The sequence below is a fragment of the Mytilus edulis genome, chromosome 3 (assembly GCF_963676685.1).
Source record: "Mytilus edulis chromosome 3, xbMytEdul2.2, whole genome shotgun sequence".
NCBI lineage: Eukaryota > Metazoa > Mollusca > Bivalvia > Mytilida > Mytilidae > Mytilus > Mytilus edulis.
Genome location: NC_092346.1, coordinates 29,388,765 through 29,512,697, shown reverse-complemented (window position 1 = coordinate 29,512,697; position 123,933 = coordinate 29,388,765). Strand labels below are relative to the sequence as shown.

General features: G+C 32.6%; 6 protein-coding genes and 1 long non-coding RNA gene across 7 annotated transcripts; 3 read left to right on the top strand and 4 right to left on the bottom strand.

Annotated features, from left to right (window-relative positions):
• Nucleotides 1-9,362: 9,362 nt before the first annotated feature.
• LOC139516197 (DNA ligase 1-like) lies at nucleotides 9,363-17,107 on the bottom strand. Its single transcript, XM_071306124.1, has 6 exons — nucleotides 16,996-17,107; nucleotides 12,819-12,982; nucleotides 11,987-12,325; nucleotides 11,533-11,609; nucleotides 10,430-10,694; nucleotides 9,363-10,043 (listed from the first exon to the last, which is right to left on the bottom strand). The coding sequence occupies exons 3-6, from the start codon at nucleotides 12,084-12,086 to the stop codon at nucleotides 9,433-9,435; spliced, it is 1,053 nt and encodes a 350-aa protein (XP_071162225.1). The 5' UTR covers nucleotides 12,087-12,325; nucleotides 12,819-12,982; nucleotides 16,996-17,107; the 3' UTR covers nucleotides 9,363-9,432.
• LOC139515157 (golgin subfamily A member 6-like protein 26) lies at nucleotides 12,105-12,975 on the bottom strand. The gene is made up of 2 exons (XM_071304720.1): nucleotides 12,819-12,975; nucleotides 12,105-12,325 (listed from the first exon to the last, which is right to left on the bottom strand). Exons 1-2 carry the CDS (start codon nucleotides 12,973-12,975, stop codon nucleotides 12,105-12,107), a joined length of 378 nt encoding a protein of 125 aa, XP_071160821.1.
• Nucleotides 16,166-16,939, top strand: LOC139515156 (uncharacterized). Its single transcript, XM_071304719.1, has one exon. It carries the CDS (start codon nucleotides 16,166-16,168, stop codon nucleotides 16,937-16,939), a length of 774 nt encoding a protein of 257 aa, XP_071160820.1.
• A 1,197-nt stretch (nucleotides 17,108-18,304) lies between the features above and the next one.
• Nucleotides 18,305-79,599, top strand: LOC139516205 (uncharacterized). The gene is made up of 3 exons (XR_011662924.1): nucleotides 18,305-18,337; nucleotides 26,543-26,641; nucleotides 79,521-79,599. It is a non-coding gene; the product is annotated as an uncharacterized lncRNA (long non-coding RNA).
• LOC139514825 (uncharacterized) lies at nucleotides 39,566-50,972 on the bottom strand. Its single transcript, XM_071304437.1, has 7 exons — nucleotides 50,815-50,972; nucleotides 47,636-47,746; nucleotides 46,196-46,326; nucleotides 42,926-43,016; nucleotides 41,840-41,950; nucleotides 40,768-40,907; nucleotides 39,566-39,655 (listed from the first exon to the last, which is right to left on the bottom strand). The coding sequence occupies exons 1-7, from the start codon at nucleotides 50,870-50,872 to the stop codon at nucleotides 39,638-39,640; spliced, it is 660 nt and encodes a 219-aa protein (XP_071160538.1). The 5' UTR covers nucleotides 50,873-50,972; the 3' UTR covers nucleotides 39,566-39,637.
• Nucleotides 79,600-89,907: 10,308 nt separating the features above from the next.
• LOC139516160 (uncharacterized) lies at nucleotides 89,908-97,817 on the bottom strand. The gene is made up of 2 exons (XM_071306057.1): nucleotides 97,730-97,817; nucleotides 89,908-91,719 (listed from the first exon to the last, which is right to left on the bottom strand). Exon 2 carries the CDS (start codon nucleotides 91,696-91,698, stop codon nucleotides 89,983-89,985), a length of 1,716 nt encoding a protein of 571 aa, XP_071162158.1. The 5' UTR covers nucleotides 91,699-91,719; nucleotides 97,730-97,817; the 3' UTR covers nucleotides 89,908-89,982.
• A 15,174-nt stretch (nucleotides 97,818-112,991) lies between these two features.
• Nucleotides 112,992-114,266, top strand: LOC139515155 (uncharacterized). The gene has a single exon (XM_071304717.1). The coding sequence runs from the start codon at nucleotides 112,992-112,994 to the stop codon at nucleotides 114,264-114,266; it is 1,275 nt and encodes a 424-aa protein (XP_071160818.1).
• The last annotated feature ends 9,667 nt before the right edge of the window (nucleotides 114,267-123,933 follow it).

Sequence of the window (123,933 nt, the reverse complement as noted above, 5' to 3'; positions counted from 1 at the left end):
CTGGCCCCTAAACAAATATATATCCTAGTCCAGTGATAATGAACGCCATAATAAACTCCAAATTGTACTCAAAAAACTAAAATTACAAAGCATACAAGACTAACAAACTTTTAGGCTAGAAGCTCCTGACTTGGGACAGGCGCAAAAATGCGGCGGGGTTACACTTGTTTATGAGATCGCAACCCTCCATCTATACCTCTAGCTAATGTAGAAAAGTAAACGCATAACGATACGCACATTAAAATTCAGTTCAAGAGAAGTCGGAGTCTGATGTCAGAAGATGTAACCAAAGAAAATAAACAAAATGACAATAATACATAAATGACAACAGACTACTAGCAGTTAACTGACATGCCAGCTCCAGACTTCAATTAAACTGATTAAAAGATTATGTCTTCATCATATGAATATCAGGCACAATCCTTCCCGTTAGGGGTTCTATATCATAACCTCATAACATATATGACAGAACATAACCCGTGTCATTTTGATAAAACTGCCAGAAAATGTTCAGTACATTATGGTCTATGGATGCTATGATTATAATTTTATGGTGTTTCAAATAGCAACAAATAGACTTTGTCGATCATATATGACATAATATACAAAAGATCCTATTTCATCAACACGGCCTCCTGTCTTGATATAGTCTGTAAGGAACAGGACATTATTATTAAACTGGTGGATCATCGTTCTATCCAGTAACATGTACGTAAAAGAAATCCTGCAGAAATTCAAAGTTAAATAAGTGACGAATCCACTGGAGGTCTTTTTGCAAACATCAAGTACGATATATAAAATTCCATTAGTTCTACAACTTGCACAACTGTTCGATGTTGTTTTTCGAAGCATGTGAGTTTTCCTGTTTTTCTAGGAGCATTAACAAAAATGTTGTTCAATCTTTTTTTTAATATATTGGAATATACAGGAATATGACCGGCCATTCGTTTCATGAGTTTGATCTTTTGATTGTGCCAGTGCCATTTGATAAGGGACTTTTCGTTTGAATTTTCCTCGGAGTTCAGTATATTTTATATTACTTTTTGCTAATTTGATATAAAAAGAAGATGTGGTATGATTGCCAATGAGACAACTGTCCACAAGAGACCAAAATGACACAGACATTAACAACTATAGGTCACCGTACGGCCTCAAACAATGAGCAAAGCCCATACCGCATAGTCAGCTTTAAGAGGCCCAGATATGACAATGTAAAACAATGCAAACAAGAAAACTAACGGCCTTATTTATATAAAAAAAAATGAACGAAAAACAAATATGTAACACATAAATAAACGACAACCACTGAATTATAGGATCCTGACTTGGGACAGGCACATACATAAAGTTCATTATTGTCTTTTAACAGTTTTGTTTTTCTTTTGGTCAAGTTGTTTGTCCCTCTTTGATTTTGAAATGTGTGTTGTTACTTGATTGGCATTTTCTTGCTTTCGTTTACATTTTGTAATCTTTTGAACAAGTGCGTCCAATAAACCAACACGTTTGTATGTGTATATGTCAAATTATATGTGTTTCCTCTTCTTCAAATCACTTATTAAGCTACTGCACCAAATTCGAATTATATCTGTTATTTTTACAAAACTCACGTCTGCTAAGTAGCGTAGTTGGTGTTAGTAAAACATAAATAAAACATCCTTATTTTTGTTTAATCGAAGAATAGAAAAAATGACTTTCAAACAGATATTTATCCCTGCACTGTCAAGCATTATATCCCGCCACACACGCACACTATGTAAATCGGGGTATAAAGTGATGGCAGAAAAATCCATTTTTTCCCCTGATTCAACCCAATATTAAGACTAACATGATATCGAAACGAAAGTTGCAGTGTAATCATGTAAATAATTACCGATTTTCTAGTGGCCAGTGACTTTAAAGGAAGATCGCTTTAAATATTATTGAACAAAAATAATTCCAAGTCAATATTACTTTTATTGTTTAACAAATGAAAATTGACAATTCATACAAAAACTAAAACCATACGAGAAATTAATAAATTGGAAAAAATGAGATATTTCTTCCTCTTTCTCATTTTTAAATTTCCATGAGAAAAGACGGTAGTTGTGCTTTCTTGTCAAAGATGCAAGGGCTATAAAATACAGACTTGCCGCAATGACTCTTAAAATCAATGACGTCACAAAGGCGTCTGTAGTTGAACTAAGAAATATACGACATGTTGGTGAGTAAAGTTATATAGTTTCTTATTTCACTCTGATTGGTAATAATCAATGGTGATCTAGACTCTTGCTCGGAGGACAATTTCTTAACTTTGCGGAAATTATAACTATATACAGAGACCTTGGAATGAGTATTTATCCAAATACATGGTGTGAAGAGAGGGTTTAAACTTTTAAGTCACAGGACCGTTGTCATAAATCTTACTTAAAATGATTAAAAAGCGAACTCTTGCAGGGCAAATTTTGATCATGTTGATCGGCCCAACATACCTCTTTCAAATGTGGCTTTCCATTTCTGCCATGTTATCATACCGGTACATATATAATCAATAGTGGATCCAGCTTTTGTGTATGGGTTTTTCTCATTGTTGATGGCCGTACGGTTCCATGTAATTGCTTACAACCACTTTATTTGAATTTTGGTGTTAGCGTTTTCACTATTGTTATATAGTATCTGTAAGATTGCAAAAATATTGCCTTCAACAATGAGCAATGCTCATGCCGCATCGTCAGCTATAACAGACCCTTAAAATGACAAATGTCAAATAACTCAAATGAGAAAACAAACGACCTAATTTATTTACAAAAAAAACCACTATAAATTATAATTATATATCACAGCAAGCAACTACTGAATGACATGCTACTGACTTGGGAAAGGCATATGCAGAATGTAGTGGGCTTAAACATGTTTGCGGGCGCCCCTTACCTTGGACAGTGGTGTAACAATACAAAACTAGAGGCTCTAAAGAGCCTGTGTCGCTCACCTTGGACTATGTGAATATTAAACAAAGCAAAAGATGGATTCATGACAAAATTGTGTTTTGGTGATGGTGATGTGTTTGTAGATCTTACTTTACTAAACATTTTTACTGCTTACAATTATCTCTATCTATAATAAACTAGGCCCAGTAGTTTCAGTGGAAAATGTTAGTGAAAATTTACAAATTTTATGAAAAATGGTTAAAAATTGACTATAAAGGGCAATAACTCCTTAGGGGGTCAATTGACCATTTCGGTCATGTTGACTTATTTGTAAATCTTACTTTGCTGAACATTATTGCTGTTTACAGTTTATCTTTATCTATAATAATATTCAAGATAATAACCAAAAACGGAAAAAATCCTTAAAATTATCAATTCAGGGGCAGCAACCCAACAAAGGGTTGTCCGATTCATCTGAAATAGATCTTGACCTGATAAACAATTTTACCCCATGTCAGATTTGCTCTTAATGCTTTGGTTTTTGAGTTATAAGCCAAAAACTGCATTTTACCCTTATGTTCTATTTTTAACCATGGTGGCCATCTTGGTTGGTTGGCAGGGTCACGCCACACATTTTTTAAACTAGATACCCCAATGATGATTGTGGCCAAGTTTGGTTTAATTTGGCCCAGTAGTTTCAGAGGTGAAGATTTTTGTAAAAGATTACTAAGATTTAAGAAAAATGGTTAAAAATTGACTATAAAGGGCAATAACTCCTAAAGGGGTCAACTGAACATTTCGGTCATTTGACTTACTTGTAAATCTTACTTTGCTGAACATTATTGCTGTTCACAGTTTATCACTATCTATAATAATATTCAAGATAATAATCAAAAACAGTCAAATTTCCTTAAAATTACCAATTTAGGGGCAACAACCCAACAACGGGTTGTCCGATTCATCTTAAAATTTCAGGGCAGATAGATCTTGACCTGATAAACAATTTTACCCATGTCAGATTTGCTCTAAATGCTTTGGGTGCAATCAACAGTTTTTTACGTGACGTCATTCTGTAACAGGGCATGTAATAGTGGACCCATCATGCAGAAGTCAGATATTCATAGTTATATAGATATCTATACATCAATGGAAAGATAATTCTATGAACTTTCTGAATAAATAAAAAAAAATCCAACATCTCTTGTTTAAACATGCAAATTGGTACAAGTTATCAGCTGGAAATTAGGCATTTTCCCCCTAAAAAACCTTAAAAACAGACCACCTTTGGACACACGGATCAGTAACCTGTGCATATATTTGAGATTTCTTATAATATGCATTTCAAAGAGCTTATCCGGCTGATTTAAGAAAATGTAGTTTCAGCCTACGTTCGCCTGCTCCGAAAGGAGCTATCTTACCTGACAAATCAAAGTGCTTTTTGCAACAGGTGAAAATCAGCTGTTTATGGAGTTGCCTCCCATATAGTAGGAAGTCACAAAAACATTTTTTTTTTTTTAAATCTTGACAAAAGTGGCATTTTAATTGAATTTCAATATATGTTTTTCACATTGAACATAAAAAACAATCAACTTTTTCATTTAGTGGTATATAAATAGCAGGGAATTCCATCAGTATGTAAATCTCACTGGGGAAATACCCCTAGTTTTTAGTACGAAACTGTTTATAGCACCCTTAAGCAAAACCTTGTATGCGATATATAAAAAATTCTCAGCTTTTCGGAATCTGTACACTATACCGATTAAAATGATGTCTTACTTTAAGGATTGTGACCACAAATAGTGAAACTATAGCTCTTTTTTTATGTCGCGCGGTAGTGGCATATTGGCCAGTGGCAAACAGTTTAACTGGCAAATCCCAAACATTTCCTGTATCACATTTTCATCAGTTTTACAAAGAAAATAAATCATAAAATAGGGTTTCTTTTAAATAAATAGAATAAAAACTATGAAATAGGCATGAATAAAGTTACTTTAAATAGATTTTGTTCCTAGTACTATATGAACTAAGTTATAGCTGAGTTGAGAAAATATTGAAATAGTGTTTTTCTTAGGAATGGCATGTGTACCTTTTTGACTATAAAAAGTACCAAATATATATTATAATGAATAAAACTTTATGTAACACTGATCAGGAGTAAAGGTCAAAGTAGAAAAAATCTACACTTTTCATATGCAACTTTTGGTTCCAAATATATGAGAGATTGAATAAAAATATCATGACGTCGCAAAAAATTAAAAAACTTCAATATTCGCACAGTCTGGTTTTCTTATATCTGGTTGCTATGTACAAATCTGTAATATTTGCATTAAATATACCAAACTGATGCTTTTAAATTAATGTATACATGCCGTACAATATTTTTCAGAATTATTTTACTCCATTCGCAAACACATTTCTATGCTAAAACATCACTAATATTTTGTATTTGTCCCTTAAGGGTGCAATCAACAGTTTTTTACGTGACGTCATTCTGTAACAGGGCATGTAATAGTGGACCCATCATGCAGAAGTCAGATATTCATAGTTATATAGATATCTATACATCAATGGAAAGATAATTCTATGAACTTTCTGAATAAATAAAAAAAAATCCAACATCTCTTGTTTAAACATGCAAATTGGTACAAGTTATCAGCTGGAAATTAGGCATTTTCCCCCTAAAAAACCTTAAAAACAGACCACCTTTGGACACACGGATCAGTAACCTGTGCATATATTTGAGATTTCTTATAATATGCATTTCAAAGAGCTTATCCGGCTGATTTAAGAAAATGTAGTTTCAGCCTACGTTCGCCTGCTCCGAAAGGAGCTATCTTACCTGACAAATCAAAGTGCTTTTTGCAACAGGTGAAAATCAGCTGTTTATGGAGTTGCCTCCCATATAGTAGGAAGTCACAAAAACATTTTTTTTTTTTTAAATCTTGACAAAAGTGGCATTTTAATTGAATTTCAATATATGTTTTTCACATTGAACATAAAAAACAATCAACTTTTTCATTTAGTGGTATATAAATAGCAGGGAATTCCATCAGTATGTAAATCTCACTGGGGAAATACCCCTAGTTTTTAGTACGAAACTGTTTATAGCACCCTTTGGTTTCAGAGATATGAGCCAAAATCTACATTTTACCCCTATGTTCTATTTTTAGCCATGGTGGCCATCTTGGATGGTTGGCCGGGTCACCGGACACATTTTTTAAACTAGATACCCCAATGATGATTGTGACCAAGTTTGATCAAATTTAGCCTAGTATTTACAGCGGAGAAGATTTTTGTAAAAGTTAACGACGGACGACGACGACGACGGACGACGGACGACGGACGACGGACGCCGGACGCCTTGTGATGGGAAAAGCTCACTTGGCCCTGTGGGCCAGGTGAGCTCAAAAGAATGATAAAAATCAGTTGAAAAAGGCTTTACACATCAGATGGATACAAATAGAAATACATCAAACAAACATTCAGAGTGGGCTTGGGTACATGTACATCTCAACAAAAGAAAGACACCAAGTACAAACCTGAGAGTAGTCGCGTTCAGTCACTGACAGCTAGTTCAAAACTTCAAAGCCAGTACCAACTTATAAAAATCATCCATCTAAGACTACATATTATCATCCAACACTCAATGGATTTAGTGTAAAGACGTCATAAACATGACCTTGTACAATGCCTAGATATAGGTGGATTGTAGAACAGTGAATGTACATAATGTATATAACAATAGTTAGTTTTGCTTTTGATTTACTGAGAACAAAATCTATATTAATACCAATAAAAACAATATTCAATGCTATAATACAGTTTTAAATTAATAACCTTTTAGAATAAGTTTATTTGAAGGATTACTCGAATCATTTCTAAATTTAAAGGCTCGGTTAACAACATCACCGTCAAACTGAAGATGTGAGATCCCGTTTGAAGTAAGTTTCCTACAGGTACAACCTAACTTCGAAACCAAATCTTCATATATATAGAAGAACTTAGAAAAGTTTTTAAGTAATTTTTGGTACAAATTAAACACATATAAATATATTATGTATGATATAATTATGAAAATATTTTTCTTATCAAATTTCTTGTTGTCACGAAGCTTAGGTTATGTGCCACACAATTACTGTAAACAAGAATTTGAAAGATGGTTTTTTTAATATGCAATTATGTATAAATATCTAAATTTACAAGATTCACAAGAAATTCTGAGACCAACATAACAAATGCCTTTAATTGCTCAGAATTTATGCATGCATGCTTTGAATGGCTAAAAAGACACAAAGTACCGAAATACGAGTTTGCTCATATACATTTGATGAATGAAAAATGTTAATCAACACAAGACTAAGCTTGGAAAAGGATTGACTTTTAAGATCAGCAAGAACTTGCTCAGATACATTTGATGAATGAAAAATGTTAATCAACACAAGACTAAGCTTGGAAAAGGATTGACTTTTAAGATCAGCAAGAACTTGTTGAGATACATTTGATGAATAAAAAATGTTAATCAACACAAGACATAGCTTGGAAAAGGATTGACTTTTAAGATCAGCAAGAACTTGCTCAGATACATTTGATGAATGAAAAATGTTAATCAACACAAGACTAAGCTTGGAAAAGGATTGACTTTTAAGATCAGCAAGAACTTGCTCAGATACATTTGATGAATGAAAAATGTTAATCAACACAAGACTAAGCTTAGAAAAGGATTGACTTTTAAGATCAGCAAGAACTTGCTCAGATACATTTGATGAATGAAAAATGTAAATCAACACAAGACATAGCTTGGAAAAGGATTGACTTTTAAGATCAGCAAGAACTTGCTCAGATACATTTGATGAATGAACAATGTTAATCTACACAAGACTAAGCTTGGAAAAGGATTGACTTTTAAGATCAGCAAGAACTTGCTCAGATACATTTGATGAATGAAAAATGTTAATCAACACAAGACTAAGCTTGGAAAAGGATTGACTTTTAAGATCAGCAAGAACTTGCTCAGATATATTTGATGAATGAAAAATGTTAATCAACACAAGACTAAGCTTGGAAAAGGATTGACTTTTAAGATCAGCAAGAACTTGCTGAGATACATTTGATGAATGAAAAATGTTAATCAACACATGACTAAGCTTGGAAAAGGATTGACTTTTAAGATCAGCAAGAACTTGCTCAGATACATTTGATGAATGAAAAATGTTAATCAACACAAGACATAGCTTGGAAAAGGATTGACTTTTAAGATCAGCAAGAACTTGCTCAGATACATTTGATGAATGAAAAATGTTAATCAACACAAGACTAAGCTTGGAAAAGGATTGACTTTTAAGATCAGCAAGAACTTGCTCAGATACATTTGATGAATGAAAAATGTTAATCAACACAAGACAAAACTTGGAAAAGGATTGACTTTTAAGATCAGCAAGAACTTGCTCCGATACATTTGATGAATGAAAAATGTTAATCAACACAAGACTAAGCTTGGAAAAGGATTGACTTTTAAGATCAGCAAGAACTTGCTCAGATACATTTGATGAATAAAAAATGTTAATCAACACAAGACATAGCTTGGAAAAGGATTGACTTTTAAGATCAGCAAGAACTTGCTCAGATACATTTGATGAATGAAAAATGTTAATCAACACAAGACTAAGCTTGGAAAAGGATTGACTTTTAAGATCAGCAAGAACTTGCTCAGATACATTTGATGAATGAAAAATGTTAATCAACACAAGACTAAGCTTGGAAAAGGATTGACTTTTAAGATCAGCAAGAACTTGCTCAGATACATTTGATGAATGAAAAATGTTAATCAACACAAGACTAAGCTTGGAAAAGGATTGACTTTTAAGATCAGCAAGAACTTGCTCAGATACATTTGATGAATGAAAAATGTTAATCAACACAAGACTAAGCTTGGAAAAGGATTGACTTTCAAGATCAGCAAGAACTTGCTCAGATACATTTGATGAATGAAAAATGTTAATCCACACAAGACTAAGCTTGGAAAAGGATTGACTTTTAAGATCAGCAAGAACTTGCTCAGATACATTTGATGAATGAAAAATGTTAATCAACACAAGACTAAGCTTGGAAAAGGATTGACTTTTAACATCTTTAAGATCAGCAAGAACTTGCTCAGATTCATTTGATGAATGAAAAATGTTAATCAACACAAGACTAAGCTTGGAAAAGGATTGACTTTTAAGATCAGCAAGAACTTGCTCAGATACATTTGATGAATGAAAAATGTTAATCAACACAAGACTAAGTTTGGAAAAGGATTGACTTTTAAGATCTGCAAGAACAACAAGAAGTGCAAACAAAAAAATAGCAAACCGAAACAAAAAGACACAAATTACCGAAATAAGATTGTATTGTATTCGCAGTAACAAAATTCTAGACTAAGGTCAAGTCGGCGAATAAAACAGGTTCTTTAAGGCTAAATAACATTAATTTTGGTTTTTTATTAAGAAAACAGAACGAAAATAATATAAAATTGAATAACAACAGTTTATCAACACACGTCTTTGTTTTTCTCCTGTCTTTTGATACACGATAAGGATCGGAAGAATCCACTGATTCTGGCAACAAATGTGGTTTTCTTTCCGGCATTGTTGGTAATCATTTCAATGTCTTTTGTGTCATTTTTGTCATTTTCCTTTCTTTCACTCAATTCAATGACATCGCAGTTAGTTTTCCTTTTTTTAATCATCCCTGCCTCTTTCTGTGTCTTCTCTGAATCATTTTGTGTTTCCCCATCAACATTGAAAGTTTGATAATTTTTCTTGTTTTCGTCTTCGTTTTCCTCTGTCTCCTCATTTGTTTTGACTATTTTAGAATTATTTTGTTTTTCCCCATCACCATTGCAAGTTTGATCATTCTTATTGTTTGCGTCTTCGTTTTCCTCTGTCTCCTCATTTGTTTTGACTATTTTAGAATCATTTTGTTTTTCCCCATCACCATTGAAAGTTTGATCCTTGTTCTTGTTTTCGTCTTCGTTTTCCTCTGTCTCCTCATTTGTTTTGACAATTTTAAAATCATTTTGATTTTCCTGAACAACATCCATAGCTTGGACTTGTTTCTTCTTTTCGTCCTTTAATCTGTTTTTCTCGATCTTCTTTATTTCTTTAAAAATAAACAGATAGATGTAGAAATTCAATGTTTTCATACAAGGTTTTTCTTTTAATTCAGTGCAATCTTTTTTTTTTTGCAATGTTAATCCGAAAATTGCGTATTAACGCTTTTATTCTCAGCTTTTATTCTCTTTTAATCAAAAATATCAAGTTATACCAAATAAATTCCTGAATTTTATAAGTGCTTGTTAATCAGAATTAATTAATTAATTTCTATAAACTATAACATAAAAATGTGAAATATGATAATTGAATAAGAAATTTAATTGATTTTTTCATTATTGACACGTGAATGTTGAATTCAGAACGTCAATGGCAACCAACAACATTCTTTAAGTCACAAAAAGACTGGAGATAGTGGACATAGTTATGAAATACCTTTTTCCAACATCCTTTGTGCCATCTTTTTCATCTTTATATTCCTCTTTTCTTTCTTCTTCCATTTTGACTTGACATCTTTTGAGTATTTTTGAATACTCTTGTCGATTGCTTTGTACTGTGCTTTAACTTTCTTTTCCTCTTCTTGGGCTTTCTTTTTCAGTATTTCTTCTTTTTTCATCATTTCTCTTTTCCTTTTCTTTTCGTCTTTCGTCGTTTCTTTGTCATTAATCAATCCTTTCGATTCAGAATTCTGGACTGGATCCTATATAACGATTGTATGTACATGTATATATCAAATTATACAACATAAGTAAATTAGATATTCAAAACGTTGCGAAAATTTTGATAACTCATTTAACACTGTGCTTTAACAGCTGTGGGTAACTGAAGTTACCCTCAGCCCAAGATGGCGGACTTTTTAAAACTCGTTGATATTTAATTTGTACCAAATTTACCTATTGCGACGTTTTCCATGCAGAATGTAAATATTTATAGGATTCTTGAATAAAGAAATCACTAACAATTACCATAAGTTCGTTAATTAAGAGTTCACTAAAGCGCAAGACCAACTTTAAAAAAGACATAAGACGTCCTTAACTTTTTGATCGAAAGCAGTTTATTTTCAGATGTGGGTAACTTTTGATTTAAAATTTTAGGAGTTATAATTTCAGCAATCAAAGGACAATTAACATAATAAAACCCCTTATTTGTAACTTACACGGCCGTTTATGCTGCTCATTCACCACCAAATGTGATTTTATTCACGCAACATACTTACACAACGGAAGTTTTATGTGGGGTTTGTGATTAAAGATATATTTCAAAATACGATTTAAAACGAAGAGCATAATAATATTTTCAACAAAAAAGTTATCTAACTGTGAATATGAAGAACAGCAATTAAAGCACGGTTCCGATAATAGTATAACATTGGACCAGGGGCGGATCCGTCCATTTTAAAAAGGGGGGTTCCAACAATATGTCTCCATTCAAATGCATTGAACCACCGGCCCCCTTCTGGATCCGCAACTGTTGGATAATTATTAGATTCTATCTTTAACATTTACCCCATACTTACGTCCCCTTAATTTCTATTGTACCTTATTGCCATGTACGACAGCATTCTTCAATGGGTTCTCTCCAATTCTCTGCACGTGGATCTTTCTTATTTTCAATTCTAGAAAGAATAAAGTATTCACATTACTGGCTTTTTCTCTCGGCATTTCGTTTTATTAGTTTCAGCAGTTATAACAAAGAACTTAGAATTAAAAATAAAAACTTTCATCTTAGATGATCTTAGATGATACGATAACTTTCATTATAGATATACACTGACTAAGCGGTATGGAGTTTACTCATTATTAAAGACCGTACATGACAAACAGTTTTAACTTTTATGCAATTTGTTCTCTTGTTGAGAGTCGTCTCAATTGCAATCATACTTCATCTCCTTATTTTTATATACATTGAACCAGATAAACATTCATAAAAAGATATATACAACCTGCAAACGTAATAGTTATATCTTGTTAAAAATATCAACAAAAAAATTACCCCATCTTTTCTCTGTTGATATATCCACACCCATTTCTGATTTCTTTTCTTCTATTTTCATACTTTCATCGTTTTCTGATCTCTTTTCTTCTATATTCATACTTTCATCGTTTTCTGATCACTTTTCTTCTATATTCATACTTTCATCGTTTTCTGATCTCTTTTCTTCTATATTCATACTTTCATCGTTTTCTGATCTCTTTTCTTCTATATTCATACTCTCATCGTTTTCTAATCTCTTTTCTTCTATATTCATACTTTCATCGTTTTCTGATCTCTTTTCTTCTGTATTCATACTTTCATCTTTTTCTGATCTTTTCTCTTCCTTATTTTCTCTTTCTGTTAAAACAAATCAAATGAATATTTAGATGAGGAAAATGTGCTATTTTTTACATTATGAATACTTCTCAATTTTAAACGAAATAATGAAGATGGTGAACAAATTTATTCTTAATGAATTGAAACAACAGAATTAATTGAACCGTTCAAATATATATATATATATATGTTACGCTCTTGTTTGATAATCGAATATAAATTTTTCGCGAATTTGAGCGACACATATATTCGTGATATTGTATACGACCCTTGTCTGCTATTGAAGGTCGTATGTTGACCTCTAGATGTTTGCAGTTTTTACAGTCATTGTGAAATTGTCAGCTTAAATTTGAAAAAAACACAATCAAACGTAGTCAAACACTACAGGAAACACTTAATAAAACTGAGAAAAAAGATGCAGGTATATATACAATGACAGAATTAAAAGGACTATATTTATTGGACAATTAACCGGCTTGTTCGCATTAGTTTAGAATCTGTTACTATGACATACTTATTTCCATTTTCCAGACTGCCCTCTTTGCCTCAGCGGCCTTCTTGTCTAGAATGTCTTCCAGCGAACACTCAAATTCAGCTGTACTTAATATTGCCTCACAAAAGCCAGACACTGTAAGGCATTTCTTTTCTTTATCTTGATTGGACATAGCCATTATAAACCTATTAATTGTTGAACAAACTGTTAGTTAATGTAATATGAAATTTCTATGAAACATCCCTCCCCCTTTTTAATTTTTTTTTTAAATTTTGGAACCTGCTGTATTATGCAATCAAGAATGGTTTTACTTTTATAGATTCATAGTTATAACTGAAAACAGTTATTATACATTAAAGAGGATTTTTTTAAGTGGTTTTAAATCATTGCCTCGCTAATGTAATCATTCACTGTTCAGAGTGATCGTTTCTGTTATTCAGTTTTCGGTCTTTTCGGTTTTTGTTCTATCAATATTTTGTATGTCAAACTTTTTGAAAATAACTTAGTAAAAACCGCTTATTTTCTGAAAACACATTTTGCAAATTTAGCGTTTTCAAGAAGCCCGGTCATAATTAACCTGCATCTAAATTAAAAGCCAAAAGTAACAAAATAATATACATATATCAATTGTTTAGGCAACATGAATTCTTCATAAAAAATATATTGATAGTTCGTACAACGAATTCTTGAACACGGGTTTTTAGTTTAAAGTTGTCTTTTTAATAAACAACAGTCTGTTAGTGTTGATATAGAAAAATCAGTTGAATTGAAACTTTCAGAAATAAGAGATAGTTCAAGCAGAGAAAAAAACATTATTATTCATGGGGTAAAAGAAAGTCCAGAAAAACTTCCTTCTGATCGTAAGGAAGCAGACAAACACTTCTTCTCAGAACTTTTAGAGTATCTGCATGCAGATAGTAACTGTTTTAACAATGTTGTTAGAATTGGAAAGAAAACAGAAGATAATGAGAAATCAAGGCCTATGAAGGTAACATTAAACAATACCGAAAGTAAAAAGAGTGTAATGAAAAACCTTTCAAGATTAAAAAACACAGGAACTGAAAGCCAATTTTATAACATAAGTGTGACCCATGACATGACTAAAACAGAGAGGGAACAAAACAAAGCAAAATTAAATGAGGCGAAAGAGAAAACAGAAAATGACAAATCGGGGAAATACCACTTCATAGTTCGGGGGCCCCCCTGGGCAAGAAGAATAGTAAGGGTATTAAAGGAAGAGTAATACCAAAAGATGACAATGTAAATAATGTAAATTCTTTTAAAGTTATTGGTGACCAGCATTTTAACGGCCAAAAACACGCAAGTGTTTTATCTGAACTTAAGTGTGTTTATACTAACGCAGATAGTTTTATAAACAAATTTGATGAGTTCAAAACAAGATTTATTAATGAGGAATCAGATCCGGATATCATAATAATAACTGAAGTTCTTCCAAAGAATAGTAGATACCGTATTTTATAGGCAGAATTGTCAATTGATGGATATGATATCTTTCCTGAGAATTTTCCAACAAACAGTGTTCGTGGAATTATTATTTATGTAAAACAGGAACTTCAAGCAGTTGAGATAGACATTAAGCATGAATTTAAGGAATATGTTTGCTTAAAGATAAACCTAGTGAATAACGATAAACTATTAGTAGGTTGTATTTATAAGAGTCCATCTTCATCTGAAGAACAACACAAGGCATTAAACGATTTACTTGTGAAAATTAGCAAATTAGAAGACTCATATTCACATGTGCTCTTGACAGGTGATTTTAATTTTCCGGATATAAACTGGGAAACGTGGTCTGCTAAAGATAATATTAGTACTAACTTTTTAGAATGTATACGTGACTGTTATTATCAACAGATGGTAGATAAACCAACACGATATCGTATTAACCAAGAACCATCATTGCTTGATCTTATATTAGTAAATGATAAGAACTTTATCCAGAATATTGAATATCAAGACCCGATTGGGCACAGTGATCATAATGTTTTAGCTTTTAACTTTAAATGTTACTTAACATATGAGAACTCGAAAAGCGTAAAATTTAACTATTTTAAGGCCAATTACGACAAGTCAAAGGAACATATGAATGTTAACTGGGAAGAATTACTAGCTAATAAAGATACAGAAGATATGGTTAGCATGTTCATGGACAAATTATCGGATGCTATGAATTTACATATACCGAAAAAACATATATCAAAAAAGAAATTTAAAACACCTCTTAGTGCTGAGGCTAGATTATCAATCAGGAAAAAACACAGAGCATGGGAAAAATATAGAAACAATAGAGATAACGAAAACTACAGGGGGTATACAAAAGCTCGAAATAAAGCAAAAGCAACAGTTGCTAAAGAAAGGAAAAATCGGGAGAAGTCTATAGCAGAGTCTGCTAAAACAAACTGTAAAAACTTTTGGTCTTATGTTAATGCAAAGCGAAAATCTAAAAGTGGCGTATCAGAACTTCATGTAAAAAGAGATGGTAAAAACTTTATTGCAAGTACAGATACAGAAAAGGCTGAGGTACTGGCTGAATTTTTCACTAGTGTTTTTACTGTAGAGAATGATAATGATGATACATTTATTGAAAATATACCATATATTGAAGAATCTAGCAAAAATAACTTTAAAACCAAAGAAATCAACAAACTTCTTAAACATTTAAATACTTCAAAATCACCTGGACCAGATCAGGTACATCCAAAAGTATTATTTGAACTGGCTGATATAATAGATACCCCACTAACCATGATTTTCAATAGCTCATTCAAAACCGGTACGGTACCTAAAGATTGGAAAATTGGCCAAATTACAGCTCTCTTTAAGAAAGGTGACAAAAAACTAGCTTCAAATTACAGACCCGTAAGCCTGACTAGCATTATATGCAAGCTGATGGAGAAACTTATAAGAAAGAAAATAGTAGACCATATGAACCGTTATAACCTTTTCAGTGATAGACAATTTGGTTTTATTGGAGGAAGATCAACCTCATTACAACTATTAAAAGTCCTAGATCACTGGACCAGTATTTTAGATAGTGGTGGGTCAATAGATGCAGTTTATACCGATTTTATGAAGGCGTTTGACAAAGTCCCGCATAGACGACTTATCAACAAACTTAGATCATATGGCATGAGTTTACAAACATGTAATTGGATCAAGAACTTTCTGAGTGACCGCCAACAAAGAGTACAAATTAATGGAAATTTTTCAAAATGGCATGATGTTACATAAATAGTAGATCGAAATTTAAGTGGAGCGAAAAATGGCTATTACGTTTTCATCCGGACAAATGTAAAGTACTTCCAATTTCTACTAAATCCAATTATGGACAAGATAGCACTTATAAAATGTCGACATACGATGGATCCGAAATAACACTAGAAACAGTTCAATCAGAGAAAGATGTTGGAGTAACTATAGATTCAAAGCTAAAATTTGATAAACATATACAGACACAAGTCAACAAAGCAAACCAACTAGTTGGGATTATTAGAAGAACTTTTAAATATTTAGATTATAAAAGCTTCTGCCTACTATTTAAGGCATTAGCCCGTCCTCATCTTGAATATGCTAGTAGTGTATGGAACCCCCACAAAAAGAAAGATATAGAGACAATTGAAAATGTCCAACGTAGAGCAACAAAAATGTTACCAAACCTTAAAGATTTGTCATACGAAGAGCGCTTAAAAATTCTGAAAATTCCAACTTTAAAATTTAGAAGGCTAAGAGGCGACATGATAGAAACATACAAGATAACTACAGGAGTATATGACTCAAAGGTGACAGAAGGTCTATTTACTCGTAATACCAGCTCGACAACAAGAGGCAACTCTATGAAATTGGTAAAATATAGAAGCAGACTAGACATTAGAAAATACTACTTTACTAACAGAGTAGTGGAAGTATGGAACAGCCTACCAGACATCGTAGTGACCGCAAAGAATGTTAAGATTTTTGGAAATCGCCTAGACAAGCATTGGAAAGAACACCCAATGATTTATAACTTTGACACTGAATACACCTATAACACCGGAAGTAGCACAAGTGTAGTTAGTGACGATGAACCAGAGCCAAATATAGAGGAGCAAACTGATCTCCTGCGTTTGGAAACACTTAGGTAGACTTAGGTAGGTAGAAAAACATGTGACTTGAAAACAGTGAAGTAAAGAGTACTCACCAGACTTATCTTTCGAATTCGAATCTTCCAAAAAGCTGAATAGAATTGGTTTTTAGTCTGCAGAAAAAAACCCTCTGCAGTGTATTGCCGATACTTCGACAATAACGTTGGCATTGGCGATCTTTATGACGTCCAAGTATGATAGCAGCGCCGCCGCATAGTTTTCTCCGATTCTCTTCCTTTTCTGTGTAATTACGGCCAATAAGTTGTAACATATTTGTCAGTAAGTTTAATTTCAATAGTGTTTTATCATTTATTGTGTTAAAAGAATGTTATTATATGAAGAACAGCAATCAAGACACACACTCTCTGAATCATTGGCAGTTTTGAGTTTTCTTGCTTGGTTATTGTTTAAACTGTGACGGGATTGCTTCCCTTAGAAAACTTAGTAGATACTTAGTCAGCCGTAAGCGGTTGAGCTAGAGAAGTACTTCTTTAGCTCAGTCGGTTAGCGTGCAGCGCTGCCTTGTAACACAGAGGTCCCGGGTTCGAGTCCCGGTGGAGACAAGCAATTTTGTAATAAAATTCGTGCTCTCCGGTTACAAAACCATTCGATACATGCACACGAAGAACAGCAATCAATTAAGGCACTATTCCAATAATAGTTAAACATGGGATTGTTATTACACAGGCACGGCGAGGAAGAAATAAAATGTTATAGGCAAAATATTAAATTATAGCAAAATAAGGTCAGAATGATAAATGTATACGCTTAATTAAAACAAATTTATTGATGATTGCAATAGCATGTTACTGTGAGTAGATGATCCATGATTGGTTGTCGTGACAGGGAACAAATTAAATAAAAGATACTCATGTTTATCCATGCCGTTTTGAGACATATTTGAACCTGGAACTATTAGTCCCAGTTAGACTTGTCTTAATTTTCTACATTTGAAAATGCCTGTACCAAGTCAGGAATATGACAGTTCTTGTCCATTCGTTTTTATGTGTTTCGTCATTTGATTTTGCCATGTGATGACATGTGATTATGGACTTTCCGATTAGATTTTCCTCTGAGTTCACGGTATTTTTGTGATTTTACTTTTTAGACCCTCTTTCAGTTAGAACCCTCTCCTTTTTTATCCTTATAAAAAATGACTGGATCCGACCCCATTTTTCCTGGGAAGTTGATTGCATATACATCCTCTTTGGATTTAAATCTACTCAAGAAAACACTGAATCAAACTATCGTTATCATTTCTTCGATGCTTATATTACGGAAAAAATACGAAAACACGCCTACCTAGATTCTAAAATTATCGTATTATCATACGTTTCCGGTAAATAATTTTCCAAGATCATTTTACAACGATTTGCTCGAAAAGACTTAATATTAGAGGTAAAACAATTCCTATTGTTTTAAAAAAACAGTGATATAAGCTTCCAGGTTTTATGCTTCGTGCTTTTGACAGGCTGGCACCAGTCATTTACTTCTTTTTCAGGCCCTTCTCAGTGGCGGATCCAGCCATTTAAAAAAGGGGGAGGGGGGTTCCCAAAAGGAAGTCAAGATAATCATGTGACTACGAGAATGAAGTGATGATTTATGCAAATGACCATAATCGATCACCTCGTTCATTTACGATGCACGTAATCTTAATGTTTGAGAGCTTCTGATTGTTATCATAGTTGGCACTAAATGCTTAATACCGATCTCCTGTAAAGGAGGTTTGAAATCGTGGTTGGCTAAATGTTTAACATTGATCTGTAAAGGAGGTGAAAAAAGTATAAATATTTGCATATTTGAGTCTCAAGGTCGCGAAATCTCTTGTAACTTGATGTCCTTTTGAAAATAAAAGTAAAAATGTCTAAATCGATGGGTCACAGTGAAAACTGTTTAAATATGGAAAAATAAAGAGTGGCAGGTACATGTAGGTGAAGCTAACATAAATGAAGAGATAAATGAAAAATGAACAAATTGATACCCGATTTATATAATTCCAAGCCCGTTAGTTGGCACCAGAAGCAACGAAGCAGTGCATCTATTTTAATTTGGCAAATATCCACTTTTTGATATGGGACGAGCTCTGATGTCCCACGACCCCAATTTGTCTGGCAAAACAGCCATTGGATGTCAGAGTAATCTCAACTACCATTTGGCTGGACCTACAAGACCTACCTATTATACATGTTGTATTTATTAACTTGTTCTGGTCCTGAACATGCATGAAAATTTTGCCACTGGACATTAAGCAACCAACAATCAATCAATATCTGGACTGTAATTTGTAAACAAATGCATTTTTCATTATTTGAACATTTCAACATTTGACAGTGTCTTCATGTTCCTGCATGTGGGGACTCATAGCCAAATTTGCCTTTGTAGACTACGCATACATTGTACATGTACCTGCAACCTATTTTATAAGAAACTGTCATATGATGGTGAATGAAATGTAAATTAAGGAAACACAAAAATTATCTGTTATTTCCTGATTTTGTGATTCAGACTAATCATTCAGTGAACATGGTGAAGAGAATGGCAAATAATATTTTTTAATTTGTATTTAACATGTTTAATCATTGTTAATGTATTAGTTAGAAAAATAGAAATTAAATATAAATGCACATTAAAGGAATACAAATACACTGTACATGTATGCGAATAAGTATATGTTAATAAAACTCTTTAATAAAATTAGAAACAGAAATAAAAAATTTAAAACATCTAAAAACAATGAAAAATTAAGGTTTGAGTACTGCATTTTGTAGTGTTCATGTATACACAATTTAAATTAATAAGATAAGATTCCATTTGTCTAAAACTAGATGCATTTGTTAATTATACATTTATATATCCATTCAGAACTCTGGTTTTATTTTAACCTATACATTTGTACAAAACATGATGTATATATGAACACCTAAATCATATTTCAGGTGCAGTAACAGTAGAACTGTAGAAGCACATTTTTGCACATTGTAGCAAATTATAAATCCAAAAGTGTTATGTATGATAAATAAATTTATTTGAATTAATCATGTGTTATATACATGTATATGAACAGACAATCTATTTTATTTTATATGTATGATAATTTTTTTTTTTAACTCAAACTGTTCTTATTTTTGTTTTGTTTTTCTCACTTGTTCATCTTGTTTGTAATGCCTTTTTAATTTGATTATCATATAAAAAATCTATAATATGTTCCATTATGTGAATAATTAATTTTTAAAGAAAAATATTAAAATACTAATGGCAGGGTCGTTTCTACGAAATGGCCCCCAAATGCTTATTTGGCCAAAAAAAAATAATATGTCTGTTTAAGGTTACATCCTTTAATAAAACAGGGTAGGAAATTAGGTATTTCCATTTTATTATGCAGTTAAGCTGCATTATGCGAGCACCCTAGATTTGTGTTCTACCCAATAAATCCTGAAATACTTGCCATTGTTATTATCTAGCTTGCTACTATGTTATATGTAACTAATTGAACACTTTTTTAATACTTTTTATTCTGGATTACAAAAAAATGACCAGAAAAACCTTAAATGATCGTCGATTTATCCAAAAGTTTTAAAGTTACACATAGGAAGTAGTGCTTATTAAGAATCCTTGTGTAGTTCATTATGACTTGTGATTTTAGCTAAGATGTCAAAGAACAATTGTATGAAATATTTAATCGCCGAAAATCTCTTAAGACAAGTAGTTTAGATTTCCCAAATGACAAAAGTCGTAGGAATATTGTTTGTCATCAATTGAGTACAACTACGTCAGTAGTCTATTATATAATAATTTCAACTGTTCATGCTGTTGGCGGCAATTTCAAATTAGAAAAAGAAATTTTCGTAGCTTTTCAATTTGGAGCCAGGTGTGCAAATTAGTGGTGGTCCGAGGTTCGCGACCTTCCACTTTTGCAAGCGAAATTTCGACTAGGATAGTTGGTTTCTAGCTACGCCCGACGTAGTCACCTTACATTTGAAAGAAAATAAGAAATTACTTTGCAAACCTTTTCACCATGTTCACCAAAGTCTCCAATTAAACGAGGTAAAAACTTATTTTTATCATTATTATTCATGACGGCGATGTTCATTTTGTTCAACCGCTAGCTTTATACAGAAAATCGCCGACAAATATTGTATAAATTCGAGTAAAATCGTATCTGATTGACAAAAACAACATTGTAAACACATACATGTAACAATGGCGGCCGTGAAGACAAAATTTTACAAAATCGGATCCGATTCCGGAAGCGGATAAGGGTAATTCCGGGTTTGGCGATCATTTACAAAATAAATCCAAGCAGGTGAAAAAATACATCTATGCATGGTAAATGAATATAAACACTAGTATTGTAAACCAAAAGATATATGTAAAAGAAAGAAAAAGCAGAAAAATATTTTATTCAGAAACTCAAAATTACTTTTTGACAAATTTTAATTTAAAAATCCAATACAACGTGACAGCTGGGAACAGTATATCTAACAATATACATGTTCATGGTCACAGTCTAAATTTTCTTTATAAATGATAAATGATGATAATGCATGTGAGATGCTTTTAAAGTGTAAAGTTTACTGCAATTTCGAGGGGTTATTTGTTTTTTCTCAATTTTGAAGGGTCAATTAAAGTAGCTGAAAGTTTCATTCTTTTTTTTCTCACTAATAATGCAACTAATATACCTTAATGTAAGTAAATCATATGATATATAGGTGGCATTCTTTGGGCCACTCTACCCCCTCCTGTTTGATAACTTGGAAACGGTCGAGCTCCCCACCCCTAAACCATATGAGGGGGCAGATCCAGGATTTTAGGTTAGGAGGGGCGCAAACTTAAATTTTCGCTGAGCAGAGCCAGGCTAAAAAAAAAATTGAGGTAAAATTCTCGGAATATTCTTTATTAAGCTGAGAACAACCCATGCTTTGCAAATTTAAGGGGGTGCAAGCCCGCAACCCTCCCCCGTCTGAGTCCGCCCCTGCATATATTCAAGTATAGGACAATATAATAAATAAAAAATGAAATATAGGGGGAGTCCCTGGAGTTACCCCACCCCCTCCTGTTTGAGAACTTGGAAACGGTCGAGATCCACACCCCTTAACCATATATATTCATGTTTGTGACAATATGAAAAATCAAATAAAATATAGGAAGAGTTGCTAGGGGTCACCCCACCCCTCCTGTTTTAGAATTTAAAAATGGTCGAGATCCCCATCCCTAAACCATATATATTCATGTATGGGACAATATAACAAATCAGATGAAAGATAGGGGGAGTCCCTGAGGTCACTGTTCACCCTCCTGTTTGAGAACTTTGAAATGGTCAAGATCCTTACCCCTAAACCATATATACTCATGTATGGGACAATATAACAAATCAAATGAAATATAGGGGAAGTCCCTGTGGTCATCCCAACCCTCCTGTTTGAGAACTTGGAAACGGTCGAGATCCCCACACCAAAACAATATATATTCATGTACGGATCAATATAACTAATTAAATGAAATACAGGGGGAGTCCCTTGGGTCACCCTACCCCTTCTGTTTGAGAACTTGGAAACCAATGAGACCCCCACCCCTAAACCATATATATTCATGTATGAGACAATATAACAAATAAAATGAAATGTAGGGGAAGTCCCTAGGGTCACCCTACCCCCAGTGGCGGATCCAGAAATTTTTATAAGTGGGGCCCACTAACTGACCTAAGAGGGGGCCGCTCAAGTCACGCTTCAGTGATTCCCTATATAAGCAACCAAATTTTTTCCAAAAAAGGGGGGGCCGGGCCCCCTGCCCGCCCTAAATCCTCTGCCTACCCCTACCTGTTTAAGAACTTGAAAACCGTTGAGATCCCCACCCCTAAATTATATATATTCATATGTATGGGACAAAATAACAAATCATTTACATTTACTATGGGCAGGTCAGTCAGACCTCACCTTTGATCCCTGTTGTAGTGAACATTTGTCTGATTCGTGCCTCATAACTTTTGTACTATAGAACACAAACTCAGTTTTCTTTCCAGGGAAACCACTCCATTCATACTATTACATGTTCATACTAAGTCAAATTGAACTTCTAGCAGTCAAATAAAATCAAGGTTAACTACCAAGTAGAACAACTGCAATCATTGGGAACTTGTACCACTGCAGATTCACCATAAAAAATATACATTGATACCGTATATGCATTGCTTTTGAAACCTTGATAACATATAAATTATTTGCCTTAATAAATAAATCATTAGATAAACATGAATGTACTATATATGAATGTTTAATGTTGAGGCAACATTGCCACAGTTTTCATAATTACGGTTGCCTTGGTTTTTGGTTAACTGCCTTCAGCGCTTACAGCGCTTTGATTTTATTTTTTCATTATATTTTTTTCGAGATGTGTGATGTTGTTACATGTTGCAAATTTTAGTGTAACAGTTGTGACATCCCTGCAGACCATACATTTTTAGCTCACCTGGCCCAAAGGGCCAAGTGAGCTTTTCTCATCACTTGGCGTCCGGCGTCGTCCGGCGTCGTCCGTCGTCGTCCTGCGTTAACTTTTACAAAAATCTTCTCCTCTGAAACTACTGGGCCAAATTTAACCAAACTTGGCCACAATCATCATTGGGGTATCTAGTTTAAAAAATGTGTCCGGTGACCCGGCCAACCAACCAAGATGGCCGCCATGGCTAAAAATAGAACATAGGGGTAAAATGCAGTTTTTGGCTTATAACTCAAAAACCAAAGCATTTAGAGCAAATCTGACATGGGGTAATATTGTTCAACAGGTCAAGATCTATCTGCCCTGAAATTTTCAGATGAATCGGACATTTCGTTGTTGGGTTGCTGCCCCTGAAATGGTAATTTTAAGGAAATTTTGCTGTTTTTGGTTATTATCTTGAATATTATTATAGATAGAGATAAACTGTAAACAGCAATAATGTTCAGCAAAGTAAGATCTACAAATAAGTCAACATGACCAAAATGGTCAGTTGACTCCTTTAGGAGTTTTTGCCCTTTATAGTCAATGTTTAACCATTTTTCGTAAATCTTAGTAATCTTTTAGAAAAATCTTCTCCTCTGAAACTACTGGGCCAAATTTAACCAAACTTGGCCATAATCATCATTGGGGTATCTATTTTAAAAAATGTGTCCGGTGCGCTGCCCAACCAACCAAGATGGCCACCATGGCTAAAAATAGAACATAGGGGTAAAATGCAGTTTTTGGCTTATAACTCAAAAACCAAAGCATTAAGAGCAAATCTGACAGGAAGTAAAATTGTTGATCAGGTCACGATCTATCTGCCCTGGGATTTTCAGATGAATCGGATAATCGGTTGTTAGGTTGCTGCCCCTGAATTGGTAATTTTGAGGAAATTTTGCTGTTTTTTTGTTATTATCTTGAATATTATTATAGATAGAGATAAACTGTAAACAGCAATAATGTACAGCAAAGTAAGAACTAAAAATAAGTCAGTATGACCAAAATAGTCAATTGACCCACTAAGGAGTTATTGCCCTTCATAGTCAATTTTTAACAATTTTCTTAAAATTTGAAGATTTTCAATAACATTTTCCACAGAAAGTACTGTTATAGATAGAGATAATTGTAAGCAGCAAGAATGTTTAGTAAAGTAAGATCTACAAACACATCACCATCACCAAAACACAATTTTGTCATGAATCCATCTGTGTCCATTGTTTAATATTCACATAGACCAAGGTGAGCGACACAGGCTCTTTAGAGCCTCTAGTTACTATTAAATCTGTATTTACATTTATTTATGAGAGGTTAGTCTGAAATTATCTATCAGTCAGTACTTGGCTAACCTCTACAAGTACTAACACTTACCGTCAACAATAAAACCAACACCTTGTTGAATTTCAGTCTTTCAATCATTGGTACTTTGTACGTTTTTGCAGCTTGTTTACTCTAGTAAAGATCAAACACATTGGTATCAATTGTTGATTTGTTTGTTAACGGTGTCCGTTGTCATTATACATTGCAGATTTTGCAAGCATGTAGTTGCATTTTTTAAACTTTAATGTGACTACGCTTGCTGCCTCTGACAGCCTGTTTTGGCCATGAAGGCTGCCATTGAGATCTAGATCGTAAAAACTCTTCAATATAGAGTACATGATTTTGAATTAAAGCACATATGATCATGCAACTTCTTTCTCTTTTGTTTTAACTGAAAGTAGGTGTTTCGGACTTTGTATTTTCACTTTCAATTTCATTTTTGAATAAAATGACATAGGGTCGGCACCCCAAAACAAGGACAGTCGGGTAACCGTAAACAGACATATATTTTTTTTGGCTTTAGGGATGTTGTAAAAATAAAATTGGCTTTGAACATTTTTTTCAAACATTTCAAATTTTAAAATCACTGTGAGTAATCTTTTTTTTCTCTCACTTATTTCGATAATTTTCAAGTTTACTTCACATTTTATTCCTGATCCGATGACATTAAATTATAAAACCGGGTATGCATAGTCTATGAAGCCTAATTTGGCTATGCTTCCCTGCATTATGGCCGCCTGCCTTCAATCCAAAATTTAAGCTAAATACATGTATATTTAAATAAACACAAATTAAATGATCCAATTATTCAAAAGATGAAGTTTTACAGAAACGTGGCATGCAACATTCACAAAAGGTCATTTTTTAAAAATGAGTAATACATGTATGTCTGTCATGTCTGTGGCATCTGCATTCTGACATTTTGTATTTCTTACGAATTGAAAATTATCAAAGGCTGCATGAACACTTTCTATTATTTACTATTATATTAAATGAAAATTTTAAAGATACATGAAGGCAGTACTATAACAATGTATAAACTGCAAAATTAATCATTGAAAGCTACAAAATGTATATTTTTGAAAGTTGAGGGATCCACAGACCAGGAGCTGGTTTCACAAAAAAACTTATTACCAGTTAGATTAATCCTAAGTCATGAACAATTCAGTAACTTACAATAAATCTAAGTTGTAAGTTTTTAAGTGAAACAGACTCCTGACTTTTACGAGTATAAATATTGTCAGTCTCTCTTCCAATGTGATTTTTGAAATTATCCATTGTATTTTCTGTCATATCACGATTGTCTTATTGATGTGCTATCATGTTTAGGGAGCTACCATTTGATTTTGATGGGGGGGCTAGGATGAAAAATTTTGTCCTGCCTTTTTTTTTAGCTGTAATCTCTGTCCTGCCTTTTTATTTTTCACTCTGTTCGGTCCTGCCTTTTTTTTTTTTAGTTTATCCTGACTTTTTTTACCTAAATTGTCGTCCTGACTTTTTTTTTTGGGGAGTGTCTCATCCTGCCTTTTTTTTTTACTCAAAACTCCTGTCCTGCCTATTTTTTTCAAATTTCATCCTAGCCCCCCCATAAAAATCAAATGGTAGCTCCCTTAGTGTCATCATGATCATGATCCTACCCTATATTCAATGGCAAAATTTATAAAAAAAAATTATATTGTTTAGTTGTCAAGTACATGTGCATGTATGTTTTCAGCTTACTTAATGCACATATACATTTTTGTGTACTAAAGTTAAGATGTAATTACTGATTGCTACTTGTATGTTTAAATTTGTTATCATTTATATTTTCAGAAGAGGAACATTGTTTCCTGTAGGCAGTATGAATATAGCAAATAGATTAACCAAGCTAACATGTCTGACCTCAACATTCAGTCATAATAAATTATTCAGGTTTGTTTACTTTCTGTGAAAATAAAACTCTAAATAACACAAGTAGCCAATCAAAGGCAGATAATTTAGTTGAACCCAGAGCCATCATAATGCCATTCTTAAATACTTCAGTTGTCCAACCCGTCTTTAAAACGTGTACGACTGCAAAATTTATGACTATTATGTTATGATTATGTCAGCATCGCAATTTTGAATCAGAGACATTTGGTTTTCAGACAGTAACTTGTGTAAAGGTCAAAAATGAAGGTGTATGAATCTCTTTGAAATTGAACCACAAGGTTCCATATCCCAAAAGAAAGGTTAGGTTATAATTTGGGGGTAATTGTCCTTACTGTTTAGAAGTTACAGTCTGAATGAGGCAAAGGCTAGCAATAGGACAATAACGTATGTACATAATTACAAATGTATATTAAAAGTGTATAGATCTCTACGCAATTGTACCATACAGTTGCAAACCTCAAACGGAAGGTTGGGATTGCTTTTAGGGGTTATGGTTTAAATTGTTCAGGAAGTAGATGCAAAAATGCTAGGATATTTTGGTTTCTTGACAATAACTTGAGTTTAAGACTATGGATCTCTATAAAATTGTACCGCAAGTTTCCATACCAGTAAAGGAAATTATTGTTGCCATGACATTGTCAGTTAATTTCGAATTTTTAGTTTGAATTTCCTTTGGTATCTTTTATCTCTCTTTTCTAATTAAGGTGGTACCTAACACTACAGGGAGATAACTCTGTAATATCAGCTAAATGTTTTAATTACGCTGCGTTTTGAAGGCAACATAAAGCTTCTCAATGAACAAAATAAGGGTTTGTCAAACTGCTATATAACCAGTGTAATTTTTCTAATTAAACTAAATTTTTTGAATTTTTGATATTTTTGTAAAAGGGTCAAGGTAAACATGGTAAATACTTTGTCAAAATTTTATGAAAATTAAACGAGCCAAATTTATTTTAGTAAAAGTGTTGAGTACCACCTTAATGAATGGCAAAATCTGATTTCTATTTTAGTACATCACAATGCCTTATGGAACTAAGGCTTCGATCAAGAGTGAGAGTCATAGATAACAGTCCAATAGGAAAAGCCGCTGCAACAGCAGGAAAACCAGGAAAAATCATGCACGTTTATAACGTAGCTGCCGTAGGAAGAATTGGTGACAAAGTCATGATAAATATAATGGGCCAGAAAAAGAAGGGATATATTGTGGGATGTAGACAGAAACAAAAAACAAATGTACCGCGATTTGACACGAACAATGTAGTATTAGTAGAGGATAGCGGCACTCCGACAGGAACCAGAATACGTCATCCATTACCTTCTTGCTTGCGACAAAAGAGATATGGAGAAAAGCATAGTGGCGAATTTACTAAAATTTTATCTATTGCCACAAAGTTTGTATGAGTTGGAATTGTGAATTATTTTTATTTTACAAGAATAAAAAAAATATTGACTCAAGTGGTGAGAAGCCTTATAAATATCATTTTAACCATTTGTCCTTGCTAAGGATCATAATTTCGTTTTGGTCTGAAAGTCTTTTTTTATCTTTCCATATGAAAGCTAGGCTTGTTCTGACCGAAAAAGACATGAATGAAATACATTGTATATATATGATAATGAATCGACTTTTAGAGAAACATCTCTTTATAAACTTGTTATAACAGATAGAAGATTAATGGAAGTTCAGAAATTATTGTGATGTTTTTAATGTTGCAAAAATTGCAACAGGATAGATTTCATAAAATATATTAATGTGTCGGAATGACACAATTGGTCCCACTAACAAAAAAAGCTTGAAGTCATTTTTAGGTGTGGAAATTTATGAATGAAAGTCTGTATAACTGTTATTTTCACAAAAATTTTATAATCCAAAGCCTGAATTTAATTTCAGCATAAATCAATGAAGTGGTACCGACTTTACTGGATCTGTAACTCACCGTTGTCAACTTTAAGTGCTTAAACTCACAATTTTAATTTTGATAGGTTTATTATTGGTATGCATCATTTCTTAAAAAAGCAATCATTAAAACAAAAAACAAAATACAATAATAAAAGCACACAAAAATTTGTTTGGTGTCGGACCTAAATTTGTATTTTCTAGTGATCACTATGAGAAATTAGGCTTTTGTTGTATTTGTCACAGAAAGAGCTTCACAGATAGCAATATAACCCTGGATTGTATTTTAAATCACTAGCAAGGTCAAACTAAAGACTTATAATTTTGTATTTGCTGCTTCTCGGGGGCGGGGGGTGGGGGGTGGGGGGCTATGGTTTTTTTTGGAAAAAAAAGTTTGTTTCCAGTTTTTGGAGAAAAAAATAATTTGTTTTTGATTCTGAGAAAAAAAAATTGTTTGTTTCACCCTCAGCTGCCACTATATGTAATGCTAAAATTGAAAGAAAAAAATTGTTTTCGACTTGTCGCGAAAAAAATTTGTCCAGAAAAAAAAACCATAACCCCCCCCCCCCCCGAAAATCAAATGGTTGCTGCCTAAGCATATAACATTTGGAATTAGAGGAAAGACTAGGTAGCTAACTGTCAGATTATCTTGTGTCTGGCTTTCTGAGAACTGTTACCTTATGAATTATTATTTAAAACGTCTAGTCTAGTACAAAACAAGGATCAAAAACAATTCACGTCACAATGTTCTCTAACTGATATCCAAGTAATATTTGCCACTGGACTTCAAACACCAAACCACATATGATATATATCGATTTCAAATACACTTATACCTTTGAAAGATAGGTATTGAATACAGATCATTGCAAACAGTTTTCAGGAGATTTTCCCAAACGAGATTGACTTTCTTAAGTCTGGAATCGTTTGGCAGATATAACATCTAGCTTACGTTCACATGTAGCAGAGAACAATAAAATGACTGACATGAAAACTCATCAGACTAAACTTGATTATGATAAAGACAAGAGTCCCATACGAACTTTGCCGAAGACTGGCAAATCAGTTTTCCAATCTTTTTCCTTCCTGCTTGAAGATATTGATTACTTATTTGGTGTATTGTTTTGTCATGACAAATTACAGATCAAGATCGAACTTTGTTCTGGTGGGATGATTTTGTGCAGAGTTATAGACCTTTGACCTAGAAAATTCCCTGAAATAACCAGTTTTCCGCATTTTTTTTTAGCTCACCTGGCCTAAAAGGCCAAGTGAGCTTTTCTCATCACTTGGCGTCCGTCGTCGTCCGTCGTCGTCAACTTTTACAAAAATATTCTCTGAAACTGCTAGGAAATTTTGCCGTTTTTGCTTAATATCTGACTTGAATACTATTATAGATAGAAATAAACTGTAAACAGCAACAATGGTCAGCAAAATAAGGTCTACAAATAAGTCAGCGTGACCAAATTAGGCAATTGACCCCTTAAGGAGTTATTGCCCTTTATAGTAATTTTTTACCAAAATCTTCTCCTCTGAAACTACGGGGCGAAATTTAACCATACTTGGCCACAATCATTGAGGTATCTTGTTTAAAAAATGTGTTCAGTGACCCGGCCAACCAACCAAGATGGCCGCCATGGCTAAAAGTAGAACATAGGGGTAAAATGTTGATTTTGGCTTATAACTGAAACCCAAGTATTAAGAGCAAATTTGACATGTGGTTAATTTGTTCATGAAGTCAAGATCTAGCTTCCCTGAAATTTTCAGACAAAATTGACAATCGGTTGTTGGGTTGCTGTCCCTGAATTGGCAATTTTAAGGAAATTTTGCAGTTTTTAGCTCACCTGGCCAAAAGGGCCAAGTGAGTTTTTCTCATCATTGGCGTCCGTCGTCATTTACTTTTACTTCTCCTCTGAAACTACTGAGCCAAATTTAACTATACTTGGCCACAATCATTATTGGGGTATCTAGTTTAAAAATGTGTCCGGTGACCTGGCCAACCATCCAAGATGGCCACCATGGCTAAAAATAGAACATATGGGTAAAATGCATTTTTTGGCTTATAACTCAAAAACCAAAGCATTTAGAGCAAATTAGACAGGAGGTGAAATTGTTTATCAGGTCAAAAGCTATCTGCCCTGGTATTTCAGATGAATCGGATAACCGGTTGTTAGGTTGCTGCCCCTGAATTGGTAATTTTAAGGTATCTTGTTTAAAAAATGTGTCCAGTGACCCGGCCAACCAACCAAGATGGCCGCCATGGCTAAAAATAGAATATAGGGGTAAAATGTTGATTTTAGCTTATAACTGAAACCCAAGTATTAAGAGCAAATCTGACATGTGGTTAATTTGTGCATCAAGTCAAGATCTAGTTGCCCTGAAATTTTCAGACAAAATTGACAATCAGTTGTTGGGTTGCTGTCCCTGAATTGGCAATTTTACGGAAATTTTGCAGTTTTCAGATCATCTGGCCCAAAGGGTCAAGTGAGCTTTTCTCATCACTTTGCGTCTGTCGTCGTTAGCTTTTACAAAAATCTTCTCCTCTGAAACTGCTGGGCCAAATGAAACCAAACTTGGCCACAATTATCATTGGGGTATATAGTTTAAAAAATGTGTGTCGTGACCCGGTCAACCAACCAAGATGGCCGCCATGGCTAAAAATAGAACATAGGGGTAAAATTTAGAATTTGGCTTATAACTCTGAAATCAAAGCATTTAGAGCAAATCTGACATGAGTAAAATTGTTTATCAGGCAAAGATCTATCTGCCCTGAAATTTTCAGACGAATCGGACAACCAGTTGTTGGGTTGCTGCCCCTGAATTGCCATTTTTAAGGAAATTATACTGTTTTTTGGCTATTATCTTGTGATTATTATTATAGATAGAGATAAACTGTAAACAGCAATAATGTTCAGCAAAGTAAGATCTACAAATAAGTTAATATGACTAAAATGGTCAGTTGATCCCTTAAGGAGTTATTGCCCTTTATAGTCATTTTTTACCTATGTTTCGTAAATATTTGTAATAACATGAATAATTTACAAAAATATCCTCTGAAACTACTGGGCAAAATTTAACCATACTTCGCCACAATCCCGGTGTCCCGGCCAACCAACCAAGATGGCCGCCATAGCTAAACATAGAACATAGGGGTAAAATGTAGATTTTGGCTTATAACTGTGAAACCAAAGCATTTTTTGTTAATTTGACATGGGGGTAAAATTGTTTATCAAGTGAAGATCTATCCGCTCTGAAATTTTCAGATGAATCAGACATCTGGTTGATGGGTTGCTGCCCCTGAATTGGTAATTTTAAAGAAATTTTTGATGTTTTTGGTTATTATTTTGAATACTATTATAGATAACGATAAACTGTAAACAGTTATAATGTTTTGCAAAGTAAGATCTACAAATGAGAAAACATGACAAACATGGCCAGTTTACCCCTTAAGGAGTTATTGCCCTTTATTGTCATTTTTTACCAATTGTTCTTAAAGTTTTGTATTTTTTCCAAAAATCTTCTCCTCTGAAACTACTTGACCACATTTAACCAAACTTGGCCACAATCATCATTGGGGTATTTAGTTTAAAAAATGTGTTCGGTGACCCAGTTTACCAACCAAGATGGCCGCCATAGCTAAAAATAGAACATAGGGGTAAAAAGACGAATCAGACAACAGGTTGTTGGCTTGCTGCCCCTGAATTGGTAAATTTTAAGGAAATTTTGCCGTTTTTGGTTATTATCTTGAATATTATTGTAGATAGAGATAAACTGTAAACAGCAATAATGTTCAGCAAAGTTAGATCTACAAATAAGTCAAATGACCAAAATGGTCAGTTGACCCCTTAAAGGGAAAATTCGCGATTTTTTACTTATGGTTTAAATATGTTCATTATGACATAATATATATATTCACAAAGTTTTATCGCTATATGTGCAGTAATAAAGGAGAAATTCAATAATTAATGAAAAAATATTAACTACTTCCTGTAGGTCGTGACGTTTTCTCCTGGTTTTTGCATGCCGGGATTTAAAATAAAATCATTAAAAGTCTTGGTTTTTATACGACCGCAAATTTTGAAAAAAATTTCGTCGTATATTGCTATCACGTTGGCGTCAGCGTCGTCGTCGTCGTCGTCGTCGTCGTCGTCGTCGTCGTCGTCGTCCGGCGTCCGAATACTTTTAGTTTTCGCACTCTAACTTTAGTAAAAGTGAATAGAAATCTATGAAATTTTAACACGAGGTTTATGACCATAAAAGGAAGGTTGGTATTGATTTTGGGAGTTTTGGTTATAATAGTTTAGGAATAAGGGGCCAAAAAGGGCCCAAATAAGCATTTTCTTGGTTTTCGCACCATAACTTTAGTTTAAGTTAATAGAAATCTATGAAATTTTGACACAAGGTTTATGACCACAAAAGAAAGATTGGGATTGATTTTGGGAGTTTTGGTTATAATAGTTTAGGAATAAGGGGCCAATAAAGGGCCCAAATAAGCATTTTTCTTGGTTTTTGCACAATAACCTTAGGTTAAGTAAATAGAAATCTATGAAATTTAAACACAATGTTTATTACCACAAAAGGAAGGTTGGTATTGATTTTGGGAGTTTAGGACCCAACAGTTTAGGAAGTAGGGGCCAAAAAGGGACCCAAATAAGCATTTTTCTTGGTTTTCGCACTATAATGTTAGTATAAGTAAATACAAATCTATGAAATTTAAACACAAGGCTTATGACCATAAAAGGAAGGTTGGTATTGATTTTGGGAGTTTTGGTCCCAACAGTTTAGGAAAAAGGGGCCCAAAGGGTCCAAAATTAAACTTTGTTTGATTTCATCAAAATTGAATAATTGGGGTTCTTTGATATGCCGAATCTAACTGTATATGTAGATTCTCAACTTTTGGTCCCGTTTTCAAATTGGTCTACATTAAGGTCCAAAGGGTCCAAAATTAAACTTAGTTTGATTTTGACAAAAAATGAATCGGTTGGGTTCTGTGATATGTTGAATCTAAAAATGTACTTAGATTCTTGATTATTGAAGTTTTTTGGTCCAGTTTTCAAATTGGTCTACATTAAGGTCCAAAGGGTCCAAAATTAAACTTTGAATCCTTGGGGTTCTTTGATATGCCAAATCTAACTGTGTATGTAGATTCTTCATTTTTGGTCCTGTTTTCAAATTTCAAATTCTACATTAAAGTCCAAAGGGTCCAAAATTAAACTAAGTTTGATTTTAACAAAAATTGAATTCTTGGGCCTCTTTGATATGCTGAATCTAAACATGTACTTAGATTTTTGATTATGGGCCCAGTTTTCAAGTTGGTCCAAATCAGGATCTAAAATTATTATATTAAGTATTGTGCAATAGCAAGTCTTTTCAATTGCACAGTATTGTGCAATGGCAAGAAATATCTAATTGCACAATATTGTGAAATAGCAAATTTTTTTTTAATTAGAGTTATCTTTCTTTGTCCAGAATAGTAAGCAAGAAATATCCTATTGCACAATATTGTGCAATAGCAAGAATTTTTTTTAATTGGAGTTATCTTTCTTTGTCCAGAATCAACTTAAATCTTTGTTATATACAATATACAATGTATATACACTTTTTACTACCAACTGATAAATTTAAATAATCTTTACCATTCAGTGATAACAAGCAGTTTTTTTACATCTTAATATTTTATGATGTATTTAAATGAGTAGTTATTGTTGCAAACTCCATTAGAAATTTGAATTGATATCAGTTTTGAAAAAGGGAAACGGGGATGAGAAAAAAAGGGGGGGGGGTTAAATTTTTCTCATTTCAGATTTCATAAATAAAAAGAAAATTTCTTCAAACATTTTTTTGAGAGGATTAATATTCAACAGCATAGTGATTTGCTCAAAGGCAAAAAAAACCTTTTAAGTTCATTAGACCACATTCATTCTGTGTCAGAAACCTATGCTGTGTCAACTATTTAATTTTAGATTTAAAAAGTTTGAAGAAGAAATCTTTAATTGATTTGTAAAATCTTGGCATTTGTTTTGTGTAAAAAAAAACCATGTAATGTCAAAAATTTGATCACAATCCAAATTCAGAGCTGTATCATGCTTGAATGTTTTGTCCATACTTGCCCCAACTGTTCAGGGTTCGACCTCTGCGGTCGTATAAAGCTGCGCCCTGCGGAGCACCTGGTTAATCATATTTTACCGTTATCGTAAGCGTTCCGATGACTAATGCTCTATCTAATAACCATCCGATAATAAGAAAATAAAACGCACAGTCGTGCAGTTGTACACATTCATGAGAAAAATTTCTATATTTACCGTATATATTTGAATTTATTTTTGTAGACAGCACAAGAAATTATTATAATTATTTATTTTTGCTTAAATTTATACTTTTTGAGACTGATAAAGTGAATAAATTAAAGTATATAACTTAAACTGTTAAGACAATATATAGGTTTACGCTTATTGAACTTTTACTATCTACGCTATGACTTTATTTATGCGATGTGTGTATTATTCTCCGACAATACTCGTGAAAGACCTGTATAAAGGTGAAATGTTATTTGCAGATCGGTAATTAGCTTGGTCTCTAGGGCACACCGTGCCAGGTGTGACTGTCTATTCGGATTAGTGGGTTATACGACAGGAGGTCAAGTTTAATACACAAATTTAAAATACATTTTCAAGGTGTGAACGAATACAAGTTAATCGCCGTGGATTTTTTTAATTATATTTGGTGCTATTATTTTATTTGTATTCAAAGAAGTTACTAAACTAAGAAATGAACTGGTTAAAGTCTGGAAACTAAATTTAGTTGTCGGAATGAAATGATATACACTCTTATCATTTATATATATTTTTTAAAAGGGAAAATAAAACTAGTTTTACACAAGCATTTTAATTGTCCTAAATAAGCAAAAAAATGTAGGGGAATACTTAAATTTTAGACATTTGAAAGCCATGACCAAATGAAAGGTGTACCTGTATTACATTTTTACTTTTACACATAGTCTCAGATTCTAGTGAGGTCGGAAGGGTTAATCTTATGAAATAATATAGATTATCTGATATCATTTGGATAATGGAAGAAGCTATACTATAAAAACAAATAAATTTATTAACAATACACTCGAGATCAAAGGTTGTTAATTTTTCTGATCCAGTTAATTTTTACTCACATATTTTTTAATATTTTGATTTGAGCGTGCTTGTTTTTACATGACACTTTTTTTTTTCATTTCTGCTATCTCGTTAGACGAAAGCAAACCGGTACATTATATTCTGCATTTGTATAGTCCGAAGTTTCCTAATTGATATTCTTGTTTCACATGTAAAATGAATGAACAATTGCAAAAAACGGCATTCATTTTGAAATATAGCATGCACTGTTTTCTAGAGAGAAAATGAAGTTACATATACGAGGGTATAAACGGGACGAACTGATTAAAAATAACGGGACCAACAATTATATATAAAACGGAAGAATAGGTGCTGAAATATAAATAAAAGTAAAATTTAATTTAGATAACATCAAGGATTTGTATAGTAATACAAATCCTTGATAACATGGAGATTTGGTCTATACCTATTCTTATAACCACTCTTAAATTTTGTTAGATTTTGTACACAGGCTGTATATCACGGACAGTTTTATATTGGTATGGAATATTTTATACGTTTTACCTGAGCACACCTGGTTCACTCGCAATCACGCACGTGATTCATTGACCTTGTTCATTGTGTATTAAATTAAACAAGCCTGCCAGGAAGTCGACCGTTAGAATACCCGAATATGTCATTTTTACAATACCCCGGTAATTACCGATATTAAGCCATGCTGATTACAAGAAGACAAGTTTTTTAACGTTGGTCAAGTTAGATCAAAATCCAAAATAATCTAAAAATATACGTTAGAAAAAAGCATTTAATAAAACTTTTACAACAAAGAAAAATCTCAGTTTATAATTCCTCCACAATAAGTATCCCCGGACTTTTTTTTTATTTTATTGTGATTACTTTTACATTATTATAGCATAAATCCTATATAATACTTGAAACTGCATCTCCGTGCCAAAAATGTAAATTTAGTGACGAGCTAAAACCAATAAAATTGAGAATCAATGGAAATGGGAATGTACGATCTTTTGTCATTTACAGCTTTTCAACCTGACTTCACCATTGTACGCTGAATATTTAACCCTCTTAAAAAATTAAGATTAATTTTTTGAAATATTTTTACCAATCATAGTGAACCATTACTTGATTTGATGATTTTGGAAACTATGTAGACTTCTTCCATTACTAGGTCGGCTAGAGCATCCATCAGTTTGACAAGTCATTTGAACACTGATTAACGGACATGTCATGCTGGATACTAGGACTTTGTGGTAATTAGATATCCGTGGTCATTAGTTTTCAAGATGGCGTCTTCCCGAGAATTGAGAGTCGATTTTAAAAAGCTAATAACTCACTTATCTAGACGAATAAACCTTTAATATTTTGGGAATATGCTTATTTATTTAGGATAAACATAATATCAAATTTTATTTTTTTTGCGAATTTTCCCTTTAAGGAGTTATTGCCCTTATCAGTTGATTTTTGTAAATTTTTGTAAATTTTTAACAAAATATTTTCCTCTGTAACTACTGGGCCAAATTTATTATAGATAGAGATAATTGTAAGTAGCAAGAAAATTCAATAAAGTAAGATCTACATCAGCATCACCAAAACACAATTTTGTCATTAATCCATCTGTGTCTTTTGTTTGATATGCACATAGACCAAGGTGAGCGACACAGGCTCTTAAGATCCTCTAGTTTGATCATGTTTGAAGAAATAGATTAGAAAATTAGTTTATAGTTTTGTCAAGACAAAAAATAAAATCCGAGTACGAATTTTGTTCCAGTCTTCTGATTTTGTGCAGTGTTATGGTCCTTAGACCTAGAAACTTCACTGAAATAATCAATTTTCTTAAACAATATTGTCATGCTTTAAGATATTGATTTGAAAATTTGTCGATAGTTTAATCATGACAAGATAAAGGTCCAAGTACGAATTTTGTGCAGAGTTATGGTCCATTGACTCAGAAAATTCACTTAATAAATAATCAGTTTTTCAACACTTTTTTTCATCATACTTGAAGATATTAACTTTATATTTGTTTTAAATTTTACACGATGACAAGTAATCGATCAAGTAAGAAGTACAAGGATATTTTAACCAGTAGAGGACTTTGAATTGCAATGAAATCCTCACAGAACGCTTGTTAACGTTGATCTCTAATCAGATGATGGATTCCTTATTATTGAATGATTTGTACAGTAATGAAAACATGAAACAGTAACCTACTTGTAATGAGGCCAGCGTATAAACTTCAACAATGGGCAAGTGGTAAAATATAATTTGTATTAAAGTTAAAAGTTTTAAATATCTATAAGTCACCATTCGGTCTTTAACAATGAGCAAAAACCATTACGCATGGTTAGGTATCAAAGCTACTGAAAGCAAATCTAAAGTAATCCAAACAACAATTTAACATGTTAATTAACAGCCTAATTTATGTACAAAACATAGAAGAAAACCACGGAATTACAGCCTCCTGAATTTGAACAGACAGATAATCGATACAACAGTTACAGTTAAGTCGTTCTAATATCTTGACTTACATCTAGAAATTGACAATGAGGGTTGGTTGAAAACAAAACTTTACAACAAAAGGGATGATTTCAACTCTAATTGTGAACTTTCCATTTCTAAGTAGAAACATTCCAGAAGCACCTGCATACGGGGTATGTATCTCCCAATTTATACGATATTCACGTGCTTGCATTTCCTATCATTATTTTCTTGATAGAGGGTTGCTACTCACTCATAAGAATGCTATTAAACCAAGATTTCAATTGGTGAAGTTGAAATCATCCCTTCGTAAATTTTACGGACGCTATCACGAGTTGGTTGACCGTTATGGAATAACCGTTTCACAAATGATATCGGATATGTTCCTTACGTCGTAACTACAATCCCTTCCCTTTCATGAATGTGACCTACTGAATTAGACTATTTACCGGATTTGTTATAACATAACCAACACGACGGGTGTCTTATGTTGAGCAGGATCTTCTTACCCTACCGGAGCATCTGAGATCATCCCTAGTTTTTTAATTGGTTTCGTGTTGCTTATTCTTAAGTTTTATATGTTGTGTGTACTATTGTTTGTCTATTTGTGTTTTTCATTTTTAGTTTTGACAGTTTCACAATAACTTTGAAGCCCTCTTTGAAGCTGATAAAATAGATGCTAATAATTTAGAAAGATGTTTCGTGGAGCACTTGGAAGACCCAGCAATATACCGTTGTTTGTAAGGACACTTATGTAGTTTAGGTATCCAATACAGCGATGGAAGTTCCAGTTCTTCATCTTTGGTTGAAATTCCAAAGGAACATAGAACAGACCTATAATTATCCAGGAATTTCTCTTTGGTAAGTGTCGTGAAGGTATAAGTTGAGTTTCCAAGTGAAGTGTCAATACTTAACTCGTTAATTAAGCAGTTAATGTAATGAGTTTTACACACAAAAAACGATGTTGTTTGGGGCTTTATCTGCGGGGACAACAACATATTTGTCATAGAGGTAGGATAAGTGTTTTGCAACCTGTGGGTCTTTAAAGATTGACGTAGTATGGGCATTGATAGACCTATTAAGTTTCTTAATTCTGATTTGTATTAACGACCTCACCGCCTTATAAAAGACTCATCAGTGGCGCTGGAATCCAAAAACGTTGAAAAGGCCAAATAAAGTACGAAGTTGAAGAGCATTTAGGATCAAAGTTCCTAAAAGTTTTGCCAAATACATCTAAGGTAATCTATTCCTGAGGTATAAATATTAATGAGGTATAGATAATAATAGTAACATGGTATGTTAGTGACCTTATACAATATACATGGGGTCAGTAAATTCCATATGGAGTAAGAACGAAGTTGGTCTGAAGGAGTGACACTTCTTTTATCATGGACTTGTTAAACACTAGGGCTTCCATTTGAAATAGACGAATTGTGAAATTCGAAATTTATTTTATTTAATAGAAGATGTCCAACTGGCAACTCTTCTATGAACTTGTATGGCTTAGTTGCATGGCTGGGCCTGAAAAGGGAAAAATATTTGTTACACATATAAACATTTTAAAATTTTCCCTCACCCTGCTCGTCCAATTTAAAGTATTTCTACTCTAAATTTGATAGGCTATAAACAAGACAAACACAGAAATAGGATTAGTTGCTCGCAGTAACATAGGCAACTAATATATTCTAATGTGACCAACTTTGATTCGACGTGACTGCGAGCACCTTCGATACTCATATATCTAAATGCCAAACTTTATATTGTAACATAGTAACCCGACCCGTAGTCGCTGCCAAATTTTTTCGCATGCCTTATAATTATGCACCTAACAATAATTTTATTTTATAAATAGTGCATACTGTTGCAGAACTATTTCCCATCTATATATGATTACTGCAAATAGCCAAAAAACCCAATTTCAAACGAAATAAAATATATTTATACATATGTAATATTTTGATACTTTAGAAACTTGGAAAAAGATTATTTCACTGTTATATCTACGAATACATTTTTAATACAACTTGAACTTTGATATATGGTTTGTTCCGTAAACTTGTACCTTTAACCTAGAACATTTACATATTATTTAGGGTGTTAAAGTACCTGTATACTAAAATAATGTATATAGTTAAGAGTACATACAACAAAAAGGATTTAGTATTAGCATATATAGATGTGGTATGACTTTCACAAAATAATGTTAGGAAATGTATGTTACAATAGTTATCAAAGGTTACAGGATTATATTTAGTACGCCAGACGCGCGTTTCGTCTACATATATAACACTCATCAGTGACGCTCATATCAAAATATTTATAAATCCAAACAAGTACAAAGTTGAAGAGATAATGTAATCTATACCTGGGATAAAAACAATCCTTAGTTTTTCGCAAAATTCAAAGTTTTGTAAACAGGAAATTTATAAAAATGACCACATTATTGATATTCGATCATGTCAACACAGAAGAAATATTATCAGGATTATGTTTCCAACACATTTTCAAGGTTGTTGTACTTGCATGCATGTTCTCTTACGGCTACATCTTTCTACATTTGTCAATTAAGAACTCTTTGAACATTGTAATATATGATATGTGTTCTATTAGATTTTGTCCCTCGCAAAACTTACAATTGGAAACTCGCAAATGTATCCTTCTTTACTATCACCAGTGCAAAGATCAGCGTCCCATGAAAATTCATTTGCATCAGTATCCCAATTGAGTTCTAAACAACTATTACTTAAACCATTACTATCGTCGGTTGTGAATACTTAAACAAAAGTAAAAACATTGAATGTCAAAAGCATCAAGTTGATCGAAAAAGTTACTTTCTTATTCATCTATATAAAATTTATTAAAATACTGAATAACAATATATGTGTTTATAATTTCATCTGAAGTATTATCATATGTTATCAACCAAAAATCTGATTACATGTAACTGTTATTCAATTCATTAGTTTTTCAAATTATCTCGTCATCCTGATTACTTTTTGATTGCATTCTGGTAACAATGAATTGTAATCAGTTGATTTTCATGATAACTTGCCAGTGTTATCTTTAATTAATCAGTTACTTTGAGAACTGTTATCATTGATTTAACTTAATCATACAATTGACAGAGTTATTGTAATTAAATCAATTACATGGAAAGTAATCAGACCAATCAGAAAACTTATGATTCGACGAAATCTTAAACAAAAACATGTCATGTCAACATTTAGTTAGAGAGGTTAGCCATGATGAGCGTTAATCAAGTAGTACATGACATATTAACAAATTGAAACAAAGACGAGGTTGAACAAAAGTCATGTTTATTATCTTTGTTTTTTTGCCATTGTAATGTTTGTACTTCTTCTGCTTATGCTTTAAATGTCTTATAAATACTAGATTGTACCCTCTTCTGTTCTTTCCTCGAAATTTTTTTTAATTCTGTCATCTGATCTTAAGATGGATGATATTCTGCATCGTTATTTTTATTGACGAATTGATAATAACAGTAAACAAATACAAAACTATTTTTCGCCTGGTGCATTAAAAAAATATCAAGATATTTTTAGATTCATCTTAACGACCATCAGATGTAAATTCATGAATGAAATTATTGCTAATTTCCTTAATTTCCCAGTTTGTGTTTTTACCTTAATATAAATAATGTGCTTATGAATGGTTTTACATTTTTAAAATGGTTAATATACATACGTGTACCAAATGGAAGATTGTTCTGGTCAAATGGTTCATTTGTTACTGCATACACATAGGTGTTGTTGTCAGCTAGATTGTTTGCTCCAGTGTGGACGTCAAATTTGTGGACTGTTTAAGATAGCAATATACTGACTTCTAATAATTATTTATCTTAACCTCATTTACATAACGGATCCAGATTTTAAACAAATATTAAAATATAGTATAAAATGTAATTTAGCCATTTTTATTGCGTCTGAGGTCCGTTCACCTTTTGTTTGTGGCTTCGTAATAAAAATTGACCACACATTTTGTTTGGTATAAATATTTCTGGCTTTATACCAAAAATAAATTTCTATTGGAAATGAGAATATACAAATACAACTGCCTTAATTATCATATCAAATTTAATATCTAGTAGTTATAATAAATCTAGCATTTCTGAAGATACATTTTTGTGCATAATTAGGGCGATGAAAAGTAATGTCACAAAAATACAGAGCTCTGAGGGAATTTCTAAATGAACAGTACTTAAGCAAATGCCACAATCAAAATCTGAAACCAATCAAACGAATGGATAACAACTGTCATATTCCTGACTTGGTACAGACATTTTTGTATGTTGAAAATGGTGGATTGAACATGGTTATATAGCTAGCTAAACATCTTGTAAACTATCCATTTCATTAACAACGATGTGTGAACAAAACAAACAGACATAATAGGTAAAAACGTTAAAATTATGTGAACAGTAATCAAAATTGTATAATAATCTTCCTAGCTGTAAAACACACAAATTTGGAACAACAATAAAACTATATTGAAGTAGTGCATAACCTTAATAGGAGTAAACTATGGATTTAACTTGGGTCAAAAATACTAAGTTTAAACCGAGGCTACCATTTCAACACAACATTATTCTAATTATTAAACTGACTGCCAATTTACAATGCATTTTAAAAATATGACCTCATAATGTCCTTTAAGTACTTCAGTATCAATAATAAAAAAAAAAATTGAAAGAAAAAAAAGAAAAAAACATTCATAATACAATTGCTCCAAAGTTGACTTTACGTTAAGACAAAAAATGTAACAATTGCTTACTAAATACATCAAATTTGACTAAAACTGCTACAGCCTCTTCTCTTGTTTCTGGAATCCACAAGTAAGCACCAGGAGTACTGGTGCATATCGCCTAGACAGAAAAGAAATTAAAATGTGTTTCAAAGCACATGCATATCATTATAAAATGTTCTAGACTTAAGCGGAGTGAAAATTTTCAAATGTATTTCTTGTTTGTCAACTGCATATATGATGTTTTTATAGCTTATAAAGATGACCAATTGTATTTGATATTCTAGTCAAAATGCAAATAATCAGAGCAACTGCGAGCTGTTCATACCTTTTTGTTGACATTCACCCACTCGTCATAAAGGATAACAAATATTAAGAAACATCTTAAATTGTCATCCTTATTTACTGATCTATTTGATTCCTAACCAACACTTATTAATGTGGTATAAAATCGACACCACCTTCAGTAGGTCTTGCTTTGACTTTGCTAACATAGTTATTTATATATGTATATACACAATAAAATACTTCAAGAAGTGGGGGAATTGCCTCCCCTGACTCACTGCAACAACGTATGATCTATTAACTTATCAGAAAATTATATACTATCATGCATGTTATTCAATCCATCTTGTATGGGAAAGGATTTGTATAGGCACTGCCTTTTTGTCCAATCCCTTTGTTTAAATGTACATTTGATATTTGAGCAATAAAATATTTTGAATTTAATCTTTATTTATTAATATTTTATAATTGTTCATGACATTGTATTTAAACATAAATTAGATTGCATCAAAAAGTAAAATCACAAAAATACTGAACTTAGAGGAAGATCAATTGGGAAAGTCCATAACCACATGGCAAAATCAAATAACAAAACGCATCAAAAACGAATGGACAAGAACTTGGTACAGGCATTTTCAAATGTAGAAAATGGTGGATTAAACCTGGTTCTATAGCGCTAACCCTCTCACTTTAATGACAGTCTCATCAATTTCCGATATTTTTACATTGATGCGTTACTTTTTCGTTATCTGGAAAAAATAGGTTAATGGTATTACTTTTCCATCAAGTTATGTTACTGTCCTTATCATTCTTTCAGAATGACTTGCACATGTTACAGTTGTTAAATTTTGTGTCATTTGGCCTCTTGCGAAGAGTTATCTAATTGGCAATCATACCATATCTTCGTTTTAATATGTATATCACTATATCGAGACTACAGGAATGTAATGCATTTATACAATATCAATATTTTTTTTGTCAATTGACCCCATAAATAAACAACAAACACTTAACACATCCATGATCATTATTTAGAAATTTGAAATGATACCAACTACCTTCAAACATGGCTACCACTTTTACTTGAAATAGATGACTAACAACAAAAAATTGCAAGGATTTCACGGAACCTAGTGTCTCGCCTACTTTTGATGTTGTCTATGTTTTCAGTGTAATAGGGGAATGCACAAAACAAATTTACAGTTAATGACATAAAACGTTCGTATAAATGTATGAAAAAGGTTATGCTTATTAAAAATGAATACAGTATGCAATTATTAAATGAACAAATGAACATGAAGATATTTTAACAACAAAAATGGGGAAAATGATCAAATTTCCTCTAGATACATGTACTATCTTTTGATTGTAAGAAGGTTCTGTCCGAGCTTGTTTAAAAATTAGAATCGACTGTGAATGTAATAAATATTTTAAAAACTTTATCTGCAAACTATATGTAATGTTAACGCCGACGACGACGCCCACGATGGAATGTAGGATCGCTATGTCTCGTCTTTGCGAAATTGTGTTATAATGTTTATAACCACAGGGTGAAGTTTAAAAAAAAGGTAACCTTTTAATTTACGAATGCTGATAGTATCTATGTAATTGTTAACTGCCCTAGCAAAAGTATACTACTTCTACTACTCCTTCTACTACTTTTACTACCTAGAGAGGTTTTATATAAAGTATTTTGTTATATAAAAAGAGAGTGAGCAATACAATCTTCTTTTAGTTTGTATAAAAAAAGACGATGTGGTATGATTGTCAATGAGACAACTCTCCAAAAGAAACAAAAATAACACAGACATTAACAACCAGACGTCACCTTACGGCCTTCAACAATGAGCAAAGCCCACACGTATAGTCAGCTTTTTTTGAATACATATACGGCTGATTTCACTTAATGTATACCCCCAACTCCTTGGTTGATATCCTTAGCTATCTCTTATCTATCACAAAGTGTTCATATATTATTATCATAATTTTTATGATATCTATAATACTAAAATAACGAGGTCCAATTTGTCAGCCGTCATCCGGTAAAAACAACAATTCAAAGAATTCAACTTTATATATAACTAATATAGGACAATGGTGTAGATTAAAAATTACACCACTCCAGACCCTTTTGTTTTCCACATAATTAATATTGCCAATAATTAACAGTTAAGTTCCGGGTCGAATCCGATGCCGATACCAATAGTATATTCACCTGTTACCTATTACCTTATCTGTACGTTCCGCATCTGACAGGCGCACCACCAAACGGTGTACTTAGGATTTTGCTATATATACAAGTTATAATCACATGGTTGACACTACTAAATTCAATCATTGTCAAATTGTTCCCTATTGTAGTATTTTAATCATTAAGACTTTCTAAGATAACAATACGAATACTAAAAATCTGGACCATATAGGTCAGTTTTCAATTTGTTAGCGGGCATGACGTAAAACAGCGAATAAAAGAATTCAACTTCATTTACAACGCTGTTGGTTAAAAAATACTCCATTCCAGGACCTTTTGTTTTCCAAATAATTAATATTACCAATAATTGATAAGTTCCAGGTCGACGGGTTCAAACAGAAGTATTTTAAAAGCAGAGAAAACTGTGTATCTTATAATCGGCATGACTTTATCAGATGACAATACCAAAACTAAAATAAGGCTTGCACATAGTTATATATACTTTGATTCAGTCACGAACCCGCGATATCACTGGTGTGTTCTAGTACATTATATTATTGTACCTCCAGGTTATATATAAATAGTATATACGTTTGTCTAAATTTTCGATGTAATGTAAAAGTTTATTTAGTTTAATGATGTTTACTACTTTGTTTAAAAAATTAAGCTTTATAAAAGACTGTAACAGTTATACATTGATTGTATGTAAATAAAGAGACCAAAGAAGCCGACAAAAATGAAGGGTCCGTATGCTTGTGTTCGAGCGTAAGTTCTCAAATAAGAGAAACCAGATTCCTTAACATACTGTTGTAAAACAAACTCACATTTGCTACATGCCAATCTGTTCTATACGTCCTATTGTAGCCTCCAAAAAGGTAACAATTCGGGCTGATGCTTTGATTAGTCAGTTTCGTATAACCCTCTGGACATGTAGTTGGAAGAGTTTTGCAAGGGGCTATAAACATAAAGTGAAGCAAAAAATCTTATCAACTAGCTAATACTATATCCTTTTGGTTTTTATTTGTTTGTTGCTACCTATAAACCTATAAATGATTACCCTTAGTAATGCTATCAACAATAACAGAAACTAGTTCAGTGCGCATTACAGTTTTATAAGATAAATTCCAAAAGACCATTTTGACGCACGAAATTCATGAAGTGTATTTTCAATATGAAGTATGATCTAGTCCAAAAACTTCACTAATTTAATCACAAACATATCTACATATCAATCAAGTAGAGCCTTAATGATTAAAAAAATGCATCTCAGTTCAATTTTTTATTAATTATGCACTGGAAGTTGATCAGATACGTCGTTTACAAACATACAATTTTGATTTCCATAATGTGGATAATTTTGTTTTTTGAAATTTTCACCATATTGTTAAAAAAATTATATTAGGCAGTTCAGCATTAACAACAAACAAGAACTACATGCACAAGAATAAACTTTAAACAAAAAACATTGTCATCATAATGTAACTTTAATTGTGCATAAATGTAATATTGAAAATAGATTGACCATTCAATTTCAACTGTTCAACAATCTCCATGCTTAAGACGGTCCGAACATGCATGATCAATTTAAATCCATGAATAAATTTACCATCGGAACAAAAATTGGAAGAATGCATGCGTTCTTGTGCTTATCATAATCCCCTAATAATTCAATGTATCGGCAAACGTTCCTTTGATGTTTGTCAGGTCTAAATGGCTTCCAATGGTTTCAACTCACTTTAAAGCTCTTGACTAAAATTGAAGTCATTCTTCTGTTTCAAATAACTCGAGAAATGTTAGACTTAAAAATTATGTTCATCCGACTTAACATTGAAAAATCAAAAGCATCTTCAAAAAAGGATGTGTTTTACAGAACACTAGATGTGCCTCGCACGTTACAACTCACTAGTGCTGAGGTGCTGTTCAAATATGGGATAATTTTGTTCAATTGAACTGGTAAAAATAGATGTAACGAGAATATCTTGAAGACCGGGGGGAACAAAATGGCGTAAAACTAATGCTAATGCAATGTTTTAAGATAAAAAGTCATAACAGTAAACATAACCATATTATAGCAAGAATATAAAAACATAACAAAAATTAAATATCATAGTAGGAATAACAGGATAATCTTCAATAAATGACTGTAAACTAATTCATTTTAATGGGCCCAATATGAATAAACATTAATTTCCTCGACAGCTTATTCTTCACTTGTCAACTTGATAAATAAAAATATCATTAGTTAAGAACTGTTTATAGTTTACCTGAACATCCTTTGCACGGATTTTCCTGGTCATGATACCCATTTTTCTCATATCTTAACTTGTAGTTGGTCTTTGCCTTGCCTTTGCATTTGTCCTTGCCTTGGGGTTTACCTATAAAGAATCGTATGCTCAAAATAAATGTATTGGCAAAAAAAAAAAAAGACATTGATAGTGATTTAAGTCCTGAAAATCAATTGTCTCTACAAAGTTGTACATTCTGAACTTAAAACAAATATATTTAGTCTGACATTTATGTGTTACTTTTTTGTTCTAATATAAGGAAGACCACTCTTTGCTTAATACAGCTGGTTAATAAACTAACCATAGATACGAGATGTAATGTATAAAAGACTCAGTGACGCATGAATCAGAAAAAAAGGCCAAATGAAGTACGACGTTTAAGAGAATTTTAAAGTCCAAAATTCCAAACGGATTTTCCAAATACAACTAAAAGTAAAATCACAAAAATACTGAACTCCGAGGAAAATTCAAAACGCAAAGTCCTTAATCAAATGGCAAAATCAAATGATAAAACACATCAAATGAATAGACAACACCTATCACTTTCCTGACTTGGTACAGGCATTTTTGTATGTAGAAGATGATTGATTGAACCTGGTTTTGTAGCGCTAAACCTCTCTCACTTGTATAACAGTCGCTTCAAGTTCCATTATATTTACAACGGTGCGTGACTAAAACAGATATAATAGGTAAAATAGTATAGAATCTAATTCTTGGGTAGAAAATCCGACAAAATATTTCGAAAAAATCAAAACAAACAATTTCAAATCAATAGACTCGTTTTAGCAATTTCCTGGATGTAAAAGTATAATAAAAATACAGAACTCCCAGGCAAATTTGAAAAAAGTCCATAAAACTGACATTATCAAACGTTATCAAACAACGGAACAAGTAAAAGAAAAAAACTATCATATTCTTGACTTAGAACATGTATTTTCTGGAGAAAAAAACCTAGTGGATTAAACTTGGTTTTGTAGCTAGCTAAACCTCCAACTTGTATGCCAGTTATTTATAGTTTCCTTATATTGAAAAAAAATGGTGAGTAACTTTAAGAGACATTATAGGTTTACGTGACAATTAATTATGATCTAACAGCAAAAACAGTGTAATAGAAGATAAAATGGAAACGAGGATGGTGTCAAAGAAAAACATTCCAACCAACGGGGAGAAAACAGAACAAGACCTCCGATGGGTCTTCAATAAAACAAGACAATTTTGAAGCTGGCTGGAGGCGGGCTTCAGATGTTTCCGAAACATTATATACCTATATGGAGTTATTTACTTTCAGAACGACAGGTCATTCTTTTTCAGAATCAACCCGGACGATACCATGTTTTAATGAAATATGCTCAAAGACATAAAATAATGACCTGTGTGAGGTCATTATTTTCCTTGATAAAAATGCAATCTATGATTTACTTCAAAACTTTATTAGTCCAATAGTTTTTTGTTGCCGATTTGGAAATTTATTTTTTAAAGTTCAATTTATGATAGGTGTAAAAGAAACCGTCATTGTAGTCCCGCATTTTAATTTTAGAGACAAATAACGTGAAGTTTTGTTAATTTATCGCTACAATAAAGAAACATTATCATATATGTCAGATGGATTTTAATGTAGTTTTTCATAAAATAAATCCAGATTTAACATATTCGTGTGTAAGATTTTGAAAATCTTACTGAGTCAAACTGAATAGGTTGATTGATTTTTGGTTGCTTGCTTAACGTCCAGTGGCAAATATTTCATGCATGTTCAGAACGATACACACTGAATAGAAAATCATACTGTGACCTACATGTATTTATATTCAACTTCGTGTCAGTTCTTAACTTTTTAAATTTATTTATACCTTTTACTCTATCAAATGATCAACTAATAAGATAATCTTATATTCTATTGAATAGCATTAACGTAACTCACAAAGGGGTCGGATGCGGATCGTGAAATCAAGCACACTCATTTGATTCAAGACTACATGCCATCTTTATAACAGTCGAGATGATCTCCTTAAAGTTGCGATGGCCATTCGAACCAAAATGAATATAGAAGATGGACGATCACGCATGTGCAGTCGTATACTCATGTCTTTTTGATATCATGTTATTTCTTCCCAACTGGAATCATCGTTTTACCTCTTTATGAATACATTTTTCAGTGCCAAATAAAAAAAAACGAAATGGTTATTCCTGTAGCTTTCATGTTTCGCTTTTCAATGTTGACATTATTTTTTTTTGGATAACTTTTTGAACACGATAAGCAAATGCGTAACCAATCTCGAATGGTCAAATAAAAGGTTGCATGAAAACGGATTCAAATGTGGTTGAATTATTGACTTACAAATCAATGATAAACCAGTGATGTTTTGTTTTAGCTTATTTTGACAAATTGAACCAAACTGACTACAAGAAGCGAAATATTTTTTCAATATTCTACTTAAATGTTTAAATAAAAAACAAAATGTATTTATGTGTTGTCTTATTCGTAACAAACGACTTTTTAAAGATAACACATTTCAAAAAATATTTGCAAACTTCAAATGATCAAGTATTATTTCTTAAGTTATAATAACTTGTATTGTGGCCAGTTTAGTTTCTTCAAATTTCCGTCTTATGAAGAATTAAAAATTTACAAAACCTAGAGAGGGAAACAGATATCATGTAGGCAAAACTTTTGAATTTCAAAATTAAAAAGTTTCTTCTGTTTCAAACATAACATGTCTTAAAATTTGACCAAATTTCCGCATCCTTGCTTCATACCAAAAGAGGAGATTCTAGAGAACGATTATGAATTAAGTTAGATATGATACTGTCTTTTCACTAGAATAAATTGATCACTTTCGTGTCATCAAGGATATCTGATCTTTATCCCGTAATGAATTGTCTTATGTCTCTCCCGTCATGAATTCTCTTATCTCCCTCCGCCATTAATTGCCTGATCTCTCTCCCATACCGTTATAACCATACTAAATACATCCACAGGTTACCATACAGTCTTTAATAACAGACTGATACCTAAACAACATGTCAAGTCGACTGAATAGAAACTATATTGGTCATTTTATCTTTACCTCCTTTTTTTATTACTACTCAAAAGTATTTTAACGTCACTAAAACAATATCTTTGAAACCCATTATTTTCCCCCTTCAAACCAAAGACTTACCTTCAGAATGTAGAAAAACGATTAAGCAGAGCAATGCGGCTACAACTTGAATCTTCATTTTACTCCTAGTGTAGTTTTGAACGTTGACTTCTGTTTTGTTTCAATCGTTAGAATTTCAGTTTATATACTTGGAAGAAATATTAAGAAAAAAATAACAAATATCATAGTTATCATAGTTATCCAATCAAATGTTGACAAATTTGAATATGAATCCTCTCACTTAACTTCCTGATCAATTAGTAACATCATGGACAAAAATTCGAATGTTTTTTCATCGTCAACTGATAGTACAGTGTAATGCGTCAATGCAAAACTGCTGAGAAAAATATTTTTTTCACGTACACATGGTGCAAGAAGATTTTTTTTAATTGATGATGTTAAGACGTGAAATCTTACATCATGAATCATGTATTTACTTAATAAATATTAATTCGTTCTTCAAAATATTTTCTTTACAATTTATTTATATATATTTTTTTTAATGAAATGATCAAAATATAAACATATTTTATCTTCGGAAAAGGCATGAACTAAGTTGGGAATTTGAAAGTTGTTTTAGTCGAATTGTTTAGCGTTTGGTGTTTTCAAAAGTTTTATAGCCTTTTACCTTTTTAAATTTTCCTTGCAGTTCAGTAATTTTTGTAACACACATTCTAAATCATAAATCCAGAACTGTGGATGACTGAAATGTGATATCTGGATTAAAACACTTTGTATTTTATATTTATTAAAAATATTGTATCATACTGAATATAAGTATTTTACGGTTAAAAGTAATATAATAATGATAAACAAAGTTAATCAAAGTTGAAATGGGTCATCAGAACAAATGGCCGCCTCCATTGATAAGGGAATGGCCATGATGACTTGAGGGAGTTGGGGATTTTTTTTTGTTTAAAATTATATTTTGATCCCCAATTTGATGAAAAAAATATTGTTGACATGCAGATGACAAAACAAAATCTGATCCCCATTTCATATAGAGTTAAATATTGAAAAAAAACATTTAAGTGATTGCTTTGAAAAACTAAATAGAATTGATCCTTTAAAGAATTTCTGACTCAGACTAAAAACCACCCCTCTTCTTGAAGTTAGTTGGTTGATACCTAAAAAATCATAGTGTCCTCATTTTTCGTAGAAAAGACAGTAGTACCAAACAAACAACATGACTTTGCTTTATTTGGTATTTTCTTTGTCAATAGATTTCAAAATTCAACATGTCTTCCCAATCTTAAAAACACACATGCGCCTTAAACTTTAAAGGTGAAAAAAATATTCAATTATTTAGAATACAATAATCGAACACGCTTCCATACTGGCATACAAGTATCAAATTGTTATTGATGATATCAGATTTTATCAAATAATAAATTTCACATTCCTTTTACATAATAGAACAAGAGTTTACTTTTAGATCCTACCACTACTCAAAACTACAAATCCAGTATATTGACTGGTTGAATTCTGAGTCTTGCAAATTGAAATTGATTTTCACCTTTTGTGCATCACTTTTTTAAGTCATCAATTATTGCTGTCCTTTTGAAATATATATTTTATCTGAAGGTATGCAAATTATATCGAGGGGGAGATGTCATTATATTTTAGATTTGAATTCCCCTTGTCTCTTTATGTAGCCATCCTTATACCAAAGAACAATGAAATTATTTCTAGATCTCAACTTGCTTATTTCATTTTTTTACTTTACATTTTTTTCAAATATGAACATCATTCGATGAAAGTTACTCGATTTAGGCAGTTGGTTTATGTTACTCTAGCTTGCTGTAGATTTTGTGTTATCGATCAACGTTATTATTTACTGTGACTATCTGTATATTATACTTTTCAAGATAAACTAAACCAGGTAATTTTTTTTTTATTAAAGAACAATAATTACAATAAGAAGTCAGTTGATTGATTCAGTCATATTATTGTTTTGTAGATCTCGAATTTCTAAAACAATTTGGCATTCAAATTTGTACCTTACTATTATAGTTTTTAAAGGCAAAAGCGGAAAAAATATCAAACATCTTCAAGTATAGACATTGCCCTTCTATTACTTGAAAGACGACACTGGTAGACAAAGGCACCAGTATTATACCGGTGTTCAAAAGTCATAAATCGATTGAGAGAAAACAAATCCGATTTACAAAAAAATGAAGGAAACACGTCAACTATAAGAAGGAAACAACGTAATAACAGAAACACTGAAAAGCAACAAAAACAAACGCCCATGCAACATTCATAAAAACGAACTATTAGATAACAACGGCCAATATATCTTGGATTTTAACATGTTTGCCTCCTTTGTCATATTTCTTATCTATTATGGTTTCGAGACACAAGACAAATGGTACATTCTAACCTTATGTTTTATTATAAGAAAATGCGAACTTATTGTTCCCAACAAGAAACAAATTCACACCTTTATAATAGACATCCTTAGAATCATAAGAATACAAACAACACATAATCCAGACTTCTGTTGCAATTTAAAATAACTCGTGTTAGCATATTTTAACTGTGTTGCTTTAATTGTATTTCCATTTAATAAGAGCCAGGGTCTCTGCTGGTGTCATCATTTATTAAAGTTTGCTCTGTATAACCAATTGTATTGTGGAATATGCAGTGCTTTAAACGTACGAAAACACCCCTAGTTTTTGGTGGGGTTCGTGTTGTTTATTCTTTAGTTTTCTATGTTGTGTCATGTGTACTATTGTTTTTCTGTTTGTCTTTTTCATTTTTAGCCATGGCGTTGTCAGTTTGTTTTAGATTTATGAGTTTGACTGCCCCTTTGGTATCTTTCGTCCCTCTTTCTTATAAAAGTAATTTTATAAAAAAACTAAAAACAACTTGTTTATACAATGCCCCTAACTGTGAATGTTTTCATGCATCTATTCAATCTATGTTTTTTTTGATAAATTCATGTTTTTTTTGTTCTTTTGTTGCAACAGATTGCTATCATATTAGTTCATTTTAATTGATTTAAATTATATATAATTGTTACATACAATTTGTTTTATTTGTTTTATTTTTCCTCAGAATGTGTTATTTCAAATTCATTTTAGAAATAATAATATACTTTCAATTATGTATCGCAGCGCTTTAAAGAAATAAGATCTGAACAAGAATTCTAACGTTTATGAACCCTCAAATAATCTAGACACTATAATCCCAACTTCCTAAAACAGCTATCATTATTTGTTTTATATTCCTTTTGCCGTTTGATAAGGGTCTTTCCGTTTTAAATTTTCCTCGGAATTCAGTATATTTTCCACATTCATAAAAGGAGTTGTAAGTGGTTTTTTTTAGTAGATCCTAATTTATCAATTATGTTTGTTGATTACAGCTGATGAGTATCTTTGTTTTCGAATATTTAGAAAAAAGGTTAGGTATTACCAATGTTATTTCAACTGATCGGGCGGAGCTTATGTTTTAATTTGCATAAGGACAGTCTATTTGAAGATGTGTGTGATAAGGATGATTGCCGTTATAATTGATATTGAATTATAATTACCTGTAAGTGTCACCAAACGTATATACAAATGAAGTGAGTGTATGGTATGGGACGAATAACTGGACACTTCATTGATGAGTTTATCCAAAAACTCCTGCCTATAGATGGACTGGTCTAAAATGAGAAAACTCCTTAAACCCCGCCCAGTTAAGTGAAATAAATCTAGTAATATACACATGTATATACACAAAGGAGGTAAAGAAGAAGTTTTACCAAGCGAGACAAATGAGTAAGAGCCTTTGTTAACATCTCGAGACCAACTGAAGGTGTTGTAAAACTAAAATCAATCCTTAAAATTATAGCCAACCGATGGTTAAATTAAATAAAACTTTTTACTCCTTATTGGCAGGCAGTAAAACAAACAACCATTTTTAAAATATCTCATAAAGTCATGCGGTCATGCGGACTTAAATGACCAATATCAAAATTAAAATTGAACTCATCTATCTAGCTAGCATTTTAATAATTGCTTTACAATACATGAATGTAATGGGAACAGTATGACATGAAGATACATTTTGATATTCTAGTAATACAAAAAGACAAAACTAACTAACTGTATTCGTGAACATCAACATTATAAATTTGGAAGGAATTAATGCATAAAGCACATTCACGAAAGTGAAGTAGCAACACAGGAATATTAAGTGTCAAATGGATATCATGTCGTGGAAAAGGGAACTTATGTATCACCAGAGGAGAACTTGGTGACATTTCAAATGATGAAATATTGCTGAAGATTAAAGTTCTGTACCTTCTGTCAAGTGGACAAAATTGAACGAACAATTCACAGATAAAAAGTATGGTCTTCAAATGAAAAAAACCTAATAGTGTTTTACTTCTAGAACCGAAAGGAAATCGAAAATTTTGTTTATGAATTCAGTGTAATATGTTTTGCACTGGACTAAGTAAATATAAACTTTTAATTGTTGGCTCTATACTGATTCAGTTCATTGATGTTCCTTATGATGAACAATATGTGTTGTGAGCATGCTGATGTATGACTGTGTACTCTGTATTTCAAGAAAATGATGAATATTGAAAAGACAGTGATTAGTATTCAAATATGCGATTGTGATATCATACACATTTGATCAGGATTTAAGTAATATACATAAATGTTTGAAGTCTTTTAGTGTTTTCATTACGTTAACTACATGTAGTTAATACATCGGCTTTTTACATGTTTTACTCCAAGAGTTGTCTAGCTTTGTACGCTCTTCTTTTTACAAATCTGGATCCGTATCTAAATTTTTATAATTAAATGTTGCTGTAAAAACCTAGCAAATTTGAAAAGTTATTTGTAAATCAAATTCTAGGTAAAAGGGTCAATGAAAAATATAGAGTAGCTTCCCTTTATCCAACAAGCTAGTTCTGTTCTGAATCACAACAAAAAGAAGAGTGAACCACACCAACAAACGACAATCACTGATCAACAGGCTCGTGTCTTGAGATAGGTGCATACAAATGCAGTGGATTTAAACGTCTTAACAGGCGCCAACATTCACCCTAACAGGAAACATGAATATATAAATAGATGTATAGGAAAAATTAAAAGGACCAAAAGTGATTACATTTAACAATGATTCCAATTACGGAATAAGAAATTATAAGTTAAAGAACTCTTACAAAAACTGTAATTAAATTACCGATGCAAAGATTTAGAAATACAAAACAGACATAAAACAAAGCAAATAAGCAAAAATGAAACGCAAGAATACAAAAAATTACCATAGTATCAACTTCACAAATATTGCAAGATGTTCTTGAAGTATAGATTCTAGGTATTGACGTTGTTTATCATTTTAATAACGTGATAAAGTATTCTTTTGTTTGTCTTTATGAAAATTACTTTCTATGTTTAGTCTGTTTTTGGTGATATCTCTTTGACGTGACTCTGTAATTATACTTCTGATCATTGCGTTATTGCACTATGATAATATTTGTACTTATGTATTTCATTTTTGCAAATGTGATTTGTCTATATATGCCTTTTTGTGTCTTTTTATAGTGATTAAGTTGACTGCTGTACCCCTAAGTTTGACATTTTTACATATTACGTTTGTTTTGTTCACGCAGCGTTGTCAGTATAATGGTATTTGATGCAAAAAGTTAAGATTTTGACAATTAACCAAGAAAAGTCAAGAAAATACAGGGTTTCATATATTGGCATACAAAAGCAGTGATAAGATATCAGTTTGATGACAGAAGAATAGACGTAATTAAGTGTTACTGCATCTGGAAAATTTGAGAGGACACTTTTCCTGTTTTATCAAACCTAATCACATATAACACAAAAGAAAATATAAAATGATTATTCATTACTAAATAATCTGATGTACTAGTAATCAACTCATATCTAATATTTAATATAAACATATACTATCCTTACCCCCCCCCCCCCCCCCACACACACACACAGTGTATTTAAACTTCGATTGGTAAATTATGATAAATATGTGTGTCAAGTTGGTTCATTTAAGCTGGAACGATAATACTTCATATGACGTAAGGATAATGGAATCTTTTTTAGCTCACCTAGCCCCAAGTGATCTTTTCTCATCACTTGGCGTCCTTCACTACTTTCAAACACTGACCCAGAACCTACATACCCCGTCAACTGAAGTGCATTCCTTATAACATTCAGGAATAAATGTGAATATGTATGGTGATCTTCTTCTTTCTGCTTTCTTAATAAATTGAAGGCTACTAGTACTTGGCGTCATTATTCAGTGGCATCTGTGGCTCGGTGGCCGAGTGGAACAGCTGTAACACTATCCAGTCAACACTAAGGTTGTGGGTTCAAATCCCACACACGGCATGTGTGATCGAACCCAATCTTATTTGACTAGCCTTGTCCGTTTTTCTACCGAAGGTTGTTGCATGGTTCGCATGGACACTTCAGGCTTTCTACACACATAAAAACTTACCGTTACGAAAAACATAATTTTAGTGCTTAAAAAAGGCGTTAAACCCCAATCAATCAAACAATCGTTTTTCAGGCAGTGAATTAATAACTTTACTTTCAAAAATCATTTCCACCTTAAGGAAGTTTGCTACTTAGTTTCAAAATAAATAGCTTTTCATAAAACTAATATATATTGATAGGGGGTTAACGCCTTTTCATAAAACTAGTATATATTGATAGGGGTTTGAATGACAAAAGTTTTCTTGTTACCCTCCCCCTTGTCCAGATGAAATTCGAATGTTATGCGTTATACGCAAATAGACATACGCAATAATTATTGCTTATTTCCTTAAGCAAACATTTTCGGGATTTAATCCCGTGACTGAGTGTAACAAATTCAGGAGAAATAGTCATGCACCGATTTATAAAAACTATTTGTCAAAAAGTCGCATAGCCACGATGAAACAAAACATTTTCACATGGTTTTCTTAAAGAAAATACGGTTATCACTCATTGGCTGTGTGACGAGAAGGCAGGCGGGTATCACGTTGGTAAGAGCTATTTCTGATTAATTTCTTGAAGGAAATCCGTTGAAACATTGCTTTTCAAATTTGAATATTGAATTGAATGCATTATCGAGATCAATTTTGATTTGACGAAAGATCCGGGTTGGCTGTTTTGCTGGACAGCAAATTGTTTTTTTTTTAAATTCATAGAAGATGTAATTTTGATAACTGATCATTGCTAAAATTCGTAAATTGAAAAAATCAGTTAGGGGAAAAGCAGATACGAATTATCCTTTTCAAATCTATTTCTGTCATATTTGGTCTCTTGTGGAGAGTTGTCTCATAGAAAATTATACCACATCTTCTTTTTAAAAATTAAGGACTGGGATATTTCCACGATAAATAGTGTTTTGATTATGTGGCGGATGCTTTTATTTTATGAAATGACTCAGCAAGAATTTAAAATCAAGTTTCTCACAAGGTTCCTTCCGAAAACAAGCTATACGTTCTTCTCCCGCGATTAGACATTTTGTCATTAAATCAGTCACTACTAACTAGTTGCATTGCATGTTAATGCTATCTACCAATCGTCTTGGCTGGAATCACTGTCAATGCTATCTTTTTCGTTTTGCATCTGAATGTAATTTTCAATCTTTTCCATTAATCTTTCGTGGCATTTGAAGTGAGGACTACTGCTAAATATTTCCTTTCGGATATCACCTGGAATTATCGGATCAATTGACTCATAAACACTAGCTATGCTTCTTATAATAGTCTTCCCTTTTTCTTTTATTCCTTTCCTATAACGTTGTCCAATAACTATTCCAAAAAGACTGACTTTGTTTTGGTCTGACACATGCACAACTGGTGCACCTCTATTTGCTGGAGCCGAGGCGAATTCGATTATTATATCGTCACACGGATCATCCGGCACCATTGGGTGATTATAACTACTTCTGATAGAGACTTTTGATTATTGGTGTTCTTGAAGGCAAACATTTTTTGATTGGTACCATGATTTTCAAGTTGGAGACCTTCGTGGAACAATGTACTTGACTTTGTATCAAGTTCTAAAATGGCTACATCTAATTCAGGTTTGACATGATTGGGTTGTGAGGCTTCAGTATGGTTCGTTCGTTTCTTCGGAAAACGACAGACCAGTTCCGAGGGAAGCGTCTTCTTTTTACGACTGATGGTCCGAGAACACAAATAATTTCCCCTATCTGTCTATTATAACATAATGATTAATAAAAAAAATCCCATCTGCGCTTTTCTAACAAATTTGGTGTACATAAAGTTTGACATTAATATAATGATGCAAAAATGCGTGATATTTAAAGATAAGATTTATAAATAAATTACAAGAAAAGCGTTGGTGAATATTGAAGAATTGCACAGAAGTTAAAGAGAATATTTGTCATTTAATTGTAAAATTAAATGACAGAAAAATAAACGTAAATAAAATAAATTAAAGAAAGTTTAACTTGTTTATAGAACAATTTCCTAAAAATATAAATGTTAAGTGTTTAATCTTTTAAGCATATTTGATAACGTTGTCTCAAAAATGTCCCCCAGCTAATTGATAAATGTGTCAGCTTCGAAGGCATAAAGATAATTGTATATACTTTTAAAAATAATAGACTTGAACAATTAAGATTAAGTAATTCTGCCTTTAACCGACAAAATCCATTGTTTATTAAAAGAGATCAGAGAAAGCTATTGTAATAAGTAACAACATATTACGTGTCAAATTAAGTCCAGTCTGCTATATAAAGTCGTGCAAAACTATTCGGTTCACTAGACTGTGAACCAGAATAAAATGTAGTTAGCAGACTGGATTGTCTTTTAAAGGTTAGTAAAATGTTAAATTTGTTTAATAGTTTATCTTATAAATTTTAGCAGAAAAGAGTTTAAAGAATTAAAAGATGTTTTCTAGTAAAGTAATTTTAATCACATTCACAAGTAAAATCGTGGTACAGTTTAAATAAATAAGAGGCAAAGTTTGAGATAAAATTTAGGTAAATGATTTGTATAAAATATTCTTAACATATAAAAAGAAATTAACTTATTCGTATAGATAACTTTGAAAATACAATTCTTCATTTGATATTTGATTGAATATTAAAAGTAAACGAAATAAGGGGAGATAACAGATTACACGACTGTTCATTTATGGCGCGTAAACTATTGTCGGGTTTTGTATTATTGTTCGATTGATATCGCGAAATATTTGATGTATAACTATGATGGAAAAGTTATGTAATCTTTATTGTAACTATTGTAAATATATGACTAGACTGTGAACCAGAATAAAATGTAGTTAGCAGACTGGATTGTCTTTTAAAGGTCCCGTTGTCATGCCGAGTCCAAGCTAGTTCCCAAACAATGTAACATCTATGTGAGCAGTTCCCCGTAAAAAGAATCGATAAAACCATGGCAGAAAGACTACAACACGAATCACAAAGTCGGGACCAAGTTCCCGCATAATATATTTTGGTGGAGGCGAGTGGTAAAATCATCGGTACCTACAACAATGAACAACATGTAAAGATGGACTTCGGCACAGTTCGACAAATTACAACTTGCAGTCAACTGATGGACAACTAAAGAAAAGAACAGGACAACATAATAATATCAAGAGAACAACATGGCTGAACCACATGGTAATGTACATTTGAATTATTTTAACATTATAACACCTCCTATGTACAATGGTTCGGGTAACCCGTCAAATTGGTTATTATACTTTAGAAAATGGATAAAAATTAATTCAAAAGCAAATGAAAATGCTTGTCATTACTTGCCGTTTTATTTGAAAGAATCAGCTAAAGTTTGGTTTGATGGTTTACATGAAAATATTCAGAATAGTACAGAAAATTTAGAAATTGGTTTAATTGAACGTTTTTCAAGAGATGAAGACGATATTGAATTAGATGTAAAACAAAAGGAAAACGAATCTGTGTTAGAATTTTTCGACAGACTAAGAATAATTGCAAAGGATTTAGAAATACCTGAAAATTTAGAATTCATCATGGGTAAAAAGGGATTACTTCCTAAATTAAATAATAGCATAACTTTGAGTAACCCGAAAAATCTGAATAAACTAAAGCAAGCGGCAATAATAGCTGAAAAATGTGCTAACGTACGTAAAACAATAAAAGATTCTGATTGCTCAAATCTAAATGTAATAAAGCAAAATAAAGATCTAGATGAAATAACTGAAAAAATTAATACATTAAATTTGAAAATAAAAGAACAGATGCCACAGGTGAATGCATATAGAAGTAACAGAGTCAATAGGACGACAAAGCAAAATTATGCTTGTAAATATTGTGGTATGTCATATTACCATAAAAACCATAAATGTAAAGCAAGAAATAAAGAATGCTTTAATTGTAAAAAAATAGGACATTTAGCAAGAGTTTGTTTCACTAAATCTTATAGAAATGTGGTAAAAACTAAAAGCTTTAAAAGTAGACAGAAACCACACAAGAAGAAGAGAGAAAATATTTATATAAATTTAATGACTAATATTGAAGGAAATACTGTAAATGTTGATATATTAGGAATTAAAACAAAAGGATTGATTGACACAGGAGCTGCTGTATCCTGTATTTCAAGTTATTTATTCAATAAACTAGATAAAACTAAAATAAAAGTAAACTTGTCAAGGATTAACAATGTTTATGGTGTAGGCGGCGAAGGAATTTCTGTCAAAGGACAAGTAAATCTCCCAATAAAATTTGATAAAGAGCCAGTTGTGTACCAAAATTTTTACATAATTGATAAAATTCAACACTCTTTAATAATTGGAAATGACTTTTTAGAATATAATAAAGCTAACATTAATTATCCTACTAAAACTTTAAACTTGTATGATGGAATTGCACAGATCGCACTTATAAGTACTAGACAAAATGAAGCTAAAACTCTAAAACACATCGAGCTTCCAGCTAGACAAATAAGCATTATTCCTGTTAAAATTCCTAAACAATTTGTAGGGAAGCAAATAATACTTGAACCTAGTCAGTCTTTGCAAAATAAAAGCATTGTAGGTGCTGCTTGTCTAGTGTCGTCTTCAACCCAGCAAGCAGTAATGCAAGTCATAAATCCAAATGAAGATAAAGTGGTGCTAAACAGAAATGAAATTGTTGCTTTAATATCAGAAATAAAACCTAACTCTATTCAAAATTGGTCTGATAAAACTGAAAAAGTTCATATAAATAACATTGAAAAGGGTCATAAAAAGCAAAAACAAAATTTAAACATTGATCTTTCTGAAGCAGATTTGACAAATGAGCAAAAAGATAAATTAAGAAAATTTGTTGATAAAAATAGGAATGTATTTGCAACAGATTTGTCTGAAATTGGCATGACAGATGTACACTTTCATGAAATTGAAACAGGGAACAACCCTCCTGTCAGTTTACCTCCACATAGAGCTGCACCGAATATTAGAACAGAGATTGAAAGACAAGTTGAAGAGATGTTGAAGTACAAAATTATTGAGCCTTCTAATTCTATTTGGCATAGCCCCGTTTGTCTCACTCGTAAGAAAGACAACAGTTGGCGATTTTGCGTTGATTATAGAAGGGTAAATGCTTTTACTTCCCCGATGCATGCTACGCTTGGAAACATGCATGATGTCTTTGATACTATGGGAGAAATGCAACCACAGATATTTAGTTCTATTGATTTATCTTCATCTTTTTGGCAAGTGCCTTTGCACCCAAATTCTAAACAAAAAGCAGCGTTTGTAACTCATTCTGGAATCTATGAATGGAATAGAATGCCATATGGTCTACGTAATAGCAGTATAGCTTTTTCTCAGGTCATGTCACAAATATTAAGAGGATTGCACTGGAAGTATGTACTTGCATATATTGATGATATTTTGATTTTCAGTAAAACATTTGAAGAGCATCTGCTACATCTTGAAGAAGTTTTTGCTAGATTACGAAAAGCAAATTTTACTCTTAAGCCACAAAAATGTCACTTTGCTATTAAGAAAGTCAATTATCTAGGTCATATTATTTCAAAAGACGATGTCAAGGTAGATGAATCTAAAATTACTATAGTGAAAAACTATCCGAGGCCTAAAAATCAGACCGAGGTCAGACAGTTTTTAGGTCTGTGTAATTACTATAGACGCTTTGTAAAGGACTATGCTAAAATCACAGTTCCCTTGAATAATCTTTTACAAAAAGACAAAGAATATGTTTGGACTGATAAATGTCAAATCTCGTTTGAAAGTCTTCAACAGGCTTTGACAACTGCTCCTGTTTTGACGTACCCAGATATGTCAAAACCATTTATTTTGACTTGTGACGCATCAGGCTCAGCCATTGGCTATATTCTAGGTCAGTTAGATGAAAATGGTAAAGAAAGAGTAATATCATACAGTGGTCGTGCTTTGAGAAATAATGAATTAAACTGGACTATTACTGAAAAAGAATGCTTAGCAGTTCTTGAAGGTATCACTAAAAACAAAGTTTATTTGTCTCATGCAAGATTCAAAGTGTATACTGATCATCAAGCTTTAGTTTGGTTACATAAATCAAAAGATACTAACTCTCGTCTAGGGAGATGGGCTCTTGAATTGCAAAATTATAATTTTGAAATTATTTACAAAGAAGGTAAAAAAAATACAAATGCGGATGCTTTGTCAAGAATTCCTTATAAAGAAATTAAAGATGAAATACACCCGAAATTGTCTGTAAACAGCTTATTGGAAAATAATATCAAAACTGAAATTAAGTTTGAGTATGCAAATGAAAAACCAATAATTGCAGCTATTGAAAATAATGAGGTTGATCTGAATGATGTATCAGATATTTCAAAATTGCAAAGAGAATGTGATCAGTTAATCCCGTTGATAAAATACCTTGAAACGGGTGAGTTGCCCGAAAATCAAAAAGAGGCTCGCAACATATGTTATGAACGAGACCACTATAGATTAAGTCAATCAGGTGAGTTAATTCATTTACATAGGTCAAGAACAAAAGGGATACCTAAAGCTGAAAGCATGATTGAACAATTGGTTTTACCGAAATGTCTAAAACAAAATGCTTTGTTAGCATATCATGATCACAATGGTCATACAGGCATCAAACGCACATACGCTGGTATACATCTTAAATATTATTGGTCAGGAATGTATCAAGAGGTTTATAATTATGTGACGTCATGTGATAAATGTCAAAGGTCAAAACAACCAACACACCATCGTCCGGCACCATTGCTTCCCCTTCCTATTGAAGACACTTTGTCTAGATGGCACATGGACATTCTTACATGTCTACCCAAAACAAAAGACGGATATCAACATTTATTGTTAGTAGTCGATAGTTTTTCTCGATGGCCCGAATGTTTCCCTCTTAAGACTCAAGAAGCTACCGAAATAGCTGAAGTATTATACAATGAGGTGTTTTCTAGATTTGGTGCGCCAAGAGCAATTGTATCTGACAGAGGAGCTAATTTTTGTAGTAAACTTATTCAGGCTTTATGTGAACTATTTGAAGTTCAAAGGTATCATACTAGTTCGTACCATCCGCAAACCAATTCAACATGTGAACGAATGAATCGAACGATCGCACAAACTTTACGTACATTAGTGGCTAAAGATCAGTCAAATTGGCATAAGTTAATCCCTAGCGTTATGATGGCTTTACGTATGTCCACAAATACTGAATCAACTGGTTATTCTCCATTTCAAATGTTGTTTGGTAAAGAAATGAACTTGCCATTTGATATTTCTGTTCAACCTAAAGATGGTATGAGTAAAACTGCGAAGAGTCATCTCGAAACCCTTATTGATAGACTGAAAATTGTAAAAGGTATTGCAAAAACTTCGGTAGAAAATTCACAAGAGAAAACTAAAAACAGGTATGATAAGAAAGCTGAAGCACCAAAATTCAGAGTTGGAGATTATGTCATGTTGCAATCTATGAAAGTACCAAAAGGTTTATCACCAAAATTACACCCAAAGTGGGATGGTCCATTTTATGTAATTAATGTTGGACAAAATAATACATGTAAGTTAAGACGATGTTCAGATCACAAATTGATTAAGTCTCGTATTCACACAAATAGAATGAAACCGTATATTGACCCAAGAGATTATAGGAATCTTCCTGAAATTCAAAGAAATGTTGTTGAAAATAACAGAGATAGAGTAGATGATATAGATGATGTTCAAAATGACAATATAGATAGAACACAAAATGATTCACAAATGCAACAAAATGATGAGACTAATGACGACGATAATGACTTCATAGCCAAAAAATTACTTGCCAAAAAGCGTAGGCAGGGCAAAAACTATTATAAGGTCAAATGGGTAGGTTATAAAAAGACTACCTGGGAACCTGAAGAAAACATAGGTGAAGGTCTATTGGTTGAGTTTTACACTAAGTTTACAAAATCAGGCACAAAGAGAAAAAGGCCAACTAGCTTACTTGTAAAACAGACAAATACATAAAGAAAAATTGAATGTTAGCCAATAAAGATAGTGTCTGAATAAATTTATAAGTCTTAATATTTGTCGGATTCAAGCTACCAATAATGCAATTTAGCTTTCTTTAGTGACCAAGTTACATCACAGAATTTAAGAGCTCTAAAATTTAGGCCACTGATATTGAATTAGGCCAAGTATGAACCATAAGAATTTTTATTGCTATTTCAGCAGTATTTAAAATTAGTGCTCAGCTGTTTCTAGACCAGCTACCGTGATTCATCTTGACTATTAGTAGTTTGACTTCAACTTCAAAAAGGCATATTCACAAAAACCTAGGTCGGTCGCATACTTAAGAACAATAAGCTGTTTTGTGGTAAACTTGCACTCCATAGCACAGATAACTTATATATAATAGAAATGAGAATAGAAAATCATTCAGTGTAAGATATAAGGAACATTGAAATACTGAAAATAAAATATTGTGAAGAAAGTAGCTAAAAGTTACAAGTAGTTATGCTGCCACCTGCAAAACAGGATAAGAGCTGATTTACGAGACCGATTATCACAAATATATATGAAATAAATTTCATGTTCACTTGAATACTTAAAACTTAAAAAAAAAAAGGTTATTGTATAGCAGAAAATACGTATTGATGATGTACGTGTAAGCTTACTTATTATCTGATTCTATAATAATCTAACTGCGCTCGCAACTATTGTTTGAGTCAAGTAAGACAAAACTCGTTAAGTATCTACACATTTAATTGTTTTAACTGCGAAACATTGTTACCTTTTAAAATATCCAAGTATATAGATATTTTGATATATGATATACAAAACATCGTAAATAATGAGTAAACAGATGTTGGTTCTGATTTTTTTCTTTGGTGAACTTAAATTGTCTCATAACTAAGTATATTATTATTGTGTATCCATAAGCTAACTTGTGTAGTGTCTGGAAACTTGAGTGTTGTTTTAATTGCGCGACCTTGTTACCTCTTAATACAACCAATTCAAAGTATATAGATATCTTAATTTACGAATAAAACTGTATATAAAACAGTGCAAATAGTAAAAAAATAAATAAAAAAATGTTCGATTGTTTGTAAGTTCTGTGATGTACATAAATTTTCTTATTACTTAGTATGTTTTATTATATATGCATAAGCTAACTATTTCTTTTGTCGTTTCATATTCCTGAGTATCCTGCATGGTGATTGGTCCGGGACTACAGCCCCGAAAATTAATCAGCTTAGAGAAAACTAGAAGCATTTAAAGAGAAATATAGATACATAGTGACAGTAATATAACCTCAAATTTTAGATGACTCTGTAAAAATTGACAGAAATAGAAAAACTGTGTAAAATAGTGTATATAGAACGATGATTTTCAAATCGGTGGATTTATTCGAGACGGAGCAGACAGCCGGCACATCAAGATGACAAAATAACCAAGAAACTTTGAACTATTATTGATATTATGTGTTATCTCATATCAAACAACATATTGTTCTACTAAGTAATCATTATTAATTTTTAGGGACAAAAATTTTGAAACAAAGGGGTAATATAATGATGCAAAAATGCGTGATATTTAAAGATAAGATTTATAAATAAATTACAAGAAAAGCGTTGGTGAATATTGAAGAATTGCACAGAAGTTAAAGAGAATATTTGTCATTTAATTGTAAAATTAAATGACAGAAAAATAAACGTAAATAAAATAAATTAAAGAAAGTTTAACTTGTTTATAGAACAATTTCCTAAAAATATAAATGTTAAGTGTTTAATCTTTTAAGCATATTTGATAACGTTGTCTCAAAAATGTCCCCCAGCTAATTGATAAATGTGTCAGCTTCGAAGGCATAAAGATAATTGTATATACTTTTAAAAATAATAGACTTGAACAATTAAGATTAAGTAATTCTGCCTTTAACCGACAAAATCCATTGTTTATTAAAAGAGATCAGAGAAAGCTATTGTAATAAGTAACAACATATTACGTGTCAAATTAAGTCCAGTCTGCTATATAAAGTCGTGCAAAACTATTCGGTTCACTAGACTGTGAACCAGAATAAAATGTAGTTAGCAGACTGGATTGTCTTTTAAAGGTTAGTAAAAATGTTAAATTTGTTTAATAGTTTATCTTATAAATTTTAGCAGAAAAGAGTTTAAAGAATTAAAAGATGTTTTCTAGTAAAGTAATTTTAATCACATTCACAAGTAAAATCGTGGTACAGTTTAAATAAATAAGAGGCAAAGTTTGAGATAAAATTTAGGTAAATGATTTGTATAAAATATTCTTAACATATAAAAAGAAATTAACTTATTCGTATAGATAACTTTGAAAATACAATTCTTCATTTGATATTTGATTGAATATTAAAAGTAAACGAAATAAGGGGAGATAACAGATTACACGACTGTTCATTTATGGCGCGTAAACTATTGTCGGGTTTTGTATTATTGTTCGATTGATATCGCGAAATATTTGATGTATAACTATGATGGAAAAGTTATGTAATCTTTATTGTAACTATTGTAAATATATGACTAGACTGTGAACCAGAATAAAATGTAGTTAGCAGACTGGATTGTCTTTTAAAGGTCCCGTTGTCATGCCGAGTCCAAGCTAGTTCCCAAACAATGTAACATCTATGTGAGCAGTTCCCCGTAAAAAGAATCGATAAAACCATGGCAGAAAGACTACAACACGAATCACAAAGTCGGGACCAAGTTCCCGCATAATATATTTACCACAAAACATATCAAAAAATTAGAAAACTTCATCGTCTCATTTTCTCTACAAAACACAATGACACCAGTATGGGTTAAGCCAGAGAGCCTCCGAAAAGGGGAAATCCCACCTATGTTTACCTAACCAAATCACTCATTTCTGCTCAAAATATCAAAAAGAAGTTTTACCGAAATTCTCTTAGATGACCTTACATTCACATTAAAGCAAAAAAAAGGGGGAAAAATTCAAAAGAAAGGCAAAGAAAATATTTAAGAAAAAATATACTGAAATTACAGGGAACTATATTGAAGGGGGATAATTGAGTTCCCGGACCTAATTGATTATGAAGTTATAAGATATGGCCCGTTTCCCAATCTAAAACAACAACCTTTGACAAATGATTTGTCAGTTCCATATATATCAACCTTCCAACTGACTTTCTGATATCTAGTTCAAGTTGTTGGGAAGTTAGTTGGATGAGACTTTCCTCGGTAAATGGGTCATAATTTTCAAATAAAAGCATTTTCTTAACAACTTCGTCAAGTACCATTCTATCGCATCCGTTGTGTTGAAGTAGTCCTATTAGGATTTCCTAAATGATTTCTGGTTCAAAATAATCTGGTATCTTATTCGAAAATGATTTGATATCGTCAAAACTCTTGCTTTTTTCCATTTGAGTTTGAAAGGGGTACCACATCTCGAATATTATCAATCCTAAACTGTAAAGGTCCACTCGATTGTCATAACTTTTGGAACAATTGAGCACCTCTGGTGCACAGTAGCGTTTTGTTCCAACAAAACTGGTTAGGTTTTCGTCGTTGATTGTACCAATGACTGTGTTTCCATCAGTTAAGTACATGGTTCGAGCAATCCCAAAGTCACCAATTTTGACTGTACCCGACTTGCTGAGAAAAATATTCTTGGGGGTTAAATCACGATGCATGATATTTTCTTCGTGTATATACTTCACTCCTTCTAAAATTTCTCCTAATATTTTTCGTCGTTCAGATTCCAATTCAATCAGATCGACGTATGAATTCATATTTTCAATAAAATCGTTTAAAGTCTGGTCACAATACTCCACTTGTATACATAGACACTGAAAATTTGGATCAATTTCGGTGCAATTTCCTTCATTTTTCAAATGCCAAGATGTGTGATATCTGACAATGTTTGGGTGTTGTAACTGCGCCAATACTTCGACTTCTCTACTCATCCTTTCTTTATCTTTTTCTGAAGAAAAGGGGACTACTTTCAATGCGTATACTTTTTTGTCGGTTTTACTTTTAATTTCAAAAACACTTCCATAAGCACCTTTTCCGATATGTTCAACGATTTCAAAATGTTCTTGAATATCAGAAGATAGAAATTCTGTCAGTTGGGTATCAGTCGGGGGAGGGGGCGGTGAATCTTCGCTGCAGCCACTTCCTTCCCATGTATACGAGTTTGAGTTGTCTGTTGTCATGGTGAATTTCGCCTAACATCCGAACCTGATAAAAACAAAAAACCAAGTATTAAGGAAAACAATAATCAAGATCAATGTACTATGAAAAATGACGTTTATGGAATGTTTAAATCGTAATCAGACAGTCACGGCCATCAGATTACAAACTTGATTGTAGGAATATTTTCTAGATAATGACGTACTTGGGTGAAATTATGAAAATCTAGAATTTAAAATTGATTCTACAATAAATAAGTCGGAAGAGCGTTAAGGAACAAAATAAGCCAAAATATATTGATAGGTTATGGAGCTCTTTTTCGAGATATTTTATTTTTTTAAATGGCGGGACAAGGCTGATCCTGACTTTTACCTTGTATTTCCATTGGTCTCAAATCGAAAGAAAGGAAATCAAGAATCATTCTTCTTAAGTTTTGGTAAATAACTAGGCCGTTTATTAGCTATTGAAGTCTTATATTAAAAGAAAAATGGGTATTAGGGGACAAATTGGATACCCTGTATCGTAGGAAAAATCCGACAAGGTGTTCGAACATCTGACACAAATTCCTAAACCTCACCGAAGTACATCCTTAATATTCACCTTTATATATAAAAGAATGACATTATCAATATTAATATTTTCTCGCGGTTCGAAGAAAAGCGGGAAAATATTGTATTGACGTTATGGGTAATATGCGTATGGTCCAATTAGAGGGGTTGATTTAGATCCGGGTATGTAGGTATGTTTGATTTGTTCAGTTTAAACAATATTGTATTTCAAAAAGTGCACAAAATATAATTATACAATACATACAGGGATTCGGAAACAAGAAAAACTTATATAAATTCGTCTCCCTTTAAAAAATGAGAAAATTAGGAACATAGTATAAGAAACTCGTATAAATATAATTTTCAATTCTTATTTAACATGTTTATTCTGTGGTTTGCCCGTTACTCAGAAGTCAGTTTGATCGAAAGATGTGATCAACTCGTATTTTCATAATCATAGTGCATGTAGCTGAGAAATATGTAAATGTTTCGAAAATAAGGTAACATCAAATAAAGTTTCAACATCTTAATCGACATCGACATAAAAATAATTGTTACGGACCAAATCTCCCTGTTTCTAAAATAAATCTTTGTACAACTTTAAAAATATTTTCGTTTTCGTCATCACTGATTAGTTCACTACCTGATAATAATGTTTGTATATTATATATTGGTAGTGTAGAAATGGTTTGTGTTCTGATGAGTCTATAATTATGACATTCTAGCAAATAGTGTTTGCTGCTCTCAACTTGCCCACATATATAGAGGCTGGAAAGAACAATATTTTTCTGGAAAAGCTGTTCATTTAAGCCACTGTTCAACCGGAGTCTGGCATGAAATATTTGGGCTTTTCTACAACCAGCATTATAATATATGGGGACTTTCTTAGTATCTCGATTTGTATAATTTTTAAGTGTAAATTTGAAGGATTACATCTAACATCTTGTGGAAGCCTGTTCCAATCACGAATAACAGATGGTAGGAAAGAATTTTGATAAAAGGAAGTTCTACAATTCCTATTTTGAACATTAAATGCACTTCTAGTATTATAGGTATAGACTTGATATAGTTGTTGAGGTACGAGACTACAAAGATAATTAGGAGCTTGATCATGAAACATTTCGTGAAATTTAATAATTTTGTGTCTGGATCTTCTTTCACTCAGAGATACCCAACCAGTATCATTATAAAGATTAGATTTAGAGCAAGGCTTAGTAGCACCTGTGACTATACGAGCCGCTTCTATTTGAATGCTCTCTGGTTTGTCCTTTAAGTAAATTGGTATGTTATCCCACACAGTATCCGCATATTCGAGAATAGGCCTGATGAAGCTGATATATATGAGGCCCCTCATGGGGGGTCCTAGTAATCACATAATCACCGTTTTTTTGCCAATATAATCACATAATCATTAAATATTTGCTTATCTTTAGTAATCAAATAATCATAAACTAAAAATACAGTCCTAGATAATCAAATAATCATGAAATATTTGGCTTAATAATCAAATAATCATTAAAAAAACGGCCAAGTAATCACATAATCAAAAACCCCATGAGGGCCCTCATATATAACTTGTAGATTATTACGCGACAGCTTAAACTTTAAACTTCTCATAAGATTTATAAGATTTTACTTAGGAAATACTTAGTTTAAGATTTTTTATGCATACCACTTAGATAAAAAGGGCGGAGTTTCCTTAACTTAAGTGTTTACCAAGGAAAATCTTAACTTAAGTAGCTTTATGCATACGGGCCCTGACTTCCACCGGCCGTGTTTTTTCAAACACCTCTCGTTTACGTGCATTTGCAGCAGCCGTTGCACCACCGGCTCTGAATGAATGTAGGCCTATATTACAATTTGGTGAAACTAATCTAACTCTATCTAATAAAGCCTCCCTAGCCGCCGTATAGCTTAGCTTTTTATCTTTATCTATAAGTTTACAATTTTTGCCCGATCTGCAAATCTGTCTAAATAAATATTTATTGGAGTCAAAATCGAAATTGGCCTATTCTAAATATCGTATGAACATAACATTTGTGGACAAGCTATAGATAAACCTTTCGAAATGTGAATTTCGTTTCCTTGACGATACTGATCGGTTTTACTTTTGTTAATATACAAAATCAAATAATTGTCATGTATAACTACATCTTTAAATCTTAACGAACTAATTCCATCATATCTTAGAAAACCAAAAAAACTTAGTAATATCATTGTCAAATCTCTAATAATGAGTAAATCATCTGAATCTTTAAAGTGCGTACAAAGTTCAATTAATTTCTCTGCCGAAACCGGATCTTTTTTGTTGTCGGTTTTTGTTGTGGTTCTTTGCGAAGCTTCCACTATGGAAGTAACGAAAGAGTTTATAGTAGGATCTGGTTACCCACTCACTTCATAGGACCATTTTATACCGTATAAAACATTGGAAACGGGATGACTAGTAAATCCATTGTTCAATAAATTTGTCAAATATAAAGGAACGTGTACCGGTTGTGCAGGTAAATCATCTTGTCCATGTTCTGTAATGAATTTTTCCCACCTTCTAAAAGCGTAGAAATACGACTTGACTGTATTGTCACTTTTACTGTTCAATAATAACTCACACATCTTCGGATATAGACTATACAAATGTCTTCCTGTTCAAGTTCTACTCCACTGTCCTCTAATGCGACTTTTACATGACGATCTAAACTGAAGCCTTGTTTGTATGCTGTACTGTAGCATGAGGACACTCTCAGGCTCCTCCAATGACCAGTTTCACTACAATTGAAACATCTCCCAGGGCGAAACATCTTGTTTGTGTTAACTGGAATCGGATTCTCTGGAGCCAGTGGTTTAGTCTTATAAGGCGCTGGCCTAGTATCGGTCTTGCGTTTCGCCTTCTCCTTCTTTATCTTGGATTCGGCTCTACTTTGTGCCTTGTATATTCTTTTTTCATCTTCGGAATCTCCTGCCAAAGGATTTGTGGTATATTCGTCGACAACTCGCCATCCCGCGTCTGAAGAATCTGCTAACTTTATGAGCTTTTGTCTTGACTTTATCATTTCCATACCTTCGTAAATCTTTCTTTTTGCGGTTTGAATGTTGCCATTGTTTAAATTTTCTGATTCTAACTGGCTGCTAGCTTCGAGAACCTTCACGAAAACCTTCTTGTTGTCCTTATACTGTTCTTCATTTCCCCTTTTACGGAACATGAAGGTCTCTGTCATGGTCTCGTCGATTTTGGCCAACTGAGACTCGGACAATGCCTTCTGGTTATCCTGGATGTTGTGCTGGAAACCATTTAACAGTGTGTCGAGCAATGTAGTAAACTAAAGCTGTTTAACAGTTTATCTTGAGTTCCTAGTATGGCACTTTGTACTTCGGCTTGGATAATTTCTCTGATGTCGGCGTCCATTTTAAGCCATGCACGTACGAACGGCAGCTAGAAAGTGACAAACAATTCAAAACAAATATGGAATAAGAGGGGACTTATTAAAATGGTTTAAAAGTTATTTATCCGAGAGAAGACAAAGAGTTGTCATAGGAGGACAGACCTCTGATGTGTATAGCATTAAAGCTGTATTATTTTTATTATTCATAAACGATATTGTATGTGACATATCATGCAACATCAGACTTTTTGCTGACGATACATCATTATATATAGTTGTTGAGGATGCTACAGCTGAATTAATGAACTCTGATATAGAAAAAATTCAATTATGGTCTCAACAATGGCTTGTTAATTTTAATCCAAGAAAAACTGAAACCATGACTATATCTAGAAAAAGAGCAAAACCCCACAATCCACCAATATATATAAATGATACACTGATACAAGAGGTTGGAGAACATAAACATTTAGGGTTAATTTTTCAAGACAGCGGTTGTTGGGGAAAGTCATGTAAACTATATTATTGATAAAGCTACGCCTCGCTTGATATTACAGTTAACTCTCGTTGTCTCGAACTCGGTTGACTCGAAATTTCGGATGAGTCGAAGTTTTCACAGGGTCCCGAACTTTATTCCATACAAAAGTATGTAATTCGACTCCTGATGAGTCGAAATTGGATTAGTCGAAATTTCGGTTGAGTCGAACTAAATTTACGGTCCCAAGGTTAACAAAAGCGTTCAAAATTAATTTTTTATCTCGAACTAATACACATATGTCAAAACATGACCTCCGGGATTTAAATGGATTGAATAGTTAATCTGACAATACACGTGTAATTAAATTTCCTGGTCACTGACCACTGTATTGATTTATGACATACTATTTTCATGAGTGTTTACCTAAGATTATCTTTTATAGAATTTTGACAAATAATTAGTGATACATTTGCAAAATGCAAATTGTCAACTTTTGTCTCTTTTGTAGATTTTAAGAAGGCATATGATACAATTGACAGGTCACTATTGTTTAATAAATTAACAGATTTAGGTATAAGTACAAAGTTTATGTGTGCTTTGCAAGCCATTTATTCAAATATAGAATGCTGTGTTCGTGTGAACGGAAATACTACTGATTGGTTCAGTGTAAATACTGGTTTGAAACAAGGGTGTGTTTTATCCACAGTCATGTTTAATATTTTTATTAATAACTTAATTGATGATATAAAAGCATTAAATATTGGTATAGACATTGACGGCGAAAAGGTTGCTATTTTATTATATGCAGATGATCTTGTTTTATTGTCTGAAAATACAGAAGATATGCAGAAATTGATTAATGTATTAGGTGTATGGTGTAATGATAATTGTTTAAAAGTTAATTTAAATAAATCAAAAATCATGCATTTTAGAAATCCCTCTGTGTTAAGATCAAATTTTGTCTTTAATATAAATGGTGAAGTCATTGATTATGTTTCTAGCTATCAATATTTAGGATTAGTATTAAATGAATTTTTAGATTATAAAGTTATGGCAAAGGCAGTTGCAAAGTCAGCAAGTCGGGCATTAGGCCTTCTTATAGTAAAATGTAAAGCACATGGTGGCTTCCAACACAATATTTTCACCAAATTGTTTGACACTTTAGTTTGGTCAGTCATCAATTACGGCTCAGCTATTTGGGGTACAAGTGAGTTCTCCTGCATCTCAGCAGTTCAGAACCGAGCCATGAGATTTTATATGGGAGTTGGAAAGTATACTCCCAATGATGCTGTTTCAGGTGACATGGGTTGGAAGCCTCCATATGTTAAACAGTGGTCAAACATTTTTAGACACTGGGCAAGATGTACAAAAATGGATAAATACAGGATAAATTATAAAGTATTTATATGGTCAATTAGAAAAAGTAGTTATAAAATTAAAAATTGGAGTTATAAAGTGATAGAAATGTTGAAACTTTACAATATGGACAGATTTTGTAATGTAGATGATTATATACTGGATAAAAATATAATTCATCAGTTAGAAGTTAATATTTTTGATAATTATAAAACTGAATGGAGTACAAGGCTTGATTCTTATGGTCAAGGAAATAAGTTAAGAACTTATAAATTGTTAAAATTTTCATACTCTACTGAACAATATTTGTTGCAAAATATACCTATTCGTTATAGCAGTGCATTTGTGAAATTTAGATGTGGAGTAGCACCTTTAAAAATTGAAACTGGTCGTTACGAAAGATTAGATTTAGATAAAAGATTATGTTTCAATTGTGATAATATAGAAGATGAAAAACATGTATTGTTAACATGTCCATTATATGAAGATTTTTTAAAGGCAGTCTTTATTTATTGATATAATTCAACATAATGATATGTTTTTAACTTTGTCAGATGATGAAAAATTTATATTTTTGTTCAAAAATGAAAATGTTTGTAGTTCTGTTGCCAAAACCTGCAATAATATTTTATTACGACGAAACAGTATCTTATACTGTTAAAAATCAAACTGTTTCAGTTATTTTTATTATGTACATGTACAAAATGTATCAGGTTTTATCCTTGGATGTGCATGGTGATATTGCACTTTTATGTTTTGTATAAATAACAAAACTTATGTTTTAATTCTGTTGTTTTAAAATTGTATATAACAGTCTCTCATGGTTCTTTTAAGAATGGCACATGCATTCTAAATTTTATATTGTGTACTTGATATTATATTGTGTTTATACTTGTATGTATGTGGTGAGACTTTAATAAACTATTGAATCTGAATCTGAATCTACATTGTTAATGTTCATGAAAAGGTATTTACAATGTTTACAAAACAATTAATTTGTGATTTACGCTAATGAGCTTGGGTGTGTATAAAGTGAGGATTATGGCTTCCATTGATGATCACCTAAAAACTACTCAAACGGCGTCTTTAATCTTGTTATATTTTCTTTTGAAAAGAAAGACTGAGATAAAACATAATGAATAGAAATCAAAATTTTCTTAAATCTCTTGTAATCGAGAATAAACAATTTTTGTCAGCTATAACCGACCTGAATAAAGAAACTATCAATTGGAAATTACTCTCTTGGAAAAGCCATAGGATTTTTTTTAATTGAAAAAATTGAATAAATAAAAATAATGTCATCATAACAATAAAAGACTGTGACATACAAATACATCGATCTGATACTAGAATATCGATCCCCTTGCCATATTCACCCGGATTTATTTTAGCTTTACCAAGCTAAGCAAGAGTTGTGTCCCTTAGATTGTCGAACTTTCGGTGTTCGTTTGAGTCGAACTACGTGTATCTCGAAATATTTCTCTGGTCCGGCTGACTTCGACATAACGAGAGTCGACTGTAGTTGTTTTAAGTCACGCCCACAAAACTTAAGTGGTATGCATAAAACTCCTTATACTAAGGAAACGCCTAAGATAACACTTAAGTCAAAGGTACCTATTGAGCTACCTTAAAATTTCAAAATTAGTTAAAAATCAGTCGAAAGTATGCGTTTTTGGCAGAACATTAATATGTTACCTACAATTTAATTGATTAATAAGTATATCAGTAATAAAATACTAATTATTCGTTTATTTATTGCTAAATATTAACGATTATCGTGATTTTCTTCAAATCACGTAAAATCAACAAATCAAGAGTAGTTATATATACTATTTCCCAATCTCGTTGTAACCGAAAAGTACTCAGTTTTTACACTCATGTAATTCATGGTACTATTTTTCTTTTGTTTACTCTGTACGTGCACGTTTTTTTTTTTTTTTGAATTGTTAAAAAACACCACGCGGTATCAATTGTAACCGTTAGTTAAAACCGAATCAAGGAATAAAGAGAACAGGTGGAAACCCGGTTGAAATTGAACAAAAGAATCGAAGCTCTTTGTTAGAGAAGGCGATAAATGCCTACTGTAATGTTGACTATAGTAACAGAAAAATTTAAAAGTTAATAGAAACAAATAAAATGACAATTTTCTTTTCAATGACGAAGTGTTCTATTTTAAAAACACCATTTGCCTAAGGTTTCAATTTATCTATGACATAGTTAAGCAGAACAATTAGATATCAAGTCGATGACATGAGTATCTATCAATTTGGATGTAGAAAATGCATAACCTCCGATTTTTTTGAAAAAAATACCACGGACAGAGAACATATCAATCTATTAGTTTAGTTATTTTCGTATCTGCCCTTCCATTATGTTACTCAAGAAAAAATTCTAAAAAATGTGTAACATTTGTATCGAAAAGAGAAAATCGAGTGCACCTTTTTATGTTAGGGCGTGTTTGAGTTGAATATTTTGTTTGGAAAACGTACAAAGCAAGACTATTTGATACATCATCTCGCTTCAGATTCTATCATTTTCATATATCAAAGCTACTGGTTGACTTTATAACATAAAACAATTACAGTACTAAAAGATGAAATATATGGGTCAAGTGAAATACCTATCTAATGAACCAGAAAAACAGAGTAGGTGTGTTCGAATAGCTATTTTTTTTACTTACAGTACTTAACGACAGTCTTTCAAGTTGGATGATGAAAATGCATATCTTCGAGAAAAAAATAATGTGTGTGTGATAACTTAGGTTTATAGTCTTCAACCACTAAAAAAATCTAGTCTGCCCTTACACGAAATATTTAATTAGAATTTTTTGAAATGTTTTTTGAATTTTCAAAAATTCCACCTGACAACCGATTAGACAATAGTTTTAAGTTGAATCAATGCAGACAAGATCATTAACTGGTGCTCATTAGCTAGTAGATACGTTTGTCTTTTAAAATACAACTGACATATAAGGATCATAATGGTGCTATGTGGATAAATTTATCTGTTTTCAAGAGCAAAATTGGCAGCGCGTCGCCCCTACAATAGCTGCCATTTCTACGATTGTGAAAATTAACTAGCGTAATGGGGAGATAATTTTGACGAAGTAGAATCCTGACTGAAAAAGCATGCAAAACTACATTATATATATGTGTGTGTGTGTTTCTGGTTTTTTTGTTGTTTTTTTTGTTGTTTTTTTTTGGGGGGGGGGGGGGGGGGGGTCATTTGAATTTTCAATTTAGTTTTATGGTAAAGATGTAGGGCAAAGCCTAATTTTTTTAACTTACAGGGACAAAATCGATAAGTTTTAAAACCTACACAGCGTTGGATTTCTTTATCAAAGGGGGAGGGGGATGGGCCTCCATTTTGTTGAAACAATTATGTTGATTGTTTAGAATCACTGTTACGGCAGCCAGAAGTCCCCACTGCTACATCCCATGAAATTCGACGTGTATATAAGGAATGCATGTATGATACCTTACTCGTATCAAATTATTTTTTCATATTTCTTTATATATTCAATGCGATGTATTGCGGTTTCGAAAATATTTCTAAGTACGTTAAGATGTGGAGAATATAGTTACTGTAATAATTTGTTATAGTAAAGATTGTAGGACTTTTGAAAAATGCCCTAGGTAGTTTGTATTTGGATTTCTGGAGAGAAAAAATCTACCCTCACCATTTTTTTGTTGTAAAAGGGAAGTGATACAAATGTTAATTTCACATCAAAATATATTTTTGAACCATAAGCAAATGTAAGCAAGGGGTCTGGAAAGAGAGATGTCAGCGCATATATAAGCTGAACGATCAGTAAACATCTTATTGAAAAAAGTGTTTTGTAAAATTATTTGTTAGAACATGCTAACAATGCTACACTCAGTCTCACTTTCAGAACAATAAGGTGTGTACATAATTATATTTAAAGTGTATAGACCTCTATGAAATTGTACCACAAAGTTGCAAAACTCAAACGGAATATGTTCAGATTGCTTTTGAGGGTTATGGCTCAATTGTTTAGGAATTAAGTGCCAAAAAAAACTAGGATATTCTGGCTTCTGGACAATAACTAGAGTTTAAGACTGGATCTCTATAAAATTGTACCACAAGGTTTAATACCAGGGGCGGATCCAGCCATTTTAAAAAGGGGGGTTCCAACTATATGTCCCCATTCAAATGCATTGTGCGGCCAAAAAAAGGGGGGGGGGTTCCAACCCCGGAACCACCCCCCCCCTGGATCCGCCAATGAATACCAATAAAGGAAAAGATTTTGCTATGATGTTGTCAGTTAATTTCGATTTTTTAGTTTGAATTTCCTTTTGTATCTTTTACCTCTCTTTTCTACTTTCTAATAATTAATGAATGGCAAAATATGATTTCTATTTTAGTACATCACAATGCCTTATGGAATTAAGACTTCGATCAAGAGTGAGAGTCATAGATAACAGTCCAATAAGAAAAGCCGCAACAGCCGGAAAACCAGGAAAAATCATGCACGTTTATAATGTAGCTGCCGTAGAAAGGATTGGTGACAAAGTCATGATAAATATAATTGGCCAGAAAAAGAAGGGATATATTGTGGGATTTAGACAGAAACAAAAAACAAATGAACCACGATTTCACACAATCAATGTAGTATTAGTAGAGGATAGCGGCACTCCAACAGGTACCAGAATACGTCATCCATTACCTTCTTGCTTTCGACAAAAGAGATATGGAGAAAAGCATAGCGGAGAATTTACTAAAATTTTATCTATTGCCACTAAGTTTGTATGAGTTGGAATTGTGAATTTATTTTTGTTTTGCATGAATAAAAAAATATTGAATTAAGTGGTGAGATGGCTTATATCATTTAAACTAGAATGAAATTCATAACAGTGTGGTCGACGGTAAAACGTTTATTAGTAATTGTACTGAAAAGTTTACCTATAACTTGTTTGTCGTGGGCGATGATTTTATGCTCACTCAGTCTATCGGAGGCCTTCAAGTGGGGATTTAAATAATCATTTGTTATACCATCACTTACAACAGTTTCACTTTTAAGAATATTAATGTCCAGAGCTGATATCAATAAATAATAATAATAAAAAAAAAAGTTTATTCATGGTAAAAAAAAACAAAAAAACTTTTAAGTTAATGGGGAGCCGCGTTATTTCAGAAAATATCTTATTGATTAAGAGAACAAAAACTTCTACGTTGTGATCATTTAAGAGTGGCCTTCTATTTATTCAATGCTAACCATGTGGGCTTTGTTTTTTTATATGCCATAAATCGATCCGTTCATTCAGATATTTGTCAGTTTGCCTTGACTCTTCAAGTCCAACACACAACTTCTCACGAAATTGGTATTTTTCTTACAAAAATTACATCCATGTGATGTATTCTTTTCACGGAGAATGAATGTTGCACCTTATTTTATTTGTTATCGGTTTTTGTGTGTGTATCATTGACGTGTAAGACAACCTGAATCTTCTTTATTCAAATTTAAAACATACGAGATGGCAATTATGACACAAAATAACTAAATTAAACTTACAGCAGAAGAAAGATAATGAACATCGCTTTTATAGTCTTCTAAATATCGAAGACGCGTGGTCTTTTTAAAAATAATGTAAATTTATAAAGGAAACAACAAACAAAATAGTTCGAATATTTATATTGGAAAAAGTAACGGTGTGTAAATCATAACAATTATTTTATTTCAATGAAAATCAAACTGTTGAATTTTTTCCGCTGCGAGCAATTTTTTTATTTTGGTCGCATTTTGAAAATCAATAAATCTTGTATTCTTGTTGGAAGCTGCACTGTGTAGCTTTTACCCGTTTTTTTTAATGCCACACAAATCCAACACAGACAAAAAAAATGGTAGGTTCAAGAAAAAATTGATGCAAATTATACTTTATTGTAGTTTTAACATGGGTAGGCATTATATTCGTGATTATTTTTGCCCGAGCGATATAGAAAAACTATTATAAAAAGTGTCCTAGTTCAGTGAAAATGTACGTCATACTTATTTCCTAAACAAATAAATAAACAAACATTAATTAACATACAACACTACCAAAGGCCAGAGACTCCTTACTTGTATGATTTTGTAAAATAAACAGCTGCGCCATGAGCGCATGATACGCCCGACGTCTTGTGTGGAAGTTTTATGCAATAATCATAAATAGTTTCTGAGAAAGTTTTAAGCAATAACCATATATTGTTTTTGAGACACGACGGGGACATGTGAAATCCCCAACCCTGTTTTTTTTTTTTTACAAAAAACTAAATTTCACTAAAATAAAATTTTGTATCAAAACCAAAAAGTATACAGATCTTTAGATTAATATAACAAAGAAGTGTGTAAAGTTTTAAGCAATAATCAAAAATTATTTTTGAGATACGGCGCGACATGTAAAAAAAACCTCCCCTGTTTAACAAAATACTCAATAACTCCAAAATAAAGTTTTGAATCATCACCAAAAAGTATACAGATCTTTAGATTAATATAACAAAGAAGTGTGTAAAGTTTTAAGCAATAATCATAAATCGTTTTTGAGATATGGTGCGACATGTAAAAAAAAAAACCCTCCCCCTTTTTTACAAAATACTCAATAACTCAAAAATAAAATTTTGAATCATCACCAAAAAGTATACAGATATTAAGATTAATATAACTAAGAAGTGTTTAAAGTTTTAAGCCATAACCAAGAATTTTTTTTTGAGATACGGTCCGACATGTGAAAAAAAACACACCCCTGTTTTAGTTACAAAGTGCCGTAACTCAAAAAGTTTTAATCTTATTTTCACCAAAAAGTATACAGATCATTTGACCATCATAAGAAACAACTATGTTAAGTTTCATAAAATTTGGATAAGTCGTTCTCAAGTTACGGTGCGACATGTTTACGCCAGACAGACAGACGGACAGACGGACAGACAGACGGACGGACACCGGACATTTGTATACCATAATACGTCCCGTCAAAATTTTGACGGTCGTATAAAAATGCATCTTTTTAAAATAGTCGAAAACAAAATCGTCAGTCCAATGGAAATGTCGAATCCCAAAAAAGATGAACAGTGCATTATAGAAACATAGAAGCTGGTTGCAAAAGTTGACGACCTTTTTTATAACTTGAGTATGGCCTAATACTATTAACCTGAAATAAATATATTTATAGCAATTCCCTTGATACGAAAGATCTTCATGTTGCCTTGGGCTTTTTTTTTCTTTCTTTTTTGCTCTTTGGTTGGGTTTTTGTCTCAATGACAATTCAATTTTCATTCTTATCATAGATATAACTGCATGTTAAAATAAGAATATGAAGTGTGAAAGACAATCAGACACATTCTTTCCAGGGACCAACAGGCGTTATCAAGCTATGGCCTTCGACCATTAGCAAAATACACACTTTATAGAATGAAAACTCCAGAGGTCTTGGGATGAAAAAAACAAGCGAGAAAAAAAAAAATAGGGATACCGCATGGAAATTAGAAAATGGTCCGCAACATTAATTTAGTCAACTCACTTAGTTGAAATTAAAGACCTGGCGAATTTTAGCCTTTTGCAATGGATGTGATGTATGTTTAAAAAAAATCATGGTTTGTTTGGACATTTTTATAAATCAAGTCTTGGTTTTAAATTATTTGCAAGTAAGTTTTAAGTCATGAACAAAAAATCACTCACAGAAAGACGTCAAATCCATCAACAAAAGAAAAAAATCAATAGACGACCGACAACGCACAGAATATCATGTATGTGTTCCGGACCATATGAGTATTTGGACCATACGCATATATCATGATCATAAGGGTATACTAATATGGTCCAACCATACACGTATGGTCCAAATACTCATAAGGTCCGGAACATATTTTATTTGCGATCACAAATGCACGAAGACGTCCATTTCCATGTAAATTGGGTCGATTTTTTTATATAGATAAGATGAATGCGTTTCTGTTGCCAAGTGTTTTTCACAAGTATAGTAGCAGTATAGCAGAACGGTTTAAGTTTCCTCTATACACCAAATGATACATTTTGCCAATACAATAACGTAAATGCATGCAAATTTCACAAGGTTTAATCCAAATAGCTTTCTTACTATCCAATAACTTTCAAGTACGAAAAAGACAGGGCAGAAGTATATTTTGTCTTTATGTTTCGTATTTGCACAACTTTTGAAAGTGGATTATGCATTCGTTCTAAAATAAAATTAGACCAGATAAAAGTTAAAAGATTACTTAACTCGACAATCGCAATTGTTAAATCGCTTTGACATCCGAAAAAGGTAATCAATCAATACATGCATTGCAACTTTTAAAGCCAGTAAGTCATTCTTTTTTCTGAAAGAACATGGCTTTGCGATATCTTATTATGAAAATTGATTGTCGAAACATAACAAAAACACAAGTAAAGGACGTTTAATTAATCAATATAAATCAAAACACAAATTCCTGATTAGTATTTCGAATTATTTTATATAGGCGTTGAGAACCTTTGGTGACCCCACGGTTTAAATGTTTATATTAAGGACGTCGTGAGCAATGGGCGTTATAGACGAACGTTCACCTAATCTGTCCCAGTCAATGAGATATTAAAGTGCGCCAATCAATGTCCACAGCCACACTGTTATGAATTCGTTTCTATTTTTCCTCTGTGGGTCCTCATTAAGGAGGCTCGAGGGTACAAAAAATTCAGCAAATATTTAAACATTTTTTTTTTCATTACAAATTTTATTTATTACACTATTAGTTCATACTTTATAATATGGTACAAAAATCAACCCCACAAATTGATACATTTTGGCCCCAGATGACTTTTAAAATGTTTATATCATTGAAAAAGCTGCAAATTATCTTCCTTTAATGAAAAAATGTCATTTTTTTGCATCAAAATTGAATTATCTTTTTTAACTCATCGGTGACCTATATTTTTTTTTATTTTTTTTTTCAAATAAGCTGTACTTAAACTAAACTATTGTAAAATTTAAGCAATTTCTGTAATAAAGTTCTTTTTTTATTTCGATATTACATGTACCTTTTTTATTCTCCAATTAGTTCAACAGAAAAAAAGTACCTAAACAAAAATGCATGCTTCTTTCGAAGGCAGATTGTGAGCTTAAATGAACAGTGACCCCATATTTTTCTTTTATTTTTCTATTAGGTATAGGATAAAGTTTATTTATAGAAAAAAATAGCGAAATCCTATATTAGGAAATTTTTTTTTTATTTATACCCAAAAAAAAGTATTAAAATTTTTTTTAAAAAAAATGATTTATATACCAGCGAGCCCCCTTAAGGATCATAATTTCGTTTTGGTCTGAAAGTCTTTTAATCTTTCCATATGAAAACTAGGCTTGTTCTGACCAATAAAGACATGAATGAATTTAAATACAATGTATATATATGATAATGAATAGACTTTTAAAGAAATCTCTTTATAAATTAAACTTGTTATCACAGATAGAAGATTAATGGAAGTTCAGAAATTATTGTGATGTTTTTAAATGTTACAAAAATTGCAACAGGATAGATTTCATAAAATAACTTAATGTGTCGGAATGACACAATTGGTCCCACTCACAAAAAAAGCTTGAAGTCATTTTTAGGTGTGGAAATTTATGAATGAAAGTCTGTATAACTGTTATTTACACAAAAATTTTATAATCCAAAGCCTGAAATTATTTCAGCATAAATCAATGAAGTGGTACCGACTTTACTCGATCTGTAACTCATCGTTGTCAATTTTAAGTGCTTAAACTCTCAATTTTAATTTTGATAGGTTTATTATTGGTATGCATCATTTCTTAAAAAAGCAATCATTAATCTATTTTTGTTTATTTGAAACAAAAAACAAAACACAATAATAAAAGCACACGAAAATTTGTTTTGGTGTCGGACCTAAACTTGTATTTTCTAATGATCACTATGAAAAATAAGTCTTTTGTTGTATTTGACACAGAAAGGGCTTTCCAGATAGCAAGATCACCTCGAGTGATGGAGGTTGTTTGTTAAATCACTGGCAAGGTCAAAGGAAAGACTTCAAAATTGGAGTTTGCTGCTTCTCGTCTAAGCATATAACATTTGGAGTTAGAGCAAAGGCTAGTCAGCTAAGAGTAAATTATGTGTTTGGAACTTTGGCCTCCTGTGAACTGTTACCTTATGAATTAGTATGTAAAAAATCAAGTCTAGATCAAAATTATTTCATATCACCATGTTCTCTTCCTGATATTCAAGTAATATTTGCCACTGGGCTTTAAACACTAAGCCACATATCTATCAACTTCGATGACATTGTGAATGCAGATCAATACAAATAGTTTCCCGGAGATTTCCCCAAATAAGCTTGAATTTCTCTAGTTTGAAATTGTTTGGCAGCTCACAATATCAAGCTCACTTTCACATGTGAAATTTGTAAAAAAAAAATTACTGACAAAATAAAACTTATCAGGCTAAACTTGATCATGATAAACAAGAGAATTCAATATTTTAACGTTGATCTTTAATCAGATGATGGACTTCCAATTGGTATTTTTAATAAACAGTTATACGTGTACATGGTGAAATTGTAACCTAATTGTTATGTAATGAGGTTATCATATTATCTAAAAAAATGGACAATAAAGCATAAGAAAGTTAACAGCTATAGGTCACTTTACTGCTTTCAACAATGAGCCAAAACCTATTACACACAGTAACCTACCAAAGTCACTGAAAGACAAATGTAAAGCAATTCGAACACCAATTTAACTAATGACCTCATTTATGTACAAAACAATAGACGAAAAATAAATATGACATAATTACAATCAATTGACAACCACTGAATTATAGACTCCTGACTAGAGACAGAATATAGCAGAACTTCAGAAGCCTTTGTTATTGATTTTGACTGTTTGTTATGTTGTGCTTTAACACCACTGTTCTAAATTTCTAAGTAAGGGGGATGTTTCAGTGCTTTCAAATATGTTTTACCATGCCACAGTTTGAGTATGTCCACAGTCACTAGCAGTCTTGGCAAAGACTGTCAGCACATTAAAAGTCTGAACTCCTGTTGGTTTCACATAAAGCAGGTTATGTTCAAAATATATATGACATGTATTTGTCATGAATATGCGATTATATTAAAGCTGGATTAAAACTGCTTATAACCTAGTAGCTCCAACAATATATTCATGCGACAGGCACATTGACACAAATATACAATTTACATGTGAAGTCATTCACAATCATATAAAATTCCTGCAGACTTTTATTTGTTGTGAGTGAATTGGTCAAGTTTATACACCAATAAATTCCTTAACTAGAGTCTCTCAAGAGTCTGTGTCGCTCACCTTGGGCTTTTATGAACATATCAAACAAAGGTCACTCTCCAACATTATAGACAAGAATAGACTTCATGATCTCTATTTTTTTACCTTGTATTACTGAATTTTTAGTCTGTTTGGCTTCTCTCTATCGTCTATAGTGTTCGCTCAAAACAGAAAAGAGGGTTAACAATCCTCATTTAAATCCTCAATTACTCCCATGAAGAGTGACAGTCTACTAACTATATCGGCAACTTTGACTTTTTAATTGAACTTGCCTTCCTGGTCATTTTTGTGGTTTTAAGTTTTATTTATCTATTATAAATTAAATCTTATAACGCATAACGGGAACAAATGTTTCCCTCTAAATATCATATAGTTTTCATGAAAAAAAGGAAAAAATGGGGGAAAAATCATTTATGGGCAATAACTCCTAGGAGAACTTGTCTAGCAGATTTTAACGTATATGGACAATTAGTATATAGGTCATTAATCTGAACATTTTACTCCTGTCAGATTTTCTTCATTTATTACAGTTAAAAAGCTAATAGACAAAACCTGCATTTTACCCCTATGCCTAGTGGTCGAGGTTGATTGATAGGCCGGGTCATAGGACACATTTAAAAAATTAGATACCCAAATGATGACGTTAGACTGTTTATTTATATAAGAACACTTTGTGTGATTTATTGTATGACTCAAAATATTTAAACAAATATCAAATTTTGTGTTTTTAGAATCATTTTTTTCTTCAAGTAAGCCATACAAGGGGAGATAACTCTTTCTGTAAAAAAATATATGCTGGACTTTTGGTGACACCATTTTTATTTTTATTTTATTAAATCATATAATAAAACCTATCTTCTCACAATTTTTTTCAAATTTCTATCTCATAGTTTTGTTTTTATGCACTCAAATGTGTTTTTTCATGAACAATCTAACCAAATTTAGGCAATTTTCAACGACTCATACTCATAGCTTGGAAAATAACACGGTGACCCATACTTTTTACTATATTTTTGAAAAAAGGATAGTAAAATCTTCTTCATGGCAAAGTGTAAGAAAATCAAGAAATATATACATAAGATCTACCTTAACCGTTCTAGAGTTTATATGCCCCTTCACAAATGGAAAATCTGCTGAAATGTTTAGTCCCATTCTCTAACATAAGTTTGCCTTAACCAAATATCATGAAATTTGTACACAATGCTTATTACCCCATAATACAGATCAAGTTTAATTATGGTGGTGTCACTTTCACTGGTCTAGAGTTATGCGCCTTTACAAAAGGAAAAAAATGCTGATTTTTCTCGTTTCCTTCATCTAACTTATAAAGTTTGCCTCCATTAAAAGTTATGGAACATATACACAATGCTTATTACCTCAAACACACATTAAATCGAATTTTGGTGGTGTCACTTTTAATGTTATAGAGGTATGCCCCTTTACAAAGGGGAAAACATGCTGAATTTTTCGTTTCCGTTCTCTTACTTAAGCTTGCCCTCTATCATACTCATTACCACAAAACTCAGACCAAGTAAAAATTTGTGTAGCTCTTCAGTTATGTTCCGTTATAACTTTATGTGATATGCAAGCGGGGGCAATATCCGTGTCCATGGACACATACCCCATTTATTGTTAAAGTAAACGGACGACTAGTCTGTTTCCCGGCCGTTATTGAAATTCTTGTTAATATTTGTATATTCCGAAGGCATACTGAATGTTTTACGGAGGGGACCAACCTAACGGACGACGGACGCCAAGTAATAATTAAAGCTTACTTGGCATTTTTGGGCCAGGTGAGCTAAAAAAAAAAGTGTTTAATCCTATTGTTTTATATTTTTTGACGTAAAATTTCAGTCATTCATTAAAGAAACTGATATCAAAAGAGAGCCCAAAATTGAAAAAAAAACGAAGGTTGCAATAGAAAAGGTCTTCATTGCAAACAAGTTTATGTATGGCATTTGGGTAGAGTTACTTGTATGGATTTTATATGTACATGTCTGACAACATTCATCTGGTCTTGACCTTAGTTTCATTGTTCATTGATCAATGTTAAGTTTTAAATTTATTTGAGATATTAATCTTTTTACTTCAAATTAAGCAGACAAAACGTTTCGGCATGTTTATTTTTGTTCAGCTTATATCTTATTGGGGCTTTGTTATATTTGTTTAATTCTATTGCTTAAAAATACTTGGTTTATAGATATCTGGCTATTTAAACTGAAATAGGGTTATTCTTAACTTCGGGCCAATGGCGAAGTGCCAATTATTAAAACAGTTTCGCCTGAAAGATAAAGCTTATTGGTGTATGTGTTCAAAGATATCAATAGTTGGAGAACTTCAAATTTCTACACCCTTCAAAGTCTAGAATTGCATTGCAAATTCTCCTTGGATCTGTTTACAGCAAATAACTGTTAATGGGCTTCAGTGATATCATATATGAAATCCAAATCAACTATATAAAGTCAATTCTGAGTTTAAAAATGCCAAACAGCTGTATTTAAAAAAAAAATTGAAAACATATTAAGAAAATGTTCGTCAGATCTCTGGTTTGAATGGACTTCTGTATCTTACCTTGGAACTTACCATTTTTGTCGAGCCTTCGACTTTAGTCGAAAAAGCGAGACATTGCCTACATTCCGTCGTCGTCCATAAATATTCACTCTGTGGTTAAAGTTTTTGAAATTTTAATAACTTTCTTAAACTACACTGGATTTCTACCAAACTTGGACAGAAGCTTGTTTATGATCATAAGATAGTATCCAGAAGTAAGTTTTGTAAAAATAAAATTCCATTTTTGCCGTATTTTACTTATAAATGGACTTAGTTTTTCTACGGGAAATCATTACTTTCAGTCTGTGGTTAAAGTTTTTAAAATTTTAATAACTTTCTTAAACTATCCTGGGTTTGTACCAAACTTGGACAGAAGCTTGTTTATGATCATAAGATAGTATCCAGAACTAAATTAAAAAAAAAATTAAATCCATTTTTTCGGTATTTTACTTTTAAATGGACTTAGATTTTCTGCCAGGAAACAACACATTCACTCTGTGGTTAAAGTTTTTAAAACTTTAATAGCTTTCTTATACTATTTTTAATTTGTACCAAACCTGGACAGAAGCTCGTTTATGATCAAAAGCTAGTATCTAGAAGGAAATTTTGTTCAAATTTTGTACCTGTGTATTTTTCTTATAAATGAACTTAGTTTTTCTTCTAGTTAACATAACATACAGTCTGCAGTTAAAATTTGAATAACATTTATTAGATTCATAAACTATCCTGGATTTTTACCAAACTTTGGATAGAAGCTTCTTACAATCAAAAGGAATATTTTTATTGATTTTTTTCTTCTTTTTTTTTGTTCAGCCTGCGATTTACAGCAAAAGTAGGCGAGACACTGGGTTCCGCGGAACCCTTACGATTTTTTGTTTCTCACACACAACAATGCACTAACAAGTTTAAACATTTTGTCAATTTATTTACCAAGTAATAGTCAAATTTGCAAAAAGATAAGTCGACAGTTTTTCTTGTAGATCTTATAGATGAGTTCTCATATGAGCATCAAATCTTCCAAATCTTTTTTTACCTTGATATAATGTTCTATATTTTCCATAATCCTTTCATGACATTTAAAGTAAGGACTGCTGCTAAAGATCTCTTTTCTGATATAAGCTGGCATAATCGGGTCAATTGATTCATAAACACTTGCTAAATTTCGTATGACTGTCATGCCCTTTTCTTTAACGCCTTTCCTAAAACTATGTCCAAGGACTATTCCGAAAACGCTGATGACATTTTGATCCGATACGTATAGGACTGGTGCTCCTCTATTGGATGAAGCGGATTCAAACTTGATTATCATTTCATCTGCAGGATTCTCTGCTACGGACGGCCAATCACTAATTTCCATCAACGATTTTGCGTTATTTATGTTTCTAAACGTAAACACTTTCTGTGTAACATCTTGATTTTGAAGGGAAAGACTTCCTGGTAAATACGACCCTTCGTTTACTTCTAGTTCCAAAATAGCAATATCTAGATCCCTGTTTGTCCAAATTGGATTCTTGGGTTTCAATACGGCTTTTTTGTTTTTTCGACCAAAGAAAGCACACCAGTTTTGAGGAAATTGTCTTCGTTTTACAACTGAGTACGAAGTGACAAGGAATGGTCCTGAACCAAGTCGGAAGCATGAACCTTTTACTAGCTTTTTACCTGTAGAATGCATGTATATTAATCGCCCAACAGATCCTTTTAAATCAAAGCCTGACCTATTTGGGATCTGCTGAATAGGAGTTTCATCGGTAAATGTCTCCTCTTTATCAAACAAGGACATTTTCTCAACAACTTCTTCAAGTCCCATGCGCATGTTAGGGTCATGTTGAAGAAGTCCTACGATTATATCCTTTACAATCTGTGGTTCAAAAAAATCTGGAACCACAATCGCCGGGGATTTAATACCTTCAAAGATTTTACATCTTTCCATTTCCGTCTGAAACGTGAACCACATTTCAAATATAATTAACCCTAAACTGTACAGATCTATGCGTTTATCATATTTTTTGTCACAGTTAAGTACCTCTGGTCCACAATAAAGTTTGGTTCCTATATAGCTGGTAAGGTTCTCGTCTTTGCTGGACATGATTTTGCTTCCTTCGGTTAAATTCTCAGGTCGAGCTATGCCAAAGTCGCCAATTTTCACTGTTCCAGATTTGCTGAGGAAGATATTTCTAGGATTTAAATCTCGATGCATAATGTTTTCGTCATGAATATACTTGATTCCATCAACAATTTCGCCTAATATTCGTCTTTGCTCAAGTTCCCTGTCACATCTATCATATACGTTCATATTTTCAATGAAATCCCTTAATGTTTGGTTACAGTACTCCATTTGTATACATAAATATTGGACATTTGTAGCCAGGGAATCATTACTTGCACCCTCACTTTTAATATGCCAAGATGTATGATATCGGACTATATTGGCATGCTGTAATTGAGACAGAACTTCTACTTCTCTATTTATCCTTTCTTCGTCTTGGTCTGTTCGAAGAGGAACAAATTTCAGTGCATATTCCTTTTTGTCAGTTTTACTTTTAATTTTATAAACACTTCCATAAGCTCCTTCACCAATTTTCTTGACAATTTCAAAGTGCTTAAGCATGTCTGATGATAGAACGGCATCTAATCTGCTATCAGTCGAACTAAATGAGCCGCTGCTGCTTTCACAGTTTTCCTCGTCATAAGAGCCCGAGCAATCGGTCCACATAATGTTAAATACGTTAACGATCTACAATGTAAAATCAAAATATCAACTACATCAATTTAGTTCCGAAATATGAGGTTCTGGGTTGGGTTTAGAAACGAAGATCCCCTATCCAGAACCCACAAATATAGTAACCACGTGACAATCTTAATAAAGGCAACAGTATTATACCACTTTTTAATAGTCATAAAACGGTTTAACTGAAACAAATCAGGGTCACAAACCAAAACTTAGGGAAACGCATCAACTATAAGAGGAAAACCACGGAACAACAGAAACACAGAACTGCAACAAAAATAAACGCCAACATACATAAAAACTGACTGTTGGATAACAACTGCCATATACATGACTTGGTGCATTACATTTTAAAAGAACAAATGGTGGGTTGAATCTGGTTTAATGGCTAGTCAAACCTACCGCTTATATGCTATTTTAAAAATGTCGCTAAAATGACAACATTACGGGACAGGGATACCGTACAAATAAATGATGGAACACACAGGACAAAAAAATACATAAATAAACAAGCATTATGTGAATATTGTATAGCAATACATCTGATTAATAGTCCACTACCGGTTAACAAATCATTTTATTGAAACAAAATTTATCTTGATCTATAAATTGTCATAGTGTACGCTATATAAGTCCAAGTACCATAACTCTGCACAAAATCATCAGACTGGTCAAAATTTGATCTTGATCTGTAACTTGTCATGATAAAACTATATACCAATTTTCAAATCAATATCTTCACGCATGACAAAAAAAAAGTGCGGAAACTAATTATTAGAGAAAATTTTCGAAGACCATGGACTATAACTCTGCTCAAAATCAGCAAACCAGAACAAAATTTAACTGAAACTGTTACTTGTCAAGATAAACCATTAACCAAGTAACAAATTAATATTTTCAGCATTAATTGACAAAAAAAAAAAGTGCGGACAACTGATTATTTTAGTGAATTTTCTAAGTCAAAGGATCATAACTTTGTCAAAAATCATCAGACTGTATCAATCTGTGACTTGTCATGATAAAACAATGCACGAAATATCAAATCAATTTCTTTCCGCATGATCAAAATTAAATGCTCCACAGGGCGCGGCTTAATACGACCGCAGAGGTCGAACCCTGAACAGTACCGTTAGGGTGATATCTCGATCCTCAATCCGCCGCCGCCTATAGGTGTCAGACCACCAGTTACTCCTTCAAATTAAGAACGTGTAGCCCTACTCTGACACAAAATAGTGATGTTTTTAATGTCATTGTTTACTTAAACTAACCAACAAATTTGCAGAAATGAAACTTTTGGTGAAAGAGAAATATACTTAGACCATTTTTAGCCAATATTCACTTGTCTATGAGTTTGCATAAATATCAGGATTAATCAATGCGCTCCAGGGTATAATAATTAAAGACTTCCAGAAAACCGGGGGTTATTTTTGGAGTACCTCTGTTCGAAGGTCAGTTTTTTTTTCTAAATTCTAAGGCTTTAAAGGTACTATGGTACTATGTTAAAAATTGGCATGTAAAAAGCTGATACATGTACAATTCAGGAATTATCTGGTTTCTATGAAGTTAAACTTTATTTATAAAGATGTGAAAATTGGTTGAACAGATAGGGATTTTCATTGGTGGTTTGACACCTATACCTCTAGTACCACTGGGGGGGTGGGGGGGGGGGAGGGTGTCTTCTACGGAAGCCGCTTAGTGTCAGGGTGGAGTTTTATTTTTAAGCCGTTATAACGACTTAGCTAACTTGTTATAACGACTAAGCATATTTATCTTGTTATAACAACTTAACTAACTTGTTTTAACGACTTAGCTAACTTGTTTAAACATAAACGACTGAGCAAACTTGTTATAACGACTTAGCTAATCTAACTCGTTATAAAAACTTAGCTTACTCGTTATAACAACTTAGCTTACTCGTTATAACGACTTAGCTAACTCGTTTAAACAACTTAGTCTAAACATATTTATTTATAGTGGATTCGAAAACAAGTTTTGCAACTTTAATATATTAATCCCTTTCCACTTGCGGGTGCGAGTGCTGCCTTGTAGCGGCTATAACTGCTCTTTTTCGAAATCTACAAAGGTGTCTTTTACATGCAAGAGATATGTCTCTCTCTTAACACGGGTCAGACATTTATCGTTCCCTTTCGACGGACTATCTTAGCTAACTTGTTATAACGAGTTAGATTCGCTAAGTTGTTAAAACAAGTTAGCTAAGTCGTTATAACGACTTAAAAATAAAACTCCACACTGACACTAACCGGCTTCCTTAGGCTCTTTCTATATGAAGCTATTGAAGGTGTAATAGTAATAAAATATTCAATTAGCAAGGGGGAGCAGTGGCGGATCAAGACATTTTCATAAGTCAAGTGGGGGCCCACTGACTGCCGAAGAGGGGGCCTTCTCCAGTCATGCTTCAGTGATCCCCTTTATATTCGACCATTCTTTTTAAATCCGGCTCTGGGAAGAATATGAACACTATTTTCTTCCATTTGCCAATATCTTATTATTATTGACACAACGTCTAGTGTCTGTGCAATGGGGTGCAATTTTACAGAGGATATATATCAATAGGTAGTAATTGGCCAAATGTGATATATCAATGGGTCATAATTTTTCAGTTTGTTGTGCAACGATCTTATGTATGTGAAGTTAGCAGCCGGTTCGTTATTCGATATTCGATATTCAATATCCAACCGGCTGCTAGCAGTCGGTTTGATATTCAAAATTTTGTTCAAAAATCATATAAAAAAGAAATACTTAATAACATTAAAGCATGATTTTCATACTCAAGAGGACTGACAAGATACGTAGGAAATCGTTTCTTGACCTCTTCTAACTGGCGTAAATTCTCATTGATCTCGAATATAAACCCTTTTCTAACTGGCATAATTTTGTCTTTATGTATAGATTTTTGTCAATAAATGAACTTCAAAAATGGACTTTTATATGTGATATTTCTTCAAACAAAAAGTAAAACCGATCAAGCTAGAAAGATTTTGGAATATAAATAGAATTTTTATGGAAAGCCCAAAAAAGAAGTATATAGTGAAAATCTACCTGAGAGCGCTTAAATGAGGGTGAGACCCCCCTGGTCTTTCCATGTCCATAAAATTCAACCAAATCATAGACTCTGTATATATAAAGGTTGTATCAGAGGAGGGCTTAGATTGTCACTTTTTAGCTAAAAATTGTCCAAATTTTAGGACAAAGGGCACAGGGCAATGATGAGAGCCCCCTGATCTCTCAATCTTTCTAATATAATGCAGACATTTAGTTAATAGGTAGGTACAAACGTGACTAAAAGGAATTTTGGTATACTTCCTGTCTTCCATATATACGGAGCGCCCAAAGTGCCAGTTGGATATTCAAATTATATAGTGAAAACCTACCTGAGATCGCTTAAATGAGGGTTAAACCCCCCTGCCAGGTCTTTCAAAATCCATCAAATTCAATTAAATCATTGACTCTGTACATATAAAGGTTGCATCATCTACGGAGGGCTTAGATTGTCAATTTTGACAATTTTTAGCTAAAAATTATCTAAGCCCTACATAATTTTAATATCCAGCTGGCACCCTTCGGCGCTCCGTAATTATGGAAGACAGGAAGTGTACCCAAATTCCTGTAAGTCACGTTTGTATTTACCTATTATCTAAATGTCTGCATAGTATTAGAAAGACTGAGAGATCAGGGGGCTGAGCGGGCTCTCACCATTGCCCTGTGCCCTTTGTCCTGAAATTTTGACAATTTTTAGCTGAATAGTGACAATCTAAGCCCTCCGTAAATATCGAAGAAGACATTAATATGGGAAATCCTTTTTATAAAAACCTTTATACGTACAGAGTCTTTGATTTAATTGAATTTTATGGATTTTGAAAGACCAGGGGGGTTTAACCCTAATTTAAGCGGTCTCGGGTAGGTTTTCACTATATAATTTGAATATCCAACAGACACTTTGGGCGCTCCGTATATATGGAAGACAGGAAGTATACCCAAATTCCTTTTAGTCACGTTTGTATCTACCTATTAACTAAATGTTTGCATTATATTAGAAAGATCGAGAGATCAGGGGGCTCTAACATTGCCCTGTGCCATTGTGCTGAAATTTTGACAATTTTTAGCTGAAAAGTGACAATCTAAGCGTTCCGTAGATATCGAAGATGACATTAATCTGGGAAATCATAGATTACGAAAGTAGTTTCGGAAACCTGGTTTATCGAAGTGTAAACTAAGAGAAAAATTCTAAACCTTTATATGTACAGAGTCTATGATTTAATTGAATTTTATGGATTTTGAAAGACCAGGGGGGGGGGGGGGGGGGATTAACCCTCATTTAAGCGGTATAAGGTATGTTTTCACTATATAATTTTGAATATCCAACTGGCACTTTTGGCGCTCCGTAAACATGGAAGACAGGAAGTGTACCCAAATTCCTGTTAGTCACGTTTGTATTTACCTATTATCTAAATGTCTGCATAATATTAGAAAGATTGAGAGATCAGGGGGCTGAGCGGGCTCTCACCATTGCCCTGTGCCCTTTGTCCTGAAATTTTGACAATTTTTAGCTGAAAAGTGACAATCTAAGCTCTCCGTAGATATCGAAGATGACATTAATCTAGAAAATCCTTTTGATACAAACCTTTATATGTACAGAGTCTATGATTTAATTGAATTGTATGAATTTTGAAAGATCAGGGGGTTTAACCCTCATTTAAGTTGTCTCCGGTAAGTTTTCACTATATAATTTGAATATATCCAACTGGCACTTTTGGCGCTCCGTAAACATGGAAGAGAGGAAGTGTACCCAAATTCCTGTTGGTCACGTTTGTATCTACCTATTCACTAAATGTCTGCATATTATTAGAAAGATTGAGAGATCATGGGGCTCTCACCATTGCCCTGTGCCCTTTGTCCTAAAACTTTTGACATTTTTTGGTTGAAAATTTGTTTATTTGGCTTGCCATATATATATTTCTATTTATAATTATAAATAGTTCTACAGTAAATTTAGTTATCGGTTTTTATTTTTGTCTTAAAAAAATATTATATACTAAAGTACATCTTTGAAGTCGTTTTATTGACAAAAATCTATATTACATAAAGACAAATATGTAACTTAGACTGAAAAGGGTTTTTTCTTATAATTTTCAACTACATTTGAATATCGAACTGACTGCTAGCAGCCGGTTGGATATTGAATATCGAATAACGAACCGGCTGCTAACTTCACATACATAACGATCTTCACTTAATCTGCCAAACTCTTAGTCATTAAAATTTCCACATCTGCCGAAACAGAAGTTTTGTTATTGATCAAATATATGAATGGGTTATGATTTCGCTGTGAAATATATGCAATTAGGGATAAATCACAATTATTAAAACTATAAATGGGGTGTTTTTTTAAATCCCATCTGCACCACTGTACTCAAAATCCGAAGTTGAGACCCCACCCACCCCCATGTACTAGTACTGTAGCACATAAACACGTTAATATATAATATTATACACATAGTCATTATGAGTAAAATTCAGTTTAAAACTAATAAAAGTTTAAAAGAAGTATTCTGTTTCTAGAACTAATCTGACATTTAAACTAATAAAAGTTTAAACATGTTGAAAGAAGTATTCTGAGGGGGAGGACAGGGGGTACCCTTCTCCCTTCTCCCACCCTCTTCTCCTTTCTCCTACCCCCGTTTTCCTTGCTCCCATTAGAATAAAACATCTCCTTTTGAGATATTTTTTCTTGAAATATTAAATCATTTTTTAAAAGGAGAGATATTTTATTTTTTCTCCTTTCTCCAACTTTTTCTCCTTTCTCCCTGCCTTCCTCTCCTTTCTCCTACCCCTTTCTCCCTGTCTCAGAGTCCCTTACCCCTGTCCTCCCCCTCTATTCTGTTTCTAGAACTAATCTGACAAACAGCTGAATACACATATATATGCTCACATATCGGTGAGGACCTGTATATATGATCATATATAATACAAAACAAATCATTACATAACCACTAACCTGTAATAGTCTTGAGGAAATGCACTTAACATACTAGTGACGTAGTCTTACACTTTATCGACGCATCAAATCACGCACATCAAGTACACAACTTCATTTACAGTTTTTATCTTATTTTTACCTTTTCATTGTGTTTTATATATTTATCTAATCTTTATACTTCGTAATATGTCATATGACACTAATTTCAAGCACGTTAAATTTGTGACTAAGAAAATAAGACTTTTATATACATAGTCTAAGTCATTGCAGTGGCGGATCCAGGGGGGGGGGGGGGGGGGGGGGGGGTTTCCGGGGGTGCGCACCCCCCTTTATTTTTGCCGATCAACGCATTTGTATCGGGACATATGTTTTGCACCCCCCCCCCCCTTTGCCCTGTTTGCCCTGGGTTAGCACCCCCCCTTTCGAAAATTCCTGCATCCGCCCCTGCATTGTGAATGTGCAGATAAAGTTAATAGACTGGGATCCCGCTATACATAATCACCTTGTTCTATAATACGCACATTTATCTAGACAGGCGAACCTTCTAATAAAGTTAACAGAATAGAAAATAAAGGGGGGGGGGATAATATAGAATACATTGCATGGCAACAATAATACAAAGACGAGAGAATGATAGGCCAAGAGAAAGAAAAAAAACCACTAAATTTAATACAGAAATGAACTACCTCTTTTTCCGCCAAGTCCATTTCATGTTGGTTAAGACTTTTTCTATGAATAAAATAAAATGCTTCGCTGAGCGTTGCATGATATGACCGCAGTGGCCGAACCCTGAACAGTTGGGGCAAATTAAGACACAATATTCAAGCTTGATTCTATCTGAATTTGGATTGTGATCAAATTTTTGCCGTAATATATAGGTTTCTGACACAAAATACATGTGATCAAAGATTTTACAAATTGAATGCATACTACTGTGCAATTGAAGATTTCTTCTTGAAACTTTTCAAAAATTTGACTAGAATAATGATGAAAAAAAAAATATGAACCGTTTAAAAATTATTGGACCCCCCCCCCCTTTTTTTCTAACTTTTAGTCGGAATCCCCCTCGGAGCATTAACCATCAAACTCAATACCAGTCTTTCCTTTGTAATATGAAACCTTGTTGTTCAATTTTAGAGAGATCCATACGCTTTCACATATAAAGTTATTTTGTGGAAATTTTAAAAATGCTTGTTTCTTTTTTTGCACTTAATTCCTGAATGTAAGAAAATTTATAACCAAACCATTGTAAGGGAGGTAACTATAATAAAAAAAACTAAACCCATTTAAATCCATCATGAAAGTATTAAATAGAAAACTACATCATAGTCATAGCTAAAGTTAGAAAACCTTGTTCAGCAAAATTTGATATTAATAATTATCTAAAAATAAATTCCTTCATCAAACCAAACCCATCAAGCATATCATAAAAGTATGTATTTGAAATTAAATATTATGTTAGATTACCTTTATTTTCAGTACAAGACATCCATATATACAAGGAGTGTATGATGTGTCTGAGCTGATAGTAAAACGGACGAGAAACCCACTTCACCAGAACTCAGTTATCTACCAATTGACACAAGATGAATAAGTAAAGACATTTTACTTGTTTCAAACAAAACCGTTTATACTTGATTATTGAAGGTTGTACGATGACGGTGACACAGACCTTTGGTTGTTTTTATTCTATGTCTTTTTTGTCTCTGGTTGTCTCATTGGCAATCATACAACATCTTCTTATTCTTTACATTGAATACACAAAATCATGATAACTCATAACTTGTACTAAAGTTCTTCGCCCTTTTTGACTTCACTGTCTTAAACGAAATTTCACATAAAATTGTGTTGCATAAAAGAAAATATCCATCACTAGAAGTTAAGCAATCAAATGTTCACCTGGTTTTTTTTTTACCGATGTACAAACTTTATAAGCCATGTTACCTCTAGCTTCCAAAATATTCTACAGAAACCAAGAAAAAAAATAATGGTGCTTTGATATACCCAAAATATATGTTTATGACCAAAGATTTTTTTTCCTCCAAAGGAAATGTAGGATTTAAATTACCAACAACTGTCAAATTCCTTTTTCGTATTCATTCGGATGTGTCGTAATATGTTCTGGTGGTATTACACCTGAACCCATAAAACAATGTATATGTATTGCTTACTGTTTAACTTTACCTTTTGGTATGTGCAAAATAGTCGTACAAATCTGTATATATAGTGTTTGGTTTGTGGCTTGTTTTTTCGTCTTTTTTTGATGTTGTGGTATGTTTTTCTTCAACTTCAATTTTGATTACTCCCAGGGGCGGATGCAGGAATTTTCGAAAGGGGGGGTGCTAACCCAGGGCACCCAGGGCAAAAGGGGGGGGGGGGGGTGCAAAACATATGTCCCGATACAAATGCATTGATCGGCAAAAATAAAGGGGGTGCGCACCCCCGGAACCCCCCCCCCCCCCCCCCCCCTGGATCCGTTACTGACTCCTTGGGTTTCTTCTGGCTTTTTTCTTTCTTTTCATTATTCATCACATTTATTATATTCTAACATACTATATTATGAAATATTAAAATGCAGACAACCTGATAATCGGTACTTGTTCCAATTGATAATCGGATGGTTAATTAATAGGGACAAACTTTGTATTAAAGATAAAACACAGACTATTTTCATTATGGTGAAGAAGACTTTTTTGTACAAATGTAAACAAACTAGAGTACACAGTTATGTGTTTGAAAGAAAGCTTGAGAATGTTTGCAACAGTACCAAATATAGCTCGATGTGCAGAGAAAGATATACTGTTACCCGATGGTCGACTGATCCCAGCAGGTAAACAGTCTTAATAAGATCCAACTTCCTAATGCATGTGTAGGATTTAATAATGTCCCCAATGAAATAGTGTCCATCGGACATTATTCCCTAGTAAATATGGTCCCTGGACAATATTTACTTATTTATATGTGTCCTTGACACATTTTTCTATGAAAAACTGTCCTCGGGTACGAAAAAGTGTTCATGAAAGTGGACATAATTAAATACTTTACTTCTGTGATAAGATGTCCACCACATTTTGAACTTTTTTTTATATATATGATTAAATAACATCCATTGCTAAGTTATATTACTAAATGTTTTCTTATCAATTCTTGCTAATTTTTAATACACTAATTTTGTTACTTTGACAGAAATTACTTAAGTTATCTCATTGGCACTCATACCATGCTGATCTTCTTAAATTTAGATTATTATAATATATATATATATATATATACAATTATTCAAAATGAAATAAGAAACAGGTGTAGGTAAACAAAAAAAAATCATTTTCTAAACTTCATGTCAAACAATTAATAATTGAATTACAAACATTTATATCATTAGAAATATTCATATATGCTTAGATTTGTATTTGTCAAGATATTTCTTATAACTTATATAATTATACATTTCTCTGTATTCCTTTCCATCCATTTTTTGTCTTGTTTATATTAATCAATTTCTAATTAAACTTTCTTATTTTATCAAAATTCAAGCATAATAAAACGTAATTAATGACCATTGTATTACTTCCCTTGGAGGACACAATTTGTTAATAATAGTAGGATTTAATAATGTCCCCCATGAAATAAAGTCCTCTATTTCATAACATTTTGTAGTCAAGTGGACACTATTTCATAGATATTGCTATGATAATGTGTCCACTTAGGGGACAATATTCCATGGCAATGGACATTATTGAATACCTAAATTCTATGAAAAAGTGTCCATATGGACACTATTTCCCAGGACACTATTATGTCTTACACATGCAGATTGAGAATTTGATTGGCTTGCTTGCCTTGCTTGCTCTGTTTGTATTAATGTTTGCACAAGTATTATGATTAAGATGACATCTGCAAACAACATGTATGATAATAACATGAAACCACATCCTGTCTTATGTACGTGAAACTGTTATCTTGTCACTGGTAAAAAAAAGCATAAAAATGCTTTCATTCTCTTGTCACATGTATTGCCATCGCATATATTTCTGTTGACATATATGATAACATCTTACTGACAATCAGCAGCTTCGAGATTTATTCAGCATTTTTTTATTATTCAAGGGACCAGGATGGGAGTATCCATACCCGCCTATCAAAGAAATCCAGATGTTTTCAAAGATCCTGAAGTATTCTTTATTTATTACTATTTTCTTAGAACATTTAGTTTTACCAAATAAAATTGAGAATGGAGTCGGGAATATGCCAAAGAGACAACAACCCAAATAAAGAGCAGACAACAGTTCAAGCAACCGGTTGGTCTTCAACACGCAGCGAGAAATTTCCCGCGCATGATGCCATCCGAAGACGGTCTTTATCAAATGTTCATGTTATAAAGTTATCCATATGCACATTAGTAACATGATTGCTGTTGATCCCTCAAGATTTTTACCAGAAAATAAAGTTTCACCTTTGAAATTGTTGGTATTTTCATTTGGTCCTAGGTAAGAATCAATGATCAATGAATGTCGTCTGCTAGACTTTCAATATCGTCTGCTTTAGTTTTTTGCGAATTTGGATTGATATTGTCGAAAGGTTTCTTAAAACTACTTCAGAAAAAATGTTCGAAATTGGTACAGTAAAGAGCATTAACTTGTTATTAAATTTAGATTATGAAGTCATAATCTTATACAACATTGATAGAATCTAGATATTAATGAATGGTAAATCAACTGTAATAAACAAAATAATATATTAAACTAATTTTAAACTGAATAATTCAATATTGTAAAATTAAACTTAATAGTTCAATATTTTAACTTAATAATTTTGGACCTAATAATCTTTCATTATGTGTTATGCATATAAATCACTTTTTAATTAGATCCTTTCATAATGTTTCCAAAAAAAAAGTGATTCAATATCGTAAGTTATAGAAATAAGAAGATGTGATATGATGTGGAATGAAACAACTCTCCATCGGAGACCAATTGACATAGAAGTGTTACGGGGTCAAACATGTTTGAATTAGTCCAATGTATAAGTAAATACATATCAAACAACTTTTTGTCAACATTTTATGGTCTCTCGTATTGCAATCCAATTCTATTCATAAAATGCATTTTCTTTAAAATATAAGGGTGGACACAGATCAGTGTACTTTATATCCGAATATGACTGCTTCAATCTCATTAATAGTATCGTGACATGAACGTTAATTAAAACAATTCATATTTTATTACAGAGACTGTATTGGAATGCGTTTTGCATTGACTCAAGTAAAAACAATAATCCCAATGATAATTCGAAAATTCCATCTGGAATTGGATTCTACAAGACCAGCGAAACCCGAGAGTATGCTGATACAAAGGAGTAAAAATGGTCTGTATCTCAAAGTGACACCAATATAGATCTTGGAACAGATAAGATAATGTCGTCTTTGCTACTGGATGATTGCATGGAAAGGTCATGATCTAGTCGGGGAATAGTGGAGCAGCACTATGAAAGTTTTTAATCTCACGGGTGTCATTCGGTTTAACGAGAGAAATGATCGTTAAAGAATATTTAACGGCGGTCAAGTATTGGGAGACGATCGTGAAAGCTCTGGTAGCGGATCTTGAAAGACATTTAATCGAGAAAACATATGAAAGGTCAATAAATATTCTAATTTAATTAATTACACAGACAAATTAACGACAAAATGAAACTGTCTGTCAAAATGGTTCAACATTTTGATCAGTATGTGAGAATATCCAGTTTTTAGAGTACATAGTTATTACAAAACAACAAAAGGCAGATTGCTTCTCGACATTTCAATGACATAAACAATGTAAACAAACATGATTTTTTTTCACAAATTCGAAAATATACTTTTATCCGAATAAGGGAATTCTATTTGAATTTATCAAATGGTTCTCATAGTTATTTTGATTAATTTTAAAACATAATCTGAAACTTGGTAGATAAAGAACTATTTACACAAAAATAGATTTTTTGGATCGCGAAAGATCGCGTACCGCATTTTTGAATATCGTGAAAAGGATCGTGAAAGATCCGATGCTACGAAGACGTTCAAAATTTTCTTCATTTATATCATAATTAATATTTGTTATTGGTATTGAGAAAAGCTAGATAGGTCAACATCCTCAATAGGTTTAAGCATTTCAATATATTAGTATTTTCAGAAAATGAAATGTAAAATAGTTGGATGATTGTAGGATGAAGCTTTTTATTGTCATGTGAAGTACTCACTTATCACGAGTTAAAGGATATCCACATGTTGTATATTGGATTCTATAAACTACATGTCCGTCAGACAGGATTCATCTGACCCTGAATTTGCCTCATTTCATGAATGAAGATTCATTTAGTGGTCAAGTCCGTATCGCGGATTCGTTAAACTTTGGGATAACTGTCTGTTGTTATGATTGTAAGATGTAAATTTTTCGACTTCTGCAAGGTTTCAAATAACATCGAACTCATTATCATGCATCATTCGGCAATGTTCTTTTTATTTTGTTTGGCCTTTTGGACATTTAACTGTATGCTATAGCGCAAAGGTATTTCGTGTATGGTGTGCATGTCTGTCTACATGTTTCATATATGACCATGATGACATCAATTGTATTTGATATACTGAATGATAGTAAGATGTCTATGTCTGACTGTCGGTCAGGGTTCATATTCTTTTGACCTTATGTTCCGAATTATTTGGCTGAGCATAACGTTTACATTTGTCAGTTTCTAAGGCACTGTAAGGATCGGAACACATCTATATGGTGTACGGGAGATTTGTAGAGATCTGTATGGCATGGTTCATCTAACCTTGAACTCTTTTTTATGAACCATTGACAATCTTAAGCGCATTTGACACTTCTAGTAAAACCCTAGATATTATGGACGTTAAAAATATTCATCATAAGTAAAGCAGACGAGACATAACAGCATTTGCGCTCTGGTATTCTATAGTCTGTAGTATATAGTTAAATCAATCCACATCTGCGTTGTATATAAAGAACTTAAGAAAGTACTTTGCACAAAATGTTGGTTATCTTTCAATCTCAAATTACTCATGAAAGATGCTGTTTTGCTGATTTTTGTTTGTTTGATGGATATCATTTTGGTATAAACGTTGCATATCCATATTATTGGCTAAATAGTGTCGGTCTGCCTGAATTGCACGTGACCGATTCTCGGAGCTGAACCTTTCACACTTATTTAGACACGTTTTTAGTTGTTGTTTCCGAGGAAGAGTGTTGAATAGAAAAACATAATAGCTATAGGTTGCATTTCTGTAAATATTGACAATGCAATTTCCCATAGGAACTCCTTTTACGGCTAAAACTGTACCACTTTTACTAAAAAGTTTAGAAAAAAATCTTATCCTAGAATTGAAAGTGCATATGCACTATAATTATTTTCAAAGGTCAAAATATAGTGATGTGCGGCATATTTTCAACGTTTATATGCCCTGAACATTTCAAAGTTTAAACTAACACAAATTTTCTTAACTACCCCTTCTTCGAATGAAGGGTTACCACAGATTTCAATGTAAACAATATGCACATGTATATTCACTGGTGACATTCCCAAATTATGTCTCTATGAGATTGAACACAGAGAACATAACTTGGAACCAGTATGTAAACAAAATTTATTTTCTATGAATATTCTAGATCTCCCTAAAAGAGGCGTGGTTTGAGAAACAGCTGTATTTACAAAGTGCAATCTATAATGTTCATCCTTATCAAAATAGTTACAGGCTTCAACCAGTTGTAGGTTTATCAAATGGTAAAAGAAATACTGATTTCTGATTAATAGTATTAAGTCTGGTCACGCATTATCTTTCACGATCAAAATAATGCGTTGCCTGATCTTTCACGGTCAAGTTTGATGGAAATTCAATAAATTCAAGGTTTTCATATACAAATTAATACTTTTAAGGGAAGAACATACTTTAATTTTACTGTACTATCAGCTACACCAAAGATTGAATTTCAAATATATCATGATAAACTGAAATATGAATATTCTAGGTACAAAAAGCGTGTTATTTGTAATTAATTTCATAGACATGCATTGCGCCTTTTGTGTTTTTTCATAAAGTACTGCATATTTTCTTTATCTTATTTCACAGTTATGTTGAGGAAGTTAAAACATTTTGACAGACATATTTTTTTGTTCGAATTTGTTCCGCGTTTTGAAAATTAAGCGATTTTTTTCAAAGATTCTGAACTAGAATTTACATTAAATGTCTTTCACGATCCGTTACCAGAGCTTTCACGATCGATCGTCTCGCAATACTTGACCGCCGTTAGATATTCTTTCACGATCATTTCTCTCGTTAAACCGAATGACACCCGTGAATCTGAGCTTGCACATATATGATGATTAAAAAAACTAGACAATTATCATGAACTGTTTTCTTTACTTGAACGCCTTCTAAAATATACCAAACTACATAGATTTATTATCTATACCTGGCCACAATCTAACTCTTTTTGTTTTTGTTACAAATCGCAAGATAAAGAATGTCTTATGCTCATTAAATCGTTCTTCGGTGTCCTTTGTTATCTATTTTGAAAATCAAAATATGTTAAAGCCTTTATAGATTTCCATCAATAGATTATTATCAGTTTCAGCATGTTGTTTAGTTCTAAACTTTGCATGAATATTTGTGGGTTTAAAATTTTTTTTATTCTATTTAACTGTATTAGATTCACGGTGGATATGGTTGTCCTGCGAGAGAACGTTCTGTGCTGGTGATTCGGTCCTGACGGGTGCTGGTGATCAATGAAAAAATGTAAACAAAGACGAAAATGATGATTTTTTACGTTTTCACTCATAAAAAATGGAAGAAAACAGTTGAGATTTTTCAATTTTGTTTCTTAGGGGTTCATATGTAAACCATTAAAAAGTTGAACCTCTAAACTGTTTTAGTAAGCGTAACACAAAAATGCTCATTTTTAGAAAATCTAGAACTGAAAAAATAAAACAAAAATGCTCATAGAGTCCGCTTTCTATACAGCAATCCACACGACAAAACTATGTTGTGAAAAAAAACAATGCAATTTATTAAAATTTAGCATTTTCTCAATTTATTCATGTCCTGATACTGTGCTGGTGGGTCCTGTCATTGTGCTGGTGGGTCCTGTAATTGTGCTGGTGGGTCCTGATACGGTGCTGGTGATTTCGGATAAGAAGTTGGTCATATTTGAAACAAATGTTACAAAATCAATAAAATTGGGCAGATAATTGTTGTCAATAGGATCTATGACTCCTATTTTAGCTCTTGTGCATCCATTTGGCTGTTTAATATGTGTTTTCAAATGATCGTAACTTGTATTACATAATTACATAAAAGGGCAACATCTTTCGTCCAATATCAGATAATAATATATAGTATCTAAAATAAGAATAGTTTTATTAAGATATAAATGCCCCTTACATTGATGCTTAAACAATGATCAAAGCCCATGCCGCATAGACATGTTTGTTAGCGCTTCGCATACCCCTCCCCACTTCCACCCAACCAACCCTACTCATTTCCTCCTTCATCGTTACAGTGGTGTACCAACACAACAATTTATCACATAAAATAATAACACAAAGACACACATTATTATGATTATTGAACAACGAATGCTCGCAGGTACTGAAAGCTAGTTCAAAGCCGCATGTTCAACTAATAGATAAACCATGTTCTCATATACAAAAATCCCAATCGTGTCGATTAAAAAAGTCTCAAAACTTAAGTTCACATTTTAATGTTTGATGAAGCAGAACTTTAAAAGTGTGCAGTGAATCTTGTGCTCACAACAGTTATTGTCATAATTATGTTTACATAAGACTTATAAAGAAATTAAGAAGGTACCAATAAATATTTTACAGTTCAATTTAATAATCATGAATGGAAGGAAATGGTACGGAAGTTTACATAGGACAAAAAGAAATTGATAGTTTTTTTTTGGCGAAAGACTTAAACGCTTCTTTGCATTATATAGTACAGCTCTTCTATAAAAGCATGCAAAAAAAAAAAGCTTTGATTGACTTGCTTGCTATGTTTGCTTGTATGTTTTCAAACAATAGGTAGGCGGAGTTTCAGTACATACTGGGATTTGATTGGACAAATACAAACTGACAGGAATTGAAGTTAATGTTTATTGTCCAAACAAATTCTAGTATATAGTAAACAGACTACTTACCTGTCGTTTACAAACATCCAAACAATCATAGCAAGCAATTTGATCAATGGTTTGCTTTGCATATATTTATAGAAGAGCTGTAAATTCTAAAAAATATTTTGTAGTCGTAGATGGTTACTCCTCAACAACATCTCAATAACTTTGTTGGAACGAATAAAGATTAAATCAAATTTTCATGGACTTTTTAGCTTCCACCCTGACGAGGCATGTTAGGTGTTCGTATGCTGTTGCACCTGACGCACGGAAACTTTCACATTTCCATCTTCTTTTCTGAAATATTTTACCCAGCTCATACTTGACAAGATTATTATCCTAGTAAAAGGTGTAACCAATGAATTGAACACAAGTTGAAAATTCCACAATACTATATAATTCATTTTATGTGTCAATTTGTTTGAAAAAAAGTCGAAAAGAAGAGAGTTTTTTTAATGCCATGATTATCTGTCGCTTTCTAGATCTATGCTTAGCATTTATTTCAAATGACATGGACTCCTTACCCTGGTGACCGTGATGCCTTTCATAACTTTATCCGTATACATATATTAATAGATAAACAAAAGGCTGCAACTGGTATTTGTGTATTTAAAATGATTCGTTGTAACGAGAATATTTGTGGTGAATGGAAACTGTAAGGGTCAAAATCTTAAATTGCTTATAAATGTTGCTGGACCCAAGACAATACATGAACCTCACACGACCCCTCGACACAAGTGAGCTTATTTATGATCTTATAGCGATTCGGGTTGATAACCAGTTGAAATTAAGTCAGTTTTTTGTGTGTGTAGATTTGTATTGTTTTAAACTGTAACAGTTATGACCTTTTAAAGTTAAATGTACAATGTAGGTGTTTAATCTAAGAATTTCTTTTTTTAATAATATTTGAGATTTGACATATTTTAGTCTGCTCTTTAATAAAATAGTGATTTTTTTTAGTGTTCTATCGAACTTTCGAAAAAAAAAATACCTGAAAACCGTTCAGACAAAAAGATTATGTTGAAAAAATCTTACAGATACAGCAAGTGATTCTTAATAGCTATGAGATACATTTTTCTTTTAAAATACAACTTTTAAATCTTACGGGAAACTATTCCAAGCTTAAAACTTTCACTGTAACCTCGCTCTAACTTATCTCCCCCCCCCAAAAAAAAAATAAATAAATAAAAAAACAAACAAACAAACAAACCCGCAATACTATTGTCATTCTTATAGTCAGCACTAAATTGTTCACAAACAAATGTGTTTCAAGCTGCTAAAGACATATGATTCAAACGCTCAGAAAGTCCTTTGTTCTATATTTTTGCTCTCCATTTTTATGCAAAACCTTTTACATTTTTATTTTATGGGTTATTGTTGAAGGTCGTACGATGACGTATGGTTGTTAACACATATTTCCTTTGATTTCTTATGGAAATTTGTCCATTGACAACATACCACATCATCTACTTTATATTAGTATTGTATAAATTACAACGTATTTTGGTGATCTTGCAAAATGATCGTAATCCCGAAAATCGTAAACATATTTTCTTATCTTAAAAGGGGACAAGAAGGGTTCCATTAACAAGCCAATAAATAAGATTAGTACAGTTAATTTTAAAAAAAATATAAAAAATAGGGGTATTTTTTCTCTCATAATAACAGTAAACAGATTCACAACAATGTCAATTTCAAGAAAGCAGACCACAGTTAATTAGTGAATAACAGTACAGCATCAATGATCTTGAATTTATGCCACTTTTAACAAAAATATAAAGGCACAGAACCAGGACATAGGAGCACAGAACCAGGACCGTTTTTCTTATCACCAGCACAGCGTCAGGACAATTCCGTTTAACGAACTTGCACGACTTTTGCAATATAATATTGTTGTAATATACTTTGCATGTTACTTATGACGCATCAGAGAAAATTTAAGCAACAAAACAGTCGTTTTATTGCCGTTCTGATACAATGTAAACAAACCCACCAGCACAGAATCAGGACCCACCAGCACCTGACAGGACCAAATCACCAGCACAGAACGTTCTCTCGCAGGACAACCATACCCACCGTGAGATTGTTTAGCACTAACACAAAAATCGTGATGTACGGAAGGTGCTATATTTATGGACAACAAGATAAAATTATGGTAATCTGTAGGAGCTACAAGTTATTTCTTACATCAACTTTTATAAATCAAATTTACTCTTTTAAATGTTTCTGCAGATTCTAATTCATGGTACCTTATAACGCTGCAAAAATAATAAAAAATTGTCGCTAACGTTCGTTGAATTTGGTCTTAAATAATCTAACAAAATTAGCTTTACTCCTCTTGTTTGAGTTTTCTCCGTTGCAATTTCACTTCTTTCCACAATTTTGTAAACACCTTTTAATAGATAATTTCAAAAGAATAGATAATACTTACAAAAACAAAGCAAGTTGGTACAATACACTTACCTACATGAATAGAAATATTTAACAAAACTGATTTATAAATTGGTCAATTATTGAAACGACTTAACAATCCTAAAAACTAAATTTTTCTCGTGAATGATACTATTTAGATAGAATTATAATATATGCGTATTATACCTGTGTTCTACAAAAAAGTGCTTTTTAGTGGTTTTTTTTTTAACAATACCATTTTCATAACTACCTACTGATCTTGAATTTTAATTTTGTAATATTGAAAACAAAATTAGACATACTGTCGCCTGCTTGCCCAACTTCAATTATAAATTGTCTAATCATAATTTTATCAACACAATGCATTTCTATTTCACAATTAAAAAAATTCTTAATACATAATGAAAACTGCACTTATCAATTATAACATTTTACAATTTAGAGCAGTGCTTGATAGAAGTATTTTTTTAACGCATGGACAAGTTTATATATTTTGTAAATGTATGCATTGGCATGTTTATAAATACCTCATTAAGATGTATTGACAAATATGTATATTCATTAACCTATTTAAAAAATAAATTAAAATCATCTATAAACGGTTTGCCAGTTTATACAATACACACGAAGAAATAGATAAACATTGTCAACATTCTTGTGACTATATTTTTAGACGACACAATAAAGAGCGATTATTGCATGCCTAGATTTCATAGATTTCAAGGTTTAACAAATGTTAGGGCTTTACATTATCCATCTTCATTATGCTATAAGACAGTTTGAAGAGTTTCAGTGAGAACAAAGAAAAAACCAACAAAGTTCTGATTGACTAATATAATTCTCGTTTTTTGTCATGTGTAAATATTTTGGCAGAATTATAACTTTCTAGTTTTGGTTTTAGAATTCAATTTTAATTATCTTTTGGCAATGCTATCTACACTTTTGGCATATATTTTCTTTAGTTTAAACATATTTATTTGTAGTGTATTGGGAAACGAGTTTTGCAACTTATATTAATCCCTTTCCACTTTGCAGGTGCGAGTGCTGCCTGGTAGCGGCATTAAAATTGAGAATGGAAATGGGAATGTGTCAAAGAGACAACAGCCCGACCATAGAGCAGACAACAGCAGAAGGTCACCAACAGGTATTCAATTAGTCTGCTCTTTTTCGAAATCTACAAGGGTGTCTTTAACGTGTAAGAGATGTGGCTCTCTCTTAACACGGGTCAGCCATTTATCGTCCCCTTCCGACGGCCTATCATCGTTTCCTCAAGACCATACTCGTAAAGGGTGCCAAGGGAGAGCCTAACATTTCTATATTCTGTAAAAAAAATCATATGTGGTATGATTTCAAAAGTTCTGTAATTTGATTTAAGCATTTATATTCATCCATACGACCTTCAACACCGAAAAGAAAAACAGTTATCGGCTATAAAAGGCCCAAACATGAAAAATATGAAATAGTTCAATTAACTAATTTTATGCAAAACAATTTACGAAATAAAATATGACAGACAAGAACCACTTTAACTCACTATGAATAAGGTTTTTTTTAAACAAATTGTGTCTTACTTTATTTAAATCAATGAGTTAAACCTAACAAACACACTGTGTCTAAACCACACCGGCAAAATTTGCTCGGACTCGATGGTATCTAACATCCGGCACAATGACGGAACACCAATAGACAAAAGAAAGGTAGGTTTCTTCTTATTTTTTTATTTTTTTTATGATATCGAAGAATATATATACATATACAACTATTTTCTATTGTGAGATGCAATATTTTCTACAACCGTTCTATATTAACGGAGAAATAAGTAAAAATGCATGTCAAAATGACGAATTGAGTGAACCTTGCCTCGAAATTGTTTAATTTCTCGTTAAATTGATCACATTGTACGGAAAGAAAGGTACGGGAAGATAGATATTGACACGGAGATTGCAAATTTAGTTATTATGAGCATCTCCATAATTGTATCTCTGTGTATGGAACGAAAGAAATGATCCGCTAGGTCTGCTTAGCCCCGTCACCGTCAGAACAAAGATGTTAATGCAATTGTTGTGGAAAGAAAAGTTTGCATGGGACTGCCCTTTACCAAAAGAAATCGAAGCAACATGGAGTGATTTGACCAAAGATCTACAATTTGCAATGAACATTGAGATTCCTAGATGTTATTTTGAGTGTTCAGGAATAACGGACATTGAAACAGCAGAATTACATATTTTCACAGATTCAAGTCAACTAGCTTATGGAACCTGTGCGTATCTTGTCACAGAAAAGGAGTCTGCATTAGTAATGTCAAAGAATCGAGTTGCCCCATTAAAAGTGTCACTCTACCTAATCTTGAACTGATGGCTGCCCTTTTAGGGGCTCGACTTGCGAAACATCTTATTCAAAATCTACATATTGGAAACTTACAAATCAACTTCTGGTGTGACAGTCAGATCGTTTTGAAATGGCTTCAATCAACAAAACCACTCAAAAAGTTTGTCGCAAACAGAGTCAAGGAAATTAAGGAGTCAAATGAAAATCAAAAATGGCGTTATTGTCCGACGGATGCAAATCCTGCAGATTTATTAACTAGAGGCATAACAGGAACGAAATTCATAAACAACAGATTATGGTTTCATGGACCCGAGTAGATAACAGACAAAACACAATGGCCAACATGGAGCGGAAACGAAATTGTTGAAAACGAGAATATAATGGAGATTCCCACTAATGAAACCTCAGAAAAACAGCACGTCTTACTCACATCTCAGAAACGTCAAGAATTTGGCATACATAAGATTATGGATATCGAACGTTATAGCAGTTTGAAGACATTACTACGTGTTACAGCCTATGTGATGAGATTTATACAAAACTGTAAGTTAGCACGGAGTGATAGAACATTGTCGGAATTAACCGTTAATGAAATACAGCATGCTACATTGACATGGATACAAACGGTTCAGAATTCAGAATATCATGAAGTGTTTAATTATTTCAACAAATCTGTGACAGTTAAGCCGTCTATTGTAAGACAATTGAACTTGTACTTTGATGAAGAAAATGCACTTCGTTGCCGCGGGAGAATTCAACATGCACCTTTGGAGGAATCAGCTAAACATCCATATTTGTTACCTCCGTTACATAGACTCACTTCACTCATTATTATGGATGCTCATATCAATCATTTACATGAAGGCGTCAACTCTACCGTAACACACTTGCGACAAGTATACTGGATACCTCGAATTCGTCAACGAGTCAAAGTTATTCTTAGAAAATGCGTTAACTGTCGGAAAGTAACAGGGCATGCTTACCAACAACCTGATCCACCGTCACTGCCCAAAGAGAGGTTACACGAGGATATACCGTTTACTGTTACAGGCGTAGACTTTGCTGGTCCTATGTATGTGCGAAATACAGATGATACAAAATCAAAGGTATACTTATGTTTGTTTACATGTGCGTCGACGAGAGCTGTTCATTTAGAACTTGTGAATAACTTATCAGAACCTACATTTATGTTAGCCTTCAGAAGATTCGCAAGCAGGAGATCCTTACCGAAGTTACTAATATCTGACAATGCACTAACTTTTGAAGCTGCCAGTCGAGAAATCAAACATCTTACAAACTCAAATTCAGTGCGCGAAAGTCTAAGCTCTACAGGAAAAAAGTGGAAATTTATTACAAAGAAAGCTCCGTGGTTTGGTGGTTTCTATGAACGGTTGATTGGGTTAACGAAAATGTGTTTAAAGAAAGTATTAGGAAGTAACTGTGTCGATTTAGAGACTTTACAAACTGTGTTAACAGAGATCGAAGCAACTCTCAATAATAGACCTCTAACGTATGTTTCATCCGATCTTACGGATCCAGAACCACTGACACCATCACATCGTTTGTATGGTCGAAAAATTACGCGACTTCCGTATCCAGCTAGTGAAAACAATGGACATTTTGAACCAATTAACTTTAACAAACGTGTTCAATAACAAAGAGACATTCTAAACCACTTTCAACAGCGATGGAAATATGAGTATTTGACCTCATTACGGGAACATCACAGAAGTGTAGGAAATAACGAACAATCGATAGCTATTGGTGATGTTGTTCAAATACATGACGAAACTTTAAGAAATTCATGGAAACTCGCCGTTGTCGAAGAACTCGTAAAAGGAGAGGATAATATTATCAAAACTGTAAAACTTCGCACTAAAAACAGAACCACCAACCGCCCAATCACGAAATTATACCCAATCGAAGTGAACTGTATTGAATCTGAACCGGAGGATGTTACACGACTCAAGATGTTCCGTCAGGCGAAGTCAGATGCCGTACAAAAGATTCACGAGTGGACAAAATAACTTTTCAAATTATGATCGAAATAGACTGTTCAAATTCAGTGATTAATTCTTTCTTTTATGATACATAGACTTTAAAGTTAAGTGATGAATTATGATTTATGTCTTCAATTTAGCCAAATTTTCATTTCATTTCTATTTATATTTCACTTTCGGCGCCCGGAGTGTCAAAGATTCACGACCTTGTGCAAACGTACCCAACGTTACTATTGTTGACGTAACGTTATTGTAACGCAAACTTGTATGGAATCTGAATTATAGAATTGAAAGCAACACAACGTCTGTTTATTGCCTACAAAAGCGAAGTACTAACCCTAGCATCATAGCATCTTACATACATCGTTTAATCAGAGTTTGCTGACCCTGTTTGAACTGTCAAAAACGCATGCAAATTTGTTGTTATTTGAACTTATTACGCGGGGAAATAGCCTCCGTTCAAGATGTTATAGATACAGAGGACATCGCTCCTCTATGCATATTTAATTTTATTGACAGTTTTTCATTTTGATCAGATAAGTGTATGAAGATAGTGATGACAAAGCCGTTATAAAAAAAATAGTTATGTTCTTGCTTACCATAACTCAAAATATTGTCTAAAATTTGTCAAATTTAGGTACAAAAATGTATTATCCTCCTTTCTTTCATAGCTGTTATTTCATAAAAGAAAGGATGATAATACCTACATTTGAGTAAATTTAGACAATATTTTGAGTTATGGCAAGTAAGAACACGTTTAGATAATTCATTTAATGTTAAAGTTAGAAAGAAATGCATCGTTTGAACTAATATAACGACAAACAACAAACAGTAGACGCATTAGCAGCCAGTGTAGAGTTTGTCAAAGATTGCAAACTTTGCAAAAGTATGTTAGAAACAAATGATCGAAACGAGTGCACGCTGAACTGTTTGTATCGCTAGTGTAAGAACGAAATTCGCTCCAAATAAAAAAAATATTTGTCTTTCGTCTCCTTTTTGTGTGAAATTACGTAAAAAAGTTCGAATGAAAAAAAAAACCAATCCAGTTATGTGACCTATAGTCGTTATCAATCATTTCTATTTCATTTGGTGTTCTGTGAAGAGCTGTCTCCTTGGGATTTGTACTATACATCTTCTTTTTTATACTAGTACACACATTTTTGGACAAACGAAAAATACGGACAGACAAAACAGAAAATAGCCCATAAAACAGGTAAATATAATCTTGATGGATGTTCTTATCAACCAACTACGAAAGATAACTTAGTCGTCAGCAATAATGAATCTTGGTGCACAATAACTTTCATATTTGAAAAATCCGCCGGTGCAAAAATTGCAGAAAATTCTTCCCTTCCGGAACACGGATTTTATATTAGGTTTTTGTTGAGTTATATGTTGCTAAGTTTTTAGTTTTCTATGTTATGTGGACTGCTGTTTGTCTTCTCATCGGTTATCGTTTTTTGTTATGACTGTGTCGGTTTGTTTTCGACCTTTGAGTTTGATTCTTCCTCTGGTGTCTTTTGCCTCTGTTTTAAAATGTTACCTCTCCTTGCAAAAGTTAAGACACGTGCTATACATGGAGGAACTTTTGTACAGTTATATATGATGTTGCCAATATATTTTTGCGGAGACAGAGTTATGAGAGTTAGTCAGATCTGCACACACTTTTAGAGAATCGTGTAGCAGTCATGTGTTCTCGTGCATGGGCGAGTAGAGATCGAAGAATGGTCGAATGTGGTCGCGAAGGGATCGGGTATTGGTCTAGGTGGTCTGGGATAAGATAAATATAGTCGCAGTGACCTGGGATTCAGTAAGCTTAATATATATCTAAAATAGCTGCATAGTTTGATAAAAATCTAAGTTGATTTGAAAAAGTTATAAAAAAAATTAAAGATGCCTATCTGAATTTATATAATAATTTTTATTTTTACCTATTGTAAAATTAAATTCTTTCATTTCACCGCAATAGATCAAACTACCTGATAAGGTTGAATTTTGTAAGATCAATATTTAATTTAGTTAGATGGGCTGATTTATACAAGTCAAAACTAGTCGAGACAGGTCGAGACTAGCCAAGAAAGGTTCGAGACAGGTCGAGCCTTGGTCAAGACCATTTTAGACTACACAAAGATCATCAAGTACTGAATCAGACTAATTAAGTAAAGTCGAGACCTAGTCGAGTACACTTAAGTACAGTTAAGTACAGTCGAGTAACAAGTGTGGTCGATTTAACTGGTCGAGAACAAAAACTGGTCAATTCAGTCTCTTGAGTAGTTTGAAACGCCTTAAAATGACCCACCTCTAATGACACACATTTAAATAATTGGATTAACTTTTTTCGGTAAAATTTTTCGAGCACCATTACGAATATTTTTTTTCTCATTAACATAGAATTACAGAGAAATTAGCATACAATAATTATACAAAAAACATTACATGCGTAAACAAATATGGGAAAAGAAAGATTGGTGTACACAAAACGCGCGTTTGTAACAAGTCATATACTCGTTATCTTTGAAATGAATAAATAATGCTAATTGAACAACATGTTTTGCTTATTAATGATGTAAACAATTATATCACAACATCAATAAATCGATTACAGTGGTAGTAAATTAAATATTAGCAATAATAAAAAGTTAATAAAATTTTACCTACTTTCTATGCAGAAATTCACTGGTTTTGACAATTCAAAACATCTTTTTTATATGAAAACAACCACACGTTTAATTTAATATAGACAAATGTCAAATATTTTGTTTCACGTATTTCATATTTACCGTCTTTTGAATTGTGGGATTCAAATTGCCGTAAGAAAAGTTGAACCATGTCTTGAATTTTATATTAAAAAAATAAATAAACCCGACTACCTCAAAATAAGAACATTATATATACAATATCAATATCCATTGTATATTGTCTTGAAGTGTGAACAGAGTGTTTGGTAATATGTTAATTTTCTTTTCTTTCCAAACTCGTTACCTTTTATATAATCTGTAGTGATGTTATCACCATTGATAATGTAAGTAATACAATACAACGAATAAGTGGCGCATCACATGTGCAGTCAGAGCAAACTTTTACTGTTGATCTTTTACGTCGTCCGAAATTGCTGGGATACAGAGAACATTTCCACGAATTTAATGGAAAGTTTCTTTTCTTCCATTCCGTGAAACAATCAGTAAGGACTGTTTGTTCGTGTGCATTAGCGGGTTTGTCATTACCGACGTAATATTGTTTATCAAGGTAAGTTTGGTCTATTGAATTAAATGTAAACGAGTTGAATACCAGTCCCTTATTATTAGCTCCTTGATAGCACCACCCAGACGCTATCAGATCTGCGTCATCCTTTGGACACCTTTTAAGAAAGTGTTCATATGCGCATGCATGCAGAGAACCACACGAGCAAGACAAAACTTTACTTGTGAGCACAACATAGAAAGTTCCTATTCCAGTGGTCTTGTCGTATAATGTAAACGCCACATAATTCTGGTTATCTAAAATCGGACTATCATTCATGTTATGTGGTTGGAGATATCGAACTCGAAAGTTGCCGAAATTGATCACACTTTCTATATTTTGGGTTCCAGCATTCCATCTTAATTCTCGTTTGAAAATGTTGTCAACAGTTGTTGCAGATATGTTCGCAAGAACTACCATGGTCAGGAGGGCTAAAGTGAAGTATGGCGACATTCTAGATGAACGATACTTCTACACCTTTAACTGAATATGAATAAGAATTGTTAACACAATGTTATTTAAAGATATTGGAACCAATGAAAAATAACTGAATGAATATATGAACACATGATTTCTTGTAAATGGTGTTATTTAAACAATCGAATTTAGGTCAACTACAAAGTATCTATACATTCCAGGAACTACCCGGATTTTTAAAAACTGTGTTATTCAGAACCAATAAACATATTTCTTTTATTTAAGTGTTGTCTAAATAACGTTAGGAATTTCAAAGCAAAAAAAAAATAAACATCCACGTTTCCATCATCAATCCGAATTCCGAGAACAAAAAAATCTTATTCAATAGACTCCGTATACAAAGTATTAGTATTTTATTGTAATTATATTAAAAAATAATGCTCTAGTGATGCTAGTATTACTAGACTTGCAATCGCTTTACATCAATCCAACACAAATTTAGTGTTTCAGCAGCTTTTATATTGTATGCTATAAATGATAAATGTATAACATTTATGAATAGGTAAGAGCATAGTAGACCCGCCATTATTAGGGATTTACCAATCAGTTTCTTTTAATTTTTTCGTCAATAGATTTGCTATATTTTTATGCTTTTTATGCCCCACCTACGATAGAAGAGGGGCATTATGTTTTCTGGTCTGTGCGTTCGTCTTTTTGTTCGATCGTTCCTCTTTTCGTTCGTTCGTCTGTTAGTCCGTCGGTCCAGTTTCAGGTTAAAGTGTTTGGTCAAGAGTTTTGACCCCAATTTCATGGTCCACTGAACATAGAAAATGATAGTGCAAGTTTGAGGTTAAAGTTTTTGGTCAAGGTAGTATTTGATGAAGTTGACGTCCAATCAACTTGAAACTTAGTACACATGTTCCCTATGATCTGATCTTTCTAATTGAAATGCTAAATTAGAGCTTTACCCCAATTTCATGGTCCATTGATCATAGAAAATGATTGTGCAAGTTTCAGGTTAAAGTTTTTGGTCAAGGTAGTTTTACAAGATTTAGAATTTTTGAAATACTAAGGCTTTTCCACCTCAGGCATAGATTACCTTAGCTGGATTTGGCAAAACTTTTAAGAATTTTGGTCCTCAATGCTCTTCAACTTTGTACTTTATTTGGCCTTTTTAACTTTTTTTTATTCGAGCGTCACTGATGAGTCTTTTGTAGACGAAACGTGCGTCTGGCGTATATACAAAATTTAGTTTTGGTATCTATGATGATTTTATTTAGATGAAGTTGAAGTCCAATAAACTTGAAACTTAGAACACAGGTTCCCTATGATGATTATTCTATTTTTAATGCCAAATTAGAGTTTTTACCCCAATTCAACAGTTCACTTAACATAAAAAATTATAGTGCGAGTGGGGCATCCGTGTACTACGGACACATTCTTGTTATAAGCTATTTTTGGTTTGCTTAAAAATATGTAGGTGCGTACCGCATCCTATTTTAGTAGATCCCAATGTTTACTAATGCATTCTTTTGATTCATCAATGCATGGATTGCATTTCGTTGCCAATGTATAAAGGAATTTTCTCTGTACTATTTGTTTGGTTTTTTTCGCCTTTGTTTGATTAAATCAGATCTATCACAATTTAGTTATTGGAACTTTTTTTCTTCGGCACCATCTAACGGTGTTTATATTTCTCAACTAGCTATATAGTTCGCTATGCCCGTGTCTGTTTTACGTTTTTAAATTTTAATGAACGTGTTTACCGTGCCCGGGGATTAACAAACGATGCTGGTAAACTTATTCTAAAAATTACCAATTAAACACTGTAATTAGATCATTGATTATTGTTTTATATGTATTAATATTGTTATCAATAATGTAATGGCAAACTAAATATTATTGTTATATACATATACACATTCAAAAATCTACAACCTGTCGATACCTGTATCTTTGCATTGCACCAGGTCAAGATTCTCTCTGACTATATATAACGCCTTTATACTAGTAAATCCAGTGAATGTTGGATGTGAACTTATTGGTAATTTAGTTTTTTTTAATTTGTTAGTGGCTTTAGACTAGCTGTCAGTAACTGCGAGTACTCTAAGATCTATACTTTTTGTTGTTGCCCGGGAAATACAAGTACCTGGCCACGTCCACTCTGTGTTTTTGTTAGATGTTTTTATATTTGTATCCATCTGATGAGTTAAGCCATTTTCAACTGAATTTTATAATTCGTTCTTTTTTTTGTACTGTTACACCACTGTCCCAGTTGGGATGAGGGTTGGGATTCCGCTAACATGTTTAACCCCGCCACATTCCATATGTAGTGCCTGTCCAAAGTCAGGAGCCTGTAATTCAGTGGTTGTTGTTTGTCGATGTGTTACATATTTGTTTTTCGTTCATATCCTTTGTACATAAATTAGGCGGTTAGTTTTCTCGTTTGAATCGTTTTACATTTGTCATTTCGGGTTCGTTTATAGCTGACTATGCGGTATGGGCTTTGCTAATTGTTTGAAAACCGTATGGTGACTTATAGTTGTTAATATCTGTGTCATTTGGACTCTTATGGAGAGTTGTCTCATTGACAATCATACCAAATCTTCTGTGTTATATATACTTATCATATATTTCTGATAGCTTTCCCAACCTATTTTCAAGCTTTAAATGGTGACCTGTTTCAGCAGCACGTCCCTATAACCTTGTGTATTGGAAGTTCCCCCGAGAAATAAGATCAGTATCTAGAATCTATACTACAAGACAATTATGTATCATTTGCAAAGTTAAATTATAATACGAATATTTATCATCAATGTCTTATCTTTCAGAAACATTGTAGCGAAAGTTTTGTGTCAGTAATGAAGTACGTACATCTTCATTAATGATACCCTTGTGGACTAAAGGTCTATCAGCAATGGAATAAAACCTGTGATATTAAATAGTAATTAAGTTTTAAAAATCTATAACAGAAACATTAAATTCTTATTTTCTATATGAAATTGCTGTATATTCTTTAATAAACACGTTATTTCTATGCGAGTCTATATGCACTAGTTTCATCAGATCTGCGTCAAATGGTTAAGAAAAAGAACAATACAGTGTTTGTGTGTCAGTTCAGAAGGTTTTATTATATTTTTAATTTGAAATCAGACTAGGAGATCAATAGTCACAAAATGCTTACAAACTACCTGTTTACAATCATTGAATCTGTATAGGACCTAAATTTGACTGCCATATAAGAAAGAAAATACTATTATATTCACGTATAAAAGATTGCTTGCTTCATTAACCAATTTTGGATGGACGGGTTAATACTCGTAAAACAATAAATAACACAATAAATTGGACAAAGTATCAAATTGTAAAATCATATTACATTTATTTCAATCCATTGTCAACTTGAATTAAGTATTGATCTGACGTATGGGTTTTACTTGTTTTTTTCTTTTCGTGTTAACGTTTGTCTCTTTTTCTTTGTAATCTTATATTCATGCTGACGTGTGTACTATCTCAGTATTTTATCATACATGCTAACAAATAGTTCTACTGTGCCTTTTACTATCCATACTGACGTATGGCAATTCTTTGTCTACTTTCCATGCTTACGTATGGAATTTCTTGTTGCTTTATTATCCATGCCTACGTATGGTCTGCTTGCTTTATACTATCCATGCTGACTTATGGAATTTCTTTTGTTTTTACTACTTATCCATGCTTATGTATGAGTTTTCACCATGCTGACTTATGATAATTCATTTGCTTCTACTTATTCTGACGTATATATTGAATTGATCTTAAATTTTGCATTATTTAATTTTGTGCTTACCAGTACTAAATCATATGTTTATTCGGTTATATATAATTTGGTATATATATATTATACAAGTCTGAATTAAAAACTTCGTTCAAACCTATAATTGCGTTGTATAAAAACCGCAAATTTTATACGTGTGCATGTAAAACAAATTTCGTTGTAGAAGGGTCTAAATACAGCACTAACAACATTTCCCAAAAAACAAAAAAGAGAAAAAGTATGTTTTAACTAAACGCATTCTACTAACGGGTCGAACAACTGATGTTCTTAAACCCTGCTGACTGCCATTAGCGATTGCGAAAAAAATTCATCACAAGATGTAACAAAATGGATCTTAATATTAATTTAATACTAAACAGAAAACAATAAACTTGCGGGAAAGATGTTATATTACACACACGAGGTGCATATAAATATATATGTTGTTAGATTATACATGTTTATTTAGTAATACAATGTTTCTTTTATCTTATTGTTGTTAACATAGATAGATTAAAGTAAGACAGCGGCGCTGGTATAAGTCTGTGAGTAAGCAAACACGAACATATTCTTGTATACATGTTCTTAAAAGCAGTATCAGTTCAAACTTGGCAATAGTATATTGTATACTACAGTAAAAGACTTGTATGCTGTTATAAATGCCCAGGTCACATTGTTGTTTGGTCTTTAAGTCCTGCAAGAATTGGTTATTGGTTGGTAAAGTTCCAAAGATTGGATTTCTTAATACATGTATCCAGTTCTATTATTGTGGTATATGACATGAGACATTTACTAGTTTGTTTGTACAAGTATATATCCGTATATTGTCGTCATTTAACATTAGGAAATTACTGGTCTATAAAATGTCCGTTTAGGCAAATTGAAAATTTATAGATTCATAATGTATGTTTCTTTCAAGTTTAACATGTTTAAAACGGACATTAATTAAGTGCAATATGCTAGATAAGGCCAGTTTATTAGAGATTTCCAATAAAATGACATACTTGCGCAAATTTACGCACTTACCTAAGAGGGCTGGTAATTGTAACATTTTGCTTTTTTGATAAATTCGTTGCTCATATGTAGATTAAATGTATAGTAAAGATAATGTGCAGGCAAACGATATATAATGAAATTTAAGTAGGAAGATTATGAAAATTGAAGATACGCGTACATATATATCTAAATATAAAAAAATAATCATGTCCATAAGACTTCGTTTCCCAACTTCCTTCCGATACGTACAGTATTAGATTCCCTTGTTCAATGAACCATCTAATCCGGATTCTGGAATGCAACAAAATATCGCATGGATGTAGGTTTTTCAAACGTATTTGTTTAACTTCAACGTCATATATGCCATAAAAATAAGTGAGCAACAAAATTAATGTACAAATGGTACTCTAAGACTTCCTTGAATTATGCAAATATTAAGATATAACAACTGACTTGGTCAAGTTTTATAAAATCTATATTGAAGAAGCATCCTCATAAATTCCATTTTTAAAAATTCTACCATTGACAGAAAAATGTTTTCTGATAAGTTCATCAGTTAGCTTATTCATTTTTATACGCCCGTCAAAATTTTGACGGGACGTATGATGGTATAAATTGTCCGGCGTCATTCTGTCTGTCCGGCGTCCACATGTCGCACCGTAACTTGAGAACCGCTCATCCGAATTTCATGAAACTTAACATAGTTGTGTCTTATGATGGTTAGAGGATCTGTATACTTTTTGGTGAAAATAGGATTTAAATTAAATGAGTTACGTGACGTTATAAGTAAAACAGGGGTGTGCATTTTTTACATGTCGTGCTATATCTCAAAACGATTTCTGATTATTGCTTTAAACTTCACACCCTTCTTAA

Excerpts from the sequence above, each read along its gene's own strand:
- LOC139516197 (XM_071306124.1), bottom strand. The coding sequence starts at position 12,086 with ATGAATATAGAAGAAAAGAGATCAGAAAACGATGAAAGTATGAAAATA. Across the intron at positions 10,695-11,532 it reads CTGTCGTACATGGCAATAAG|GATCCAGTCCAGAATTCTGA; the intron begins GTACAATAGAAA and ends ATCGTTATATAG. Across the intron at positions 10,044-10,429 it reads ACAAAGGATGTTGGAAAAAG|AAATAAAGAAGATCGAGAAA; the intron begins GTATTTCATAAC and ends TTATTTTTAAAG.
- LOC139515157 (XM_071304720.1), bottom strand. The coding sequence starts at position 12,975 with ATGGCTATGTCCAATCAAGATAAAGAAAAGAAATGCCTTACAGTGTCT. Across the intron at positions 12,326-12,818 it reads AGTCTGGAAAATGGAAATAA|AAAGAGAAAATAAGGAAGAG; the intron begins GTATGTCATAGT and ends TTGTTTTAACAG.
- LOC139515156 (XM_071304719.1), top strand. The coding sequence starts at position 16,166 with ATGTCGACATACGATGGATCCGAAATAACACTAGAAACAGTTCAATCA.
- LOC139514825 (XM_071304437.1), bottom strand. The coding sequence starts at position 50,872 with ATGAAGATTCAAGTTGTAGCCGCATTGCTCTGCTTAATCGTTTTTCTA. Across the intron at positions 46,327-47,635 it reads TCCGTGCAAAGGATGTTCAG|CCCCTTGCAAAACTCTTCCA; the intron begins GTAAACTATAAA and ends TTATGTTTATAG. Across the intron at positions 41,951-42,925 it reads AGTCAAATTTGATGTATTTA|TCCACAAATTTGACGTCCAC; the intron begins GTAAGCAATTGT and ends TATCTTAAACAG.
- LOC139516160 (XM_071306057.1), bottom strand. The coding sequence starts at position 91,698 with ATGTGGACCGATTGCTCGGGCTCTTATGACGAGGAAAACTGTGAAAGC.
- LOC139515155 (XM_071304717.1), top strand. The coding sequence starts at position 112,992 with ATGGAGATTCCCACTAATGAAACCTCAGAAAAACAGCACGTCTTACTC.